We start from the raw sequence: 144,179 nt of genomic DNA on the forward strand, positions 1-144,179 counted from the left end.
ATCGCGAGTTTATCATAAATGAGGTTAACAGGGTTAAAATGAAAGATGCTAATGTCTACCCGTGTAAACGCATGTTTACTAATGTCCGTGTAGTCATGTAGTCAGTAATAAACCTTTACGTGCTCTTGAAGGTAAATGCATGTTTACTGTTCGCGTAAACTATTTGCAAACAATTATAAATAAACTGCATCTTCTTTTTAAATTACTTTGAATTGATAATTTTCATATTTTACATTTTGTATGACTATTCTAAATTATGACATTATAAAAAGATAACTTAATGCTAAGAAAAAAAATCAGAAATCGTTTAAAAATGTTATTTTGCAAGTCTCCGTTTTTGTATGTGATTACATTAATGACAACAGATTTCACTAAGCAGTCCTCAATACTTGAAAAATCAGGCGAGAATATGATATTCTCTTAAAGGTTTCTGTTCGGGCATTATATACACATGTATAATGCTTAATATGCGGTATGGGTTTTGTTCATTTATATACGGTGTCCGGTAGTTGCTAGCTTCTTCGTTTTTTGTCTTTTCTGAAGAGTTGTCTCAATAGTTATCATACCACATATTCCTACTTTTATATAATATACATACATGATTTAGTGTTAGCCCAACAGTTAGTATTTCTGGGGCAAAATGAATAATCATCATTATAAATTAACTGTTTACAAAAAATATGAATTTTTCGAAATAGTAAGGATAATCCACCCACAGAAAAGACTACCTTACTACTGGAATTTGATGTGACTGTCATACAAGTGAGAGGTTTAGCTTGCTATAAAACCAGGTTTATTCCACTATTTTCTACATAAGAAAATGCCTGTACCAAGTCAGGAATATGACATTTGTTATCCATTCGTTTGATGTGTTTGAGCTTTTAATTTTGCCATTTGATTAGGAACTTTCCGTTTTGAATTTTCCTTGGAGTTCAGTATTTTTGTGCTTTTACCTTTTAGCTGTATTTGGCAAAGCCTTCGGAGCTTTTAAGTCTTCGGTGCTCTTCGACTTCGTACTTTGTTTGGCTTCACACACTTTGTTGATTCAAGCTTTACTGATGAGATTTGTGTAGACAAAACGCGCATGTGGCGTACAAAATTTTATCCTGGTATTTATGATTAGTTTATCTATGATATAAACAACTCTGTAAAGACTGAATAATAAATAATTAGTCATTTTCAGTCTTTTGGATAACTTGCAGACTAACCTACTGTGGTTAATGAGATCGGTTTAGTCTCATTTCAGATTATTAGTTAATTTTATTTACCTATACATACTTATATTATACGGAATTGCCTGAAAAACTCATGACAGTACTGAATTGACTTCAAATGAATCGTCTGAACAATAAAAAATTTACCACAGAGGATTATTTCGAAAGTTGACTGAAAGACTTAACATGACCTAATAATTATTGTTTAGACTTTTCAATTGATGCTAAGATCTCAATTGCCGCTGAGGACTGAAATTCATTTACGAATGTGAATTGTAATGCCGGTATATTATATTTAAGAAAATAAGAAAATATTGGTACCTTTTATAGATGCTTAAAACTTATTTTGCAAATTTAAACTTAAATAACTTCCCTTTTATGAAAAACAATACATGAGGTATAAAATGTACTCAAGTGAAATGTCAGTACGTGCATTTCATACAAACGAAGAATTATTGGCACGTTTAATTGTTGACGACAAAAGTTTACGTAACCGTAGACTGATATAGCTCACAATAGTTGTCAAATAATTCATCGTGATGAACAAAAATAACAAAAGTATTTGTTGTATTTGAGAATGTTGACATACGTTTCAGCAACCATAGACTTATAAACCCAATATTTTGTGTAACATAATCCATCCTTAGGTAAAAATATAACTGAATTGTAATGGCGGTACATTATGTTAAATAAAACAAGAAAATATTGGATCACACTAGTAACGGTTTTTATTACTGAAACGGTCATTTTAAACCGAACAACTCTTAATTGTCTGCATATAGCGCAACGAAAAATATCAAGATCTTTTTCAGTTGTTTAGTACATGTTCAGTACACTGGACTGCGCAAGAGATTCATTACCAGTCAGTACATGTTCATTACAGGTTATTAAGAAAAAACGCCTTGCTTATTTTGAAATTTTAACATCCATATTTTATTGTAATCCATGGAAAGTAATGTTACATACTACAATACATACTCTTAATTCGCATATATGTTTGAGATTTCTGATCGAGTTTCAAACACCACATATCTTTTTTTTCAATATAATTCCTGTTTCTTTGTGGGTATTTGTAGTGTAAACAATACCTATGGATTCATGTTTCACCTTGTTTCCTTAATATATATGTAGGACTCGAAACCGCAATGGTACTGCGAACCGCAATGGTCACGCTGAAGTGCGATGGTCACATTGTGATGCTAAATTATTAATAACTACGCTGATGTGCGATGGTGATTACGCTGAAGTGCGATGGTCTGCCTGTGACATTGATTAAAAAAGGAAAAGGTACATGAGCTGCTTAAATAAAATAACATCATTAAGATTTGACCAATGAGGCTATAGGTTGTTAAACAAAAAAAATATGACAATTTTCATTAAATGCATAGCTTCATGCAATATGTTATGAATGCATATTTTATAAAGCAAATTTGGACGGATTAAGTATTTTGATAAACAGTGGATTTCATTGTTCTCAAGGTCTTTCACTGTGTACACTCTTCCTGTAGCATCATCCATCTGAATGTCTATAACTATTCCTCTCCACCAATAAATTTTATCTTGACTTGGTTCCTGTAAATGGTTCCTAGTTAACATAATATTATAATACGGAGAGTTAATCTGTGGACCTATATGTATTAGGAGAATGACACGCTCCATCGTAAGTTTAATTTTTGTTTGTAGAATTCGAAAAAATCCGCTACAGAAGGTTAACTTTTCTATTTTCGCCAATCACTCCCCGTTTCTCGTAGTATTAAAAAGTTTATAAACAACTTATTAACTGAAAAATCCCAAAAAACAACTGCTTCTTACAAAAAAATTAGCTTCTACATCGACATGAAAAGCATTGAAAGTATAGTCATGTAGTCCATTGCACTTCACCGATACCACCATAGCACTTCAGCGATTCCACCATCGCACTTCGGCGTTATCAAAAACACACTTCAGCATCAAGCCATCGTACATCAGCGTGACATCGCGGTTCGGAGTACCATCGCGGTTCCAAGTCCTACATTTAAACTCATAAGTCGAAAATAAACTGACCACACCATGTCTAAAAAAGAAAAAGACCAACAGACCAACAATAGTTCACAAAACACAACATAGAAAACTAAAGACTTATAAGAACGTTTTGATATATTTTTTGATATTTGTATCTTAATCTTGCGTGCGTCAGTATACAAAAATATTAGCCTGGTATCTTTGAAGAGTTTTTTTAACAGGTGTTAACTGTTTGTTCCCACGTTGTGCTGCATGTTACACCACAATCCTACTTTAGGGGGAGGAGTCAACGCTCGGGAACCTCTTATAAATTCCCCTTATATCCGAATGCGCCACGTCACGAGCATGAAATTTGTTGTTTATTGTAAGATTGTTATACAAATTTGTTTTCCGTTTATTGTTTCGACATAGATTAAGATGAATGCAGTTTAAATCAAATGTTCAAATCTCGTAAATCGATTAAAAACAGACAAATCACCAGCCCAGCAGTTATTACTTTTGTGTTGACCTTAAATGTCATAGATGTCTTTATTTTCTGTAAATGTTCTGTTGATAAAAGTTGAACACTATAGTGTTAGGTTGGATGTAGATTGTCCTATCTGTATCTTGCAAAATATTTTCGGAACATTCTGTCTGCAATGCTCTTCAACTTTGTATTTGATTTGACATTCCAAATGTCTTGATTAGAGCTTCACTGGTGAATTTTGTGTAAATGAATCATGTGAATCGCGCGTCTTGCGAACCAACTTATAAGCCTTGTATATTTGAGAGCTCACGTACTCACAAGTAGTGAAATATTTTTCTTCCACTTGTGGGACCCATTTGACATGATTGTAAATTAAAGCGACTTTTGCCTTAAGAAGGTATGTTGTGTATCAACCTTTTGATTATACCTGAAACAAATTACGAAAAGATTCAAAATGTGTAATGCAGTACTTTTGATGCGCGTTCCGTGTTAAAACGACTCGTCAGTGGCTCGTGAATCAAAGTCGTGACGGACATATTAGGCCAATAGAAGCGCTTTATTTGTCAAAAGCTAATGTAATAAAACAAACAAAGAAACAAAGGTTTGCAAGTCCTCATGCAAGGATGACCTGACATCAGTTTGACTTAATTTTTCATAAGATTCTTATTTGATTATACAGGTTCCTGGTGTCAACATTTGTATTTCCCTCCTTACCATTTAACAACAAAAACTAAACGTTTAAGCTATGTCAAATTGACTAAACATTTACTACCAATGTTTTAATGTCATATCATAATTACCAAAACAACACTTCTTATGATGGCAGCATCCATGCACAGTGAGAACTACTTCTGTAGATAAACATTTCCTTTTACACTTCCCATTCAATGCAGAACATTGTGTGCCATGCACTTCTATGGAATAAGTTCAAATGAAATAATTAAATCATTGTTGGTGATCATGTCAAACAAACTTATCGAATATCAGCACTTTGTGTAATAATTGGTTATAATTATAAATTTTCCGTAAAATAAAAAAGGATTAATCACAAAATCTTAAATATGAATGTAACTGTGGTATGTGTGAACAATTTATTAATTTATTAAGCCGATTTTATTCCTTTAAAGGTGGTACGGACTCCATCTTTTTTCCAGTCGAAGGTATCAGGAGGGATTTTGTCAACGATTAATTTTTTAAAGAAGAAATTTAAACAAATCAGTAATTGCTACTTTTTTGCATCAATATGTTATATAACTAAATCACACAACCACAGCGATGTCCTTGTGGTAATAACATCGCATTGACTGAGGGAAGGTTTGGGTTCAGTTATCAATGACAGGTTGGATAGAAATAAGAATAATGCATTTGAGAAAATTGACATGATTGTCTTTGTCTGGTTACTTTGATAGCATCTACCATTCACATGTATTCGTTTTGGTTTTTCATGAAATGTTTTACGTTGATCATTAAGCAGCTGTCAATCAATTGACAAAACTATTTCCGTTGATTTAGTCTCTTCTGCGGCTTCTGATGCCAACATTTACACGATGATTGATTTCGTAAATACCTGTACATTTTTATCAGCATATACGTATGCACAAATTAAAATAAAGGAATTGTTAAATGTAAATATTCAAAGAAAAATTGTACAACCCAAATCCTACATGTATCTCTTTAAAGCATTATCAGGATTCTGTTCCTAGAAAATATGCATATTATTTACTTACCAAAAGCGATAGTAGAACAAAGTAAAAGACACAAATAACTCCTACCTTGTGTTACCATGAGAATAATCAGGAACGTCAACATTTTGCAATTCATGTTTACAGTCAGATATGTACAACGTGAATTCTTTATTTGTTGACAAGATGTACGGTCTTTATATATAACATGTCGTGAAAATGATTGAATTTGTTTTAGTCTGAAAATAAGAAAGGAATAACTAAAAGATTCTTAGGTGCTATATTTTCCCCATCTTTTTACATCAATATTGTTATAAAACCATTATTAATGCTTGCTTTCACATCTACAAAGCATGTTCACCATTAAATACATTAACAACCGGATGCTTGTAGATATAAATAGGAAATAATTTGATTAACAACGTATTACGATTAAATATCACCTTACATAATCCATGTATACACATCAATAGAAAATTTAAAGTACAACAAGTACAAAAGCGTCACTGATGAGTCATTTTTTGACGAAACGCGCTCCTGGCGCACAAAATTTCAATCTTTGTATCTATGATTAGTTTACTTACACCAGAAACGCTAAAAAAAGTCGGTAAGATATGAAGTTGCATAAGAAGTTTGTAAAAATCAAAAGCAAAGGAACCCACACAAAACATTAAAAACAATCAACTGCAATAATTTATTAATTCCATGTGCATAGTAGTATAGGTAATGTTAATTAATGCTATTAAAATACGATTATTAGATAATCTCCGTTAAAGATAAATATCTGAATAATATACGCACTTTATTGGTACTTACATTGGTTTAGTTTTTGATAGATTAAGTTTAAAGAGAGGTAACAGATATCAAACTCATGAATTAAAAATAAACTGACACCACCATGACAAAAAAAAACGAAAAAGACCAAAAGACACACAACAGTATACAAAACACAACATAGAAAACTTTAGACTGAGTTACATAAATCCCACCAAAAACCAGGGGTGATATAAGGTACTTAGATTGGGTAAGCAGATCCTGATACACATGTGGCATCCGTCGTGTTGTGCATGTAAGTACAAACCCGGTGATAATTATATATTGCTTTATATGTACAGTTATCAGTAAACATGATCCTACATCCTGTCAATATTGTTTTCTTATATTCTGGCAACAAGGTCATTAATTTCTCAAAATGTGTATGCCTTCTTTATTTTAAAGCCGTTGAATGTGTACTGATGGATACTTTAATCTGGAATAACATGATATATTTATTAATTGTAAAAAATAAAAGTACAAAAATACCGAACTTCTAGGAATATCAAAACGGAAATTCCTTTAACAATTGGTAAAATCAAAAGCTCGAACACATCAAACGAATGAAAAACAACTGTCATATTTCTGACTTGGTACAGGCATTTTCTTATGTAGGGAATTGTGGATTAAACCTGGTTTTAAAACTAGCTAAACCTCTCATTTGTATTACAGTCGCATAAAATGTGTGAACAAAACAAACAGACATAATAGGTAAAAATGTAAAAATTAGGAGTACAGCAGTCAACATTGTGTTATAATCTCATTCAATATAAAAACAAACCAAATTTGTCAACAAAGAAAAACAAAATGGCATATAGACACCGCACAAACGCAAAATTGAAACACAAGAATTTTAAAAAATGACCACAGCACAACAACACAATGTCGGGTTGTACAAGTTCCGAGCCACACCTTAAGGATATTACCAAAATTGAACAAACAGTAAACGTTAATAATTTAAAAAGACACATAAAAGAGCACTATTACACGTAATTAAGATGATTAACAACGTCAGTACCTAGAATCTATATATCAAGACCATCATGTATCATTTGTGAAGTTGATACTGAATATTTATCAACAACATGAACAAGGTCTTGTTATCTGCCGATGAACTTTTTTAGAAAAAAGACGAGACGTTCTTTGACATAACCCTGGTTCATCAATTTTCTGCTTTATGGCTTTAAACTAGCTTTCAGTAACTGCGAGTACTTTTATATCGGTGCTTTGTGTCTATTGTGTTTATGTTATAATTGAGAATGAAAACGAGGAATGCGTCAAAGAGACAACAACCGGTCCATGGTATGGGTTGATCCTTTTGTTGAAGGCCGTACTTATAACTGCTTTTATCTTTGTCATTTGAACTCTGTTGGATAGTTGTCTCACTTGCAATCATATTATATCTCTTTATTTTAATACAGCCATTGCATCATTATTTGTTAAAGACCGTAACAGAGAAAACGGTACCAATCTTTTCTGCCAAATATCCATTTCGAGAATAAGTAAGATAATAAATTATCAATGAGGCTCCGAAAAAAAAGGTAAAAATCCATAACGTCATTCAGACATTGTTTTTTTGTTTGTTTGTAAAAAAATCAAAATAATATAGTTGGCGACTTAAATTAAAAGTTTTATTATAATTCGCTATTAACATTTCACAACATTAAAATCAGTAAACCTGAGCATCCAGTCGTGCATGCATAGATATGTGTTACCTTAAGCTTACGTCTAGTCGATCGTCTTTGATTGATTGTAAATGCTTAATTCGACAGAGCAAATTAATAGGATTCACCTCCACATATGTGTCTTAATGTGTTACTCAGTTAGAAATCAGAAATGAAAATTTAAAAAAAACAAAGCAATGAAACGCAAACTAACAAATAATATGTGGATGAAAATCAACAGGTAGACCTCCAAACCCTATACAGTGTTATCGGAATAGTTTTAAAAAACAAGCGTACAAATACAATGTCTTTCACTGGATCAATTGTTAGAAACCCATCTGTAACCAATAGCTTACAGCGTCAAACATTTCTATACCATTTTTGTGCACATAACTCGCGTTTAAAAGGAGGAGTAATATTATGTAGATGATTACAAAATTAAAAACTATAATTATAGTCCGTATTCAACAATAAATAATACCGACCGTGCGAGACTCTCATGGGGAGTAAAGGTCGTTACACACCCCCTAGTAGTGACAATATTTTTTAATGTCTTTATTTACGTTTTTTTAATTGTGCTCTTCATTTAAACAATTTAGCCATTAGTTTGTCATTTTGTAATCTTTGAGTTTTTTTCGACATTTCATGTTCCAAAAGTTACTACCTTCTTTTAGCGTTTGTAGTATAAGATATTCAGTGATATAAATTTGCTTTAAATGAGTTTACATTATAAGTTTATTTGAATGATGTAAATATTTCTAGGCAATATCAAGATATATGTACAGGGAAGAACACTATTATAAGTTATATGGTTCGCTACTGACCCCTACGGATCCATAGAGGGTTAGTAAAATCCATAGGGGCCGAGGCTGAAGGCCGAATCTCCTATATATTATATTCACCCTCTATGGTCCGTAGGAGTCAGTAGTGAACCGTATAACAAATGTTTCGCACGCGGGACTTTTTCTGCTGCGTTTTGTAGAAAATAAAACAATTAAACACAACAACATCAATAGATGACGTCACGATTAACAGTAGACGTAACGTCATGAAACCCATATGAAATTTACTTACCCCCTACGTATCCATAGGGGGTCACCACGTGACGGCGTTAAACCAATCACAACGGAATAATTTACCCGCGGTGCGATAAATCTGAATACACCATAGTTCATCTGATATTATATATATACTTTATATAGAACTTTTAGGTTATTTTAATTTTTTAAATGTCAATCGACATTTCGGACAATACGCTGTTTTCCTATTAGAATTATTAAGTAGCAGAATTGATATTTTGAAACATATCTGGTCATTCAAATTTATCTATCAAATTGGCTGCTGGTCCTAAGACTGTAATTGATAGATTGATCAATTTGATTGTATATGACAGCTTATATCTACATTGGAATTTGATAACCAAAGAGGTGTGTCTGTGAAAATGAATACCATTTTATTTGTTGTTTGATAAAATGGTAAACAACATCAATTGTTTACTGTATTAATTAATGTTTTCCGTCAATCTTTTTTTTCTCTTTTTTCGTATTTTATTAAAAGTAATTGATAATTCATTATCGTAACTCACATTTAACGACCGACTGCTCACAACGTCAAAGATATGAAAGAGTTAAACCGCCTTCTACTAAATTAAATGTACATTTTATTTTATTCAAGGTTGTTCTCTTATCTTTTGAAATCAGATTGTTCTCGATTCGATTAAAGAAAGTCAACACCATGGATTTTACAATTAATGGTGTTGTCCATTTTTTACATCAAAACATATCGAATTGATTAATTCATAACCATAATATTCAATAGAGACTGACCAAAACCTCACTCATGAAAGATATCAGGAATATAATTTTGTACGTCAGACTTGCGTTATGTCTTAAGAAAACTCTTAAGTTGAGCTCGATTCAAAACAGATGAAAAGCCACATCAAATACGAAGTTGAAAAGGATTGGAAACTAAATATTCTTTAAAAACAGTTAGCCGCCTTCCATTGACACCAGATACATTCACAACAATGAGAAAAATAAATTTTAATCTGTATCTGTATCTCTTTTTAGGTTAATATATTCATTTTAAATCTCATTTATAAGTGTTCAATAGGTATGCATCAGAAAATAGATTAAGAAAATAGTACTGCGGATTTATTATTATTCGTTGGATACCTAATTTCATGGGTTTCGTGGGTACTGGTGAACAACGAATTTAAATGTTTAACAAATTATGTTCTCTAGGCTTGTATGCAGATAATTATGAGACCATGAAATCAAGTATCCACGAAAATGTAAGTTTTCCTCAAACAACAAATTGGTACTCACAAAAAAATAAATGAATCCACATACATTGCAATCCTCAAAATTCGATTCAGCTGGTTATTCCTTTCGCTTTTGTTCCTTATTAACTGGGATATTGTCATGTTAGAACTAATGAAGGTACCAATGTGACAATCATTTTATACGGTTTTGTTTATTTATAATGACATCTTCTTAAAACGATGAATAAAATGGATCTCAAAAGACATGTTTAACCCCGCCGCATTTTTGCGCCTGTCCCAAGTCATGAGCCTCTGGCCTTTGTTAGTCTTGTATCATTTTTAATTTTAGTTTCCTGTGTATAATTTGGGGTTTAGTATGACGTCCATTATCACTGAACTAGTATACTTATTTGCTTAGGGGCCAGCTGCAGGACGCCTCCGGGTGCGGGAGTTTCTCGCTGCATTGAAGACCTATTGGTGGCCTTCAGCTGTTGTCTGCTCTATGGCCGGGTTGTTGTCTCTTTGACACATTCCCCATTTCCATTCTCAATTTTATCTAATGTATGTACAATACCTTAACAAACAAATCGTTAAGGGTCTGCTTCAATCGAAGTCTATATTCAACATTTCTATATAGATTAGACTGTTGGTTTCCCTGTTTGCATTGTTTATTACTAATCATTTATATCTTGCTGTTCGGTGTGAGACAAGGCTCCGTGTTGAAGACCTATACTTGTTAGCGTTTTATACATTGTGACTTGGATGGAGATTGTCTCATTGGCACTCATACCACATCTTCTTATTTATATTTAGATTAAGTGGAGAATGGCACCGATGTTAGACCTGATAACACTCTCAGAACACTGATATAATCCCCGGTTTTTAAGGGGATAGCTGTTGCTCAGTCTTATTTTTCTATGTTGCGTTTTGTAGTCCGTTTTTCGTTTTTTGCCATGTTATTGTCGGTTTGTTTTCGACTTATGAGTTTGAATATTCCATAGCGTCTAACTTACAAAATTTTCAACCTGGTATAAATGATGAGTTTATTTACGACAGTATGGTCGATGGCACTGCTGGTGAACAAATCCTCCTCGAGGGTATCACCAGCCCAGTAGTCAGCACTTCCGTGTTGACATGAATTTTTATGACTGCGGTCAAAATTATAACTAGAGGCTCTAAAGAGCCTGTGTCGCTCACCTTGGTCTATGTGCATATTAAACAAAGGACACAGATGGAATCATGACAAAATTGTGTTTTGGTGATAGTGATGTGTTTGTAGATCTTACTTTACTGAACATTCTTGCTGCTTACAATTATCTCTATCTATAATGAACTTGGCCCAGTAGTTACAGTGGAAAATATTTTGTAAAAATGTACAAAAATTTACAAAATTTATGAAAATTGTAAAAAATTGACTATAAAGGACAATAACTCCTTAAGGGGTCAACTGACCATTTTGGTCAAGATGACTTATTTGTAGATCTTACTTTGCTGAACATTATTGCTGTTTACAGTTTATCTCTATCTATAATAATATTCAAGATAATAACCAAAAGCTGCAAAATTTCCTTAAAATAACCAATTCAGGGGCAGCAACCCATCAACTTGTTGCCTGATTGGACTGAAAATTTCAGGGCAGATAGATCTTGACCTAATGAACAATTTTATTCTCATCAGATTTGCTCTAAATGCTTTGGTTTCAGAGATATAAGCCAAAAACTGCATTTTACCCTGTGTACCATTTTTTAGCCATGTCGGCCATCTTGGTTCGCGGGCGGAGTCATCAGACACATTTTTTAAACAAAATACCCTAATGATGATTATGGACAAGTTTGGTTAAGTTTGTCTTAGTAGTTTCAGAGGAGAAGATTTTTGTAAAAGATTACAAAAATTTACGAAAAATGGTTAAAAATTGACTATAAAGGGCAATAACTCCTTAAGGGGTCAACTGACCATTTTGATAATGTTGACTTATTTGTAGATCTTACTTTGCTCTACATTATTGCTGGTTACAGTTTATCTCTATCTATAATAATAGTCAAGATAATAACCAAAAAACGGCAAAATTTCCTTAAAATTACTAATTCAGGGGCAGTAACCTAACAACGGGTTATCCGATTCATCTGAAAATTTCAGGGCAGATAGATCTTGACCTAATTAAAAATTTTATCCCCATGCTGTAAATGCTTAGGTTTTAGAGTTATAAGCCAAAATCTACATTTTTACCCTATGTTCTATTTTTAGCCATGATGGCCATCTTGATTGGTTAGCGGGATGGCCGAACACATTTTTTAAACTAGATACCCTAATAATGATTGTGGCCAAGTTTGGTCAAATTTGGCCAAGTAGTTTCAGAGGAGAAGATTTTTGTAAAAGTTTACGGACGACGGACGCAGGACGCAGGACGCCGGACGACGGACGACGGACGCCAAGTGATGAGAAAAGCTCACTTGGCCCTTTGGGCCAGGTGAGCTAAAAATAGTTATTTACAAAACAGAATGTTTTAATATACTAAGAATTTTCTACCGACGGAATAGTCTACCTTAACTGAATTCGGCAAAATCTTTCGGAATATTAAGTCTTCAATGCTCTTCAACTGCGTACTTTATTTGGCTTTTACACTTTCTTTTATTCGAGAGTCACTAATGAGTATCTATGATCTGTTTATTTTAGACGAATGAATTTTAAAAATACTAAATAACAATTTCTGTGGACATTTAGCCTGTGATTGAGTTAAATTAGTTTTTAAAGAAACCTAATGACGCACAATAATTATCATGATCCATGGACCTTTAATATAGATGTATAAACAGTTACATAAACAAAACACGCGCATAATGTACCTAACGAACGAAATTAAACAGGGTTGATGAGATGTCAATCCTCCCCTTTGTCATTCAGTGGATATTGGTCCATACAATTCAGTGTGTCGCCTGTAGCAGTACTAAAAATAACAATGACTAAAGTATGATTCTTTGGGCAGGTCTCTACAGAATAAGTTCTAACAGCACATTTGTTATACCTCCTCTTATTTATGATTCTTAATCGATTCTTTCATTTATATGAAGGATGATGACCAGTTATGTGAAAGTATATACATAGTTTACGGTGATCATCGACAAATAAAAGTACTCACCACAAAAGAAGTTATATTTTGGAAAACTGACTCACAGTTTTCTTTGTTGACAAAGTTGTTTGTTTTTACCCAAACTTTTTACATTTTTACCTATTATAACTGTTTGTTTTGCTCACAAATTGTTGTCAATATAATAGAACTTTCAGCGACTGTCGTACAAGTGAGAGGTTTAGCTAGTTATAACCATGACAATCAGGAGTATGACAGTTGTTTTTCGTTTGTTTGATGTGTTTGAGCTTTTGATTTTGCCATTTGTTAAGGGACTTTCCGTTTTGAACTTTCCTTGGAGTTCGGTATTTTTGTTATTTTACTCTTTTTTTTAGAATTCGAGAAACTGGTTCAATGTTTTTATTCTTTTGATGTAACATTGCTTTATAGTCACGAACTACTTGGAAATAATCAAAGTGTCTTAATAGAAATGTAGCTGCTGTCTACTCGATAAGGCGTGACTTTTATGCTACACGAACTCTCTACTTCGGATAAGTAAACAAATCTATCTCTTAAAGTCATACATCGGGCTAAAATTTAACCGATTTTCAAATAATATTTGAATACTAAAACCAAAAAACAAAATCTAAAGGAATCGTACTGGAATAAAGAGACCCAGAGCATATCCAGGCATCATTTCAGGGTGGTGCTTAACCAAACATGAAATTTTATTACCAACTGGAAACAATCATGAGGTTCGGAAACGTGATAATAACACGACGGTTGCCACATGATGAGAAGGATCTGTTTATTCCTCCTTATTTTTTTCTCTTTTCACCATGTCGTTTTCAGTTCTTCAACGTAGGAGTGTATATTCCCTTTAGTATCTTAAGTCTATTCATTAATAAAAGTTGGCAGGACGTCTTTAAATTATAAACATGTGACTTTTTTGTCACACTTACCGTATATTCAAATGTACACGGATTACTTCAAACCGGATAAGATCTTATCTTTCATATTTAATCATGTCAGTTTCATGACGAATCCGGTCTTTAATTGAAATTTGGCACTAACCACTTTACCATTTAGCTTACGCCGTATTTATATAAAAAAGTAAAATAACAAATATACCGAACTCCAAGAAAAATTCAAATCGGAAAGTCCCTAATCAAATGGCAATATTGAAAGCTCAAACACATCGAACAAATGGAAAACAACTGTCATATTCCTGACTTGGTACAGGTATTTTCTTGTCAATCGTGGTTTTAACCTGGTTTTATAGCTAGCTTAACCTCTCACTTGTATGACGGTCGCAAACAAATCCTTTTTTTAAGCAAGTTTTTTCCTTAAAAGCTCATCTAATTATATTTGACGCCGATCCATATTTTTGTTTAACGTAGTATCTGGTATGCGGATGCCCGGAAAGTACATTTCTACAAGTAAACTCACACATGTGATACAGTAGACAAAAACTAAATTTTAAAACAGATTGAATTCTCGGGGTAATCAGTTTCCTATTTAGCCTATGTACATTGACTAGTTTCACAGTCCAAGGTGCGGAGAAAGTTTTTCCTTACTGTTTAACAACAAATTACGATATGCAGATTGTATTTTATATTCTGTCATTTTTTTGTTTTGTTTGGTACTGAGATTGGAAATATAAAGAAACTCATCAAAAGTTTTAACGTGTCATTTATTTAGTATACAAGCACTAATTTCTTCTAGTTGTTTTGAGGGGTTGGTCTTGTAAAATAACAATTTGTATTACATTTGTCTATTAGTATGAATTTGATAATTTTGGTTCAATGATACTTATGTAAAATATTTTCAATATGTCCTCCACCAGAAGCAGTATATTTAGAACCAAAAATATCAATTGTGGTATAACAAATACAACAAACGAAAATATACATGTATTTAGCATTAAAGAAGGTAAGTCTCAATGCTTTTCCGATCACAATTTTTAGTCATCTGAATAGTCACATCAGAAATTGTACATGACATCGTTGTTTGATGTACCAATGAAATCTTCACCGATGAGTTTTTAGATTATGACTATAGACATCCTGATTTAAAAAAAAAATTGGCATAAGCAGCGTTGACGTGACCAAAAAGAAACTAACCGAAAAAACAACAATATGATACACACTTCGTTAGAATATTTTTAGACGTAGGTTGCGCGACATTATTTTTCTCCAATGCGAGTCTCACCGGTATCTGCCAGATTTTGCTGTCTTTGGAGCTGTCATATCATGGCGGTTATTTCCGTGAAAGTGGAAAAAACGAAAGACATATTGTCAACAATTTTCTCTCGAATTGGAAGCCGTTTTGAGATATATGTAATTCCAAGAAGAAAGTTCGTTTAGTGGCTAATTTGGCCTTGCAAATTTACCGAAATAAAAATATATATGATACCATACTAATCAAAGCAGTTGATATTCAGAAACAAAGTTTTCCAAAAACTTTAATATTAGCAGTATCTTTATGACAATTGATAGTCTTTTTGGCAGCAATATATAAATATGAACAGAATATATACAAAACTTTTTAAAATCGACATTGAAGACCCATTGGTGGCCTTCGGCTGTTGTCTGCTCTATGGTCGGGTTGTTGTCTCTTTGACACATTCCCCATTTCCATTCTCAATTTTATAAAAGTATATATATATATTTAGCATTGCTTAACATTCTTTAAGATGAAATGGTATTTACGTGATCTCAGATTTTTAATGACATGCTATCAATCCGGTACATTATACTTCTTACTTAAACCTGGATACCGATCGATAAACTTCAAAATATGTTTGATAATCCTAGTTTTTACCAGTTAAACTTTCTTTTTAATAGTGTCTTGTTTGACCCGGTATGTGTTAACAGTAAGTTGTTTTCATCCGAGGTTGTCTAACTGCAACGAACGTTTAGGAAAACATATTCTACCACGGATAATTATCAGCGTAAAGGAGAGGCGAAAGATATTAAAAGGGGTATTCAAACTCAAAAGTCGAACACACACTGATAAAGCTTTTGCCAAAAAAAAGATCGAAAGACGTAAACAACAGTATACAAAACACAACAGAGAAAACTGAAATATGAGCAACAGGAGCCGTCAGCATATCCTACTCTACGTGTGGCACCCGTTATGTTGATCATGTAAATACACACTCGGTGATGATTGTAAAAGTAAGCAACATCATACCTACAACTACAAGAAAGTTGACATGAAGAATAACTGTAGACTGCCACACTTGATGGCAATAACATGACTATTTTGTAATGTAAATGTTAAATAAAACTGTTAAGTTATATACAACCTTCCGTGGCATTCAACAAAATCGAAATAGTTCGATAACTCAGAAGGAACAGCCTTTAAAGACCTTAAAATTTTTTGCATGTCGTCAAATTACAAAAATAAAAATAAGATCAATAACATGAGGGTCTGGATGGCGTTTACAAAATTGAGAGTTATGGGTAAAAAGTGTAGAATTAAGGGATAAAGAATAGAAAAAGATACGCCAAAAAAAGTAAAGAGAATCTGTGAGTGTTCAATAATAAGGATTAGAGAATAATTGACAAAGAAGAGAAAAATTACAGAAATGAAGAACAACCCATCCAGACCCTCAAAACATTGATTGCAATGTTAATTTTTAATAAGAACATACTAATTCTTTTAGGTGGGTATGGTTATTCCTAGCCAATGGTTAAGAATAAAAGAATTTAAATAATTATAATCTTCACAAATATTCAACTTGTGTCTAAGATATCATTACCACGGGTTCAAAATCAATAAAAGGATATGTGGTACAATTGACAATTATACAACTATTTACCAAAGATCACAGGATTATATGTAGGAAAGCATAGGTCACTGTACGATTGGCAATTATACAACTAATTATGGAAGAGCACATTATTCGGTAGTAATATGTCACTGTATGAAGTAAGTTTAACTTTGTAAAAAGAACTTTTTATAATGAATAATTCAAAACACTATTGAGAGAGTATAAGCCGTGTTTTGAACAGTTTTTCATCAGGACTCACTGATTGAAAGCATATTAACGTTTAATTAGACTATTTACCGGATTTGTAATAACATAAGCAACTCGACGGGTGCCACATGTGGAGCAGGATCTGCTTACCCTTCCGGAGCACCTGAGATCATCCCAAGTTTTTGGTGGGGTTCGTGTTGCTTAGTCTTTAGTTTTCTATGTTGTGTCATCTGTACTATTATTTGTCTGTTTGTCTTTTTATTTTTGGCCATGACGTTGTCAGTTTGTTTTCGATCTATGAGTTTGACTGTCCCTCTGGTATCTTTCGTCCCTCTTTTACGACATCGAAATTTTAAAGTTCATGCGTTTGAAGCACCTTTTTTGATTCACCTTCATCAGGAACGCTCAATTTATGATGAGAAATAAAAATTAAAAAAATGTATCGCTACTTTAGAATAAAAAGAGACCTACGTTAATTTTGGAAATTGAATCTTTTCAAAATTTGTTAAGACTTGAGCCGTTTGCGAGTTTTAGGTGATGTATATTTCTCATCTCCTTGTATTCATGACCAATTAGAAATAAGGAATAACAGTACTGTATTTGAAGAGTTACCATTGTCAATTGGGGATTTGACAGTCAAAAATACAATTTTACTGGCAACGCGGAGCTTTTGTTTAATGAGATAAATTGATATATCAGACAGTTTTCTACATATCAGATGTTTATGTTGTTTGTATTGAGTAACTACAGATAACGGAAAATATATGTTGTAATGTACAAAAACTTATATAATCATTCTAGAGGTTCAACTAATTGGGTATATAACACTGTTTAAGGAATTATTTGTATAGTTTTACGTACAACTATTATCCCAGCCCATCTATTTATCTAATTGTTTAGTAAATTGTATTATATTATAGAATTACTGATTCTTACTGATACCTGAATACCGATCGATGAACATCAAAATAAGTTTGAAAAAAAACATCACGCAAAACTAAATCATTGTTTTCAGTAGTTAATCGTTCTTTTTAACATTGTCTTTATTGACCCTGTATTGTGTTTAAATGTAAACAGCAAGCTATTTTCATTCGAGGTTGTCTAACTACAACGGAAGTTAAGGGAAACATACTCTAGCACGGACAATTTTCAGGGTAAAAGAGACGCGAAAAAAACCAAAAGTGATATTCAAACTCATAGGTCGAACACAAACTGACAAAGCCATGGCAAAAAAAGAATGATCAAAAGATTAACAATAGTATACAGAACACAACATAGGAAACTGAAATATGAGCAACACGAGCCCCATAAAAACCAGGTAGATCTTAGTTTTTCCGGAAGGGTCAGCATATCCTGCTCCACGTGTGGCACCCGTTGTGTTTATCATGTAAGTACACACTCGGTGATAGGACTAATTCGGTAGGTCACACGGAGGAAGAGGACATGACGGTAAAGGTAAGCAACGTCATACCTGCAAGAGGGTGTGGATGGGGTTAACAGAATAGAGAATAATTGGCAAAAGTTATAAAGAATACAGAAAAATGGACTAGAAAATGAAGAATAGGGAAAAATGAGGTGCTAAAATATAATCAATAGAGAATAATGAGGTGCTAAAATATAAAGAATAGAAAACAATGGGCAACAAATATATAGAATAGAGAAATATGGTCTAAAACCTTAAAGAATACAGAAATGAAGGACCCCCATCAAGACCCTCCTACAATTACAAGAAAGTTGCCTCGAGGAATAAATGTAGACTGTCACAATTGGTGGCAATTTCAGTTATTTGTATAATGTAACAGTGTGATAAAACTGAAACATTATAAACAACCTAACGCGGAGTTCAACAAAATCGAAATAACCAGATAATTCAATATTAAGTACAAATAACAGCCTTTAACATGTTTAAAGACCTTACAAATTTATTGCATGTCGTCAATTTGGAAAACAAATGAGAACAATGACATGAGGGTCTGAATGGGGTTTACAAAAAAGAGAGTTATGGGCAAAAAGTGTAGAATAAAGGGCATAAAAATAAAGAATAGAAAACGATACGCAAAAAAAAAAAAAAATGAGAATCTGTGAGTGCTCTAGTATAAAGAATAGAGAACATTTACGGAAATGAGGAACACCTCTTCCAGACCCTCAAAACATTCATTGCCATGTTGATTCTTAATAAGTACATACTAATTCATTTAGGTGGGTCTGAGTTTTCCTGGCCAATGGTTAAGAATAAAAGAATTTAAATAATTATAGTATTCACAAATATTCAACTTGTGTCTAAGATATCATTTAACACAGGTTTAAAATCAAAACAAGGATAGACGGTACGATTGGCAATAATACAACTATTTATGGAGGAGCACATTACTCGGAAGTAATTGGTCACTGTACGTTGACGTTTGTTTTTGTTGCACTTCAGTGTTTCTGTTGTTCCGTTGTTTTCCTCTTATAGTTGATGTGTTTCCCTCGGTTTTAGTTTGTAACCCGGATTTTTCTCTCAATCGATTTATGACTTTTGAACAGCGGTAAACTACTGTTGCTTTTTTCTATGAAGTAAGTTTAACTTTGTAAAAAAAAAACCCTTTATAATGAATTATTCAAAACACTATTGAGAGAGTATAAACCATGTTTTGAACAGTTTTTCATCAGGATTCACTGAATAAAAGCATATTAACATTTACGACATCGAAATTTTAAAGTTAATGCGTTTGAAGCACTTTTTTTTATTCACTTTCATCAGGAACGCTCATATTATGATGAGAAATAAAAATAAAAAAATGTATAGCTACTTTGAAATAAAAAGAGACCTACGTTAAATTTGGAAATTGAATCTTTTCAAAATTTGTTAAGACCCTAGCCGTTTGCGAGTTTAATGTGATGTATATTTCTCATCTCCTTGTATTCATGACCAATTATAACAAGGGAATAATAGCACTATATTTAAAGAGTTGCCACCGTCAATTGGGGATTAGACAGTCAAAAATGAAATTTCACTGTTTAAGGAATTATTTGTATAGTTTTACGTACAACTATTATTCCAGCCCATCTATGTATATAATTGTTAAGTAAATTGTATTATATTATAGAATAGCTGATTCTTACTGATACTTGAATACCAATCAATGAACATCAAAATAAGTTTGAAAAAAAGTATCACCCTAAAATAAATCATTGTTTTCAGTAGTTAATCATTCTTTTAAACATTGTCTTTATTGACCCTGTATTTTGTTTAAATGTAAACAGCAAGTTATTTTCACCCGAGGTTGTCTAACTACAACGGACGTTAAGGGAAACATATTCTAGCACGGACAATTTTCAGGGTAAAGGAGAGACGAAAAAAAATTAAAAGTGATATTCAAACTTATAAGTCGAACACAAACTGACCAACCCATGGGAAAAAAGAATGGTCAAAAGACAAACAACAGTATACAAAACTCAAAATAGAAAACTGAAATATGAGCAACAGATTTTCCGGAAGGGTCAGCATATCCCGCTCCACGTGTGGCATCCGTTGTGTTGATCATGTAAGTACACACTTGGTGATAGTCTAATTCGGTAGGTCACACAGGGAAAGAGGACATGACGGTAAAGGTAAGCAACATCATACTTGCAAGAGGGTGTGGATGGGGGGTTACAGAATAGAGAATAATGGGCAAAATTTATAAAGAATAAAGAAAAATGGACTAAAAAAATAAAGAATAGGGAAAAATGAGGTGCTAAAATAAAATGAATAGATAATAATGAGGTGCTAAAATATAAAGAATAGAAAACAATGGGCAACAAATATATAGAATAGAGAAAAATGGTCAAAAACATTAAAGAATACAGAAATGAAGGACCCCCATCGAGACCCTCCTACAATTACAAGAAAGTTCCAACAAGGAATAACAGTAGACTGTCACAATTGATGGCAATTTCAATTATTTGTATAATGTAACTGTGTAATAAAACTGTAACCAGTTAATTCAATATTAAGTACAAATAGCAGCATTTAAAGACCTTCAAAATTTATTGCATGTTGTCAAATTGCAGAAATGAAAATAAGATCAATAACATGAGGGTTGTGGGCAAAAAGTGTAAATAAAAATGATAAAGGACATAAACATAAAGAATATAAAAAGATACGCAATAAAAAAGAATACATAATCTGTGAGTACTCAAATATAAAGAAAAGAGCATAATTGACAAAATATATAAAGAATAGAGAAAAATTACAGATATATAGGACACTCCATCCAGACTCTCAAAACATTGATTGCCATGTTAATTTTTAATACGTCTATATCAATTCATTTAGGTGGGTCTGATTTTTCCTGGCCAATGGTTAAGAATAAAAGAATTTAGATAATTATAGTCTTTACAAATATTTAACTTGTGTCTAAGATATCATTAAAACGGGTTCAAAATCAATAAAAGGATATGTGATACAATTGACAATTATACAACTATTTACCGAAGATCACAGGATTGTATGTAGGAAAGCTAAGGTCACTGTATGAAGTAAGTTTAACTTTGTATAAAAAAAATTTTGTTATGAATTATTAAAAACACTATTTAGATAGTATAAGCCGTGTTTTGAACGATTTTTTATCAGGATTCACTGATTGAAAGCATACTCACATTTACGACATTAAAATTTGAAAGTTCATGCGTTTGAAGCTCCTTTTTAGATTTATCTTCAACAGGAACGCTTAAACTATGATGAGAAATATTGATAAAACATGTATCGCTATTTTAGAATAAAAATATACCTACGTTAATTTTGGAAATTGAATCTTTTTCAAAATTTGTTTAGACTCGAGCCGTTTGCGAGTTTCATGTAATGCATATTTCTCATCACCTTGTATTTATGGCCAATTTAAAAAAAAATTAGGAAAAACAGTACTATATTTGATTTCAATTGGGGATTTGATAGTCAAAAATAAAATAGAACCCCGAAATCCACGAAAAATTTGTAGCCAACGAATAATATTGATTCCATAGTAATCTTAATTTAGAATTTTTTATAGATTAGTGTACACTGTTTATGTCTTGTGATTCATTCAAAAGTCCTTTTCAGTGCGTAAAATCAACCAAAGTTTTAGCTATGGTAATGGTAGAAAATGATTCGAATGAAACCATATATGTAAAAGCTACCCGCGGGAATAGGCGTTGCTGCCAACAAGGAAACTGATTGGCAATGTGCAAAAGTTAAAGGCTTTACTGCAATTGCATCTAAAGATGTTCAAGAGATTATACCGGTAGTTGGCAACAAAACATTCTATGTAACAATTAAATCACACAAACCTATTACTTGTGAAGCCCTTCCTATTCGAACATACCGCAATGGCATTGTGGATGAATTGTTGTTTGTTCAAAATGCCCCAAAGTCGAACAAATTGATATATAGAGTCATTATTAAACTAGAGCCTGAAAGAGAAACTGACAATAGTGTAAAAGTAAACAGTTATCACATTGAAAGGGGAAATAAGAATATTCCAGGAGAAATATATTCACAATGTACCAAAAAGAGGAATCTTAAACGACAAAATCAATCTCTGGAAATTGAGTTTGGTATAATGCAAGAAATATGCCGAAAACAAAAGCGAAAGGTTAAAACCAGAGGCCATTATAAAACATGTCATTAGGTGGGAACCTGAACAAATATGTGAAACTGGTCTCTTTTAGTGTTTAGGTCCGAGCGCCACCGATGCGTGTTATGTAGACGAAACGCGCAAATTATAAGTCGAGTATGTTTGATAAGTTTTCCTAAAGAAACATTGATTTTCATTTTCCTTTTTATATAAGGCTTATTCTTCTTTAATTTCTTATTAATAGTCATTTGTAAATCATAATCGCATTTGAAACTATAAATTGAACTCAAAATGAACGAAATATTTGCCACAGAACTTGAAGCAAGTACCGATCAATTGTTGATATATAAATAACACATAGCCGAGAAGGTGATAGAACAGATTGTTACCATGAAAAACATTGTCAACTGAGTTCTTTCGAGGGGTACCAATCTGCTCTATCACCCTCTCAGCTATGTGTTAAATAATTCATTATACTGAATGTTCTCTTATTATTGACTTTTACTACCACATTTTGAATTGAAAGTACTTAACTATGAAGTCAAGTACATAACAACGACACATTTATTAGAAAATCCACAAGTGAAGCAAGATATTTTTTTTTATTTTGACAGTGTATGAAAAAAGTTTTGAGGCCAAAATGTAGAATTTGAGCATTCAATTTGCCTTTAATTCATTGATGTAAATTCAATTCATTGTCCTTTAAATTATCGATTTTTGATTGGTCTCCACAAGAAGGCGACATTGAACAAATTATCTCCGGCTGATCCATGGGATGGAATAAATTATCTCTCTCGTATTAGCCAATCAAAATCTGGCATTTTTACGTGAAGTATAATAAATGCTTAATATTGTATGAAATAGAATAAACGATTTGAAAGTAATTAGTCCATAGAACGTAATGCAAATATCGATCAATTTTTAATGCTAAATATTGTGTGACATATAATAAAATATTTGAAATCATAAGTCCTAGTACTATAAAGTCACCAGATTCTCAAAGTCGTTACATTCTGAAAAGTATCAATGGTCCCAAACTTTCTAAATACTCTATTAATGTTCTTAAATTATTCTGATTTTTCTTACCCTTGTGTCTTAACAATCTGAACACTGTCTGAAATTTTTTTCATCAGCACATTTTTAACAGTTTTAACACTCTATCAATTAAATTCAAAACATTCTAGACAGTCTGAAACTGGCATTATCAAGATGCCCAGTTTCTTGACTGACAAGACTAATATGTACTCATCTATCCCATCAAGCTTAAATTGAAAGAAACATCATATAGAGTAAAGTCTGCCTGGAGCACCTAAGATCACCCCGGATGTTTGGTGTTGCTCAGCCTTAAGTTTTCTATTTTGTGTTTTGTATACTGTTGTTTGTCTTTTTGTTTGTTTTTTTTTGCCATGACGTTGTCAGTTTATTTTAGACTTATGAGTTTGAATGTTCCTTTGGTATCTTTCGCCTCTCTTTGACAGGATAAGCGTTTCCTTATGTAGATCACTATTTCGGTATCAGCCATATGCCACTTCTTATGATTTTGAATGAAACGACAATCCATGACAAACCAAATGACGTACTTGTCATTCTATTTGAAATATAATTGATTTACACTAAGTACTGACATGTATTTGTATGCAAGAAAGATCGTTGATTGTTAATTCAACCATGAGCAGAAGCCATACCACAGAACAACCTATATTAGGCCCAAACAATTCAAACAAAAAAACCAATTGCCTCATGTATGTACATACAATAAACGAAAAACAAATATATAAGCAAGCAACTCATGACAGCCACTGAATTACAGGCTCCTACCTTGTGACTAGCATATATGAAAACATTTATTAACAAAATACCGAACTTAAAGGTAAATTACTAACCGAGTGCTTTAATTTTCCGTGTTGCAACATATGACCTTGGTAACCCAGGCAACGTCTGCATGCATCTATATTCACGTATACATATCGCTTCGATCATCTAGATATCAAACTACTAGTAATCTATATTCTTTTTGCAGCAATACATACATAGTTTACATACAATATTAGGTCAACGTCAGAAAAATATAAACATTTTTTTACGAGTCTGAGATACCAGGGAAGAGCAAGGTTTAACCGAGCCCTTCCCCAGTGTTGTGCCGAATAGAAACAAGATTATATTTTTTCTGACATTGACCTAATATTGTGTTGATACTTCAACTTAAATTCATACTCCGATAGCTATTTGAATTGTAATACAAATTTTAAACTTATATTCATCCCTAAATGAACCTCTGATTGTGGAAAAAGTGATCCATGATGAAATTGATATTGCACAAAATATAGCTTTGTTACCATGTTTAGGAAATAAACACAACTAGTTGCAGTGTAAATACAATACATACAGAGTTTATACAATTCTTCAACAATAACTTCTATGGCAATTTCAAGTACCTTTTGAATTAAATGTATAACAAAACAGTTACATAATTTACCACCTCCAGCGGCTTTCAACAAAATCGAAGTAACCAGATAATCAAGCAATAAGTGCACATCAGTCTTTTTAAAACCATCAAAATTGATCGCATGTCGTCAATTTACCAACAAAAGATCCATTACTTTAATGCTAATTTTAGATATTAAATATTATATTGATTCGTGAAGGTTGGCGATTAAACAAGGTAGGTTTGATAATACCATTACTAAAAGAATTTAAATGATTGGAATCATCACACATGTAAAATTCATGTCTGAGATATTATCAACCACATGTTTAGAATTAAAATAAGGAGATATGCTGTATTTCTGGTTAGACAACTATCCGCCTGATACCAAATTACTGGGTGTAAGCAATTATAGGTAAGTTCGATTTTGTATTTATCCTGAATAATATTTTATGTTGAATTATTCAAAAGATTCAGGTTTTTGTGTTGTGTTTTGTAGACTTCTTTAGACTTTGACAGGTTAAATTGTTTATGAATTAATATTTTTTATCTTTCAACTTTATGATTTTATTTATTACTTTACCACAAATCGGAACTATGGCTTATGTTGGTTTTCCCGTTTGAATAGTTTTACACTAGTAATTTTTGGGGCCCTTTATAGCTTACTGTTCGGTGGGAGCCATAGCTCCGTGTTGAAGACCGTACTTTGACTTATAATGGTTTACTTTCATAAATTTTGACTTGGATGAAGAGTTGTATCATTGGCACTCATACCACATCTTCTTATATCTATATATTATGTGAGTCCAACTAGTCAGGAAAATGTTTTTACATGAAGCTATTTTGTGATTACTAATGAGGATTCAGAAATTTCTCTTTCGTCTAATTTGAAAATGTATAATAACAGTTCAATGATTACACACTTGTTCCGACGTAACATAATTGTCTTTAGTTGCTATCTGCTATAATTATTTCTTTTTTTATTGATAGTGTATAATTTAGACCGTTTGTTTCTTTTTTGAATTGTTCCATATTATGTCATGACGAGGTATTTACGATGCGAACTTTTTTTTATACTTATAGGCCGTAGAGTGACATGCAGGTATTCATAGCTTCCTTTCATCTTTTCTTGTGGTTGTGAATTGGAAGTAAAAACATTGTCTTTATTTACATTACTGCCAAAAAACAAATACTGTAGCATAACTGAGTTGAGTTGAAAACTATATTTTTTGGTCTGCTCATTGTTACCTGCATATAACGAGTTAAAATTTCTTATTAAAAAGAGTCAAGTTAAAATAATATAACAGCATATAAGAAACATTGTTAACTGATGCGAGTAATCCCAGGAACTATAACAAAAACGGCCATACCATTTAAAAATAAGTTAAGGCTGCGTTTATTCTCTTTTTTTTTTAGAATATGGAAGGGACTTTCATGATAATTCATAAATGTTACGATAATTAAATTTCTTGTTAATTAATTTATGAAATAAATATGCTTCGAAATCATTAACTAATATTTTCAGATATATTGCTTATGCTTTGTCATTTATACAAAAGTCATTGTTTCAGTGAGTAGAACTAACCGCCAGATGCAGCAATGGTATTCATTTTAAATGAAACAAAGGAAATTATATATGTAAAGGTTATTGGAAATCAGAAACTGACACTAGGTAAATGTATTGGAATCAAACATGAAGATTGTGATGCAAGGAAATGTGAACCTACCAAAATGGAAACTGAATGGCAATGGGCAAAAGATAACGGCTTTACCAAAATTTTGCCTAAGGAAAAATTAAAACTTAGCCCAGTGGCTGACAAAAAAGCAATTCATGTAACAATAATAACTAAAACACAAACAATTTGCAATGCCTTTCCTATTCGGAAAAAAGAGCAAGTCATTGTGAAGGCTGAAGATGAACTACTGTGTGTTGAAATTGCCAAAAAGAAGAAAAAAGTTTTAGGGAGATACACAATTGAAGTAGGATCAAAGGGGGAAGTTGACAATAGTTTAAAGGCAAAAGAATATCTCCGTTGCAGGGAATTTAAGGAACTTCAAGCGGAAGTAGCAAACAATTTCGAACTGCGGCCAAACTATTGGGACACCAAACGAATGTACCAATTTACTATTGAAACTTGCGACCCTCGAGAACAATATGACCATCGGAAATGTAATGGTTGTAGGAAGAAAATATCCGATAAGGTCAGGCAAGTTACTGAACATAACGAAATAATATCACGCATTGGCATCATTGCCATCAGCAAGCAAAATTCTAAAGACTTTGTCAGATTCTTGATATCTGAATTAGAACAAAATCCAGGTATAAATGTGAGGTATTGCGAAATACATCAAGATAATTATATAAAAAAATCAAAATTGCACGTTTACGAGATTCAACTCAACATTAGAAATTTCGATGTGCAGAAACATCGAAAAATACATTGGCCAATAGAAGTTGCCGAATATTATCCAATAGATTAACGGAAATATTTATAACAGCCTTTCAGTAACTCAATTCTTAGTAATGTTTAAACTTTTAAAAACAAGAAATTTTTGCATTAAATGCTTTGTTCAATAAACTGTTGGTTTTTTTTTTTCGATTATAGGCATACGGTACAAAAGCAAAAGCCAAAAAAAAAGGACGTCAAAGGCTAGTGCGGTTTTTTTTCAGACGTCAATAATATTGGCGGAACATGCCAAACAAAAAATAAAATATCGCGAGAAATAAGTCGAGATCTTTTGTTGACATATTTTCATCAAAATATAGTTTTTATTAATTATCAATTAGTGTTTACCTCTTTTGGTATAGTACAAAACTGTCTTTCGCAATGTCTAATCTTAAGGATGTATTCTTCTGAGGTTTCAGTCTCGTTGAAATCTCGTTCGGGAATTATTACCAAAGCATGTGATACAAGTGGAAACTATCAATGAATATAAAATATATTATAGTCAAACTAAAGTCTGTGAACAAATTGTGTAATTACAATAAGTAGTTTGAGTAATAAAATTTTCAAATTGTATAACCAATCTGGTAAGTGTCATCAGCCAAAATGTTGAGAAAATAGGTGAGGGTACAAAGAAATGATTTTATCAAAGATATGTACATCCCATATCAATTTTTTCTATTCGAAATTCTTAGATATGTATTTTTTCAATCATTTATAACAAAGAAGTTGAAATAATATGCTTTGTGTTCTAAAAAAATGAGAAAAATCCCAAATTAACAAAATTGACAGCATGGTCAATTTGACACACAAAAACAACAACATTTTATAAAACTTTCTTATATTAACACCTACCTATAGATTTTTCAAGTTAAATTTATTCAGATTGGTCCACTTCATCTTTAGTGAAAGTATGAAAAAAAGTTTAATTGGGAAATTGTGTGATTTTTTTCATGATAATAGCCCAAAAATGGGTAAAAATTGATGAAAAATGGGAAAATCATAACAAATGGGTACTTTCAAATGGCTGTAGCAAAAAAGAAGTGCACCGCCATATTATTTTTTCTTCAGTTACTTTCTTACAGTCATATAAACCCAAAAATCAGGTTAAGAAAAAATGTTTATTTCTAGAAATTTTTGGCTACTCAGAGGTGTACATTCTTACGTTTCGACATATGTATGTTAAATTGTTGATACTTCTTCCTAGATGCTACTACTGTTAGTGGCATGTCAGCTTCTTAGAGTACATGCAACTTAGTATTGTTAGATCTGTACATCTTTAAGAAATTCTTTGTATGCATCAGAATTTTTTTTTAAATTTCCCTAGGCAGAGTAGAATGTATACAGCATGTACAGTTTTTGCTGATTTTTTATTGACACTTTTATTATTTAGGCACATTTAACGTTTCACATATTTGACTAAGGTTTGAATTTTCAATAACAAACACGTATTGTGTTATCAAAAGGCTCGAAATATCGTGAGCCTAAATCCATCAATCGGAAACACAACTTCAAAATACTGACGGATTTAATCGAGGATTATGCTAGGCTCCAGGCTTAAAAGGAAGACGTAGATACGTATTATAGATACAATGGATAGCGTTGTTTCTGGAAAAAGAAACTATGAGGGAGGGCGAATGGGTTGTTTTCCATGAATAAACGCTTATCCATTGTGTCTCTAACATAAATTATTGTTCTGATGTCTTTTCAAAATTAGAGCTTTTTCTTAATTAGAAGTATTGTAATAGAGTTTAAATAATCATGTTATCATATTCAACTTAGTAGTTCAAAGTTCACAATTAATCAGTTTGAGAAATACAAATATAACATAACACGTCTGTCTTTGAATTAACGCACGTATGTTCACTACTAAATTACTGTATTTGTATTTGCATTTATTTAGTAAGTTATTTTTGAAAGAAATTATATTCGAACCTCTCATCTGTAGAATATGAAATTAACCTAAGTTTTACGCCGAAAAAGATTTCACTAAATTCCGTTGCTGATATATGAAATAAAATAACCAAATGTATTAAATCTAAATAAAATAGATGACATGACAATCATTTGAAAATACTAAGACATTTGTTCTCTATATAAATCACGTACAGGGTCGTGATCAGAAAGTTCTTTTAGAGGAAAGGAGTGTACTCAAAATTTATATGATCTTTAAAATTTGTAGTTATCAATCATATTTGAGTCAGTTCAAAGAGAATCTAAAACTGTACCATTGAAGCAGTGATACTGTGAATTTATATATTGAAAGTCCTTCTAAAAAATGGTCTCTATATATTTAGTGTCCAGTTAGTACAGCTGCTATTAGATACTACTTTAAAGTTCCGCTATATAGATGATGTTCTCTCACTAAATAATACAAAATTTGGTGACTATGTTGAACGAATCTATTCCATCGAACTAGAGAAAAAGGATACTACAGATACAGTTTAGTCTGCCTCATATCTTGACTTACATCTAGAAATTGACAATGAGGGTCGGTTGAAAACAAAACTTTACGACAAAAGAGATGATTTCAGCTTCCCAATTGTGAACATTCCATTTCTATGTAGCAACATCCCAGCAGCGCCTGCATACGGAGTATATATCTCCCAATTGATACGATATTCCCGGGCTTGTATTTCCTATCATCATTTCCTTGATAGAGGATTGCTGCTCACAAGGAAGTTATTAAATCAAGAGTTCCAAATGGTGAAGTTGAAATCATCCCTTCGTAAATTTTACGGACGCCATCGCGAGTTGGTTGACCGTTATGGAATAACCGTTTCACAGATGATATCAGATATGTTCCTTATGTCGTCACAACAATACCCTTTTCTTTTCACGAATGTGACCTACCCAATTAGACTATTTACCGGATTTGTAATAACATAAGCAACACGACGGGTGCCACATGTGGAGCATGATCTGCTTACCCTTCCGGATCACCTGAGATCACCCCCAGTTTTGGTGGGGTTTGTGTTGCTTAGTCTTTAGTTTTCTATGTTGTGTCATCTGTACTATTATTTGTCTGTTTGTCTTTTTATTTTTGGCCATGGTGTTGTCAGTTTGTTTTCGATCTATGAGTTTGACTGTCCCTCTGGTATCTTTCGTCCTTCTTTTAAAGCAGCTGTCATAAAATCTTCCTAACATATAGTTTAAACTAACCATACACGTGTGCATGCCCTAAATATTAATGAAAGAAAAATGCGTATTATAAAGATATCCATATTAACATACAAAATAAGAAAAACGGAAAAACTAAAGGAAAGCGACAACAAAGAGAAAACTGAGATTTAAAACTCAACCGAAAAATCTCTACTTCTAATTTGACTCTACAACTCATTCATCTAAAGCTCGCGGCTACCAATTTATACTTTACTATTGTCTACTATGTATATATAAAGGTACACGCCCTGTGTGTCCGTTGTACCGATGTGTATCATATGGACATTGATATGTATATAAAATAGACATCTAGATTGCAACCCATTGGTAGCCGAGAGGTTGTGTCAATGTGTTGATGTAAGTCATACATAATACAAGTCAAGAAGGGGTTCGATTCCCGGTGAAGGCATATAAAAATTACAAAAGTTAATGGTAAGTTTTTAAATTAACTCAATTAGTGAGCAGAAATCAGTAAATTAACCAATTAAAACTTAATGAAATTAAGCACACAAAGGAAACATTTGAATATAATTTGTTGAGTCCATTTCAGCGACAGATTTAGGAACCGTTAATTCTAGAAATAAAACACGGTTAAGGATAGCTTGAAGTAACGACAATGGTTTAATCTTTCCGTCTGGGTTAAGGTAGTGAGGTCATTGATTTCAATTTAAAATAAAAATACTGAATGGGTCTATGAATACAATGATATGTCGATCTTTAAAGACCCAAATGTTGCCAAGTACCTGTCCTATCTCCATGACAAATATGCAAAAGACCCAGCAGATAGAGTAGATGAATCCCAAATCAACAACGTGTGTGTGTGTAAATTACATTACATAAATTGCTTGATAAATGAGTTAGGTATTGACAATACATTTGGCACTTAACATATACTGCCACAAAACTTACCGAGGAGGAAATCCTGGATAATGAGAGATCTGTTCTATGTTCCTTTTGAATTTCAACTTAAAATGACGAACTGGATCATCCTTCACTGTATTGGATACCTGAACTGAATTAGTGGCCTTGTAAACAACGTTATATTGCTCGGTCTTCCATGCTCGATGAAAACCTTTTTCTGAATTATTAGCATCAATTTTATCAGCAATCAAAGCCCGGCTTCAAAGTTACTGTGAAACTACCTATTAAAGGTACAACGCTAATCATATGTGGATACTTAAAAAAAGATCTGTTAGAGTAGATGCAATTTAAGTGTCTTTCCTTTCGAATTGTATTAGAACATTTGACTTTTCTACCCTTCACACAAGTATTCCCCATTCCGAACTTAAAGACCAAATTGGTCCCGTTTTCTCCCTTAAAATAAAATATACGTATTTACAAGTATCTTGTCTTAGGGAGGAATAAATAAAGGCAACAGTAGTATACTGCTGTTCAATAGTCATAAATCGAGTTAACTGAAGCAAATCCGTGTCACAAACCAAAACCCAGGAAAACACATTAATTATAAGAGGAAAACAACGGAACAACAGAAACACTGAACTGCTACAAAATCAAACGAATAAATCATTTGTAAAAAATATCACTCTGATTCAAATTAAAAGTTCTCTGAAACTGACATTGTCAAGATGCTCGATTTCTAAATTGACAAGATATTTGTTAAGTTGCTACTCTACATATATCCTCGTTAAAAAAAGAATATATATATCCAAATAGCAATTGGCCATAAAGATCTTCAGCCGTATAAACATCCTCTTTCAAGTCAACTGTAAACGATCGGATATCTGTGAGTTCATTTGAATTGTTCCATCCCCTGCATTTGCAATTTGCAGAAACTCAGTAGGGATAAACCACTGACTCACGTTTTATTTTATAAAGAAAATTATTCCATTATTAATATTAAGTCAATATCTGCAAGGATGGCACTTCGATTCATATTTAGGAAGGGGTGAGCAGCTGAATCATCCTATATCCCACCCTTTGTATATATTTTAAATATAGAAATATAGACCATATCATATATTTCTTAACAAATATAATTCAATTTATTGTCACGGCCTTATCATATAACATGAAGCTCAAAATAGTTAACTATTCCAGCGGATCATCCCTACCACTCATTGAATAGTAAGTATCCTCTTCCGGGAGTACGTATTTATATGAATTGCATCGAAAATATTTGAAATCATATATTTCGAACGACCATTTTAGAATAAGAAGAAGAGAACAGTTGATTCCCATTGGGATGCCGACTGTTTGTTCTAACATGTCATCCAAATATAACAAATATGAATAAGGAAATTTAGAACATACACGAGCGTAACGTAGAAACTGTTAAATGTAAAGTTGACAATTGGAAGGTAGATATCATCACGTTTTTTTTACTTTTTTATAAATTCCGTGAATCAGAACTTTTACTTACGCCAAAATCATTATTTCATGTTCCCTGGGTTGTATGAGATATATGAGTTGTAAGCACTCATCGAATTGTGAGTTATTTAATGACAGATATGTCATCAATACACTTGAAAGTGAAAATAAGGAACACATTTACAATAACCAGTCGGCCAGTAGTGGTGCATAATTAGTACCCTTTGGAGTACCGAAGACGAGGTTTTAATAACTTGTAATATACGCTAATAATAATAATAATGATTTATTGTACAAATGATATATGAAAATAGTTCCTTATACATAATATATACATGATTTTTTTTATTAGTTGTTGGCTTTAAAATAGCTGTCAGTAACTGTGAGTACTCTCAGATCTGAACTTTGTTTCTAAATGTATAAATACCCTGCCGCGTCTAGTCTGTGTTTTTGTTAAATGTTTTTTCTGCATTGTATCGATCTGATGAGTTAAGCCCATTTCAACTTATTTGTATAGTGTTTTTCAGTATGTTGTACTGTTACCCCAATGTCCCAGGCAAGGGGGTGGCACAACAAGTTTAACCCTGCCACATTCTATATGTGCTTTGCCCAAGTCAGGAGCCTATAGATCAGTCGTTGTCGTTGATTCATGTCTTTCATATTTGGTTTTCGTAAATTGTTTTGTTATAAATTAGGCCGTTATTTTTCTCAGTTGAATTGTTTCATATTTTTCACGGGGCCTTTTATGGCCGACTATACGGTATGGGGTTTTCTCAATGTTAAAGGTTTACGGTTGCCTATAATTGCTTACATCCACTTCATTTAAACTGTGGTGAATAGTTGTCTCATTGGCATTCATACTTATATTAATTCTCCTTATTTCTATAGGCATTGCGTAGGCATATTATTTATAATTCTCAGATCAGCTCAATAATAAACTACTAGTAATGCAATAGAAAATTGTCAGTGAAAAGGTAAAAAGTATAACAAAAATACTAATTTCCAAGGCAAATTCAAAAAGGAGAAGTTCATAAAAACTGACTAAATTAAACGTTATAAATCAACGGAACAAGTGAAAAACAACTGCCACATCAATGACTATATATTGGCATTTTCCGAGGGAAATGATGGGTTAAACCTGGTTGTATAGCTAGATAAACCTCCCACTTGTATGACAGTTGTTTATAGTTACGTTATATTGACATAATAGTGTAACCAACCCAAACAAACATAATAGGTTATGGTGACAATAATTGGGATCCAGCAGTCAAAACTGTGTTAACATACATCACGGACATAGAGACTGACGAAAAATTCAAACATAGAAACAAATAAATCTAACAAAGACGGCAACAAAAAAATTGTCGTTGGTTATAACTCATCATAGATGCCAAAACCAAAATTTTGTACGCCAAACGCGCGTTTCGTCTACAAAAGACTCATCAGTGACGTAAATTTAACAATGACGTCATCAACAAAATAAAGTTTGTTGACGTTGATAGAAAATACCGTATATAGTAAATACTTTCTCGATAAAGTATAAATCAAGTAAATAGAAATACAAGGGTAAACATAATCAAAAACACACTGTAGGTTGCAAGTCTGTTAATATAGACAATGCAATTTCCCATAGGAACTCCCTTTGCGGCTAAAACTGTGCCAATTTTACTAGGAAATTATATCCCAGAACGGAAAGTTGATATGCACTACTCTTTTATTCAAAGGTCAAAATATAGGGCTGTGCGGCATATTTTCAACATTTATATGCCCTGAACTTCTAAGAGTTTAAACTTATACTAAAATTCTGTACTACCCCTACCTCCACTTTTGGACTTCCTAAAAATTAAATTTTAGGCGCTTCCAATTTTTTCTATACTGGTAACATTCTCATATGTCTCTATGAGATGAAACACAGAGATCATAACTGGGAACCAGTACGTTAACAAATTAACATATCTATGAATATCATATAACTCCCCAAAAGAGGCGTGGCTTGTGAAACAGCTGTATTTACAAAGTGCAAACTGTTAAAGCCCTTTGTGTCCGAACGCACCTCAGGTCCCTTCTGCACCAGGAATGCCCACATTTCAAAAATAAAAAACCCCCCGATGGCAGGATGCATTAATACCTAGGCACGTCACAAGTTATACGAACAAAAGAAACATAATAGCATGAAAACTAATAACGGGAAAACTAAAGTAAAATAAAAAGATACACAACTTCACCATCAAGAAAATATAGCTCAAGACCAAAATTACAAACACAAGAGATCAATAGCTTTGATTACAGTCAAATATTATATTGATTCATGAAGGTTGACAATTACGAAGGTTGATTCGAGCCAATTATTAATAAGAAAGGAAGTTAAATAATTATAACTGTCATAAATATCTAAGTTCCGTTTACGATATTAACAAGCATATTTAGAATTTAAAAAATAAGAATGTCATTCGAGTTATGACGACTATTCAACTGAGACCAAAAAAGAGGGACGAAAGATATCCGAGGGACAGTTAAACTCATAGATCGAAAACAAACTGACAACACCATGGCCAAAAATAAAAAGACAAACAGACAAATAATAGTACAGATGACACAACATAGAAAACTAAAGACTAAGCAACACAAACCCCACCAAAACTGGGGGTGATATCAGGTGCTCCGGAAGGGTAAGCAGATCCTGCTCCCATGTGGCATCCGTCGTGTTGCTTATGTTATTACAAATCCGGTAAATAGTCTAATTGGGTAGGTCACATTCGTGAAAAGAAAAGGGTATTGTTGTGACGACATAAGGAACATATCTGATATCATCTGTGAAACGGTTATTCCATAACGGTCAACCAACTCGCGATGGCGTCCGTAAAATTTACGAAGGGATGATTTCAACTTCACCATTTGGAACTCTTGGTTTAACAACTTCCTTGTGAGCATCAATTCTCTATCAAGGAAATGATGATAGGAAATACAAGCCCGGGAACATCGTATCAATTGGGAGATATATACTCCGTATGCAGGCGCTACTGGAATGTTGCTACATAGAAATGGAAAGTTCACAATTGGGAAGATGAAATCATCTCTTTTGTCGTAAAGTTTTGTTTTCAACCGACCCTCATTGTCAATTTCTAGATGTAAGTCAAGATATGAGGCAGACTTGACTGTATCTGTAGTATCCTTTATCTCTAGTTCGATGGGATAGATTCGTTCAACATAGTCACCAAATTTTGTATTATTTAGTGAGAGAACATCATCTATATAGCGGAACGTAGAGTTAAAGGATATTGCTAACTTCTTATCTTAATTACTTGGGTGTAGCAACCATATGTCACCGATTGAAGTAAGTTTGATTTTGTATGAATCATTAATAATATTTTATGTTTAATCATTTAAAACATTGCGGTTTATCTACACTATGCAAAATGAGCAATGAATTCAATACAAACAATGTTAATTAGCCGGAATTATTGTTAAAGGTTCACTGTATCACTATTAATATAAAAACGATGATGTTAGTTCCCAACTTATTTATTATCTTCATTCACAGTTAATTTGTTCCATATTTTAATTTTCTCCAACTAAAGAAAAATTGAGTGATATTTTTAACTTTCTGATTGTTTTGTTCTTAAATGTTTGGATTCTTAGTTTTATTTTTTAGCTTTAAATCAATTATCTTGGTTTCAATTCTAAATAGGTTATCCTTTTATATAGTTGCTACCTTTCATCTAAGATACTTATATTAACAAAGGGGTATCGAGGATATAAGTCAGTGTATCTTGGTTTCAATTTTAAATAGGTCATCCTTTTAAATAGTTGCTACATTTCATTTACAGCAACTTTTCTCAAAAAGTGTCAATTGAATTTCTAATAATACTTTTTTTATATTTTCCAGTTTATAATTGGCTTAATCATCTTTTTTTTTTTGGAATTTATTCCATGATGTCGGTCATAGATTTGGAACGTTCCATGACATTCATACGTCATATCATAGGAAACTGTAATGATAGTTTACAAAACCAGACAAATCTATAGGATTAATTCGATATGTGTGATATAATTGAAATGAAGAATTGCGTTCAGATTTTGCCTTATTATGTTGTGGTGTTTCATTTTATCATAATTAAACTAGGCTTTTAGTTTTTTTTTCGTTTGAATTATTTTGCTCTTGTCATTTCGGAGTTTTTTATAGCTTATTATGCGGTATGTGTTTTGCTCGTTGTTGAAAGCCGTACGGTGACCTATAGTTGTTAACTTCTACGTAATCTCTGGTAGAGAGTAGTTGCATTGGCAATCATACCGCATCTTCTTTTTTATATTTCATTTTTTATATACACTCTTAAGTCTCAGATGATATTTAACTTTAGACAGATTTATCAACGAGGTATACCTAACCCAAGGCATTGCACCTTTGGTTTTTTATGAACACTGAAATCTGCAATCAAAATTAAATTAAGGTTTTCATATAAAGTTATATAATTAATACCATTTCTATTATATTTTTCTCCTGTGTAATGAAAGATGTTCATGTTCATACAAGTTCGATTATTCTACTTTATATCGACTTGATTATGTTAAAAACATTTTTGGGGCCCTTTATAGCTTGCTGTCTGGTGTGAGCCAAGGCTCTGTGTTGAAGGCCGTACTTTGACCTATAATGGTTTACTATTTGCAAATTGTGCATTTTCTTATATATGAATAGAATAAATTAAAGACTATTTGTTGAATTCGACATAAAAGTATATTTAAGATGAAATGGTATTTTCGTTCTCTCAGATAATCAATAACATGCTTTCAATCTGTTACATAATACTTCTAACTGAATTTGGACATAAACATATGTTTGCAAAAGAAAAGCTTCACGCTCAAGTAAAGTGTTTTTCCCTAGTTAATCACTATTTTTACCAGTGTCTTAATTGACCCGGAATTGTTAACAGTAATTTATTTCCACCCGATGTTGTTTAACTACAACGAACGTTAATAGACATACTCTTGCACGGAAATTTACACTCGGTGATAGGTCTACATCGGTAGGTCACAATCGATTGTAAAAGTAAGCAACATCAACTACAAGTTGGCATGAAGAATAACTGTAGACGGTCAAACTTGACGGCAATGACATGACTATTGTTAATGTAAATTTTATATAAAACTGTTAAGTTATATAAAACCTTCCGCAGCATTCAACAAAATCGAAATAACTAGATAACTCAGTATTCAGTACAATAATAGCCTTAAAAGAACTTCAAAATTTATTGCATGTCGTTACAATGTATAAAAAATGAAACCAATAACATGAATTCTGAATGGAGTGTATAAAAAGGGGAAAAAAAGAAAGAATGAAAAAATAATAAATAAAGAATAGAAAATAAGTAGGTGCTCAAATATAAAGAATAGAAAATAAAGCACAAAATAAATACAGATAAAGAAAGGCAACAGTAGTATACAGCTGTTCAAAAGTCATAAATCGATAGATGATAATGTACAAAATAAATAAAAATCAGAGAAAAATAATGGAGCATACAGAACCGAATGATCTCCAATCTAGACCCTCATTATATTGATTGCAATAAGTATATACCAATTCATTAATGTGTGTTTGAGTATTCCAGGCCAATGGTTACGAAGAAAAGAACTAAAGTATTTATTGTCTTTAAAAATATTCAACCAGTGTCAAACATCTGTTTAAAATCATAATAAGGATATATGGTATGATTGGTAATGAAAAAACTTTTAACTGGAGACCAAATAGTTTGGATGTATGCAAGCTTTAGGTCACTGTATGTAGTGAGTTGAACTTTGTCTGAATCATTTTTCATTATGAATTATTCAAAACACTATTTAGATAGTATTAGTCGTATTTGGACAATTTTTTTTATTTCGTCTTTCTGATTGAAATCAAACAAACAATTACCACATTGAAACTGTAAACTTTAATGAATCTTTATCGGGAAAGTATGATGATAAATAAAAAAACCAAAATGTCTCGCCCCTGTAGAATAAAATGAGACATACTTTAATTTTAGAACTTTAATCTTTTAAAAATTAAAAAAGGCTTAAGTCGTTTGCAATTTTAATCTGATGTATACTTCTCATTGTATTCATTACCAATTAAAAAATATGAAATAACAGTACTGTATTAAAGATTTGCCATTGTCAGTTAGTCGAGAGGAGCGGAGAAAGTAAAACAGATATTTGCGACCGTCAAATCAAAAATTAAACATTTAAATTCGTGGTTCCATATACCTCCGAAAACTGGTAGCCAACGAATAATAATGAATCTACAGTAATTATAATCCATAAATGTTTACACTTTCATATATTTTGATTATTGACTGTAATTCATTCAAATTTCTTATTTCAGAGTGTAAATAAAGGCAACAATAGTCAATAAAGGCAACAGTAGCAAATACGAGCAAAATTAGTAAATAAAGGCAACAGTAGCAAACACGAGCAAAATTAGTAAATAAAGGCAACAGTAGTAAAATCAATCAAAGTTCTAGCTATGGTATTGGTAGAAAATGATTCAGATGAAACCATATATGTAAAGGTTACCCGAGATAGGGAATTGGCAGTAAAAAAATGGATAGCCATTGAAGTTCACAGGTGTGGCACAGGAATAGGCGTTGCTGCCATCAAGGAAACTGATTGGCAATGTGCAGAAATTGAAGATTTTACTGCAATTGCATCTAAAGATGTACTAGAGATTATACCGGTAGTTGGCAACAAAATATTCTATGTGACAATTAAATCACACAGACCTATTGCTTGTGATGCCCTTCCTATTCGAGCAAACCGCAATGACATTGTGGATGAGTTGTTGTTTGTTCAAAATGAACCAAAAAAGGACAAATTAATATATAGAATCATTATTAACCTTGAATCTGAAAGGGAAACTGACAATAGTGTGAAGGTAAACAATTATCACATTGAGAAGAAAAATAAGTTTCCTCAAGCAGAACTATATCCACAATATTCAAAAAAAGGGAATCTTAAACAACAAAATCAATCTGTGGAAATTGAGTACGGTATAATGCAAAAAATGTACCGAAAACAAAAACGAAGGATCAAAAGAGACCACCATTACCAAACATGTCATTAGGTTAACGTATCGTTGATTTTCTTTTCTATTTTCTATACTGCTATATTTTGATTATGCTTAAAGCTCTTCGTTGGAACTTCGATAGGTCTTGGTATCCCAAAACTTTTCTCCCCTTTTCATATAATTAAATTGGCTCGATTTCTTCTTTATGAGAAATCATTCACGGTATTCAAATCAAATGTTGACTTATGTTTTTTTATTTAAATTAAATTTGAATATAAATTACTTATGTTGTCAACTGTCTTGTTATTTTAAGGCGGGATTTATTATTAACAGATGGGAGGAGGGATCAATCGATTGAAAAAGTGTCATAACTTGTGTCCTTGAAATTTTTTACATTTTTAGATTTATTTTATGGCAAAGGAGAATCAAAGCTTTAACTAAGTATTAGCCTTGCTTAATGAAAGCTGCTGATTTAGTTGTCATTTATTCTACTAGTATATATAAAAATAAGAAGATGTGGTATGATTGCTAATGGAACAACTCTCCACAAGAGATCAAATGACACAGAAATTAACAACTATAGGTTACGTTATGGCCTTCAACAATGAATAAAATCATACCGTTTAGTCAGTTATAAAAGGCCCAGAAATGACATCATTAATGTAAAACAATACAAACGATAAAACTAACGGCCTGATTTGTGTACAAAATAATGAACGAATAACAAATACAATATACGGAAACAAACGACAACCACTGAATTACAGGCTCCCGACTTGGTACAGGTACATACTGAATGTGGCGATGTTAAACTAGTTTGAAAGCGCCCAAACCCTCCCCTAACCTGGAACAGTTGTGTAACAGTACAAGCTAAGAACAAACTATAAAAATCAGTTGCAAAAGGCTGAACTCAACGGATCGATGCAAAGCAGAAATACATCTAAAAAAAAAACAAAGTGGGCGTGGCAGGGTACTTATACATCTCCACAACAAAAATGCTCAGACAGTTACTGATTACAAGTTCAAAGCCAATAACAACTATTAAAAAACTCATGCATCTAAGACTAGAACTTCATTATTGAGATATTTCAGATATCATTCATTTCGAACCTAACTCCTGGACTTTTTTGTGTTTCGTGCTTTTGCTTTCGTTTCGTTCAGTCAAAATTAAACAGAGAGAAATAGAAAACAATCCGTAAAATTACGGATCAGACGACTTTACTGGTTTCTAAAGATTAAAGACTGCAAAAACAAGACATGCAAGAGTTTAGATACCGGCACGTTGTATCGGTCAGCCAATTCGTGATGGTAACCGTAACAATAATGTAGACGGTGTCAATTTCACTCGATCTTCCAAATAACTATGTTTTAGCAGTATTTGTGTTAGGAGTTTCACTTGTTTACAAAGTCGGGATATTGTAAAAGAGAGAAGGAATACACAAAAGAGAAATTCAAGCTCATACGTCAGTAAAAAACTTACAACCTGTTGTCAAAACAAAAGACATAGAAAACTAGATACTTAGCAAAAGAACCATAGTAAAAACAAGGGAAAGATCAGATGGTCCGGAAGGGAAAACAGATCATGTTCCACATGTGGGGCCAGCATTGTTGTCCATGTAAGCACAGACTTGGTAATAAGTCTTAATTCGACAGGATTACAATTTCAACATATCCGTCGTCATCTGTGAAATTGATTTTTCATAACATTCATCAAATTCGTGATGGTATCCGTAAATAAACTCATCATAGATACAAGGATTGAAATTTTGTATTTGCGCCAGACGCGCGTTTCGTCTACAAAAGACTCATCAGTGACGCTCGAATAAAAAAAAGGTTAAAAAGGCCAACATAAAATACGAAAGAGAAGAACATTCAGGAACAAACATCCTATAAGTTTTGCCAAATACAGCTAAGGTTATCTATTCCTGAAGTAGAAAAGCCTCAGTATTTCAAAAAAGTCAAGTTTTGTAAAATATCTTCAAATTCACCACTATAAAACCTTTGTTCGGTAATATCATTTGGTAGCAATTCTCTTTAAAGAAAATCATGACAGGGAATAAAAAGTTTTAATTGTCGTATCAAGTATCTATATGACGCCTTGATATTGCTAAACAGATATAGAAAGTTAAAGTTGAGAAGCTGAAATCATTTCCTCCGGGTGCTCGATTTTCTCGCTGCATTGAAGACCCATTGGTACATGTAGCCCTCGGCTGTTATCTGCTCTTTAGTCGGGTTGTTGTTTCTTTGACATATTCCCCATTTCCATTTTCTTTTTTATTTGTCACGTCAAAAACGTTGACCCTGCCTTAATAACTTTGACCCGGACATATCACCGACGTCATAATGAATGAACCGACGTTGATAAGTTTGGTCCGAACCATCTTCCGGTTTTCTAGTAATACAAAGAAAACACGTGTTCCTATCATGCACTCATTGTACTCATAGCGCTTAGATAATATCAATATCAAACTATTAGTAATCTATAATTATTTGGCAGCAATACATAAATATGAAGCAAACTTATACAAAGGTTTGTTAAAAAAAAACTATTATAAAGACCCTTAAAATAGATCGCATATAGCCAATTTACCAAGAAGAGATTTATAATTTTGATTGCAATGTGAATTTTTTTATTTTTATATATTGATCCATTCAGTTAAACAATTAAACAAGGTAGGTTTGATTGTTCCATGTCAATTTGAAATAAGAAAAGAATTTTAAATATCTGAATCAAAACAATTATTGAATTCGTGTTGAAGATATAATCAAACATGTGTTACAAGTTTTAAACAAGGAGACATGCTATCCACCTGAGACCAAATTGCTAGGTTTTAGCCAAATATTGGTAAGTTTGATTATGTATTAATCATCAATAATATTATATGTTAAATTATTCTAAACATTAAGGTTTTAAGTTGTGTTTTTAGACTGCTGTAAACTTGGACAGGTTGAATATGTTTATGAATTAATATTTTTATCTCAATTTTATAACTTTGTTAAATACTTTAATAAAACTCGGAACTATGAATTTTGTGTGCCTAACTAGTCCAGAAAATGTTTTTGCGTGAAGATGTTTTGTGATTACAAAGGATAATTCATAGATTTTTTTTTCGTCCAATTTGAAAATTTTAAATGACGGTTGAATGATTATGCACAATTTCCCACATAACATGATTGTCTTTCGTTGCTATCTTCGACCATTCTTTCTTTTCTATAGACGGGGTATACTATGGTTCGTTGGTTTTCTCTGTTGAACTGTTTCACATTATGCAATGCCGAAGCACGTACACCTTATGGGTTTTGTTCATTGTTGAAGGCCATAGGGTGACCTGCAGTTGTTCACATCTTCATTTCATCTTTTGTTATAGCTGTCAATTGGAGGTAAACAACATTTTCTTTCTTTTTAAATATCTGCCAACAAACAAATACTGTAGCATAACTGAGTTGAATAAGGACTCATATTTCCTGCTCTTCTCATTTTTACCTGCATATAACGATTTAAACAAGTTTAAATGATATAACAGCATATCAGAAACATAATTTACTGAGAAATCGAAGATACTGTCACAATAACATTCTCTCAGGAACATATATTAATATGAAGACTTCTATTGACAAGTAAATTATACATGTTAAAGATGTTCGCTCCTCTTGTTTTTGATATTTTGTCAGATATTCGAAATCCTCTGGTTTTACCCATGTTTTACCATTAAGAAATTTTGTCCATTAACCCCTACTTTTCTTTTCATAATTTTATTACATATAGTTTTAAAAGCCATATTTGAAAATCTTATAAAATCCTTGTTTTTTTTCAATGTTTTTGAAAGAAAAAAGGTGCCAATGTTAAATGTACAAAAAATCTAGAGAGAATCATTTCCCGCCAAATGTTCAATGGCTTATATCTCGAAAACAAACCCTTCATTTTTTTCTGCTTTTTTTAGTTCCTTCATTTATATACCATCAATTTATAACAGTCTTGTTATTTTGAAACAGAGTAGCGAACATCCTTAATTTGTTGTTGTATTGATTATTTATAGAACAAGTATCTATGGAGTATATATTGAGTGATAGTGCAATACATGAAACTGTTTTGAATTAAACATATTTTTTTTTCTTTATAAAAGATTCTTCCTGGCGTGCACATATATTTTTTTTTATGGCAATGGTGAATATCTTTATATCATGTTTTCTGTACATTGATGTCCAAAAATAGAATTCACTAGGAACAATGTGAAGCTTTGTTGTTGATCTGATATTGTACGACATCTATACGTAGAAAATGCGAAAATCTGTTTGTCTTGATATTTTGGTCTTTTACCCTCTTTTGGACAGTTTACGCTTGATTAAATCCAAATTGGTAACTTCCTCTAACACATTGTGACGGTGTTTTAACCTCAACCGGCACAATGTGACGTCGATGTAACATGTGTTAAGTTGTGCTCCTGTCTCAAAGCAGTGTTGTATGATTTTCAGGACGACAAGTTAGGTTAAACAGAGGTTTATATATTGATGACGGCTTTTATATTATATCTTGAAATTTATTTGAATTCCCTTTTTAATATCAATTGTAAACCCGGCCATACGGTATAAAAATAAGTTAAGGCTTTTATGCTCGGTTATTTTAGAATATGGAACTGGCTTTCATGATAATTCAGAAATTTTACGATGAGTAAATTTCTTGATTACTTAATTTATTAAATAAATATGCTTCAAAATACTTGATTAATATTTTCAGATATATTGCTTGTGCTTTGTCAATTATACAAAAGTCATTATTTCAGTGAGTAAAACTAACCACCAGATGCAGCTATGGTATTCATATTAAATGAATCAAAGGAAATTGTATATGTCAAGGTCATTGGAAATAAAGAACTGACCGTAGATAAACGTATTGGAATCAAACATGAAGATTGTGATGCGAGGAAAGGTGTACTTACCAACGAGGAAACTGAATGGCAATGGCCAAAAGATCATGGCTTTATCAAAATTTTGCCTACGGAAAATTTAAAGCTTAGCCCAGTGGCTGACAAAAAAACAATTCATGTAACAATAATTACTAAAACACAAAGAATTTGCAATGCCTTTCCTATTCGGAAAAAAGAGCAAGTCATTGTGAAGGCTGAAGATGAATTATTGTGTGTTGAAATTGCCAAAAAGAAGGGAAATGTTTTAGGTAGATATAAAATTGGAGTAGAATCTAAGGGGGAAGTTGACAATAGTCTAAGAACCAAGGATTATCTCCTTTGCAGGGAATATAAGGACCTTCAAGCGGAAATAGCAAACAATATCGAACTGCGGCCAACACATTGGGACACCAAACGAATGTATCAATTTACTATTGAAACTTGCAACCATCAAGAACGATTTGACAATAGGATATCTAATGATTGTAGGAAGAAAATATCCGATAAGGTCAGGCCAGTTACTGACAACGGGGAATCTAATGGTTGTAGGAAGAAAATATCCGATAGGGTCAGGCCAGTAACTGGACATAACGAAACAATATCGCGTATTGGCATAATTGCCATCAGCAAGCAAAATTCTAAAGACTTTATGAGATCCCTGATATCTGAATTAGAACAAAATCCAGGTATAAATATGAGATGTTGTGAAATACATCAAGATAATTATATTGAAAAATTCAAATTGCGCGTTTACGAGATTCAACTTAACATTAGAAATTTCGATGTGCAGAAACAACGACAATTACATTGGCCGATAGAGATTGCCGAGTATTATCCATTGGATTAACGGAAATATTTATAAAAGCCTTTCATTAAATCAATTCGTAGTTTAAACTTTTAAAAATAAGAAATTTTTGCATTAAATACTTTTTACAATAAACTTAGTTTTTCTTTCGTTTACAGGCATATGGTACAACAGCAAAAGCCGATTAAGTGCTTTTTTTTACAAACGTGTCAATAATAGCGGGGTAACATGCAAAACGAAAATAAAATCGCGAGAAATAAGTCGAGACTTTTTGTTGACATATATTCTTCAAAAGATATTTTTGATTAGATATCAATTAGTGTTTACCTCTTTTGGTATGACAACACTGTTTTTCGCAATGTCTAATCGTAAAGTCATATGAAACGAGTTTCTTGAAATTTTAATGTTATCGAAATTATTGAAACAATGCATGCATATATACTTAACTTAGTCTTACATGCACTTGTTTTATATCTTTTACACATCTATAACGTATTATCAACAAATAATATTTCATTCAGTGGTTGTTGATCGCAAGGTAATTAACTTTCGAGTGTGTTGCCGAAGTTTACCAGATCGTGACAATGATAAACAATAAAAACAAAGCACGTGGAAAGCGTGAAAAATAAGTGAATTGAAAGAGCCATGATATTTGTTTTTATATTTTTCATGCGTTCCTATTTGTTAATTAAATTATTCCTTGAGAAGTGTTGAATGATTTGTAGTATTAAATTTGTTTTAAAGAATCTATTATTTTTATTTACCTTCAAGAGCACGTGTGTTTATATTCTTTCATCACGGTTTTCCCCTCGCACTTGCGCTGTGCGGTGGCCGAAGATATAACCAGAGGTCCCGTAGTTAAGGTCACTGCATACGGGACAATATTGGCGAATTAGTGTCTGGGAATCAACTCAATATCGGAACATTTATGAAGATTTTGATGATATTAAGGATTTTCTTTGAAGAAAAATGTTCACGTTCACTTCTTTTATAGTAAAACGTAGCCATCAAAGTATATAAAACATGTTCAACTTTTTTTTTTTAATTTTGAAGTTTCATATGACACTAACTTTTGACATATGTATGTTGCATTGTTATTACTTCTACCTAGATGCTTCTACTGTTAGGGATCCATCCTAAGACTACATGCAGCTTAGTATTTTTAGATATGTACTTCTTTAAGAAATTTCTTGTACGCATCAGAACTTTCAACTTCCCTAGGCAAAAATAGAACTTTTATAGTTTGTTTTTTTTTATTTGTGTTGACACCTTTGATTTTTAAGCGCCAAACGTTTCACATATTTGACGAAGGTTTGAATTTTCAATTACAAAATCTTTTGTAGGATCTCAATACTGACGACTTCAAGTCTAAACCTCCTGATTGCACCTGTGCTAAATTTACATTTATATAAAGTCCGGCTCGCCATGTTATTACTGGCGTCCTAGATATAGTGAATAACACTTCTCTGCGAAAAATGTTATCAAAAGGTACAAAATATCGAGAGCCTAAATCCATCGAACTGAAACACAACTTCAAAATACTGATGAATTCAGTCGAGGATTACATGTATGCCATGCAATTGGCTCCACGCGTTAAAAGAAGACGTAGATACGTATTATAGAAACAATGGATAAGCTATTTCATGAATGAACGCTTATCCATTGTGTCTCTAACTTAAACTATTGTTCTGATGTCTTTTCAAAATAAAACCCTTTTTCTTGATAAGAAGGTGTTGTAAGGGAGTCTAAATAATCAAGTAATCATGTTCAACGAAGCACTAATAAAGCAAAGTTCACAATTAATCAGTTACAGAAATACAAATATAACATAACATAAAATAAGAAAGATACACAACTGCGTCACCTAGAATATATAACTCAGGACCATTGTGTAGCATATGTGGTAAGCTCCCATAAGTATCACTACTACAACTATTTAAGTTAACTCAAGACCATTGAGTAGTATATGTGGTAGGCTCCCATCAGTATCACTACTACAACTATTTAAGTTAACTCAAGACCATCGTGTAGTATATGTGGTAAGCTCCCATAAGTATCACTACTACAACTATTTAAGTTAACTCAGGACCATTGTGTAGTATATGTGGTAAGCTCCCAGAAGTATTACTACTACAACTATTTAAGTTAACTCAGGACCATCGTGTAGTATATGTGGTAAGCTCCCATAAGTATTACTACTACAACTATTTAAGTTAACTCAAGACCATTGTGTAGCATATGTGGTAAGCTCCCATAAGTATTACTACTACAACTATTTAAGTTAACTCAAGACCATTGTGTAGTATATGTGGTAAGCTCCCATAAGTATCACTACTACAACTATTTAAGTTAACTCAGGACCATTGTGTAGTATATGTGGTAAGCTCCCATAAGTATCACTACTACAACTATTTAAGTTAACTCAGGACCATCCTGTAGTATATGAGGTAAGCTCCCATAAGTATCACTACTACAACTATTTAAGTTAACTCAGGACCATTGTGTAGTATATGTGGTAAGCTCCCATCAGTATCACTACTACAACTATTTAAGTTATCTCAAGACCATTGTGTAGTATATGTGGTAAGCTCCCTTAAGTATTACTACTACAACTATTTAAGTTAACTCAAGACCATTGTGTAGTATATGTGGTAAGCTCCCATAAGTATCACTACTACAACTATTTAAGTTAACTCAAGACCATTGTGTAGTATATGTGGTAAGCTCCCAGAAGTATTACTACTACAACTATTTAAGTTAACTCAAAACCATCGTGTAGTATATGTGGTAAGCTCCCATAAGTTTCACTACTACAACTTTTTAAATTAACTCAAGACCATTGTGTAGTATATGTTGTAAGCTCCCATAAGTATCACTACTACAACTATTTAAGTTAACTAAGGACCATTGTGTAGTATATGTGGTAAGCTCCCATAAGTATCACTACTACAACTATTTAAGTTAACTCAAGACCATTGTATAGCATATGTGGTAAGCTCCCATAAGTATTACTACTACAACTATTTAAGTTAACTCAAGACCATTGTGTAGTATATGTGGTAAGCTCCCATAAGTATTACTACTACAACTATTTAAGTTAACTCAGGACCATCGTGTAGTATATGTGGTAAGCTCCCATAAGTATCACTACTACAACTATTTAAGTTAACTCAGGACCATTGTGTAGTATATGTGGTAAGCTCCCATAAGTATCACTACTACAACTATTTAAGTTAACTCAGGACCATTGTGTAGCATATGTGGTAAGATCCCATACGTTTTACTACTACAACTATTTAAGTTAACTCAGGACCATCGTGTAGTATATGTCGTACGCTCCCATAAGTATCACTACTACAACTATTTAAGTTAACTCAAGACCATTGTGTAGTTAAGTGTGGTAAGCTCCCATGAGTATCACTTCTACAACTATTTAAGTTAACTCAGGACCATTGTGTAGTATATGTGGTAAGCTCCCTTAAGTATTACTACTACAACTATTTAAGTTAACTCAAGACCATTGTGTAGTATATGTGGTAAGCTCCCATAAGTATCACTACTACAACTATTTAAGTTAACTCAAGACCATTGTGTAGTATATGTGGTAAGCTCCCAGAAGTATTACTACTACAACTATTTAAGTTAACTCAAGACCATCGTGTAGTATATGTGGTAAGCTCCCATAAGTACCACTACTACAACTTTTTAAGTTAACTCAAGACCATTGTGTAGTATATGTTGTAAGCTCCCATAAGTATCACTACTACAACTATTTAAGTTAACTGAGGACCATTGTGTAGTATATGTGGTAAGCTCCCATAAGTATCACTACTACAACTATTTAAGTTAACTCAAGACCATTGTGTAGCATATGTGGTAAGCTCCCATAAGTATTACTACTACAACTATTTAAGTTAACTCAAGACCATTGTGTAGTATATGTGGTAAGCTCCCATAAGTATTACTACTACAACTATTTAAGTTAACTCAGGACCATCGTGTAGTATATGTGGTAAGCTCCCATAAGTATCACTACTACAACTATTTAAGTTAACTCAGGACCATTGTGTAGTATATGTGGTAACCTCCCATAAGTATCACTACTACAACTATTTAAGTTAACTCAGGACCATTGTGTAGCATATGTGGTAAGATCCCATACGTTTTACTACTACAACTATTTAAGTTAACTCAGGACCATCGTGTAGTATATGTCGTAAGCTCCCATAAGTATCACTACTACAACTATTTAAGTTAACTGAAGACCATTGTGTAGTATATGTGGTAAGCTCCCATAAGTATCACTACTACAACTATTTAAGTTAACTCAAGTCCATCTTGTAGTATATATGGTAAGCTCCCATAAGTATCACTACTACAACTATTTAAGTTAATTCAAGACCATTGTGTAGTATATGTGGTAAGCTCCCATGAGTATCACTTCTACAACTATTTAAGTTAACTCAGGACCATTGTGTAGTATATGTGGTAGGCTCCCATCAGTATCACTACTACAACTATTTAAGTTAACTCAAGACCATTGTGTAGTATATGTGGTAAGCTCCCATAAGTATCACTACTACAACTATTTAAGTTAACTCAAGACCATTGTGTAGTATATGTGGTAAGCTCCCATAAGTATCACTACTATAACTATTTAAGTTAACTGAAGACCATTGTGTAGTATATGTGGTAAGCTCCCATAAGTATCACTACTACAACTATTTAAGTTAACTCAGGACCATTGTGTAGTATATGTGGTAAGCCAACATAAGTATCACTACTACAACTATTTTAGAGTTGCCGTGAGGAATATTATGCCATTTTCTATTATCTTTTTAATTTAAATGTTTTCTAAAACATTTACATAATATACTACTTCATGCAGCGTTCCACAAAATTGAAATTACAGGATAATTGATTAAAAAGTACAAATATCTGCCTTTAAAGACCTTAAATGTACAATTTGGAGTTTAGTATGGCGTTCATTATCACTGAACTAGTATATATATTTGTTTAGGGGCCAGCTGAAGGACGCCTCCGGGTGCGGGAATTTCTCGCTGCATTGAAGACCTGTTGGTGGCCTTCTGCTGTTGTCTGTTCTGTGGTCGGTTTGTTGTCTCTTTGACACATTCCCCATTTCCATTCTCAATTTTACTTCAAACTAGATCGCATGTCGTCAAATTACAAAAACAAGAGATCAATAATTCTTATTACAGTCAAGTATCATATTGATTCATGAAGGTTTACAATTACGAAGGTTGATTCGAACCAAAATTAATAAGAAAGAATTTAAATAATTATAACTGTCATAAATATCTGTTCTGTCTATGATATTATTAATCACGTTTAGAATTTAAAAAAGGTGTGTAATTGGAACTACGACGACTATTCAACTGAATTCAAATTACGTGGATGAAAGCGACTATATGTCAACAACGTACGTGGATGTAAGCGACTATATGTCAACATATGAAGTAAGTTTGATTTTGGTACGTAACTTTTAATGTCATGTAATGTTGTCATTTTAATGTTATATTTAACATTGCCATAAAAGCGAGAGGTTTGGCTAGCCACAAAACCAGGTTCAACCCACCATTTTTTTTCTTAAAATGTCCTGTACCAAGTCAGGAAAATGGCCATTGTTATATTATAGTTCGTTTCTGTGTGTGTTACATTTGAATGTTGTGTTTCTGTTGTGTCGTAGTTCTCCTCTTATATTTGATGTGTTTCCCTCAGTTTTAGTTTGTAACCCGGATTTGTTTTTTTCTCAATCGATATATGAATTTCGAACAGCGGTATACTACTGTTGCATTTATTGATCATGAAATTTTATTCTGATTATTAAAGAAATTACGGCTTTTCAACACCAGGCAAACAGAAGCAAGGAATACAAAACAAAAATGTAAATTAGCCGGAATTGTTGTAAAAAGTTCACTTTATCAATATTAATATGAAAACAATGGTGTTAGTTGACAACTTATTATCTAAAATCGAAGTTATTTTGTTCTGTTTTTTAAAGCTTTTGTAATAAAAGAAAAATTGAGCTTGAATGTCCCGTTGGTATATTCCGCCTCTATTTTGACAAGTGAACGCAACGAATGAGCTAATAAGATTCACTTAGTGACGAGTGGCTGATATTATACGACATGTTTACCCAGAAAATCCGATGATCTATCTATTTTGATCTTTTTCTGTTAGCCACTTTTAAGCTTGACGAAAGACGTTTGTTAACTTATTACAAATTTGGACGTTGCTATATGACTTCGCCAAACACATTGTGACGTCCATGAGAAGTTTTGATCTATTCTCAAAACCGTGATAAAAGATTTACTGAGCAAATGAGAAGATTGATATAGGCGGGTGAAGTACGATAAATACTGTGACCTATAGCTGTTAACTTCCATGTCATCTAGTGGAGAGTTGTCTCATTGGCAAATATACCACAACTTCTTATTTAATATTTATACAAATCATATCGTTTGATAATAATATAACGTAGGTAAGACTTTCATCTCGGATTATATTACTTGTGGGAGAAAAGGGGAGGGGTTCTCATGATAATTCAAAGAATTTATGAACTAGTATATCATCTTTTATTAAATGAGAAATATGCTGCACAATCCTTGATATAAACTTTATGATATATTGCTTATGTCTTGTCATTTATACAATAAATTTCAGAGCATAAAACTAACCGACAGTGTCAGCTATGGTATTGGTAGAAAACGATTCAAATGAAACCTTATATGTAAAGGCTACCCGAAATAAGGACTTGACAGTGAAAATATGTATTGGATTTGAAGTGCAAGATCGTCGTGCAGGAAGAGATATAACTAAGGAAACTGAATGGCATTGTGTAGAAAATAATGACTATACTGAAATTGCACCTAAGAGCGTACTACAGTTTAGTCCAGTAGATGACAATAAAACTATCTATGTTACTATAAAAGCTCAAAAACAGATAATTTGTGATAGCCTTCCTCTTCGGAACAAAGGCGATGTCGTTGTAAAAGTTATAGGGGAATTATTGTTTGTTCAGAATCCAAAAAAGAAGAAAAAAATGATATATAGATACAGCATAAAGCCAGAATATAAAAGGGAAGCTGACAGTAATTTGAAGGCAAAAATTGCAGACATTGAGTGGGAATATAAGAAAATACAAGCGGAAAAAGCACAAAATACCGAGAAGAAGACACACAATTGGGAAACCAATCGCATGTACCATTTGACATTTAAAACTTGCAACTTTCAAAAACGATATGATAATAGGGTGTCTAATTGTTGTAGTGGGAAAATATTCGATATGGTAAAACCAGCTACCGAATGTAAAGAGAAAACAACACGCATTGGAATAATTGCCATAAGCGAGAGAAATTCCGAAGATTTTGTCAGATCATTGATAATTGAACTAGAACAAAATCGTGGTATTAATGTTAGATATTTTAAAGTTTATAGAAATGATTATATCATCAAATTCAAGCTCCATGTTTACGAAATTCAACTCGATATTGAAAATTTCGATGTACAGAACCTACGAAAATTATATTGGCCAGAAGAAGTTGCCGAATATTATCAGTTGGATTAAAGAAAATATGCATAATAGTCTATCAATAAATCTACTTTGTATTTATATTTAAAATTAAAAGATCAGGAAATGTGCATTATTCAATAAATGATATGCTTGTTTAAGCCGGCTACATTACGTATGCCTGTCCAAGTCAGAAGCCTGTTAGTCAATGGTTGTCGTTTGTTGCTATATGTCATATATCAGTTTTTGGTCAATTGTTTTTTCTACATTAGCTATAAAGCCAGGTTTGACCCACTATTTCCTTCTGAAAATGCCTGTACCAAGTCAGGAATATATTGCATTAGTTTTTCACTTGTTGTATTGATTGATAACGTTTTGTCAGATTTTATGGATTTCTCTTTGCTGAAATTGCCATGGAATTCGGTATCTTTGTACTACTTTTTTTTCAGACCGTAAATTTTCTGGTTTGAATTGTTTTATATTTATCATTACGGGGCCTTTTGTAGAGGAGAGGCGAAGATACCAAAGGAAAATTCAAACGCAAAAGTAAAAAATAAAATGACAATGTCATGGCTAAAAAAAGAAAAAGACAAAAAGACAAACAGACAAACAACAGTATCCAAAACATAACATAGAAAACTAAAAACAGAGCAACACGAACCCTACCAAAAACTGGGGGTGATCTCAGGTACTCTCGAAGAGTAGGCAGAATCTGCTCCATATGTGGCACCCGTCATGCTGCTCATGTTAGTACAACCCCAATAATAAGTCTGATTTGGTAGGTCAATTTCGGGGAAAATGGGACGGGATTGTAATTACAACAACTGGAACATATCAGCTGTCATCTGTGAAACGGATATTCCATAACAGTCAACCAACTCAAATATCGTCCGTTAAATTTACGAAGTGATGATTTCAACTTTACCACATGGAAATCTTGGTTTTATAGCTTCCTTGTCAGCAGCAACCCTTCATTAAGAAAATCATGATTGGAAATATAAGCCCTGGAATATCGTAACAACTGGGAGAAATATAATCCATATGCAGGCGCTACTGGAATGTTGCTACATAAAAATTGAATGTTCACAATTAGAAGGATGAAATCATTTCTTTTGTTGTAAATTTTTGTTTTCAAACGACCCTAATTGTCAATTTCTAAATGTTAGTCAAGATAAAAGGCAGAATTAACTGTATCTGTTGTATTCTTTATCCCAAGTTCGATGGGATAGATGCGTCAACATATTTAATGAATCATCTATATAGCGGAAAGTAAAGTTTAAATATACTGCTAACTTTTCTTTTTTCCCCAGAGGTTCCTGTATGAAGTCCGCCTAATATGAATAAAGGAACATATCGACAAGAATAAGGTCCAGTTATTTTCCATGGGAATGCCGATTGTTTGTTGAAAAACACGTCCTCTAAACGTAACAAATATGTTGTCAATCAAGAAATCAAGTATCTTGATTATGTCAGTTTCAGAGGTTTGAATCAAAGTGATTTTTTTACAAAATACGATTTATCCCTTCCTCAGACAAGTTACTTGTATCTACGTTGGCCATTCTTTTTTATGACAAAAAGCTGGACCAACTCTTTCAATTAGTCTTTTAGTTTGGAATGGGGAATACTTGTGTAAAGTATAGAAGTGTCAAATGTTTTTATACTATTGCAAGACGAAAGAGTCTTAGCTTGTATGTACTCTAAATGATCTTTGGAATATTTTAGTACCCACATCTGATTCACGCCACCTCTAGAATATGTATTTTTACAATAACTTTGAAGCCCGACTTGGATTGCTGATGTTGATGTACCTTGTTATATGATATGGGTTTTTTTTCTCAATGTTGAAAGTTGTTTGCTGACCTATTTTTGTAATTTCAACCGGATTTTGTGTCTGGTAGAGAGTTGTCTCATCGGAATATCTTCTCATTTTTATATTTCTTCTACTACAGGCATACGGTACAGCAGGAAGGCCCGATATGGTCATGGTTTTATTCGTTTTATTTGACAGATGATTTCTATTGTTCCCTTAATATATTCTTTTTCTTATTTTTATATATAACATTTTTTTTACAATTAAAGGTAACAGTAGTATACCGATATTCAATAGCCATAAATCGATTAAGCAAAAACAAATCTGTGCTACACACTCAAACCGAGGGAAACATATCAACTATTAGAGGAAAACAACGGAACAACAGAAACACTAAACTACAACAAAAGCAAACGCCAACATACATAGAAACGGACTATTTGATAACAACTGCCATGTTCCTGACTTGGTTCAGGACATTTTAAGAAAAATGGTGGGTTGAATCTGGTTTTACCCACTAATATGGCAATGTTAAAACGATCGCTTAAATGACAACACTACGTAATAGGTATACAGTAGAAACAAACACAAGAACACTCAGCACAGAGAAATACATAAATAAATAATATAATAGTACATTACAACATTACAACAAAGACACACTACATTTTATGCATTTGTGTAGTACGTGTCAATGAGAACAACAACTTAACAATTCGGGAAAAATCCGCACAAATTTACAAAACGCTTTTTCAGACGGGTTATGATTTTCATGATTTTCATGATTTGAATTACTGATAAAATAATAAATAAAATTTTAAAAGCAAAGAGACTCTTCGATCAATATATAGTTTACGACAAAAAATTATAAAGTAACGTTCTTGATAAAAGATAAAATAATAAAAATATAGAACTCCAAGGAAAATTCAAAACGGAAAGTCCTTTATTAATTGACAATAGCAAATGCTCAAACACAGCAAACGAACTCCTGAATTGGTACAGGCATTTCATTGTGTAGAAAATGGTGAATTAAACCTGGTTTCATAGCTAGCAAAACCTCTCTTTTGTATGACAATCGCATATAATTCAATTATATTGACATCCATGTGTGAGCAAAACAAACAGACATACCGTAAATTAGGTTATTTTGTATATGGTTTTATTTTGGTTTATTTGTTGCCTCCAATGAAAGTACCAAAATTAAACACACGAAAATAAAGCAAACACTATAAGTTGAGACGCCAAAATCGCGTACCGGTACGACAATATCGTAATGTAAAATTGTTTTGTGTTATTATATCTTCCGTATATGACCTACAATTCTATACATAGCCAAATCTGCAAATCAATAACTTGTATAATTTGACAACAACACTATATAATTTTTACTTAATTGTAAATTTTCTGAAATTCTTAAGAAAACACAACATGCATTTTTATTCACACATGTCATAAATATGCCAGGCTATTGCTGATTAGATGCCGTTATTGGTAATTAGAATATCAAAACTCATTGTAATCCTGTATCTTCAAATAATTAACATGTACTGCCAGAGGCAAAAGGATTAAAATTTAAATCCTTGATCGTCAATAGGTTAACATTTACTGCAATAGAGATATTTTCTTTCAGCTGTGAACCACGATATACGGAATTATTTGCAATTGCATCCGTATCCGATTCCTTCATTAAGTTCACTTTTTCGTGTTTCTAGTTTGAGAAATTAAATGATATTTTGTCAAGAAATGGGTAAATAAAGGCAAATATGAATGAGCTTGCTCACTACTGTTGTTTAAACATTAAACATATCAATTTGACGAAGCACCAAAATTACACTCACCAAAATAAAACACATGCCTTTCGAGAGAAAGCCGCCAAAATATCCCGACACCAAAATTTCCCAATTTACGGTAATAAGTAAAAATGTCAAAAATTTGAGTACAGGCTTGATAAAAGAAGAGAGAGATAAGGTACAAAGGGGCGCATTCAAACATCATAAGTCCAATACTATAGTGTTATTAACTGGCTGATTCTGTATTGGCCCTGTTATAGATTCGAGGTTAGCTGTATTGGACCCGAGACTCGAAGAGTCGAGGACCAATATAGCTGATCGAGAATTTATCCAAGGGCTAGAACAGAAACAACAAGTTCATAACACTTTTATCAAAAGATTTTTATTCTTCGATTAAACTTAGAAACTTACCATGAGGAAAATACAGAAATTCACATCTGAATTTGTCTTTTTGCATTCACGATGGATTTTTTGTCAAGTTTGTCAGATGTAATTTCTCGTCCATGTACTTAATATTATGCTATTACAATTCATTTTATGTAGCAAATATAAAGAAGCTGGGAAGAATAAATCAAACATTTTTAAACTATTCTTACTCTTGAATCGTCTGAGTTCTGATAATTGATCAACGGAAATGAAACATTGATAATTATCAAAAGTCGTACTTGAAAAGGTTGTGAAATATTTCTGTTTCAAGACGTTACGAAACACTGAACATCGTTTAAACTTTTTTTTTATGGTATTAAAAAATATGATACAAATGTATTTTATGCATAACGATACGTCCATAGTTAAGTAAGCTTAAGGGAAACACCACACTAAAATTTACGACAAAAGTAACTATTTTTCGTTCCCTATTGTTAATTTTCCTTTTTTGGATGGTGATGTTCTTTTGGCACCATCTTACGGTGTTTATATTTCACAACTCGTTCGCTATGCCCTTGTCTGTTGTGACGTTTTAGATTTTAATGAACGTAATATATGTATTACTGGTAAATTATTAAGTCAGGGATTTCATTACCACAAATTACTTAAAACTTTTACAAAATTCTTCCATAGATATAAAGATTTGGTTTTAAATTTAATTGTAACTGTAGGAAACTTATTTCAAACGGGATAGCACATCCTCATTTTACGGAGATGTTGCGTACCATGCACGGAAATTCAAAAATGACCTGTTAAACTTATCGATCCTTTAAATAAACTTATTCTAAAAGGTTACCAATTCAACACTGTAGTTAGATCCTTGAGTACTGTTTTTCTTGGTATTGATATTGATCTTGTTATCAGTAAATTAAAAGCAAACTAAATATTATTGTTATACACAATGTACATATGCACTTTCGTGGATCTACAATCTGTCGATACCTGTATCTTGGCATTGCACAAGGTCATGCTTTTCTCTGATTGTTTATGATGTCTTTACACTAAATACATTGGATGTCGGATGTATACTGATTGATAGTTTAGTCTTAGATGCATGATTTTTTTTATATGATGTATTTCTATTTGATTTAAGCCTTTCTCAACTGATTTTTATAGTTCGTTCTTATTTTGTACTGTTACACCACTGTCCCAGGTTAGGAGGGGGGTCCCGCTAACATGTTTAACCCCGCCACATTCTGTATGTATGTGCCTGTCCCAAGTCAGGAGCCTGTAATTCAGTGGTTGTTGTTTGTTGCTGTTCAATGTATTTGTTTTTCATTCATTTTTTTTGTACATTAATTAGGCCGTTAGTTTTCTCGTTTGAATTGTTTTACATTTGTCATTTCTGGGCCTTTTATAGCTGACTTTGCGGTATTGGCTTTGCTCATTATTGAAAGCCGTACGGTGACCTATAGTTGTTAATTTCTGTGTCATTTGGTCTCTTGTGAAGAGTTGTTTCATTGGCAATCATACCACATCTTCTTTTTTATATCAGGCGAAAGAAAATTGAAACCGGAAGTGAATGTCCTATATAAGCCCATGGGCCAATACGGCTTTTTTATATTGGACCGGTGCGAAAGCAATATTAACTCTTGATTTATATCGACAGGGCAACGTCATCAGTATTGCGCAAGATGATTTAATCGTATAAGGGCTGACTTGCTCATATCATTTAATAAAAACAAATATATCATGGCAAAACAAAAAAACGACAAATGGAAAAACAACGATAACAAAACAACACATAGAAAGCATAAGACTAAGCAACACTAACTCTACCCTCATGTATTAACTTAGATGCTACAGATCATTCTAAGCACCTTACGTTTAAAATTAATTTGAAAAGTTTTTGGTGGACCTGACACTGGTTTCTATCTACCTTTGTTGAAATATATACCAAAACATCTGTTCAAAAGGAAGTTTATAATAGAAATATTTGCTGAGTGAGAAAATATGATGACATTTTAGTTTTATTAATTAACAAAAGGGACACAAGTTAAAATTTTTCCCAATTACTAGTAATTTAATTATTTAATGAATGAAAGTGTAAAAAATTTCGAATTGAAATATCCATTTATCATTAGATATTGGAAGACAGTCGGTTAGACATCACAAAAAGATGCAAGAGTTACACCGCTTTGTGCGGAATAACATTTTATTCCTTAATTGAGATTGATATACACAAATGTTTTAGTGATTTGACGAGGTCTAACATTTAAACATCACTCAACTATACGAACTACCGAAGGTGTCATTTTTCCCTATAATGGAAATTTGTGTTGGAATCAAAATATTCAACTGAATTAATATATAAGCGTTTGCATGTTTATTGTTTGTATAATGCCTACTTTAATGTATTTGATATTGGATTGTTAAATGAATAGAAAATGAAATTTTTTGCACATCCAGGAAACAAAAAAATTATTTAAAGTGGTTGAATATAGAGAACAGTTTACATTGATATTGAAAATGTTAAATAAAATTTTACTATAATTATACTGTAACTGTGCCTCTTTTAATATGTGCATACATTAATTATGAATGTTTACTGATCAAATATAAGGAAGAAGAAATAGAATTTCCCCTATGATATTTGAAAACGAAAAGGACTTGATTGCGGAAGGTTGGTGCGCGTCGTGATGGGTTATTTTTTCAAAAAGCCTGACATTCACATTCGGTGTTAGCATTACAAAACAATATGTCGCCCTGTTACGTTATCGTAATGATGAAAGTATGTATATTCGAAAATTATATAAAATTTCATTTAAAAAAATAGCACAAGGATAATGGAAATGGTTCTTTTACCATAAGCCTGACATTCACATTCGATGTTAGCATCACAAAACAATATGTCGCCCTGTTACGTTATCGCAATGATGAAAGTATGTAAATCCGAAAATTAAATAAAATTTTATTTAAAAGAAAAAGCCGATTTGTAATTCCATAGCTTTCTTTCCCAGTGCGCAAATATTTTATGTTAATATAAAACTTAGATTCAAGAGCTTTTACTGTGAAGAAGGAAAACATGGAATGTTTAAATAAAAAATTTGAAGACAAGGAATGTGATAATCTTTTGTGAACCAATGAATTGTTACAATTATAGTTACGCAAATAAAACAAATGAAAATAAAACAAACAAAGAGAAGGAAGAAAGGACACATAATATTTGTTTATAGTTATAATACTTGATCAATGAATGCGTAGTAACTTAACATTATATATATAAAAATAAACTTTTGAAGAGGCTTATCAGTAACTTTATTTTTAGTAACCATGTGACTGGAAATTTCTAATATCACTAAAAATTGTTATTCGGAAAAAACCTTTTTAAAAATGCTAAATAATAGAAACCTTGACCCGCAGATGATTTTAGCTTTACACATAGTAAACAAGTGTGTCATTTATTTGCAGTTGTTTAGAAAACTTATAATCGAATTACTCTTGTGCAAACGCACAGATGTCAACCAAACAATATAATTTCACTTAGGAGTTTTGTATGACAAAAAACAAAAAGCCAACGTGCACTTTTAAAGTTTACAGATCATCAAAACAAATATAGGGTAAATCTATATTTAGAAACAATGTAACTGGAAATTTATTATCTTTTCAAAAAAATGTTTTTTCGTAAAAATACCGTTTTTGCTAAAACCCTAAACGTTACAGACTTGAATTGTAAGTGGATTGAGCTAAAATATTCCGTAAGTATCTATTCTATTTTACTTCTGTATACAAATTCTGAACGCATTAAAGTACTCACCAACAACTCACAACAAACGCAAGTACGGGATTGACCAAATAGTCAAATTTCACATTGTGATTATAAAAAACCTATAGCCACTCTTAGCGACAGCAGAGCGCGAAAAAAAAAAATAGGCTTATATAAATAAATATATCCTTTATTTTAAAATAATGTCGTTTGGTAATACATTTAAAATGTAATTGTTAATTTAAAGCATCTGGCGAATTTTTCTCTGATTATTTTGCTGTTACATATGAGTATTTTAATCAGACATTAAGCTCTGAATATCATATTATTGTTGAAGTATTTTTTGATGCTAATTATAAGTTCTGTGATAGAAAGTTTGACACTGATAAAAACTTGAAATAGAAGTTTGTATTCCTTTTGTTTATCCTGTTTATCTATTCTCAATTTCTGTTATTTTCTCTCGTCTGTATACTTTCGCATACTCTAAAACTGCATCGCGGAGTGAAACAAATTAGAAATCATGTATTTAAGTACATTGTTTGAAATTTCTTTGATGTTATCGTATTGGCTTTAGATGCAATCCTTTGTCATGAAGTTTCAAGTTTTGAAATTTGAATAAATAACATTCTTTGAGACTGAAATCTTATTCAAATCCTTTTTTAAATTTACCAAATATAATTCCTATGAATTCATTAGAATTCGCATGTTTTCTTTTCTTAGATTACATAGAAAATTCACGCAAAATGTAGACAAAAACATTTGACAAAGCATTAACAAATCTTTATTTTATTCACATTCAACCACCGAAACAAAACCCTGACTTTCATAGATTGTTATTTTATCTTATCACATTTACTACATAGTCAAACATGCAAACCAACATCAATACACACAGTACCAAGGGGACACTATATTGAATATAATATAAGCTAGAACAAGAATCATTGTATATGTATTCTTCATCTCAACGTTTGACAATGAGATGGCATCGTATATATTTATCTAGACGAGATTGTTTTAAATATGTTCAACACAAAATCCAAATTTTGAACATCTCTTGGATTTTTTCTATAGATTGGTTACATTTTGTTCAGGGGTATTATTGATCAAGCATAGAAACCAGAATACAAAATCATTCAAGTTAAATTAATGTTTTGCTATATTTTTATCTGTTTTTGCCTTGTATGCATTTTTACCTCCTTTGCATTCTGAATTAACTTCCTAAAACGCAACTGGACGGGATTTCTACAAGGTCATAGGGGGTATTCCTGCAAGCTGTATCCATAAGGTTTATATTCGCAAAAAGGGTGATCAAAATATGTTTCCTTCTTTATTAAAACCGAAGAGTAAAAAGAAAGACAATCCATTTCGTATGATATTCTAATACAACCAGAAACATGCATGTCTATAAATATGCAATAATATTTTTCACTTTTCCATATCGTCTGCATCCAAATGTTTACATGTTTATATTTACATTGTTGAATTATAGTATCATTATTTTGTAATCTTTTATTTTGTATTGATTAAACATGTTAATCTTCTGTAAAATGTCTTTTTATCTAATTTTACCTTCGCCATTTTTTTGTTATGCACATCGGTGTTTCAGAATCAAATACATTTTCTAAAGCATACATCATGCATTGAGATTGGCTAGCGGGGAGGGGGCACTTCCTATATACTAAGTGCAATAGGTAAAATTTTCCAGTTTGACAAATATGTGAAAAGATGGGTAAATATATTACAAAGTCAATCACGTTCCCATTACTTGTTATATGAAAAGCTCTGTATTTCTTTCAGAGCCGAAAGTCTCGCCGCAAATGAACATAAGGAGTCTTAAGAATCTGTTTTGTCACACAGAAAAATTATTGATTACTATAATGCGTTCATAGTTTTTCGAAAAAACTATACCAGAGAGTGTAAACTGTTTTGTTAATTCTAATCGTGATTGGTTCTAACAATGTTGATAGAACAAATCTATTGTTAATAAAACATAAGAAAATAAGATTAAAAACTAGATATTCCAGCAAAATATAATGCTAAGACTAAAACTGCATATTTCATAGATATCAAAATAATTTATCCATTCAATTCTTTTACGACAATGACAAGTTCGTGAAGTACTATTCTATTTCCTCCTTCATATCTCCTGCTTTTAAATGGTATGTGTCATAGAAAAAAAACCAGTCAAACAATTAGGGAAAATTTCAACAAAATTGACAAATGTATAAATGTCTTATAATTTAATATTATACTAATTATTTTAAAAGCAAAGAGCCAATTCGGTCAATATATTGCTTGCTATGAAAAGTTGTAAAAAAACGTGCTTAAAAAAAGAGAGGAAAGATACAAATGGGACATTCAAATTTATTCACTTGAGTAGATAGATATTATTGCAATGGTCTATAAAGCTCTTGTAAATAGTTAATGGCATAGTCAATAGGCTTGGCTTAGTGCCATTGTCTTATCCTCAAAGCGCATTCTGAAAGGAAATATTCAATCAATGGAAATTAAATGAATTAGAAATGTTTAATGGAGCCGTTGACTTTTAAAATCTTTCTTCAGGTGAATTCATAGATCTATAAAAATCATGTCAGATACTGAAACAATAAAGCTTTTCCATCATACATCTGAAGAAGGAGCGAGAGGAATATTTAAAGATGGTCAAATAAATCAATCAATGGGAAGTAAGGGCGATGCACTTTGTGGTGACGGAACGTATCTGACAACGTTAGGACCGGATTACTCAAATGATGACATTGCGGAAAACAACTTCGATGGTACAACACAATATTGGGAGGGCCAGCGAAATATGGGTAAAACTGATATCGCTCTTGAAATGAATATTCCAAAAAGCGAAGTAGCTCAATGCAAGCGTGCAGACGGACGAGATGTTTACAAAGTCGACGGCGATACCACTGTCGACAGAATAGAAAAGATCCACATACGCGATAAGGATGACCCACAAAAGTTTACTACTTTTTCTACTCCGGAAGGTAATGGGTTGCAATGGTTTTTCACAAATAATTGAAATAATATAGTGACGTTGTCAAATTGTATTAATTTTACGTTTTAATATGTTTTATACATGTTATATTCAATATAAAGATAAGGAGATGAGTTGTGATTGCCAATAAGACAACTATCGACCAAAGTTTAAATAAAAATATGAAACATTTCAATTGAGAACACTGACGGACTAATTCATAACAAAAGAATTCACGAAAAACAAATAAGACAGACATGAGCAAACGGCAACCACTGAACTACAGACTCCTGACTTGGGACAGGCACATAAAGAATGTGGCGAGGTTAAACATATTTGTGAGTACCCAGCTCTCCCCCTAACCTGGGAAAGTGGTGTTTCACACAACATAGTTACAAACTATAAAAATAGGTTGAAAAGGGTTCACTCATCCGATCGATACAAAGAAAAACATCAAACAAAGACACAGACAGGACGTGGCAAGGTATATATGCATCAATCGTCCCTAACAACAAAAAAGACATCAAGTACAGATCTGGGAGTACTTGCAGTTACTGGCAGCTAGATCAAAGCCAATGACTACTTATAAAACAAATCATGTTTGTAAATCTTAGATTAAATCTTCTTTCAAATTTCTGTTGTTAAATTCGTATATTTCTGGAAATCTTTCAAGACGTTCACACCTAGTGTCGATTTTTATCTATGTTTTTTAACTTTTTGGTTATTTTTCATATTGTTTTCGCCGTTCGTCTATCTCGACAGCTTAATAAATAAAAATGCAACGTTGGAATTAGATATTTTAACTTATGTTTCAAAGTATCACTTTTGAACCTTTTTGTGGGTAAATAGTGAGAAAGACCACATAGGATAAAGATCATGAGACTGCAACCAAAGTATTCAACAATATACAAGTGTCTAATCAATATGATCTTTAATCTTATTGTATCGTGAAAAGAAAATCAGAACATAAAACATATAGCGTTGCACAAACAGAAACTAAAAATTCAAAAGACACTTAAAAAGTGCTCAACTTGCTGATATGAAATCATTCAGTCAAAATATTCAATATTATAATATTTCATTGTAGATTTTCTTGTGCAGAAAGATTAACAGTACAGCAAGAGATGACTTTCTCAAATACCTAGAACAAAAGAAAAGTGTCATAAAATACAATTGACGAAACCAGGCTTATAATTTAGTACGCCATATGCGCCTTATGTTTACTAAAGATTCATCAGAGGCGCTTGATTCCTACCAGTTTGAAGGCGGCGAAACAATTGGAAATAGAAAAGCATCGACACCAAAAATTCCCAAAACCTAAATGTGTTGTTGGATGTTTTTCATAAGAACGCAAAATACAGATCAATTCAAAACAAGCACTTATGTCTGTCCGATCAATATTGACAAAACATTAAATTTTGGTCCACAAATGAGTTATTAACAATGAAATAGACGAATGAAAATGTTTGTTAAAAATGAGATTTTCAACAACCACAAATAAGAAATCGTTGATTTTCATTTGATAAAGATGAATAACGACTTACCCGTTTACATATTTTATGCGCTCAAAGTTGCCCTTTCGTGTATTGAATATAAATGTATTTCATTTATTGCATGCTATATTAAAATACATAAAAAATAACCATAACTTATAGTTTGGTACGACAGACGAGATTTCGTCAGCTTAAGACTTATTAATAGCGCTCGAATTAAAAGTTTCAAAGCCGAATCCAATATAATTATAAGTTAACAAGCATTAATAACTGCTAATTCCGAACAGTTGTGCCAAATGCGGCTGAGGCAATCTATACCTCGGGGTTTAAAACCTAAACGTTTTGAATATTTCAACAAATTATAAACAGCAAATTTACAGAAAATGAACATACCAATGATATCTTATGTAAGAATAATTGTGGTGACTGCTTGGGAAGTGATACCATTTGGGACGAAACGTCCACCAGCAGTGGCGTCGACCCAGTGGTTGTTAATACTCATCAGAGATGCCAGGCTGCTAATTGGTACTCTAGATGCATAAAACCGAAGATTGAGCGAAACTAATCCTGCGAAAAACAAGACGTGAATTCTGGTGGTTGAGAAGGGTCAGTGTTTCGTGCATCCTTTATTACTAACGTCGTATTACTATTTTTGACTCCGTCATTCAGATGTTTCCTTATATGTAATGGGTCTAAATATATCTCAATTACCCTCCTATATGTTATCAATAAATTATGTAAATTCAACAACGTGAATCTTCACACTTCCCAATTGTGCATAAAACTCTGAAAAATAAATAGCTATCTCTGAAATCCAGCCGCAAAAGCTGGACGTTGTAAGTCAATTGATTTTGAGCAAACATATTGCTCTTGTCTGATCCAACCTAAAAAAACAATCCGCTTGACTCACGAATTGCATAATTATAATATAGCGGCCTTTATAGTGGTTAGAAATTTGAAGAAGTCTACTTTGGAATTACTAATTGGTTGGACGAGTTAGAAAGTCTAGCAGGGCGGTTAAAAGCTACCGTTTCTTTTATGTCAGCCATTATTGACTGATTGTGCTTGACTTAACCACTCTTTGACTTCTTTGAAAATAAAGATAAGCCCTCTGAGCGAGAAAACTAGGACTCCGTTACTGTTCGTTCTTTAGTTCTAGTTGTGGATATCCCCTGACTGGTGACTAGCTGGATAATGCTTAACTTCATTGTCCTTATTTAGCATTATTTCAATATATAGTAATATAGTACCTGTCGAACTGGTTAGGAGTAAACTAAACCCGATACATGAGAAAGGTATGATAACAACCTTTTCTTGTCGAAAAAACCGAACTACTTACCAACAAAAATGCATAATCAAGTAACTTACGCTTAATATCTAAAAATTGAAATAAATCAATCATGCTCCTTTCAATTTTATCAAACTAATTCGTTTGTATTATTAGGTCTTTCCATTTTTCTGTGGAAAGACCTATTGTATTTGTTCTGCTTATCAGGTCTTTCCACTTTTCTGCGGAAACACCTATTGTATATGTTCTGATTAGGTCTTTCCACTTTTCTGTGGAAAGACATATTGTATTTGTTCTGATTATTATTATTATTTTATTTCTTTTTCAGCCAAACCCTTTTCTTGCGGTATAAAGTTGTTTCGCAAGATGTCGCTTAGATATTTTGGATATTATATCGAACAGTTATTGTGCTTTTAAACTCATCTTGTTAAGGCGAACACTTTTTATTGTAATTGTTATCTCCCCAAACACTGTTTTTCTTGTTATTGTATCTCCTCTGTTACCAAAAAAGATAACGACAAAATTCTTTATCATATTTGTTCGTTATATCCTCAGGAAATTTTGGCTGATATGGATCGAAGCGATCCGGTGAAATTTTATAGGAGTTATATCTACCTTCATCAAATAAATGTATCGTTATCTTTTTGTAACTCATAAACCGTAAGCCGTATAAACCTAGAGTCTTTTTATTTGAAGTCCTTGGGTCCTTAACTTAGAAAATGAGGTCAAGGTCAAAGGTCAAGGTCATGTTCTGAATTTTGTCTTTTGCTGATTTTTGCATTTTCTCTGATATTTTTAACTTTATATATTAAAGAACTAGTGCAAAATGTTTGTTATATTGTGATGAAGATATGATACATTTGTTCTGAAACAATCCAATGACATCTTATAGGAATTATTGCTCCTGAAATGTTTTATTTTAAGGTAAATTATTACTTCAAATTGGTACATGAAAAAGCCATAAGCTCTTTTGCAAAAAGTTTGGTGACATAGGACCTTGAAAGTGTTAACCGACAGTGACCTTCAGTGAACCGGAAGTAGTCATTTTTGCACTTATTTCATGGAAAGGTACCTATAAACCATATATTTTTTGTATGGGCATACATTAACCTATCATTTTAGACCGGAAGTCACATTTTATAAACCGGCGGAAGTAGCACATTATCTCCCTTATCACAAGCATAGGTACATACAAACTATATATTTTTGGAATCATTGTGAATAAAGCTATCATTAGAGACCGGAAGTGACATTTTCTTAACCGGAAGTTGGCAATTTTCACCCTTATTTCAGGCAAAAGTATATAGAAACCATACATTTATTGAATTAGTATGAAGGAACCTATGATTGGACACCAATTGAAATTTGAGTTAACCAGAAGTAGCTGTCTCATTGGCACTCATTCCACATCATCTAATATCTATCTTATCAATTATTTAGAAAATTTAGAAAATTGATGTGGAAAGACCTTCAATTGTTCTTTGATCAATTGGTTTTTAATTACTAATTCTTTTTCTTCTTCAGCCAAACCCTTTTCTTGTGGCATAAAGATGTTTCGCAAGATGTCGCTTGGATATTTTGGATATTATATCTAACAATAATTGCGTTTTTAAAACTCGTCCGTTTAAGCTGTAGACTTTTTTATTGTTACGGTAAGAATTATCTCCCCAACACTGGTTTTCCTATGAGTGTAACTCCTCCATAACCTGAAAAGATAACGGCACAATTCTTTTTTATAGTTGTTCGTGACATCCTCAGGAACTTTTGGCAGATTTGGATCGAAGCGATTCGGTGAAACCTTATAGGAGTTATCTACCTTTACCAAGGAAATTTGTGGTTATGATTTTGTAACTCATAAACCGTAAGCCGTATGACCTAGAGTCTTTTTATTTAAGGTCCTAGGCTTCTAAGTTGGAAAATGAGGTCAAGGTCATGTTCTCAATTTTGACTTTTGCTAGTTTTTGCATTTTCTCTGACACTTTTAAAGTTATATATAGAAGAACTGGTGCAAAATGTTTGCTACATAGTGATGAAGATATGATATATATTTGGTCTGAAACAATCCAATGGCATCTCATTGGAGTTATTGCCCCTGAAATAATTAATTTTAAGTAAAATTTATTATTACTTCAGATTGGTACATGATAAAGCCATCAGGTCTTTTGCAAAATGTTGGGTGACATATGACATTGAACCAAAAGTAGTAATTGTTGTACTTATTTCATGGAAAAGTTCCTAGAATCCATATATTTTTTTAAATGGACATACACAAACCTATCACTTTAGACCGGAATTAACATTCCATAACCGGAAATAACAAATTATCTCCCTTTTATAGGCATAATTAGAAAAAATCTATATACATTTTGGAATCAGTATGAATTAAGCTATCATATGAGACCGATAGTGTTATTTTCGAAACCGGAAGTAGCCTTTTTTCCCCATTTGTACAGGCAAAAGTATGTATAAACCATACTTTTTTGGAATCAGTGTAAATACAGCTTTCATATGAGACCGGAAGTGAAATTTTCTTAACTATAAGTTGGCAAATATCTCCCTTATTTCAGGAAAAAGTATATAGAAACCAAATATTTATTGAAATAGTATGAAGAAACCAATGATTGGAAGCCAAAAGTAACTTTGAGTCAACCGAAAGTAGCTTCTTATCAACTATTTAGAAAATTGATGTGAAAAGACCTTCAATTGATCTCTGAACAATTGGTTTTTATTTTTTTTTTTCTTCCGCCAAACCCACTTCTTGCCGTATACAGTTGTTTTGCAAGATGTCGCTTAATTATTTTGGATATTATATTGAACAGTTATCCCCTTCTAAATCTCATCTTGTTAAAAGGAAGACTTTTTTATTGAAAGAGGTATCTCCCCAAACATTCTTTTTCTTGTAAGGGTACCTCCTACGTTACCAAAAAAAAAAAATACGACAAAATTTAATTTACATCTTTTTTTTTTACATATTCAGGGAATTTTGGCTGATTGGATCGAAGTGATCTGATGAAATCTTATAGAAGTTATCTACCTTTACTAAATAATTTTGTCGGTATTTTTTTGTAACTCATAAACCGGAAGCCGTATAAATCTAGATTCTTCTTATTTGAGGTACTTGGGTCCTAAGTTGGAAAATGAGGTCAAGGTCAAAGGTCAAGGTCATATTCTCAATTTTGCCTGTTTTTGCATTTTCTCTGACACTTTAAAACTTATATATAAAAAAACTAGTGCAAAATGTTTGCTTTATTGTTATGAAGATATGATACATTTGGTCTGAAACAATCCAATGACATCTGCCAGGAGTTATTGCACCTGAAATGTTTTATTTTAAGTTAAATTGATTATTACTTCAGATTGGTGCATGCTTAAGCCAACAGGTGTTCTGCAAAATGTTGGGTGTCATACGACCTTGAAAAATGTCAACCGAAAGTGACCTTGAGTGAACAGGAAGTAAACATTTTTGCTCTTATTTCATGGAAAAGAACCTGGGAACCATATTTTTTTTAAACATGCATTCATAAACGTATCATTTGAGACCGAAAGTGAAATTCTATATCCTGAAGTAGCAAATTATCTTCCTGTTACAGGTATAAGTAGAGACAAACCATATATTTTTGGAATCAGTGTGAATAACGCTATCATATGACACCAGAGGTGATATTTTCTAAACTGGAAGTAGCTTCTTATCAATTATTTGGAAAATTGATGTGAAAAGACCTTCAATTGTTCTCTGAACTATTGGTTTTTAATTTCTCTTCGATTTTATTACGGTTTATGAATGCCTAACTTACACCGAACTTCGTGTTGTGTAATCCTGTTTACAATAAGTTTCAGATAATGAACATTGGTTTCACAATAAATTTGTACTCATCTATACACCGGCTTTAATTAACTGTACATAAGAAATGTTTACACGAGTTAACTAGAAGTAATTCAGATGTCCATTACATATGATTGAATTAATCATTTATGTGGTAACGTTTGTAGACGTTATGGAATTATTCTTCTAAAAGAGGGACGAAAGATACCAGAGGGACTTAGAGTACTTTACGAGTTAAAATACCTGTCATGATTACGTAATAAAATAAACCCTGTCTATAGCAACTTAGCCTACGGTGAAAAAGAAGGAATGCAAGTTATTTCAGTAACGTGGTATTACTGCTGTTTGTACTTTTGATGTTTTTTTTTCGGATGGATCTGCACCTAAATATAGACAACAGTAGTTAACCGATATTCTAATCTCATAAATTGATAAAGAAGACAAATCAAGGCAACAAGCAAACTGAAGAAATCGCATACACTCCATAAAGAGCTAAACCGGGTGTGTCGACAGAGTAAACGTCACCTGTTCTGTATGCACCAGTCATATGATTCCTAATTCAGTCGAAATGTGACTTTTGGGAATAGAACACAACCAATATAAATAGAGAAAAGAAAATTAATTTTGTATTTAAAAAAAAAACACATGTCGCTAGTGAGTTAAGTGTAAATTACTTACATCCGCTTCATTTTATCTTTGATGGATAGTAGTCTCATCGGCAATCATACCACATCTCCTTATTCTTATAAGAAACGTATATATTGTATCAATCAACTAATTCGTAATTGAGACTTATCTTTTATCATATTATCATTTCTGTCACATAAACTTATGTTTTTGTTCTTTATAGAGTAGGAATAAAATACATATTCAAAGGCCCATTGCTTTCTATGTTAAAATACCCAAATAGTTTACTTATTGACAAAAGTTACAGCTATGCATAGGAACTATGTACTACTTCCTTGTATTTTCTTTCTAGCCGTGCCCTAATTAGTTTTTCTATACCTAAAAACGTTCTCTGACATAATGACAAATATGACAGCATAAAACGAAAAAAGTACAAAACACGTGTTTTGGGACAAAACCTGACCGTGAATTGAAACCACGAGTCACATAAATCATGCAACATCTATTTTGATAAACAAAATCAATAAACTAGAAATGTACGACAAACATGTATTCACTAAAGTTGTATACCTTAAACAGGAGCATCTCTTATGCATATATAGAAATAAGAAGATCTGGTATGATTGCCAATGAGACAACTCTCCACAAGAGACCAAATGACACAGAAATGAAGAACAACTATAGGTCACCGTAAGGCCTCCAACAATGAGCAAAGCTCATACCGCATAGTCAGCTATAAAAGGCCCCGAAATGAAAAATGTTTAACAATTCAAACGAGAAAACTAACGGCCTAACTAATGTACAAAATAATGAGCTAAAAACACATATTTTACACACCAAAAAACGACAACCACTGAATTACAGGCTCCTGACATGGGACAGGCACATACATAATGTGGCGTTGTTAAACTAGTTTGAACTTAGAATAGTAGTGTAACCGTACAACATAAGAACAAACTATTAAAATCAGTTCAAAAAAGGCTTAACTCATGGATAAAAATAGAAATACATCTAACAAAAACACGGAGTGGACATGGACGGGTGCTTGCATCTAAGACTGATTAATACACATCCAACATCCAATGGATTTAGTGTAAAGACGCCATAAACAGTCAGAGAAAAACATGACCTTGTGCCATGCCAAGATAAAGGTATCGACAGATTGTAGAGCCATGAATGTGCATATGTATGTAAACATAATGTTTAGTTTGATTTTAATTTACTGATAACAAAATCACTATTAACACCAATAGGACAATATTCAAAGATCTAATTACAGGTTTGAATTAGTAACCTTTTAGAATAAGTTTATTTAAAGGAACGATAAGTTTACTCGGATCGTTTCCAAATTTCTGGGCTCGGTAAACAACATCTCCAAGAGTCAAACAAAGAAAAACTAGAATTGTCGACAATGCCTTTCTTCCGTGATGATTTTAGACGTCTTCAATTGTTTGATGTATACTTTATATTAATAAAAGGAAAATTCGGATATAAGTCAGTGTGATAGCAACTTTTCTCTTCTAAAATTTATTATTCGAATTTGGTAGATAACAGTTTTTTCGGTTTTCAAATTTATAAAAGGCTTAAAAATCTTCTATCTTTAGTTTGTTCCTAGACGTAGAACCGAAATTATATTTTCAGTTTCGGGAATTCCGTTGAATTTCATACGCTATCTTAGAGGGGAAAGGGAACTGTAAATGTTATTTGCAAAATATCTTCCCTGTTTTTATGTCAGTTTGGGTTTGCTCATTCTTTAGTTTTTTAATGTTGTGTTTTTGTAGATTGTCAATTGTATTTTCGTCGTTCTTCACATTTTTTGTCATGGCGTTGTCAGTTTGTCTTCTACTAATGAGTTTCAGTGTCCTCTAAGTTTTTTCGGCTTCTATATGGACATTTAAAGTATTAACATTTTCATACAATTACATCTTAATGATTCTTTGTAATACTTAGATAGTCTTGGGTTTTCTGTGTTGTGTTTTGTGTATTGTGTTTTTTTTTCTGTTTTTCTTTTATAGCCATGGTGTTGTCAATTTATGTTCGACTTATGAGTCTGAATGTCCCTTTGGTATCCTTCGCCACTTCTTTAACACAACCCGGAACTATGACTTATATGAGGCAAACTAGTCCGGAAGCATGGTTTGTATGAAGATGTTATTTGACCAATGAGATTTTTTTGCATGTTTATTTGGTCTTTTTTGCTTTAGTATAATTTGGGTAATTTTTTTTTTCGTTTGAATTGTTTCACATTTTGTAATTCCGGGGAATTTATAGCTTATACGTTATGGATTTGGTTCATTGTTGAAGGCTGTTTGGTGACCTGAAGTGGTTTGCATATTCCTTTCATCTAAACAAGTACAATGGTGTATATTCAATACAGTTCAGTGTGAATATAAGAAAATGTAAGCGGAAACCGCACAAAATTCCGAAACGAGGACACACAATTGTAAAACCAATAGCTTGTACCAATTGACATCTAAAATTGCAACTTTCAAAAATGATATGATAATAGGGTGTCTAATGGTTGAAAATCAGGCCAGTTACCGGATGAAAAGAGAAACCAACACGTATTAAAATAATTGCCATTATAAAAAAAAAACAACAAAAACGAAGATTTTGTCAGATCATTGATATATGAATTAGATATTTCAAAGTTGACAGAGATGATTATATCAACGAATTCAGACTCCATGTTTACGAACATCAATATAAGTAATTTCGATGTGCAGAAGCTAAGAAAGAATTTGCTGTATATTATCCATTGGTTTAAAATGAATATTTATAACACAATATCAGTAAATCAAATTAGAATTAAAAGTGCATTTAAGGTGGTATAGGAGTATAAACTAAAAATGATAGAATTTGTTCATACTTTGCCAAAAACGTAGTATATATTGTGATATGTTCAAAAATATAATAACAATGTTTGTAACCGAGCATTTCTCCAAGCTACAGGATGAGACAAAATTAAACATTTTGTATGGGTCATACAGGAAAAAATATCATTATGTGATTAGAATCTAAACTAAACGATAGAATTGTAAAGTAACTTATAAGAAGATAGCTTACAGAAAATGCTTTGAGAATATCAAAGAAAAGATAGGGTCACCGTACGTTTTTTTTCCGGCTAAAATATAAAATAGCAAAAGTTCATGTAGATTCCTTCAGAAAATGCACTATTTCAGAGCTACCTCCCCTTAAAATGCCAATTTAAAAACATTCAAAATCAAGCAAAAAGAATCTACGATTGTAATAGATATTAGTAATCATAAGTTAAAATCTTATAAATTTGTTCTTTTTCATGAATATTCACATTAGTTATCTGCATTCCTCATCATATTTTGCTAATTTGATTAAAAATATGGACCTTAGGTTATTTACAATCCAAGATGGCGAATGAAACCCATACTACCTTAATGCATTAAACAATGAATAAAATTATTGTTTAACCCCGCAATATAGATTTGCCTGTCCAAATTCAAGAACCTTAAATTCAGTGGTTGTCTTTTGTTGCTAAATACTATATTAGTTTTCCGTTTATTGTTTTGTAAACGAATCTGACCATAAATTTTTTCGTTTCAATTGCTTTACACTTGTCATTTCGGGGCCTTTTGTAGCTTTGCTATGCGATATGGGTTTTGCTCATGGCCTTACGATGACCTATAGCTGTAACTTGATATGTCATTTTGTCTCTGGTGGAGAGTTGTCTAATTAGCAATCATACTTTATATTTATTTTCCTTCAGAAATACGGTACAGAAGCAAGGACCGATAAACAAAGTCAGAGTCAGACGTTAGCACAGTTTTTTCGACCGTCACTAAAATCCGCGGCACAAATGCCAAGAGAAATATATATCACTACACATCTGTCAAGATGTGTTTTTGTAGCCATATTTTTTTAAAATCAAAAGAGATCCGAAAAATACAAAAAAAACATAAAATAACAAAAACACCGAACTCCAAGGAAAATTCAAATCGGAAAGTCCCTTAGTAAATGGCAAAATCAAAATCTCAAACACATCATTCGAATGGAAAACAACTGTAATATTCCTGACTTGATACAGGCATTATCTTATCAAAATCAGCCTAGTACTGTTAGATATAACCATATATACGAATTTTTTTTAAAACCATTGTTTCAACTTCCATTGGAAATGATGAAAATATAGCTTTGGCCGATTTGTGTTAGTCCTCTTGATTATGAGGCTCATAACAGTTTTCGTATTTGACTACAGTAACAAAAGAAAGGATATTTGTGATATTTACAAATAAGACAACTAAACAACAATATACGAAAGAACAAAGCTGTGTCACCGTCCGTCTTTCAATTTTTTGCTAAGCCATACCGTAATATTAACTGGTACATACTCAGGTAAGAGGGACGAAAGATAACAAAGGAATATTCAAACTCATATGTCGAAAACAAACTGACAATGTCATGGCAAACAATGGAAACGACGAAAAGACAAACAGTACACAAAAAAAAACAACAAAGAAAACTAAAGACTGAGCGACACGAACCCAACCAAAAACCGCAGATGATCTCAGGTGCTTCGGAAGAGTAAGAATACAACATTTATTGAATGTCGTCAAACTGCAAAAATAAAAATGAGATCAATAACATGAGGGTCTGGATGGGGTTTACAAAATAGAGAGTTAAGAGCAAAAAGTGTAGAATGGGGTAAAAAATAAAGAATAGAAAAAAGATATGAAAAAAAAGAAAAGAGAATCACATGGTGCTCAAATATAAAGAACAGAGAACAATGTACAAAATAAATAAAGAATAGAGAAAAATTACAGAAATGAAGGACACCTATTCCAGACCCTCAAAACATTGATTGCAATGTAAATTTTTAATAAGTACATACTAATTCATGTAGGTGAGTCTGATTTTTCCTGGCCAATGGTTAAGAATAAAAGAATTTAAATAATTAAAAACCAATTGTTCAGAGAACAATTGAAGGTCTTTCCACAAAAAAACATGTATTTTAATATGAAAATAGTAAAATTCGGTTTAAAAATATCATTTCCAGCGTCAAATGATAGCTGATTCCCAAAATATATGGTTTCTTTACAATATTTTTTAAATAAGGGAGATAATTTGTTACTTCCGGTTTGAAAAATGTTACTTCCGGTATAATTCAAACGTTTTATTTACAATTATACCAAAAATATCTGGTTCGACAAATTTTTACATTAATTAAGTACAAAAAAAAGCTACTTCCGGATTACACAAGGTCACTTCCGGTTGGCTTTTCTAAGGTTAAATGGCTTGAAATCTAATGCAAAAAGTCCCATGGATTTATCATGTATACATATGAGGTAAAAGCAAAGGTCAAAATCTAGAACGTCAATTTAACCTATGACCTTGAGCTCAATTTCAAGGTCATCAACCAAGGACCTCAAATCAAATGACCCTAGGTCTTAATTATATTTGGTTCATGAGTTATATCACCATAAATAAAAGAGGGGAGAAAACTCTAATTTGATGTAAGCGTACCCTTTAAACCGATATGTATGTGTTACGACATGTCGCAACTAACAATTAAGTAAAAATATGTTGTCGATATCTATATCGTGTTTGAAAAGAGGTGAAAATAAGCCAAAATCCAAATTTAAAAAGGACCTTGACCTTTGACCTTGACCCTATTTTCTTTTTTTTTTTGGACCAAGGACCTCAAATCAAAAGACCCTAGGTCCCTATCACTTATGGTTTACCAATTACAATTACATTTTACTTATTTTAAATACAGAAGGGGAAATAACTCTCATATGGCTTCGGTCAAAATTATTCTTAAGATCCTGAGGATATAACGAACAAATTGGTTACATAAATTTGTCATAATCTTTTACGGTTGCGAAGGAGATGCGTACACAAGAAAAATAGTCTTTGGGGAGATAACCCTTACAATAAAAAGTGTTCGGTTAAATAGGGTCAGTTTCAAAGTCGCAATAACTGTTTGATATCATATGCAAAAAATCTAAGCGACATCTTGCGAAACAAAAAAGCACCGTCAGAAAAAAAGTGGCGGAAGAAGAAAAAAATAATAATAATCAGAACAAATACAATAGGTCTTTCCACAGAAAAGTGGAAAAACTTATTATAGTCTTCACAAATATTCAACTTGTGTCTAAGATATCATCATACACAGGTTTAAAATCAAAACAAGGATAGGTGGTACAATTGCCAATTATACAGCTATTCACGGAGGATAATTTAACTTAGAAGTAAGAAAACTTAGGTCACTGTATGAAGTAAGTTTAACTTTGTATATATAACTTTTTATAATGAAATATTCAAATAAAATTGAGAATGGAAATGGGGAATATGTCAAAGAGACAACAACCCGACCAAAGAGCAGATAACAGGCCACCAATGTGTCTACAACACAGCGAAAAATTCCCGCACCCGGAGGCGAGCTTCAGCTGGCCTCTAAATTAAAATGTGAAAATGGACGTCATATTGAACTCCAAGACATATAAATAAACTAAAATTAAAAAAACATACAAGACTAACAAAGGCCAGAGGCTCTTGACTTGGGACAGGGGCAAAAATGCCGCGTGGTTAAACATGTTTTGTGAGATCTCACACCTCCCCTATACCTCTAGCCAATAAAGAATAAACAAAATTACACAGCAATACGTACAGTGAAACTCAGTTAAAAGAAATTCGAGTCCGATGTCAAAATAGGTAACAAAAGAAACTTAGCAAAATGCCGATGGTACATAAATAAACAAAGGACTACTGACATGCCAGCTCCAGACCTCAATTAAACTGATTGAAAGATTATGTCTTCAGCATACGAATATCAAGCACAATCCCTCCCCTTAGGGGTTTAGTATCATACCATCATAAAATATACGAGACGATCATAACCCGTATCATGCCAACAACTGGTTTTATAACAAATATGTGTATATTCGATGCGAAGACCCTATGAGTGAATCAATATTAATACCAATATATGCCATCTTTAATGACCTGACAACAGTATCGTAACTATATCAGTAATACGGATATTTCTTTCGTTAAAATGAAATACGTTGTTACATACACTGGCGAATTAAACAAGTTGAGATATATGAACACCATAAGATGGTGAAAAGGGAACGTCACCATCTAAAAATGGATAATCTACAATAGGAAATGAAAAATCATCTCTTTTATCATAAATTTTGGAATTAAGCTTCCCGTTAGAGATATAGATATCAAGATCCAGAAAAAAAGCAGGGTTTATTGTTAGTATTAGCTTAATTTAAAGTAAGTTCAACAGGATAAATCTCTTTAGTATACATACTGAAGTCGTCATTATTGAGAGCCAATATATCATCCAAATATCTAAAAGTGTTATTAAATATTTGTATCAGATGTTGTTTCGATGGATCTTTGTTGGTTTTAGTCATAAATTGTAAACACTATTGAGATAGTATAAGCCGTGTTTTAAATAGTTTTTCATCACGACTCACTGATTGAAAGCATACTAACAATTTCGTTATTAAAATTTATATTTCATACGTTTGAAGCACCTTTCTGGATTGATCTTCATCAGGAACGCTCAAACTTTGATGAGAAATATTAATAAAAAAATGTATCGCTACTTTAGAATAAAAAAAAGACCTACGTTGATATTTGAAATTGAATCTTTTCCAAATTTGTTCAGATTCGAGCCGTTTGCGAGTTTTATGTGATGCATATTTCTCATCTTCTTGTATTCATGACCAATTAAAAACAATTTGGATTAACAGTACTGTAGTTCAAGAGTTGCCACCGTCAATTGGGGATTTGACAGTCACAAATAACATATTTCTGGCGACGAGGAGTCAAAACTGAATATTTCAATTCATGATTCACTCACACCCCCTAAAATCCACGAAAATTTAAAGCCAACGAATACAAATGATTCCATAGTTTTTATAATTTAGAAATTTTACAGTTTAGTGTATACTGCTCATGTATTGTGATTCATTCAAAAGTCCTTATTTCAGAGCGTAAGATCAACAAAATTTCTCGCTATGGTATTGGTAGAAAATGATTCAAATGACACCATATATGTCAAGGCTACCCGTGATAGGGAAATGGCAGTAAATAAATGGATTGCCATTGAAGTTCAAGGGTGTGGCAAGGGAATAGGCGTTGCTGCCATCAAGGAAACTGATTGGCGATGTGCAGAATTTAAAGGATTTACTGCGATTGCATCTAAGGATGTACTAGAGATTATACCGGTAGTAGACAACAAAGCTTTCAATGTAACAATAAAATCACACAGACCTATTACTTGTGATGCCCTTCCTATTCGAGCAAACCGCAATGGCATTGTGGATGAATTGTTGTTTGTTCAAAATGACCCAAAGAAGAACAAATTAATATATGGAGTTATTATTAAACTAGAATCTGAAAGGGAAACTGACAATAGTGTGAAAGTAGACAATTATCACATTGGGAGGACAAATAAGTATCTCCGAGCAGAAATCTACCCACAATATTCAAAAAAAGGATCTTAAACGACAAAATCAATCTATGGAAATTGAGTACGGTATAATGCAAAAAATATACCGAAAACAAAAGCAATGGTTCAAAACAGTCCACCATTACCAAACATGTCATAGGTGGGAATCTGAAAACTAATATGTGAAACTGGTATCTTTTAGCGTTTTAGTCTGAGTGCCACCGATGCGTGTTATGTAGAGGAATGCGAAAATTTTTAAGTCTGGTATCTTTGAAGAGTTATTACTAACGAAATATTAACTTTCTTGTCTCTTTTCATTCTTCTAACTATTTCTTATGTTAAAAGCTCTAAATGTATCGACAATTTTCCTCGAATTTTGTAATGTCTTTGTATCCAAAACAGTTTTTATTTCAAAATGCCTTTTACCTATAATTTATTTGGTTCAATTTCATCTTATGACAAATTATTCTCAGTATTTAAAAAAAATAAGCAACATTTGTGTATTGTTTATATTAATATTAAATGTATGATTAATAGTAATAGTATAAAACAAATTCTTACCACTTCTTATTAATAGTTATCAGGAAATCTTTGCATATAGTAATCGCATTCAAAACTCTAAAAATGACGAATTATTTACTACAAAACGTTAAACAAATATCGATCTTTTAGAAAATGCTACATAGTGTGTGAAATATAAAGATTTGAATGTCATTCGTTCATCTGCAATAAAGTCACAAGATTCTAAAATTGCGTCGTTTTTGCATGAATTTGTATAAATTTTGTCGAAGCAATCTTAAAAGTTTGAATTTTCTCAAAAAAATAGTGACACTCTTGTTATTCAAACTTTCTAAACACTGAGAACAATTAAAGAAATAAGATATGCTCTAGGCAGACTAAATTTAATGAACAATTAGCAAATGTATCACCAAAAAATGTTTTTTTTTAAATGAATATGTAGCAACAAAGTACGTTTTCATATTGAATATATTTTTAGGCAACAGTTTTACTCTAAATCATTACTAACCATTTACCAGTCAAAATTAAAAAAACAAAAATACCGAACTCCAAGAAAAAATTAAAAATGGAAAATTGTTATCAGATGGCAAAATCAAAAGCTCAAAAACATCAAACGATGGAAAACAACTGTCATATTCCTGACTTTGCATAGGGCATTTCATTATGTAGAAAATGGGGGATTAAACCTTGTTTTATAGCTAGCTAAACCTCTCACTTGTATGACAGTCGCATAGAATTCTATAATATTGACAACAAAGTGTTAGCAAAACAAACAGACATTATAGGTAAAAATGTCAAAAATGGGGTACAGCTGTCAACATTGTGTTTTAATTTTAATCACTATAAAAACAAATAGTCAGTATTTTGAGTGTATTTTTCTATTTCAAACAAAATAACCCAGTATTTTTTTTGACTGTTTAATTCGACATATCTTTAATAATAAACACTAGTGCCTTATCAATGGAATATTTATTCCACATTTTATGTAAATCAGTGGTACTTCAGAAAACGCTTAATTTAAAGTTCCATATGGCCCCAAACCATGCATTCCTTTCGAACCTCACTCCTGGATTTTGGTTCGTTTCATGCTTTTGGTTTGTTTCACACTCATTCAAAATGTCACAATTGGGAATAGAAAACAATCGGTAAAATTATAGATCAGACGATTTTGCTGGTATCTAAGACCAAAGACTGCACAACCATGGGTTAAGACACATTGTATCGGTCAACAAATTCCTGATGGTAACCGTGATAATAATGTAGTCCGTGTCAATTTCACTCTTTCTTCCAAAACACAATGTTTGAGCACTATTTGTGTTGGGAGACTCACCTGGTAACAAAGTCTCTATAGTGATAAAGAGAGACGGAAGATATCAAAGAGATATGCAAACTCATAAGTGGACTTCAAACTTACAACGCCTTGGTAAAACAATAGTATACAAAAGACATAGAAAACGGAAGACTTAGCACCAGAACCACACTACAAATCGGAGAGATCTCATATAAGTACAAACTTGGTAATAGGTCTAATAAGGGGATGTAACATTTAAGGAAAACGAGAACGGGAAAACAATTGAAACATTTTCGGCGGCATCTTTGAAATTGATATTTCATACCATTCAACAAACTCGTGATGGCATCCGTATAATGTCTTGAAATTCACCACTAGAACACCTTGGTTCAGTAATTTCATTTGCTTAGCAATTCTCGTTGAAGGAAATCATGACAGGAAATACAACGTTTCAATTATCGTATCAAGTATCTCTATGATGCTTTGATATTTATTAAAAGGCCTAGAAAGTTCACAAATTGGGAAGATGAAATTATCTCTTTTGTCGTAAGTTTTGTTCTCAATCAACTCGCATTGTCAACTTCTAAATATAGATGAAAGTATGAGGCCGAAAAAAACTGTATCTGGTGTATGCTTTATGTCAAGTTAGTTAAAATAGAAGGGGTCTAAATAGTCACCAAACTTGGCATAAGTATGTGAGAGGACATCGTCTTTATAGCGGAACGTGATGTTAAAATATAGTGCTAGCTTCCGTTAATTTCCCCTTAGTATCTCACGATGAAGTCTTCCTAATATGAGTAGAAGAAAAAGTCGGCAAGTATAGGAGCGCAGTTGTTATACATGGGAATGCTAATTGTGTTGAAAAAACCTCCTCCAACCGTAACATTTATATTATAAATCAAGAAATGAAGCACGAGCGTTACGTATTAACTGAGATATCAAAACGTCATACGATGAAGCTAAGGAATGTTACTGCTGGGAAGCGGGAAATTGTCAACTGGAAAGTAGAAATCATTTCGTTTGTCATATAATGAGTTTGGAGACGTCCATACGTGTCAATATAGAGGAACATTCAAGATATGAACCAGAACCTACTTTTTCGGTAATACCTTAATCTCAAGTTTGCATTGATATATGAGAAAAAAGTCAAAGAACAAAAATACCAAACTCCAAGGAAAATTCAAAACGGAAAGTCCCTTATCAAATGGCACAATCAAAAACTCAAACGAATGGAAAAACTGTCATATTCCTGACTTGGTACATATATGGAAAAAGGTGGATTAAACCTGGCTAATGTGAACTTATCGGTCGTCCCGCTGTCTTTATCACTCTGCTCAACTCTTAATAAAATGGCATATCACGGCTTTGTGACGTCAAATACGTTGACCCTGCCTTAATAACTTTGACCCAGACATATCATCGACGTCATAATGAATAAACCGACGTTGATAAGTTTGACCCGAACCATCTTCCGGTTTACTTGAAAAACAAAGAAAACACGTGTTCCTATCATGCACTCATTGTACTTATAGCGCTTGGATAATATCAATATCAAACTATTAGTAATTTATAATTATTTGGCAGCAATACATAAATATGAAGCAAACTTTATACAAAGGTTTGTTAAAAAAAAACTTTTATAAAGACCCTCAAAATAGATCGCTTATTGCCAATTTACAAAGAAGAGATCTATAATACTGATTGCACTGTGAATTTTATAATTGTAATATATCGATTCGTGAAGATTAACAATTAAACAATTAGGATTGATTATACCGTACCAGTTTGAAATAAGAAAAGAATTTTAAATAATAGAATCATAACAATTATTAAATTTGTGTTGAAGATATTATCAAACACATGTTAATAATTTTAAATAAGGAGACATGCTGTCTACCTAAGACTAAATTGCTAGGTTTTAGCAAAATATCGGTAAGTTTGATCATGTATTTACCTTCGATAATATTTAGTGAATTATTCTAAACATTAATGTGTTTAAGTTGTTTTTACTTTTCAATTTTATTATTTTGTTTAATTTTGATAAAATTCGGAACTATGAATTTTGTGAACTAGCCCAGAAGATGTTTTTGCATGAAGATGTTTTGTTATTACAAAGGAGAATACACAATTTTCTCATCCGTCTAGTTTGAAAACGTATAATAACGGTTTAATGATAACGCAAATGTTCACGCGAACCATGATTGTCTTTGGTTGCTTTCTGCAATAGTTCTTTTTTTTTAATAATGTGGTAGAATTTAATTTGTTGGATTTCTCTTTTGAATTGTTTCACATTATGCCTTACCGAGGCACGTACACCTTGTGTGTTTTCTTCATTGTTGAAGGCCACATGGTTGAACACATCTTCATTATGTCTTTATTCATCGTTGTCAATTGGAAATAAACTTACTCCGCACAGTTGAAACCCTTTTCTCATTAACAACGTTGGCTTAACACAAGTTATATATTGATGACGGATTTCATATAATTCTTGCATATATTTGAATACCCTTTTCTGGTCAATTGCAAAGTCGACCATACTGTTTAAAAATCGAGGCTTTTATTCTCGCTTTTGTTTTTAAGAATATGGAATGGATGTCATGATTTTTCAGAAATGTTACAATACGTAAATTTATTGTTTACGTAACTTATGAATTGAATATGCTTCAAAATCCTTAATTATTATTTTCGGATATACTGCTTGTGATTTGTCATTTAAACAAAAGTCATTATTTCAGTGAGTAAAACTGACTGCCAGATGCAAATATGGTATTCATTCTAAATGAATCGAAGGAAATTGTATATGTCAAGGTAATTGGAAATAAGGAACTGACCGTTGGTAAACGTATTGGAATCAAACATGAAGATTGTAGTGCAAAGGAAGGTATACCTACCGAAAACGAAAATGAATGGCAATGGGCAAAAGATAATGGCTTTACCCAAGTTTTGCCTACGGAAAAACTAAAGCTTAGTCCAGTGGCTGACAAAAGAACATATCATGTTACAATGATAACTAAAACACAAACAGTTTGCAATGCCTTTCCTATTCGGGAAAAAGAGCAAGTTATAGTGAAGTCTGAAGATGAACTATTGTGTGTTGAAATTGTAAAAAAGAAAGAAAAAGTTTTAGGGAGATACACAATTGGAGTAGAATCAAAAAGGGAAGTTGATAATAGTTCAAAGGCTAGAGATGATCACCTTTACAGGGAAAGACAAATTCAAGCGGAAAGAGGACACAATACCAAACTGCGGCCAAACTATTGGGACACCAAACGAATGTACCAATTTACTATAGAAACTTGCAAACCTCAAGAACGACATGACAATGGGAAATTACATGGTTGTAGGAAAAAAACATCCGATAAGGTCAGGCCAGTTACTGACAATGGGGAATATAATGGTTGTAGAAAGAAAATATCCTATAGGGTCAGGCCAGTTACTGGACATAACGAAACAATATCACGCATTGGCATAATTGCAATCAGCGAGCAAAATTCTAAAGACTTTATGAGATCCCTGATATCCGAATTAGAGCAAAATCCAGGTATAAATGTGAGGTATTGCGAAATACATCAAGATAATTATATTGAAGAATTCAATTATCATGTTTACGAAATTCAACTCAACATAAGAAATTTCGATGTGCAGAAACAACGAACATTACATTGGCCAATAGAAGTTGCCGAATATTATACAATGGATTAACGAAAATATGTATAACAGCCTTTCAGTTAACAATTTCGAAGTAATGTTTAAACTATTTAAAAACTAAACATGTTTCTATTAAATACTTTGTACAATAAACAAGGTTTTTCTTTCGTTTACATGCATACGACACAAAAGCAAAAGCCAATAAAGTGCGTTTTTAAACGTCAATATTAGCGGGGGAACTTGCCAAAGAAAAAAATAAAATTCGAGAGAAATAAGTTGAGACATTTTGTTGACATATTTACTTCAAACGAGATATTTGATTAATTATCAATAAGTTTTTACCTGTTTGGAATTTAATTCGACTGTCATATAATTAAGTGGGAGGTTAAGCTAGCTAAAAAAAAACAGGTTTAACCCACCATTTACTGCATAAGAAAATACCTGTACCAAGTCAGGAAGATGACACTTGTTAACCATTCGTTTGATGTGTTTGGGGTTTTTGAGTTTGCCATTTGGTTAGATTCATTCCGTTTTGAATTGTCCTCAGAGTTTGGTATTGGCAAATCTGTTTTTTGAAATGTCTAATCTTAATTTTCGACATAACTATGTTTTGTTTCTTCTACCTAGATGCTTATACTGTTATTCATCCTTAGACTATATGCAGCTTAGTATTTTTGAATATGTACTTCTTTAAGAAATTTCTTGTATGTATCAGAAAATATTTTCACCCTCCCTAGGCAAAATAGAACGTTTATAGTTGTTGTTCGGAATTGTGTAGGCACTTTTGTTTTTATACACCAGACGGTTCACATATTTGACAAATGTTTGAATTTTCAATTACAAAATCTATTCTAGGATGTAAATGCTGACGACTACAAGTCAAAACCTCCTGATTGCATCTGTGCTAGATTTACATTGATATAAAGTCCGGATTGCCATGTTAGTACTGGCGACCTTGACATTGTGAATAACACTACTCTGCGAAAGGCCCGAAATATCGTGAGCCTTTATCCATTAATCTGAAACACAACTTCAAAATACTGATGAATTTAATCAAGGATCATGCCAGGCAATTGACAACGCGCATAACAAAGTAGACGTAGATATACGTATTATAAAAACAATGGATAGGTGATTTTTTGAATGAACGTTTATCCATTGTGGCTCTAACTTAAACTATTTTTCTGTTGTTCAAAATTAAAGCATTTACTTAATACAAAGGTGATTTAATAGTCTATATTTCCATGTTCAACGATGCATTAACAAAGTTCACAATTGATCAGTTAAAAACATACAAATATAACATAACATGAAATAAAAAGGTGCACATCTTCATAACCTAGAATATATAATTCAAGACTATACTATAGCATATGTGGTACTCTCACAAAAGTATCAGTTCAACAACTTGTTTAGAGTAGCCGTGAGAAATGTTATGCCTTCATCAATTGTCTTTTGAATTTAAATGTTTTATAGAACATTTACATAATATACTACCTCATAAAGCGTTCAACAAAATCGAAATTACAGGATATTTGAATAAAAAGTACAAATATTTGCATTTAAAGACCTTCAAAATAGATCGCGTGTCGTCAAATTACAAAAACAAGAGATCAATTACTTGGATTACAGACAAGTATAATATGTTTATTTATGAAGGTTTGCAAATACGAAGGTTGATTCGCGCCAATTATTAATAAGAAAAGAATTTAAATAATTATAACTGTCATAAATATCTGTTCTCATATTGTAATGCATGTTTAGAATTAAAAAAAGGAGTGTAATTGAAATTACGACGACCATTCAACTGACATCAAATTACGTGGATATTAGCGACTATATGTCAACGTATGAAGTAAGTTTGATTTTGTAAGTAACTTTTGTTCATAATATTTTATTTTGAATTGTTAGAAAAATTACGGATTTTCAACACCAGGTAAAATTAGCAATGAATGCAATACAAAAATGTAAATTAGCCGGAACTATTGTGAAAAGTTAACTTTATCAATATTAATATAAAACAATGTTGACAAATTACACATGTGTTGTGTCTTGTGTACTATTATTTGTCTGTTTGTCTTTTTCTTTTTAGCAATGGCGTTGTCGGTTTGTTTTCGGTCTATGATTTTGAATATCCTTCTGGTATCTTTCGCCCCTCTTTTACTATGTTGAATCACAGTTAATTTGTTCCGTTTTTTTAAAGTTTTTAAATTAGTTATATGTTTTGTTACTTTCTTATCAATGTTTTATTGTTGTATGTTTGGATTCTTATTTCTATATTTCAGATTTAAATCAATTATATTGGTTTCAATTTCTAAAAAAAATGTATCAATTCAATTTCTAATATTATTTTTCACAAACCTGTGATAATAGACTACAGAGCGCATGAAACGATTGGTATAGGGTGGGCTAAAGTACGATAAATAATACGGTAAGCTGTTAACTTTCATCTCATCTGGTAGAGAGTTATCTCATTGACAATTATATGTCATCTTTTTATTTTCATACACAAATCGTATCATTGGAAACTAATATAACGTAATACTATGTAAGACCTTATCGCCGGTTATGTTGATTGTTAGAGTAAAAGTGAGGGGTTTCACAAGATTATTAAGAAAAAATACGAATACACTATATCACCTTTCACCTTTCAACAAATGAGAAATATGCTGCACAATACTTAATATAAACTTTATGATATATTGTTTATGTCTTGTCACTTATACAATAGATTTCAGAGCATACAACTAGCCGACTGTTTCAGCTATGGTATTGGTAGAAAATGATTCAAATGAAACCTTATATGTAAAGGCTACTCGACATCAGGACTTATCAGTGCAAAAAAGGATTGGGTTTGTAGTGCACGCGTGTGGTGAGGAAAGAATTGAACATGCAAATAAGGAAAGTGAATGGCATTGTTTACAAAATAATGACTATACTCAAATTGCACATAAGAGCGTATTACAGTTTAGCCCAGTAGCTGACAATACAACTATCTATATCACAATAAAAGCTCAACAACAAGTAATTTGTGATAGCCTTCCTCTTCGGAACAAACTAGATGTCGTTGTAAAAATTATAGGTGAATTAGTGTTTGTTCGGAATCCCAAAAGAAAGAAACAAATGATTTATAGATACAACATAAAACCAGGTTGTAAAAGGGAAGCTGACAATGATCTAAAGGCAAAAATTGAAGACATTGAGTGGGAATTTAAGAAAATACAAGCTGACAACGCACACAATATCGAGAAGAAGATCCACAGTTGGGAAACTAATCGCAGGTACCAGTTGACATTTAAAACTTGCAACTTTCAAAACCGATATAATAATAGGGTGTATAATGGTTGTAGGGAGAAAATATTCCATAAGGTTAGGTCAGATACCGAATGTAAAGAGAAAACAACTCGCATTGGAATAATTGCCATAAGCGAGAGAAGTTCAGCAGATTTTGTCAGATCATTGATATTTGAATTAGAACAAAATCGTGATATAAATGTTAGATATTTCAAAATTGACAGAGATGATTATATCAACAGAGTCAAGCTCCATGTTTACGAAATTCTACTCGATATTGAACAGTTCGATGTACAGAACCTACGAAAAGTACATTGGCCAGAAGAGGTTGCCGAATATTATCAGTGGGATTAAAGAAAACATTCATAACAGTAAAATATAAACTTTTTATTCATATTTGAAATTATAGTATGAAGAAATGTGCATTTAATCCATTAGACAATAAATAATATGTTTGTTTTAACCCGCAACATTATATATTTGCCTGTCCAAAGTCAGGAGCCTGAAATTCAATGGGTTTCGTGTGTTGCTATATATCCTATCAATTCTTCTTTAAGTGTTTTGTACATTAGCTTTAAACCTAGGTTCAGGCTACCATTTCCTTCTAAAAATTACGTTACCAAGTCAGGAATATATTGTTTTTCACTGGGTCCGGACATTGATAGCGTTTGATTTTGTCAGAATTTTTTTGGAATTCTCTCTTTTTTAAATTGCCATGGAGTTCGGTAGTATTGTAATACTTTTTTTCCAGACCGTTGGTTTTCTTTTTTGAATTGTTTTACATTTGTCATTTCAGGGCCTTTTGTAGAGGAGAAGCGAAAGATACCAAAGGGACATTCATATTCATAAGTAGAAAATAAACAGACAACGACATGTATTAAAACAGAAAAACGACCAACAGATAAACAGACAAACAACAGTACACAAAACATAAATTAACATAGAAAACTAATGACTTAGCAACAGGAACCCCTAAAAAACAGGGGGTTAACTCAGGTGCTCAGGAAGGGTAAGCAGATCCTGCTCCACATGTGGCACCCGTCGTGTTGCTCCTGTTATTACAAACCCGGTAAATATCCGGTATTTCATATTGGGGAAAACGGGACAGGATTGTAATTACTACAATTGGTACATATCCGCGGACATCTGTAAAACGGACATTCCATAACAGTTAACTAACTCGTGTTGGTGTCTGTGAAATTTACAAAGTGATGATTTCAACTTTACCACTTGGAACTCTCAATGTAATAGCTTCGATGTGAACAGCAACCCTCTATCAATAAAATCGTGATAAGAAATACAAGCCCTGGAATATCATATCAACTAGATAATATATACTCCATATGCAGGCGCTGCTTTACTGTTGCAACATAGAATTTGAAAGTTCACAATTGGGATAAGAAATCATCAATTAGTCTTAACGTTTTGTTTTGATATATGAGTTTGAATGTCCCTCTTGTATCTTTCGCCACTCATTTGTATCCTTTATCTAAAATTTAATGGGATAAGTTCAATAAATTCATCAAATTAATGAATTATTTGGTGAAAGAACATCATCTATTAAGCGTAAATTAAGGTAAAAAGATACTGCTAGATTATTTTCTTTTTTGTTAAAAAAGGTCCTAATATATTCAGACTCGTGTGAATACTCGTACGGTACAGAAGCATGGCCTGGTATGGCCATGGTGAACAGAACAGACCTATCTTTGTTGAAATACATATTAACAGATGTTTATAACGTAATTTCTGTTAGGAAATTTGGTGAGTCAAAACAATGAGATGACATTTTATTTTTATTAAAGCACAAAATTGACACAAAGATTAAATGTTGCCCTGTTAAACTATTTATCACATGAATGAAAGTATAAAACGGTTCGACTTGTAGTATTCATTTATTATTAGATTATTGTAGACAGTCGGTTCCACATCACAAACAGATGAAAGAGTTACACCGCTTTGTGCAGGAGGACATTTCATTCCTAGCTTCAGATTGTTATACACAAATGTTTATAGTGATTATTTTAGAAATAACATTTAAATATCGCTTAACTTATCAAACGATTGAAGTTGTCATTTTAGCTTGACAACAGATGTCTGTACCAAGTCAGGAATGCGATAATCTTTAATTTAATTAACCAATAAATTGTGAGCATGATAGTTACGCCAATAAAACAAATGAAAATGATAACAAACAATAATGAAGAAGACACATAATATATTTTTATAGTTACTTGATCAATTAATGTGTAGTAACTGTACATTAAACATATAATCATTAAGGTTTTTAAGAGGATAACCCTTCACTTTATCTTTAGTAACCATGCAACTGGAAATTGTAATATTGTCAAAACAAAATAAAATGGCAACGGTGTTATATTTGTTTAAAACAATATAATCAGAAAAATAACATATCAAATTATTTATCTTTTTGAATATTAGGTACGCACGATACGGTTAAACAGGAAAAGAGATAATGCAGTTAAAATTGAACACACTAATCTTGTGACCTGAAAAGATAAAAAAAAAAGTAAAAGTAAAGTAAAATTCATATAATGTCATCATGATTATTAGGATGATTTCAAATACTATATCATATTCATGTATGTAGTGTGTGAATTAAGTTTTCAAGGTTAAATTATATTTTTATTGTGAGAACTACTTTTTTATTACTGTGTATATTCATTACTTGATTTAATTTACCGTTACCGGTTTTTTTTTTAACGCAAATTAAAACTCTGCCAACAGAGTCATAAAGAAGAATGTCCGAAAAATGAAGAATGTTCCGTCATCGATGACTTAAAATGTAACATACCACATAAGTCCTGTGAATTCGCTTGGTGGGTCATACATGCATAGTGGGTGATGATTGTTCTGTCAACGCGAGAGGTTATGCTCTTTAAATAGTTAACGCATTATCCTCAGTTAATAGATATAAGATGTGGTATTAGTGCCAATGAGACAACTCTCCATCCAAGTCATAATTTGTAAAAGTAAACCATTATAGGTCAAAGTATAGTCTTCAACACGGAGCCTTGGCTCACACAGTTCAACAAGCCATAAAAGGCCCCCAAAAATTACTTGTGTAAAACCATTCAAACGGGAAAACCAACGGTCTAATCTAAATAAAAAAGCGAGATACAAAAAACATTTGAGAACCATATCAACAATCTACTACCACTGAACATCATGTTCCTGACTTAGGACAGGTACAAACAAAAGCTAATACTAACAATGACCACTGTCCTTTCCTCGATTTTGATATCTATATCATTAACGGGAAGCTTAATACAAACATTTATGATAAAAGAGATGATTTTTCATTTCCTATCGTTAAGTATCCATTTTTAGATGGTGACGTTCCCTTGTCACCATCTTATGGTGTTTATATATCTCAACTTGTACGATTCGCTCGTGTAACAACGTAATAGATTTTAGCGAGAGAAATTTATATATTACTGAAAAATTATTACACCAGGGTTTTCGATATCATAAACTAGTCATCGGTATAAGGACATCATTCGTAAATATAACTCAACATGCAGACATCTTATACGTTCGGGTATTTCACATCCAATCTTTTATGGTAATATTCTTTACAAAGCACAAAAATGTCAGTATTCACCTCAAAAGCTAACAAAACCTTTAAACAGACTTATTAAAAAGGGATATAGTTATGATACTGTTGTCAGGTTATTAAGGATTGCATATTTTGGCTTTAATATTGATTCACTTATAGGGTCTTTGCATCGGAATTATACATATTTATTCTTAAACCAGTTGTTGGCATGACACGGGTTATGTTCTTCTCATATATTTTATGATGGTATAAAACTAAACCCCTAACAGGAGGGATTGTGCCTGATATTCATATGGTGAAGACATAATCTTTCAATCAGTTTAATTGAGGTCTGGAGCTGGCATGTGAGTGACTGCTAGTAGTCTGTTGTTATTTATGTATTATTGTCATTTTGTTTATTTTCTTTTGTTTCCTATTCTGACATCGGACTCGGACTTCTCTTCAACTGAGTTTTACTGTGCGTACTGTTTTACGTTTGTTTTTTCTACATTGGCTAGAGGTATAGGGGGAGGGTTGAGATCTCAAAAAACATGTTTAACCCCGCCGCATTTTTGCGCCTGTCCCAAGTCAGGAGCCTCTGGTCGTTGTTAGTCTTGTATCATTTTTAATTTTAGTTTCTTGTGTATAATTTGGAGTTTAGTATGACGTCCATTATCACTGAACTAGTATACATATTTGTTTAGGGGCCAGCTGAAGGACGCCTCTGGGTGCGGGAGTTTCTCGCTGCATTGAAGACCCATTGGTGGCCTTCGGCTGTTGTCTGCTCTATGGTCGGGTTGTTGTCTCTTTGACACATTCCCAATTTATATTCTCAATTTTATTGAACAAATAAGTTTTGATTTTGCCATTTGATTAGGGACTTTCCGTTTTTAATTATCCTCAGAGTTCAGTATTTTTGTGATCCTACTTTTTGATATATGACACAATATTAATAAAGGTGCCTATAAAACATAGACGTTACAGGTGAGTACAAAATGGTGTAGGAAGAGAGTCAATAAAAACAACTCTGACTTGGGACAAAATGACGTAAAATAAACAACGTGCACAGGTAAATCTTGAGATAATAATTTTGTTGTAAGGAGTATGGAGGTAAACATATCTTAAAAAATTAATAGATTTGTTTATTAGAAGTACCGAAGGAGTTGTAAAATAATTTCGTTTCTAGGAGTACGAGTTTCGAAATGAAAATTTATAGTCATATTAAATACTTATCAAAGGTGGAACATATAAAAAATAGTGAGCTGAGATATAAACAAAAATAAGTAAACAATAAATTATCGAAATGCAATATAAATTGTGTCAACAGATCCAATTAACACGAAATTACGATTTGAGAGTAGTCGCAATTACTGAAAGCTAGTTGTAAGCCAAAATCAATTAACAATCTTAAAAATTATGCATTAGTGATGTATTCAAACAAATCCCAGGGATTAAGTATTTTAACGTCATGAACAGTCAAAGAAGACATGACTTGTGCTATGCCAAAATACAGATATCGACAGGCAGTTAGATCGTTAGGATTTAACCTAATAATGAATACGTCCACTTCTTGTTATTGTTAGATGTATTTCTGTTTGTATCCATTTGATGAGTTAATCCTTTTCAACTGATTTTTATTGTTCGTTCTTGTGTTGCACTGTCCCAGGTTAAGAGGAGGGTTCTTATATTTTCACAAATCGTTTCAAATACAGAGTAGATAGACTATGTTTAGATAGCCTATTGTAGAGAAAAAAAGAGAAATTTACAGATTAGACGTTTTATTCTATTAAACAAGTAATTTTTCGAAGCGAAATGTGGAAATACATTTTACGAACAACAGTCAAAATATGTCCGATCTGCCTATGTTTGGACATAAAAATCCAATTCGATCGTTTTAAGGTCAATATCGTCTACCTCACAAAATCTGTTTAGGCACTATAGTATATTTGGAGAACTCTTGATTATTAAACGAAAGTAAATCATCAAGAAAACGGGAGGTATTGTTGAATGTGTCAACAAAATGTAACAATGACGTTTCTTTCTGAGTTTGGCAATACATAGTGATTCATACAAATTCAGGAATAAATCTGCTATATAAGGGGCGCAATTAGTGCCGATATGAATATCTACTACCTGTCAATATACTTTATCGCTGAAACGTAAATACATGTTGTACAGGAAACATTTAAAGCTTCAATCATAATACACATTTCCTATCAGTGTATCTAGCATACTCTCTTTTTTCGTTTCAGAAAAAGGCTTTGAAATAAATTTGCAATGAAAATTTTCAAACGACTATTTAATTAAATATGAAAACTTTTTCTTGATAACATTGTGTGGAAGTGAAGTGTAGAGAGTAGAATAATCATAAATATCAACAGAATTAAAGGGACTACCAAACGCACTTCTTTCATCTAAAACCTCAAAATATTTTTTTTAAATAAAAAAATAATTAAAACCATTATTTTCATAAAATTCATTACAAAAAGTTAATAATAAGTTCGTTTATAGTAGTCAAAAAGGCAGTTAGAAGCATTGACAGATTAGTAGTAGAACACTTACTAGATACGGGATGAAATGAAATTTAAATGATTGTTTGTGTAAGTAAGGTAACCAGTACATAGTCGGGACTTTCAAAATGTTTTGAAGAGGCTTTGAACTGGTTCAGAGACAGTGGTGTGCTTGTTTACAATTTGACTCTCTTTGGAGCATACGGACCTGAATGTAGAAGAATTGATAATTTCGTTTTGGAGAACATCCATGTTGTACATGTGTCACACCAATACTACATTATTGACTGGTTTTTCTGCAGTACAAACACAAACCGCTTTGTGAGTTCTTGGAGTTTATTTTTTTATTCTGGAAATTAGTATATACGTCTTATTTGATTATGTCACATTCGAAGAAAAGATGACATATTTGAATATATCCGTTATCAACAGAGCACAAATTTTATATACGGTCAACTTATTCGTGTGGAATCGTAAAACGTTTTAATGGATGACTTCAACTACTTGTAATCCTTTGTTCAATAGCGTTTTTGGCAGCATATATACTCTCTCAACGGAAATCATGGCATGATTGGAAATACAAGCAGTAGATATATATTCCAAGTGTGGAAGCTGCTCAAATGAAAAGTTTGCACTTAGATAAAAGATAAAAAGTTCAAATACTGACTAAGAAACGGTTTTTTACATAATACATAAAAAGAATTTTAAAATTCTGGTAAACAAAAACTATTTCAATTTCAAAAAAGATATAAGTGTACTATCTGCGTCAAATGTGCTTAGAATCCAATTAAATGAATTGTATTGATAACCAATAGTTATGTAATTCTTGCCATTTGTCTTTTTTTTATAGTGTCTTATTGGTACATATCTTTTTTTTTTCGAATTGCCTAAATGTTTATAAGTATCATATAACTTGTATATACAGTCATAAATTAAACAATATACATGTCCTTCAATAACAAAAAGGAAACTGCCCAATTGAATGTTGAAAAAGTTAAATTCATTTTCTGTGGATATCTAATAAACTGTTTTGGGGAAAGTGAAACTGCGACTTGACAAAATATTTGGGAGTGTAACTCGCCCGATTTTGTTCAGTTGAAATTTCTCTTTTTCAATTTACACCCTAGAATATGACAGACCTGTCTACCTTTATTAGGTTATTGAAATTGGATTTTGGATTTTTCCAAACGTTGTTATACGAATAATAGGACAGTTAGGGTATATCTCAATGAGACATCAACTCAACAACATCAATATCCGAAAGTCATTTAGAGAGCAACCTTCATTTTCCTACAGCAAAGGTATCTATACAGTATGTCAACCTCCAAATGATTTGAGCTTACAAATATAAATACGTTAAACAGAAACTATCAAAGAAATGTAAAAAAAAAAACCACGACACTCGCCAAATTATTAAAACTCCAAGATATGATTATGAATAACAAGCGAGTACGCGGCGTGAAAAAAGTGTTAGGTATCCCAAGTTTTATCCTTTGTATCAATCAGTGACCTAGTAACATGATAAAATTGCACACTCAAAAGCAACTTCAGAAAAAATAAAATAAACCAAACAATATGATACCATATCAACGAATGCTGTTTTTGGAAAGCAAGTTTTAAATACTTCGACTGCTGACCTGAAATAAAGTCGTCAATAAGGAATCAAATTCAACACATAACATTGCTACTTCAAACTATTCCGAAGTTTTGCTTATAATGATCATAAATAAACTCATCATAGATAACAAGATTGAAATTTGTATTTGCATCAGTGACGCATATTAATGATAAACACTTTGCACTTTTGCCTTTCACCACTAACTCGGACATTTTTTAATGATCTCTCCTCTGTCCCCCTAATAGTATGGATCTTAAATAACAATTATGGAAACCGTTATTCTACTAATCTATCAAATATCGCCTTAAACACGTCACTTTCAAGTTGGCACTATTCAAAACGACATACACCGTGAAAATATCGAAAAGTCCGAAATGTTACAAAACAGTAGCAGTAAACGCAAAATGAAACCAAAACAAGCTAACGAACACGATACATTGAATGGCATGAAAGAAGAAACATTAACTGCAACAGTTACATTTCTCAAATGTCACTATAATCATACTTACGTCCTACTGTTATTAAATAATTTGAACCCGAGTTCCTCACAGATTCTAAGATATATTAACACTTTCAATAATTCTGTATAATTGGACTCATAGTAGTTTATGGCTGACACAATTTGACACAAATATAGGTCATGTGTCCACTATTTCTTTCAAAGAATCTGACAAATCTTACTTATACTTTCTGTCCTGCAATTTATTAAATAAGCTTATGACTTTCTACACACATATTTTCGAAGGTAAATGTCATAACGACAGAAGCAGAGGATTTAAAACAGAAATTTGTACAGAACATTTAACAAACTTTATATTTCCCTATGAACCAGAATCTTGAGTTGAGGGATATATCATACCGGAAAAATCATTTGAAAACTATTGTCGTTCGTTTGCAGTAATTCTGGTTTGATCTACAGACAGATGGACTTTTCAACGTTTAATACTACTACTTTTGATACTGAAAAAAACTATAATAAATTCAAATGTTAATTGTTCGTGGATTGTTTGTGAGGTCATTCGTTTTTCTAATGTAAAGTTTATGTCTAAAATAATGTAGAATGCATGAAGAAGCTTAAAACACACATACAACCCTTCAAATTGGGTCAAAATGCATGCTTTGCTATCTAGGACATGACCTTGACCTTGGTCCCATGTTCCGTTGCAAAATACCTAGGTGTGGGACCTTTTTTGTTAAAAGTTATTTCTTAGTTTGTCTTTTTCAAAAAAATTGTGACTTGGGTTATGCCCCATATGCAAAGGTCAAATCTTCTCAGTCAGAATGTAGCAAAGTTACCTATACATTTTTCACTTTCTAAGACGTTTGTAAGAATGATAATTTTTTACATATTCCATACCAATTTGAAAGTTAATGGTTGTCCTAAATAGAATACTTTAAACACACATAAACCATTATCATAGAGTTAATACTCCTAATTGGCTATCTGGGACATAACGATGACCTTTGACCTTATGATCCTTTTCGAAGTCATTCGTCTCCGATTTCATTCCTCAAAACATTCTGAGTCTAGGACCTTGGTGCAAGAGTTGAATACAGTTTTGTCTGTTCAGTAACGGTAAACGGGGTTACGTTCTTAAGGAAACGTCAAATATCTTAAGTCAATGTAACAAGTTTGCGCCTAAGTGACATTATCATTTAGTCATGAATACATATTTAACTTGCAAATAATATGTACAACGAGTTTAGATTAAGGTTTACACAATCAAGTCATATATATGAGACAGAATATAGCAAACATAATTAACTCATGTGACTAACCGTACAATTATACTTTATTTGGAATCTCTAATTATTTGTATATTTCTATTGACAAGAATTGAGGATGGACATGGGGAATGAGTCAAAAAGACAAAAACCAAAGTGCAGAAAACAGCCGATGGTCACCAATGGTCAACAGAGCGAGAAAATCACGTACCCGGAGACGGTCTTTAGCTGTTCCCTAAACAAAATGTGTACTGGTTCAGTGAAAATGGACGTCTACTAAACTTCAACACACATATATATATAAATGAACTAAAATTAAAAAAACATACATTTTGTGTCTGGTCGAGTGTTGTCTCATTGGCAATCTCACTTGTACCATATCTTTTTTTTTATTTATTTATTCTACTACAGGCGAATGGTACAGATGTAATCTTTAAAACAACAAAAATATCGAACTCCAAGGCATATTCAAAACGGAAAGTCCCTTATCAAATGTCAAAATCAAAACCTCTAACACAACAAATAAACTCGTCATAGATAACAGGACTGAAATTTTGTATTTACTCCAAATGTTTCGCCTTCCAAATTTTATTTGAAATAGCCAAATAAACTACGAAGTTGAAGACCGTAGGACCAAACAATTCTAAAAGTTTTGCCATAAAAAGTAATCCATACCTGAGGTAGAAAAGCCTTAGTATTTTAAAAAGTTCAAAGATTTGTAAACAGTTAATTTATAATTATGATCATATCAATGATAATTCATGTCACCACAGCAGTGCTGACTATTGGGCTGGTGATACCCTTGGGGATCAAAAACTCCACCAGCAGTGACATCGACCTAGTGGATGTAAAAAAACTCATCATAGATACCAGGATTGATATTTTCTATTTGCACCAGAGGCACGTTTCGTCTAAAAAAAAGACTCATTCACTACACTCGAATCAAGAAAGGTTAAAAAGGACAAATAAAGTTACGAAATTGAAGAGCAGAGGACCAAACATTCCCAAAAGTTTTGCCAAATACAGTAAAGGTAACGAATGGAAAACAACTGGCAAATTCCTGACTTGGTACATAGTATAAAGGCAACAGTAGTATACCAGTGTTCAAAAGTCATAAATCGATTGAGAGAAAGAAAACAAATCCGGGTTATAAACTAAAACCGAAGGAAACACATCAACTATAAGAAGAAAACAAAGAAACAACAGGACCACTAAAGTACAACAAACACAAACCCCAACATACATGGAAACGAACTGTTTGATAACAACTGCCATATTCCTGATTTTGTACAGGAAATTTTAAGAAAACCTTGTGGGCTGAACCTTGTTTTATGGCTAGCCAAACCTCCCACTTTAAATGACAACGTTAAAAAAATATCGCTAAAATGGCAACACAACGTGACAGAAATACAGCACAATTACACACAGGAACACTCGTCACAGAGAAACGCATAAATAAATAATATAATAGTCGACACAACATTCAAACCACAGAACAACAACGAGCATCTTCCTTCAACGACAGGCACCACAAACAGTGACACAGTTACTTACGTAACGAAAATGCAATCTCAAACTTTATACAATTATTTTTACAAAACCAGTCAAAACAATTTTCAAGACAATGATGATATTGAAAGGCAATTTTATAATTATTTGGACTTTTAAGACACAACACATTATCAACCGAGACAATAACAGAAACATAAAAAAAAACCACATGAAAGTTGAATGTACAAAATACCGAGACACGTCGTATAGCAATGCAAATGCATACTCGGTGTAACAGTCATATTCGGGAATAGGCCACGTTCGGTACTTAGCAGACAGACGACATAGATGTTAAACCACAATCTAAGACGTGGTAGATAGTTTAGACACAGACATAGCGTATAGATCAACCAATTCGTGATGTGTTCATAAAATGTACGGAGTGTCATGTTGAATCTTTCCTCCTTATAACTCTGTTGGAGCAATTTCGGCGTAAGGACGTACCCTTGTATATTATGTCAGTATAATGGGAACAATGCACGAGCAGTTGAGATAGTAAAACACCATACGACAGAGCAGAGGGTATGTTACTGCTAAGAAATGGGGAATTGATAATTGGGAAGTTGAAATCATCACGTTTGTCATAAATTTTAGTGTGAAGTCGTCTAACTGGAAAAGAGCAAGGTATGAAGCAGTTCTTCTTGTAAAAGTAGTATCCATAATTTAAAGTTCACTGGGATAAATGATTTGTACTGATTGATATATGGGTTATTCAGTGATAAGACATCATCAATATACCTGAAAGTAAAATTAAAGCATTTTGCAAGGTGCTTCTTTTTTTTTTTTTTTGTCTTTCAGAAGGTTTTAAATGAGTTCTGCTTCATACGATTATAAAATCAAGTCGGCCATAAGGTGTGCACAATAAGTACCCATTGGAATATTGACTGTCTGTTGAAATATCAATCCTCCAAACTCAACAAATATGTTGTTCGTTAAAAAGTCCAGCATTTTGATCTTATCATCTTCATCGTATTTATGATAGAATCAGTATGTGGTTCTTCACAAAATAAGAATTATTATAACCCAAAACAAGAAATGTATATCTACGATTCCCATTTCTATAGAAAAAGCTCTGTTTAATGAGATGGTGAAGTCGATCCTTCAATTTAGCATGGGGAATAGTAGTGTAAAGCGTAGAAAAATCAAAGGTCTAAATATTGCTGCAACATTGCAGAGATTGTGATCTAAAATTTAGCATTAGAACTTTGTTTTATTCGTTTTATTTGACAGATGATTTCTACTGTTCCTTTGGTATATTCTGCTTTATATTTTTATATTGTTATAACAAATTCTTTACAAAGACACACTACATGTAATGCATTTGTCATTGAAAACAACAACAAAGCAAAATGACAGTTTGATCAATATACAGTTTACGATGAGAAATCAGAAAGTAACGTTCTTGATAAAAGGCAAAATAACAAACATACCGAGCTCCAAGTAAAATTCAAAACGGAAAGTCCTTTGTCAATTGTCAAATGTCAATGTCAACAGCTCAAACACAACGACCGAAGTGAAATAGCTGTCATAATCCTGAATTAGTACAGGCGTTTCCTCATGTAGAAAATGGCTGACTAAACCTGGTTTTATAGCTAACAAATCCACTCATTAATATGACAGTTGCGTATTATTCAATTATATTCATAACAATAAGTGAGCAAAACAAACAAATGTCAAAAACTGGGATACAGGCTTGATAAATGAGTCCAATACAAACAGACATATCATGGCAAAAATAACAACAGCGAATGGAAAAACAACACATAGAAACCATAAAACTAAGCAATACTTACTCCACCCACAAGTATAAACTGATGGTGCTCCAGATGATTCATCTTACGTTTCAAATGTGTTTTAAAATTTTTTGTTGGACCTAACACTGGATTCTACCTATCTTTGTTGAAATACATTTGAGAAAATCTCTTTAGGACGAAATTTCTGTTAGGCAATTTGGTGAGCCAGAAAATGTGAATTTTGCCCAATTGAGTTAATTACTAAATGAATGAAAGTTTTAAACGTTTCGAATTGTGATATTCATTTATCATTAGATTCGAAACAACATAAAAAATACCAATTTTTCTGAACCAGATGCGCATTTTGACAATCAATGTCTCTTCTGTGATGCTCGAAGTCAAAACATTTGAAAATCCAAAGCTGATTAAAAAGAAAGACAGTCGGTTCGACCTTTCAGTGTTTAAGATTTTACAGGATAATCACAAAATGACGTAAGAGTTACACCGCTTTGTGCGGAATAACATTTTATTCGTAACTTGAGATTGATATACTAGTATATAAATGTATTTAGTGATTTTGAAGATGTCTCACATTTGAAAATCAATAAACTAAACAAACGATCGAAGATGTCATTTTCATCAATAATAGAAATGTGTGTTGGAATCAAACTACCCAACTGAATTAATATATAATATATAGCAAGTGCACTATTTGTATAATATCTACTTTAATATATTTGATATTGGATTGTTAAATAAATTTTTAAAAAATGGAATTTTTTCTTGACGAGGAAACTAGAATTCATTGTTTCACTTTCATTCAAAAGACACAAAATTGTAAAAGATGAAGTCAATGTTAACATTGATATTGAAAATGATCAATAAAATGGTACTATAAATGTACTGTAACAAATATGTGCCTCTAGTAATAACTAAATATGTATATGTATTTCCTTTGATTGTTTACTGATCAAATATAAGGAAGAAGAAATGTTTTAATATTTAAAAATGCAAAGGACTTGATTGTGGAAGGTGGTGATTGTTTATTTTACCTCAAACCTGAAATTTACATTCGATGTAAGCATAACAAGACAATGTGTCGCCCTGTAACGTTATCGCAATGATGAAAATATGTATATTAGAAAATTATAGATAGAGGGTTGCTACTCACAAGGAAGCTATTAAACCAAGAGTTCAAAGTGGTGAAGTTGAAATCATCCCTTCGTAAATTTTACGGACGCCTTCACGAGTTGGTTGACCGTTATGGAATATCCGTTTCTTAGATGATTACGGATATGTTCCAAATTTCGTATTACAATCCCGTCCCCTTTCCCAAAATGTGACCTACTGAATAAGACTTATTACCGGGTTTGTACTATCATGACCAACACGACGGGTGCCACGTTTTTTTGCGGGGTTCTTGTTGCTAAGTCTTTAGTTATCTATTTAGTGTTTGTGTTCTGTGTACTATTGTTTGTCTGTTTGTCTTTTTCTGGAGTTGGCAGCAGCAACCCTCTATCAAGGAAGTCAAGATAGGAAATACAAGCCCTGGAATATCGTATTAAATGGGAGATATATACTCCGTATGCAGGATCTGAAAATATTTTTGATAGTTATATTACTTGATCAGTTCATTTGTAGGAACTTTACATTATGCATAAAAAGATTAAGCCTTTGAGGTGGATTATCAATAAGTTTACATTTAGTACCAATGTAACTGGAAATTTTGTTATATCACTTAAAATTGTTATTCGGAAAATATCGTTTCTAAAAATACTGAACAATCGAGACCATGACCTGCAGATGATTTGAGTCTTACATATACAAAATAATTGCGTCATTTATTTTTTAGTTGTTGAGAGACTTTGAAACAAATTACTCTTCTGCAATCGCACAGGAAGAAAAGTAGAGTACATCAATTTTTAGAAGCCATGTCACTGGAAATTTTCAGAAATTTGTAACTTGATAAATACTGTATTTTTTAAATCCTAATCATTAGGGACTTGAATTGTAAGTGGATTGAGCTAAAACAGTCTGTAAGTATCCCTTTTATCTTACAAACTACTGAAGACTTTAAAGTACTATTCAACAACCGCCCATACGGGATAGCCCAAACAGTCAAATTCGCCTACGGAGATGGACGCTAATTGATGCGATAGAAAAAAAACAATTGGTCACTCTTAGCGGTAGCAGAGCTCGGAAAAATAGTCAATTTATGTAAACATGAATTTTACACATTGTGACATGGATAGAGTGTTTTCTCATTGGCCCTTATGCCACATCTTCTTATTTCTAAATAAATTTTTTTTCCATTATTTTGAAATAATGTGGTTTGGTAATACATTAAAAATATTATTTTTATTCAAAGACATCACAGTAAGTCTTTTTCTCTGATCATTTTGCTGTTATATATGAATATTTTAATTAGACATTAAGCTCTGAATATCACATCATTGCCCTATATTTTGATGTCAATTGTGAGATGCTGGATTAGAAATTATGACTCTGATAAAGACTTAAAATAGGATTTTGTATTTCTATTGTTGCTTTGTTGTCACTTTGGGTGATTTCCTCTTGTCTTAAAACTATTGTATATTCTAAAACTGTATCGCTTAAGTGAAACAAACCAAAAATCATGTATACAAGCACAATATTTGAAATCACTTTGACGTTATTATCAGATCCTTAGTCCTAAAGTATCAAATTTGAATGTTGTATAGTTACAAATCTAAAATACCTGAAGTTTATTCAAAATATTACAGTTGTGATGCCAGATATAATTCTTATCAACCCGCCTTTTTATTCTCTTGTGTGTTTAAGTTCCCTCCAAATGTAGTAAAAAAACATTCAACTAATCAATAACAGATCTTCAATCCATCCCAATCACCAAAAGAAAAGGAAACAAGAAACTCTTGTTGTCATAGACAGGTTGTTTGTGTATGGTCACATTTGTTACATAGCTAAACAAGCAATGCAACAGCAATACATAAGTAAAAACAGTAGCTATGGGACAATATGAATATCAGAAAAAAAGACGATAAAACATGAAATTATCTAGAAAATAAATCACTGCATATGTATTACTCACCTGAACGTTTGACAATTGGATAGCATCGTATACCTTTACGGGATCGTTTTAAATATATTCGGTACAAAAATCCCAATTGGAAAATCGCTTGTAGTCTATATATATATATTTAATCAGAGGGTATTGACATCTACTATTTTTTTGTAAGAAAGCAAGCATATAAAACCAGTATAAAAAATTCATCATAGTAAAGTTAAATGTGTTGTTATGTTTTTTTCATTTTTGCCTTGTATGCATTTTAGAATACTCTGCATTCTATTGCTAGATATAAATCCAGGTTTAATCCACCACTTTCTACATACAGAAATGCCTGTACCAAGTCAGGAATATGACAGTTGTTTTCCATTCGTTTGATGTGTTTGGGCTTTTTATTTTGCCATTTGATAAGGGACTTTCAGTTTTAAATTTTCCTTGGAGTTCGGTATTTTTGTTATTAAACTTTTTATCAACTCTTTTTTTACAGGCGAAGTTTCACTTTAATCAACCATGGCACGTAATAAATCTGAAACAACAGTGTACCATCACACTAGTAAAGCGGGAGCACGTGCAATACTGAAATCAGGTCGCATAAAGCAATCGGATAGCAGGAAGGGCGACGCACTCTTTGGTAAGGGGACATATGTGACAAAAATGGGACCACAAAGATCAAAAGACAAGATTGCAAAGAACAATTACGACGGTGCAACAAACTATTGGGAACATCACAGAGATAAGGGTAAAACTGATGTAGCGCTGGAAATTAAAATGCCGAGAAATAGAATAACTTCTATAAAGGCAACTAGACGGGATATCTACAAGATAAAAGGGGATATTCCTGCCAGCTATATACATAAGATTCACATTCGCAAAAACGGTAATCAAAATATGTTTACTACTTATCTAAATCCGAAGAGTAAAAAGTAGGATAATCCATGTCCTGTGTTCCTCTAAGACAACAGTTAAGCTATTATTTAAAAATTTGGATAGTGTACAACGACATAAACTTGCATGTCTCTAGATATGCGTTTATTTATTTTTTTTTTTCACTTTGCTATGTCGTCTGCATATATGTTTGCATGTGTATGTTTACATTGTTGAACTAGTATCATTACTTTGTAATCTTATATTTTGTATTGATTTTATCAGGTTAATCTTCTGTAAAATGTATTTTTTTAAATTTTTATCTCAATCGAATTATTGCAATACCTTTGTAATTTTTATTGTTATGCACATCGGTTTTTCTGAATCAAATCCATTTTCAAAAATGTTCGTTATGCATTGAGATTGGCTCAGGGGGGAAAAGGGCGGGGGAAGGTGGGGGGGGGGGGGGGCAATTCCTATATACAATGTGGAATAATTAACTTTTTCCAGCTTGAAAATACGTGAAAAGGTGGGGAAAACTATCAGAAATATATGACCATGTCAATAAAGTTCCCATTTTTTTCACAGCCGAAAGTCTCCCCATAAATGAAAATTACATGTCAATATTATGGAATTTGATGCGACTGTAATACAAGTGAGAGGTTTAGTGCTCTAAAACCAGGTTCAGTCCACCATTTTCTACATAAGAAAATGACTGTACCAAGTTAGGAATATGACAGTTGTTGTCCATTCGTTTGATGTGTTTGTGCTTTTGATTCTGCCATTTGATTAGGGACTTTCCGTTTTGAATTTTCCTCGGAGTTCAGTATTTTTGTGATTTCATTTTTTACATAAGGAATCTTAGTCCAAATAATTATGACGTCTTGAAAGGCTATTCTAACTTAAGGCGTCACAGACAAATAATTAAATCGCCTTTCAAGACGTCAAAAAATGTCTAGTTAATCATAGAATTCCTTTGAATGTTTATTCGTTAAATATCAATTCCACTTTCATCGCGGAATGTTGATGGTAATTATGATTCCTTTTACCAAAAAAATGACATTCAAACTCTATATTAAAAAATAATTTGTAATAAACGAAAGTTTGTAATTTTAAAGTAGGGCTCCGTGTAAAAATCATGCAATGAGTGATACATGGGGGTCAACAGATTATCACCAAATTTGGTATGTTATCTTGCCTTCAATCAAGATTGATGAAAAAATATTCATTTTTGTTGCTAGGACACCTTGGTTGCCATGGCAACCAAGTGTCAGATTGTGGGTTCTGGTTTAGACAAATATACACAAATTACAGTATCTTAAACATTCTTTTAGAAACAATACATAAAAAAACAGACAAATTTCAGTGATATATTAATTTATTTTCAGATATAATCTAAACACAATAACAAAAAATAAAGAGATATTTCAATTTTTTTTTCATTGTTACCTCTGTACCAAAAAGGGGTACAACACCATTTTCTTCTTTTTGACCAATTTTGAAGTTAAATTTTTTCACAAAACCCCGTAAGTAACATCATAATATGTATATACAAATTAAAGAATACTTACTGGAGTTAAACCAGAAATAAAAAAAAAATTGTGCAAATTTACAAGATTCAAATAAATGAATGGCTAAAGAAGGGAGGTAATCCATTATTCAGTTTTTCCTTTTTTTGACCAATTTAATGATAAAAATTCTAAAAACTCTTCAAGTAAAACTGTAATACTTTTAAGCAAATTAAAGTTTTTTAATAAAATATCTTTCAAAAAGAAACAAAAAATTATGCAAGTTTACTAAAAATCAGTAAATTCATGAAAAAAAGGGAGGTAATCCACTTTGTTGCTTTTTTCAATTTTGACCAATATCAAGGACTAAAATTCTAACAAAACTCTTCATGTTAAACTATAATACTTTTATGCTTATTAAAGTTTTTTAATTGAAAATCATTCAAAAAGAAACAATAATGTGTGCAAGTTTAAAAAAAATCAGTGAATTCATTAAATAAAAGGGAAGTAATCCATTTTGTTGCTTTTTTCCAATTTTGACCAATATAAAGGACTAAAATTCTAACAAAACTCTCCGTGTAAAACTATAATACTTTTATGCTTATTAAAGAGTTTTAACTGAAAATCATTCAAAAAGAAACAAAAGTTTGTTCAAATTTACAAAAAATAAGTAAATTCATGAAATAAAAGGGAGATAATCCATTTTGTTGCTTTTTCAAATTTTGACCAAAATCAAGGACTAAAATTCTAACAAAACTCTTCATGTACAACTATAATACTTTTATGCTAATTAAAGTTTTAACTAATTCATTCAAAAAGGAATAAAAATTTGTGCAAGTTTACTAAAAATCAGTAAATTCATGGAATAAAAGGGAGTTAATCCACTTTTTTGCTTTTCCAAATCTTGACCAATATCAAGGATTAAAATTGTTCTTGAACTATTTCAGAGAGGAAATAATTTTTATTGAAAGTTTACATGATTCAAAATGATAAATTGACAATGCAAGTAGGTTATCTGTTTCAGTCTGACTTTCTTTTATTTTTCAAATTATTAAAGATAAAATTCTATCAAAATTATACAATTAAAATCATAAAACTTATAAATACATTGAAAATAAATGGATAAAATTGAATTTTGTATTTTTCATATATTTTCACAATTAAAGGAGTACAAAATTAAATTGATCTTACTTAGCCTGCTTATGAAGCAGCAATACAAAATCTACATAATAATGTTATTTAAACTTCATTAATTCAGAAAATAATGTAATAGATAAAAAATGGACAATATATTGTAATTTAAATTTTTATCAGATAGACATTAAGGCTTATAATCAAATGTGATTTAAACAAACTTCTAATGTCTAAAATAAGTTGACTGCAAAAACAAAAAAAAAGCTTTTCATCTATCAATGTTCATTATGACATATCTAGCTTATTTGAACAAATAAACCAGAACTGTAAATTGTGTGAACATCAATATACATAGATAACTAAGAACATAATAGAAAGCATTTTAATTTGTCTACCATTTGTCTCCTCTCAAACATTGAATAAAATAACATGTGACGTAAATCGTTCTTATTCTAAAGCATATTTGATATCAAAGTAAGCAGAATCTCTGAGGAGTTGTATCAACAGGGACCCATGGTATGTGGTACAGCTTCTCAAGAAAAAATGAATACAAATAATATCATTTTAATATGAGGGCACAGTCCTGAAGGCTTTATTTTCCAATTACTTTCTAAGGAAACTGATCTAAGGAACCTTAATAACAAGCTTTAAAGTAAATGCACTATATTTTAACAGTCATTTGTTGGATTTGCAGAGTTAACTGATTCAATTAATTCAGATTGATTTATTGCAACAGCAGCAGCTACCAAGTCATCATCTTCAGGTACTATTTTGTTGTTGTTACTTGCATTAGCTGATACCAATCGAGAGAAGAAAGATGTAATTTGAGTACTATTCAAGCATTCATTTAACTGAAAAACCCGTCTGCCCTCAGTATCCCTCATAGATTTCATTTCTGATGCGACATCATCTGGACTGCATTTGTTTTTACTTTTCTCTCCTTCATTGAATTTCTTAATAAGGAAGTTTTTTATCTTGGTAGGAAATCTATTCACCTTTCTGGCCCTTTTTAATGCCCAACCCATAGGAAGGGTTTCTACAGCTTGTTGATTATCTGTACATTGGCTGGCAACATTTTTCTTCCTTGTAACAATAACATTGTTGCAGAGTTCTGCCCATTGCTTGCGAATGATATCATATACGGATTCTCTTTCTAATTTTAAATCATGTGTACCTAATAGAACATGATTTTCTAGAGTTCTGTAGGAAGCATAATGCTTAATACAACCTGGTTCTGGGCAATCAAAGGAGAGTGTTGTCTGTAAAGCAGATGAACTGACTGGTCTTATTGTTGTGGTCTCAGTACTCATTTCATTTTCTACAGCATTACTTTCGGCTTTTGTTAACTTGATCTTTCCTTTGACCTTTGATGGCAGAACAAAATCTGTTACAAGAGTACATCCAGTTTCATTTTGACAATGGCCTGATAATTTGGTTAACTCACTATAATTCATTGACAACCCATCCCCAATACCATAAGCTTTTCTGAATACAACACCAGATTCTGTGTACTGAACATCGTTGTAATGTGTGACATTTTTTAAATTATGAGTCTTGAGAACATGTTTTGACGTTTCAACAATAACATGGGCCACTTGACATCCAGCTACACCTGTAAGAAAGGGAATTGAACTTAATATTATGTAATAAACAGCTGCGCCATGAGCGCATGCTACGCCCGTCGTCTTGTGTGTGAAGTTTTATGCAATAAGCATAAATAGTTTCTGACATACGGCGTGACATGCGAAAACCCCTCTTTTTTTTTTTACAAAAAACTCAATATCTCTAAAATAAAATTTTGAATCAAAACCAAAAAGTATACAGATCTCTAGATTAATATAACTAAGAAGTGTGTAAAATTTTAAGCAATAATCATAAATCGTTTTTGAGATATGGCGCGACATGTGAAAAACCCCTCCCCTTTTTTTACAAAATACTCAATAACTCAAAAATAAAATTTTGAATCATCACCAAAAAGTATACAGATCTTAAGATTAATATAACTAAGAAGTGTGTAAAGTTTTAAGCAATAATCATAAATTGTTTTTCAGATACGGCGCGACATGTGAAAAAAAAACACACACCTGTTTTAGTTACTAAGTCCCGTAACTCAAAATGTTTTAATCTTATTTTCACCAAAAAGTATACAGATCGTTTGACCATCATAAGAAACAACTATGTTAAGTTTCATGAAATTTGGAGAAGTCATTCTCAAGTTACGGTGCGACATGTTTACGCCGGACAGACAGACGGACGGACAAAAATTGACGGTAGAGCTGGTAAATTAAAAATGTATTCGTGTACACCAATTAATCTTTTGAATAAGTCAACTGTCAATTAAGTGATTGTCTCTTGTGCTGTATTTCATAATTGTTTTTTTTTTTTATAGTTTACTCTGCTATTGAGTCAAGGCTTCACTTTGAAGCTACACTGTGACCTATAATTGCTTAAATTTACTACTTTAAGTCTTCGATAGAAATATGTCTCAATGGTAATCATACCACATCTTCTTATGTTTATAGAATAAATTCACAATGTACCTTTTCCATAATCAATTGCAGTTTTCATGTCATCTGCATTTAAAATGTTATTTCCAGTTGCCACAAAGGATCCCATCTTGGTTCTCATATGAGCAATTTTTGAGTCACAGTAGGACTTTCCAGCCTGAGCCTCTGAATATGAATATTGCTTTATTTGAATACCTGCAAAAAATCACAAAATAAACATGTACAAAGATTTGAGAGAGACTGCTTATAAATATCTTATTAATTCACTTTTATAATAAAGTTCAAATATCACCAAAGCTTATATTTTGAAGTATTTTATTCTTAAATATTTTTTTGTGTCTTTTTTTCTTGTTCAGATAATTTTATGATCTTTTGAATAAGTCTACTGTCAAATGCTTTTTTATATTTAGCACATATGATTGCAGCATATCAAAATATTGTTTTAAATTTGTACTGTGATGTAGTGCAACTTGACCTAATAGCATAACTTTTTTTGTTTTTTTATCATAACAGTTCTTTCTAAGATGCACTGTTTTTTCCATATAGAACTTGTAGGACTAAAATGATAATTGCAATATAAAATAAAATGCTCCGCTGGGCGCAGCTTGATACGACCGCAGAGGTCAAACCCTGAACAGTTGGGGCAAGTATGGACACAACATTCAAGCTTGATACAGCTCTGAATTTGGATTGTGATGAAATATTTGACACAGCATGGGTTTCTGACACATAAATGTGGTCTAAGAACTTGATTTTTTTTAATTTACCTATTATGGTCCAATATACAAAATCAAAATACATGGTTATATTCAGCATATCAAAGAACCCCATATATTCAATTTTTGTTGAAATCAAACAAAGTTTAATTTTGGACCCCAACTTGGACCAACTTGAAAACTGGGCCAATAATCAAAAACCTAAACGCATGTTTAGATTCAGCATATCAAAGAACCCCAAGAATTCAATTTTTGTTAAAATCAAACAAAGTTTAATTTTGGACCCTTCGGACCTTAATGTAGACCAATTTAAAAAAACGGGATCCAAAATTTAAAATCTAAATACATGGTTAGATTTGGCATATCAAAGAACCCCATAAATTCAATTTTTGTTGAAATCAAACAAAGTTTAATTTTGGACCCCAATTTGGACCAACTTGAAAACTAAGCCAAAAATCAAAAATCGAAATACATGTTTAGATTCAGCATATCAAAGAACCCCATATATTCAATTTTTGTTAAAATCAAACAAAGTTTAACTTTGGACCCTTTGGACCTAAATGTAGACCAATTTGAAAACTGGACCCAAAATTAAAAATCTAAATACACGGTTAGATTCAGCATATCAAAGAACCCCATAAATTCAATTTTTGTTGAAATCAAACAAAGTTTAATTTTGGACCCAATTTGGACCAACTTGAAAACTGGACCAAAAATCAAAAATCGAAATACATGTTCAGATTCAGCATATCAAAGAACCCCATATATTCAATTTTTGTTAAAATCAAACAAAGTTTAATTTTGGACCCTTTGGACCTTAATGTAGACCAATTTGAAAACTGGACCCAAAATTAAAAATCTAAATACACGGTTAGATTCGGCATAAACATAATTTAAAAGCAGTGTAAGGGAAGTAACCAAAACGTTGGATTACCTCCCTTACACTGTTTTAAATTATCTTAATTGTTCATTAACCATTTAATTTACTTTATACATAATTTAAAAGCAGTGTAAGGGAGGTAATTCAAATGATGTATTTGATTTATCTCCCTTACACTGCTTTAAATTATGTTTTGTACTAAAGTATTTGTCCATTAACCAGGACAACCTTGTTTTTCCCCCTTTTTTGCCCCTAATTCCTAAACCTTTTGAGCCATAACCCCCCAAAGCAAATCCTAATCACCCCTTTGTGGTATGGAAACTTGTGGTATAATTTCAGAGAGATCCATACACCGTTCCACAGTTATTGTCTGGAAACTAGAAAAGGCTTATTTTTGGCCCCTAATTCCCTAACTGTTGGTACCATAACCCCCAAAATTAATCCCAACCTTCTTTTTGTGGTATTGAACCTTATGGTAAATTTTCAAAGAGATCCATTCACTTAAACTAAAGTTAGAGTGCGAAAACCAATGTGTCTTCGGACGACGACGCCAACGTCATACCAATATACGACCGCAAAAATTTTTTGCGGTCGTATAAAAATAAAAATTCCACTTTACATTCAGTTAAGCTCTGTATTAGTTGGTGGGGAAATATCAAATTATATCTCTTACCTGTTCTATTGCTAATTTGAGGAATAGCAATCCATACACTGGCAGACCTATTTGGAAAATCACCGCGATTTTTGTAAAAACTCCGGTGTTTTTTGGCTAATCTCCGCGAAACGGATAATAATTAGAGGTTCATCGTAAATTTGCTGTATTACAGGATATTTTGCATGTTATCCGGGGATTTTTCGTGTCGGCGGGAATTAGCCGTTTGTCCGATAAAACTGGTGTGTATTGAGTCATTGATAGAACCACTGATGCGTGAGCGACGGTTATTAATAGGTCGTTGTATAATCCGTTATGCGTGAGCGACGGTTATTAATAGATCCTTGTAGTGTGGTACAAATTATGATATATAGATGTTTACAGAATTAAAAACAAAGTAACTATAATCATTTGAGATATAAGGAATTTTCAAAAATATATCATATAATGTTTCTGTAAATTTAGACAGAAACAGATTATATATATCTGGGGATTAGATGGTTACTTTTTTTAATTATATGTCAGAGGCCGCAGATCATTTAATTGCTTCTAGAACCGTTTATTGAAACAAAAATAAAATGAACGGCCAGGGGAAAGTTTTTAGTAACCTTAGTTGGTATCAGGGGTCAACTGGGTTGAGTTCAATATCGTAGCAGCTACGTAGCGGCTATGTAGTTGCTATCAATATCTATGTAGCAGCTAATCTATAGCTACACGTTCAATAGTAAAAATCTACATAGCACTACGTAGCCGCTACGATATTGAACGCAACCCTGGTAATACGTAGAGTCAGACCGTCGTTGCATAATATGTATATGTATTTACACACAATGCAGTGCATTCAAACTCGATTTCGCAAACTCGTGGGTTGTCTTTTTAGACAAAAAAGTTCAATTTAAAAGATATGAAAGTTGCGTACATGTATACAAGGAATTGTATATTTAACGTCAATGCCTGTCCTGTAAACTAATCTATTACACTTTGAAATGTAAATAAGTTCTATTTAAAGGATTGGACGGTTATTTCACATGAATAAAAGTCCTTCTGATCATTTTTGTTTTACAATGATTTTTGAAAGTGCGATCTTAAAACTAAGTTTGTCCGGACTTGCATGGAATATTTGCCACTGGAAGTTAAGCAACCAACAATCAATCATCTTAAAATAAAATAAATATGCCTGAGCGATAATATTCTTAAATTTTTAATGTGAAACACAGTTTCTTCATTTATTAGAAATCACTTTCAGGTCTAATGGTAAAGTGAATATACATTCCGGGATGAGATTAATTTACTATAATTGCTAAAGAAAAAGAAATGACATAACGTTTCTTTTAATTAAAAATTAGACTGCAACAAATGTAGATCGAACATTTTTAATAATGAAATAATGCACGTCAAAAATTTCGCTCACAATAGAGATGTTAATAATAGATTTTATCAATTGTGTCACTGCACGAGATTTTCCAACGGCGGGAAATATCATGTAGCTATAAACACAGGTGATGTTAATGACCGATTGTGGAATGTCAATTTAGGGTTAAATTTGATGTGTAATGATTGACATTATTGTGCGCGTTAGGTTGAGGCTCTAGAAGGTTCATTTCAATTGATAACCAAAATTATAAAATCGAGTTTTTTTTTCAAATCAACGTTTAAGTGTAAAATTTTGTGGGAGGGAAACTTTATTTTGTTTGTTTTAGGGGCACAGGGAGTTACCATGAAAATCTATAGGAACATTGAATAAAACAATTTCGAAGGTCACAACTTGTAAACTAATGAAAACAATGATAAACACTGCTGACAAGCGTAAACAGTTGTACATTACTTAGAAAATGGAGAGAGTGAAAAAAAAGGACGTTGATGATGGTTACTGTTCATGTTAATTTTGAAAGATCGTGGTAACTGATTTCTGGGATGGTGGTACTTGCCAAAGGTTGTATAAAAGGACAAACTAAGTACAATTTTAGCCGTGATATATGGGGCCCCCTCACGCTTGAATTAATTTACTTTACGTATTTCGTCCTTTATTATGACCTACAGTTGACCAAAGTTGAGTACTACGTATCGGTCAGGGGCGGCTCCAGACACTGTGAAAAAAGGAAGGGTGTGCTAGCCAGGGTTTCTCAGAAAAAAGGGGGTGCTAGTACAGTTGGCCTAATGTATTTGAAGGCCAGGATTGGAAGATTATCAGACATTCTGTGGCTCAATTTTAATTTTATTTTCTAAATGTGAAGTGCTACCTAAGCCGTGGCCTGGACAACCATACCCAATTTTTTAAAAGGGTGTTCCAAAGGCATATTAAAATACTTCCAGCATTATACAGGTCCTGAGGTACAATTTCTTGGGGAGGAGATTTCAATTGCTGTTATGTGGGTTAATTTTTTGTTACTAGGAATTTTCGTTTTTTTTTTCATCAGATTTGCCCCAATTGTCTATTCTGTTAAGGTTTCACAAAAGTCAAAATATATAACACTTCATAAGCATCTGAACTTTGCCTGTATTTTTCAACCTATAACGAATAAAGTCCTAAACTATATGAAAATATCTTCATTTAAACGTACTTAAACATATGCACACCGTGTAAATTGTAAATAAAATTGAAATTGTTATGTTGTGGCCAACCGGTTCTTGGTGGTGAACACCAAATTTTCCAAAAAAAATCTGGAGGCCTATTCTGATCATATTTTGATCCCCAATTTGATGAGAGAAAAAAATATTGTGGTCTGGCAGTTGACAAAAAAAAACGGAATTCCAGAATTCCCCATACCGTTTATTTCGAGAAAAAAATGTTTGGTGCATGGCAGTGGGGAATAACGTTGTGTTCCGAATTATTTCCGACTCAGAACAAACCCCTAACCCTTTGAATTTAAATGTTGCTCCTATATACCTTACTATCGTGAATTTTCAATGTTTCATGCATATTTCAGGTCAGATCCCAGGGCATACTATGTGTTCAAAATTATAAAAACGTAGAAAATTCATGATTCATGTACGTGTAATATGTCTCAAGAAAATGGATTGAAGGCATAGTAATTATCAAATTAATTATTTGTACAAAAAAACACATAGGCAATGAAAACCGTGTGTGCGCCAAGAAAGGTCAATACGTATGACTCAACTCGGAGGCTGATTTAGGGGCAGGCTGTCCAGATCCCTCCTTATGGAACTACATATGGTTAATTTTGACTTTTATTTACTTGTTTCACATACCCGAATAATTCAGTCGTTATATTCCGCTGATCTACGATTATTTCATTAACAAGTATATAGAAGAGATCGATTACGGAGAGAGACTGAATTTTTCGGGGTTAGTTCCACTCCGACCTTTTTTCAGTTTATACAATAAAGCAAGTCTATTTAATCCATTTCTCCGCTGTTTTCGTTATATATAGCACTTTCGTCATACTAAGGTTAGATTTCAAAGAGTGGATCATTAATATGAACATGTCGGGGTCTTTTAGAGCTGACAATGCGGTATGGGCTTTGCTCATTGTTGAAGGCCGTACGGCGACCTATAGTTGTTAATTTCTGTGTAATTTTTGGTCTCTTGTGGAGAGTTGTCTCATTGCCAATCATACCACATCTTTTTTTTTATATAATAACAATATCATAATTACAAATACTAATTCTCCTTACGTCATCCGAGAATACACGTGTCTTTTCTTTAGGCTAAAGCGCGAGTAGATGGTCAGATATATATATGGAATTTTAAAAGGACCTTGACTGGCTACACAGCCCTAGCACGATCTGATCGATGGTCAGAAAGATGACCGGACAAGTTCTAAGTGCACACAAATGGTCACATGTCATGAATATCCATGAACGTACAACGAACTAAATTTTATATATACGAATCCTTGCTGTACCACAGGTGTCCTTGTGTAATGAAATTTTAGGGTATTGGTGCATAGTCAAGTGATTAGATAAACTTGGAAAATCAATGAGAGAGAATGAATGACCATTTTAAGTTAATCCAGGGACTTTCTATTGATTGTTGTTTGCTTTACGCTGCATTAGCACAAAAATGCTATATCGCGGCGAGAGCTTATATTTTTACAATTTAAGGTATATTTTTAAAATCAGACAAAAAGGTCCTTCAATAAACTAAAATTCTAGACTAAAGGGACTTTCTATACTAACGGGATAAGATAAGATAAAACTTTTTTTTATTAAATAATGAAAGCTTTTTCAGATAAAGGGAGTGTCGGACATAGTTTTAACTCTAAATGAAACTGTTCTTTAATTCATAAATAATAAAACATAAAATTAAAGGCATTTTAGACCCTTCCTACAAACGGAAAAGATGAGCATGAAAAATAAGTGAAAGGGGGGTGGGCATAAGTGACTGGTTACGAATTAATTTCAATAGTAGTTCACCGTGCAAGAAGTTTTAAAGTACTAATGGAATAGTGTGACAGAAGCGGATTTAGAGGGGGCCAGGTACCCCTTTTCTTGAAAAAAAATTTGGTTGATTATACATGTATTGGGAATCACTGAAGCATGACTGAAGCGACCCCCTCTTAGGCAGTCAGTGCATATGAAAATTTCTGGATCCGCCACTGGTGTGCTAGCTTATAAATGATATATTGTTTACTTCCTTTTTTTTTTTAATCCTTACTCCGTCTTTGTGAAATAATCGAGACTTCATCAGGTATACACGCGGAGAAATAAAATATTGAAGTGATTTGAGTACCGATATATGAAATGTCTCCTTGGTAGCTGGTATCCCTTGTGAGATTAATTAATTGAACTCATGTGTGCCGGAATAGGTAATTAATATATTTTATTTTTTATTATTTGTCAACTTATGGTACGGTAATAACTTTTATTTTTTTATTTTCCTTTTGTTTCAATTTTAATTTGCCCTTCGTTCTGTGAACAAAATAACACGGCTACACATTTTAAGACAAAACACACTTACAGTTCGACTAACACTTTGACTTATTGTACTCACTTAGTATCAGATAAACGAGATGCATGCTCCTTAAAATCATTTCAGATATTCTATGGAAGTTTTAATTCACCAGTAAATCAGAAATGTCCATCTTAAACATTTTTTTTTTCATTGGATGTTATATCATTTTAAATATCTAACAGGCACATAAAAAATTCTAGTTTTTTTGCGATGTCCAATATTACGTGCGATGATGCGTAGCTGCATGGAAGTTACTACATGAATTACATCATTTTGATTATCTTTGAAATCACTCACACGTGGCGGTGTACACATTACACTCAATATACGACTTAAAATACCTGGGGCAATACTTCCGTTTATTGTCCCTTTACTAGCCAGTGTACCTGTGTAAGGTTATAGATGTAATTTTACATCTATGGTAAGATGTATCTCTGACTCCAAAACAGTCGAGTGCGAAACCCGGATTTTGACAAAGAATGTTGGAGGACGAAAAGACAACATTCGAAATGAGATTTATGTATAAAGTTTATATTATGCATATATACCATTGAAGCAGCCTCTGATAAACTGTCATCTAAGACGGTATAAATTAAAATTCTGTTGACATGGCACGAAGAGGAGTTGAGAAATATGCGACACATTTTATTTAATGTCCTCACAAAGGTAGTTTATTTTACATGTTCTCGGACATTAAATATATTTCTTGTGTGACAGTTTGCTGACTGTTAACACCATGTTCAATTTATCTTAATTGACAAACATTTTGATAAGGTTCCATCATTCGAAAATAAGTTATTAAAATCTCAGGAGGTTCAAAACTACTAAATTTTATCACACAGAATGCAACAAATAAAGGTTACAGAAATGGGCTCTACCACTTCACACTTTGGCAATTGAAAAATAAAATCTAATCAGTCAAATTCTCAGTATCACAACTTCATTTAACTGCAGTAGATATTGTCTTTCAAGATAACTGAATAAAATAAATATTCTTTAAAACAAGAGTGTAGGGAGTCTATTTCCTACCGACTCGCATGAACAATTTTCATTTTTTTTATATACTGCCTGAATGACATGACTCGAGAAATATTTGTCACTGGACATCAATTTAAAAATTAAAAAGAAAACAAAGAACTCGAAATTAAGGATCTGTATGACACCGTACGGCCCTTCTCAGACAGTGAGCAAAACTCATACCATATAGAATTTATAAAATGCCCCGACATGACATAATTTGGAAAAATTAAAAAGACAACACCTTTAAAAATTACAAGCTCCTGACTTGCCAGGACAGTCATAGAATGAGGAGGGTTTAAACCTATTTGAGATAGCTCAACCCTCATGCGGTCACCAATCCTGGAATGTAAGACTGAGAAAATCCATATCCTTTGCTTTATAGGATAGGACTGGGCCTCCCCCAACCTGGACAGTGAGGTAATAACATGCACAAATTGTGAAAATTAAAGTTAAAATCAATAAGAATCATTGGATCTAGTGTAACGCAGTTATAAACAGTCAGAGAAACATCATGAACTTGTGTGATACCAAAATATACGTACATAAAATCGAGAGAAAAAAAGGCACGACCATAACTATGCATTAAAGCAATCTATGTATGTAGCAGGGAATTTATGTTTTTTTTTTGTTCACATCTCATCCTTTTTTTTTCATTCATTTCCAATGTTTGTTGACTTGATATATAGCCTGGTTAAGGATGTACTTATGTGATGTTTATGAATTTGTGTATAGCTTGTTATGTTTCTTTACAAAAGCTTCTCCGACTTATAGTATCTATCTATCTATACTACTTAAACGAGAAGACCTCATTTTGTTAGTCGCTTCTCTTCCTTCCACAATAAATTAATCATCATGACTCTGTGTTCTATAGGTTCCATGCATAGTTGCATTTGTCATCTATTCTTATGATTCTACTGTTTGGGTTATTTTAGGAGAAATCAATTTAGCAGTGATCGCCGTGTAGAAGAAACTTTGAATTGATAGTTTATATCAAATATACTTTATTGATAATAAATGTATGTTCATAGTATACAGAAACGCCAAAATAATGGTATTTAACAGAAAACAAAAAATATAACGCACTTTGGAGAAAAGGGAGAGGGCTTGAAAAAAATTGTCCTGTCTCCAGGAGTCCCTATGAATTTTGATACCTTTTCTGAAATTATCCAGATTTATAAAAAGAGATGGACCATTTTGTACATATACCAAGGGGAAACTTCGTGCAAAGCATTATTATTTATAGTTTAATTGAATTTAGTAGAAAAAGAAAATTTGGTGAAAATAAAACCAAGATTTTTTTAGAAAATCCAGATTTTAAGACCGAGATTTTTATACGATTCCAATTTTTTTTTTTTTTGGGGGGGGGGGGGGGGGGGGGATCGTATAATGGTATGATGTGGTTGTTGTCGTCTACGTCGTCCGAAGACGCATTTGTAGTTTCTGGACTATAACTTGTGTGTAAGTGTATGGATCTCTCTGACATTGTACCACAAAGTTCATATCACAAAAGGAAGGCTGGGATTGAGTTTGGGGGTAATTGTCCCATTCATGAAGGAATTCGGGGCCATAAAAGGGCCAAAAAACATTTTTTTAGTTATTCTAGTGTTTCAGACAACAACTTGTGATTAAGTCACTGTATGGATCTTTCTGAAATTGTACTACAAGTTTCCATACTACAAAGGAAAACTGGGATCAAGTGTTGAGGTTATTGCACCAAAGGGCGGGGTGGGGGGGGGGGGGGGTGGCCGGGTTGTGAGTTCAAAAAGTTTGCAGGTTTCCAATTTTTTTAAAGGGGTTTAATTTTTTTTTCAAAATTTTTCAAATTTTAAAATATTTCAAAAGTTTCAAGAACAAATCTTTAATTGCACAGTATTGCCCAATAGATTTGAAAGACCTTTACACATGTTTTGTGTCAGAAACCTATATTATGTCAAAAATTTGATCACAATCCAAATTCAGACAGTAATAAGCTTGAATATTGTGTCAAAATTTGCCCTAACTGTTCTTGGTTCAACTTCTGCGGTTATATCAGGCTGCGCTCAGCGCCGAAGCATTTTATTTTTGTTATAATATTTTAAACATATATAACTCAATTAAAAAAATCATTGCTAGCACTGAATGCAATAATCCTTCATCAATAAAGCATCGAATCGCCAAATATGACAGTACAAGGGAAAAGCTGTGGATTTTCTAAAAAAAAAAAAAATCCATATGTTTAGCATTTAATCAACACAAGGGTACATAATCCTTAAAAGCCTTTGAGAACGTAACTTTATAGCAAGGAACTATAATGTATGCAGATTTTCTTTGAACACATACGAAGGTCTTGAATATTGGGGGGGGGGGGGGGGGGGGGGGGGGGGGGGGGAGGTCTTTCAAACCTAAATGTCTTTTAATTTGTTAGTCATCTGTTTTTCTCTATTCTTCATATTTTTTTCTCATTATTCTATATTCTTTATTTTCTTGGCGTCTATGTTTCTTTACTTTTCTGGTCCTATGTTGTGCACTTTTTGTCCATTTGTGTTCTCTATTCTTCTATAAATCCTATCCAGACCCTCACAAACATACATAATCAATAAGTTCCGCTCCTATTACCTAACCCCACTTGACATGGATATAGATAATTGTCATCCATGGGGTTTTCTCATCCGTTTTGAATATAACATTGCTATTAAAACGGGTACGTTATAAAAAAAGAAGACGTGGTATGATTGCCAATAAGACAACTCTCCACAAGAGAAATTACACAGAAATTAACAACTATAGGTCACTGTACGGCCTTCAACAATGAGCACAGCCAATATTGTATAGCCAACTTTAAAGGGACAATATACTAGGAGTCCATTACATCAGATATAACATATAGAGATGTATAAATACGCAGTCACGTATATGTCCGATGCTAAATTGTTGACTTTGTTGGAAGGCAAAATGATTAGCCCTATACTGACTGGAACTAGAATATATATAACTGAAACTAGATGAAAATCAAGGAATCTACACATGCTGTAATAGCAAATCTGAACGGAACCAAAACGCATGTTTGTAAAAAAATAAATAATATACAACTTCCATTTCAGCAACTGTTATATTAGTAATTATTAATGATGTAGTTCGTGAATAAATTGTCCTACACAGTGGAACAAATGGACAGTCTAAGTACGTTAATGTCTGGATTAATATTTCTGCAAAGACGTTGTCATTTTATTGTTTCCATTAACCGACTTAAATAAAAATCAAATTATAACTTTGTAATGATTATAAATGTTTACCTTTTGAAATAAATTTTGTTTTATTGAATATATTTACGGGAAAAAAAGAACTCAAATGTTTTATTTCCATGTATTTTATGACATATTAAAAAACATCTTTGTGTAAAAGAAAAATCGAATCACATCAAATTTTGATCGGCCGTAAAATAAACTTCACATCACTTTATTTATATCACAAATCAATTTACAAAAACTTCTCAACGATGGCATAATAGAAAGCACGAGTGATCTATCTGGCGGACCAACTTGTGGCTAATGATTGACAGGTATGATTAGATCTTGAGGCTCCTATGGGGAACGTGGTGTCGAAAGGAAAATAGAAGATTATTCAATTATAATTTTTAGGACTCGTACGAAATGTGATCTGATATGGAAAATTTTGAGTTCTTTTAATAGCACAAAGAAACAAGACGTTAGAAGGGTAACAATTGTGTAACTATAAACCAATGACTCGTATGTACTTTACGGGAAAGATTTTATCAAAAGTTTGTTGAAAACTTTCAATTTCAAACCTTCTTGGTTGAAATGAATATGTTCGATTTATATGCAAATAGGTCTTTATTATATAATATATTTAAATTATCTTCATTAATTACAACACAATATATAACATGTATCTATGATATCCTCCATAACGACTAAATATATGTACAGGTAAAATTAAATTCTGATCAATCGGGTACAGATTGATTTACGACCTTCCACTGGTATTGCACAAACAATATCACAGCAGGTGTTAAATACACTAGGACAAGTGTCAGATCAGTTTGACATCCTGCTCGATTACGGTATCTTCCGGAGACTCTATTAGTTCAAGGACTGATTTTTTTTTCTAAACATGACAATTGTGAAGAATTTTTTAAAGTGAGAACAAAGTTTCTGACCCAAACTATCGATTCACATTATGATTCTATCATGAATAGTAGATTAGTTTACGTTTTTTAACGTAAATACGATTTCCATTCATATATTAAAAAAAATGTAGTTGTCTATAGCAAAGATAACACGTGTACTCATCTTGTTCATTGGTAACATTAAAATAGATTTTTCTTTAATGAACAATGACAACATTTGATATTTAAATCGTAAGTAACTTTATAATCAAAAACACCGTTTTATCTCGACCGAAAAGGGAAATAAGATAGTTTTTTTTAATCTGACTGTAAACATTGTATATATCACAACGATCTATTAATAACCGTCGCTCACGCATAACGGATTCTATAATCATCTATGTACAACGATCTATTAATAACCGTCGCTCACGCATCACTGGTTCTATCACTGACTCAATACACACCCGTTTTATCGGATAAACGGCTTATTCCCGATGACACGGAAAATCTCCGGATAACATGCGTAATATTCTGTAATACAGCAAATTTACGATGAACCTCTAATTATTATCCGTTTCGCGGAGATTAGCCAAAAATCGCGGGCATTTTCCAAATAGGTCTACCAGTGATAAATGTCCGCAATGGTAGCAGCCTGCATTATCAGAGCGAAGAAACATATCTGTCACCTGAGGTAGTTGGATTTTAACTGTTTGCAGCACGTGTTCCAACAGTGATGCCACTGCAAACCAATCTTGTTTAACATTCTCAAGAACATGAGTAAATGTCCTATGCTGAAATAAATTATTGTAATAATGTATTTATCTGATATCATTCTTACTATCCAAAACTTGTTTGTCCTTAAAATACTGTAAAAAATGAGTTCTTGTATTGTCCATTGTCTTTGAACACTTCATTGAAGACCTTAATTAATTGTTACATTTTATTAGTATCCAATATTTGTTAACATACAATTACAGTGTTTGCCATCTTAAAATCAAGTTTTACATCGGCCTTTTATAAGTTTGTGAGTGAATTGGTCCAGTTTATACAACAATAAATTCCTTTAAAAAGGCGTTTAATCCTACAGTATTTTCTTTTAAAGAATATACTGTATTGTCCAAATTTACACTTCTGTTGAAATCATTAGTCATACTAAAAAGATATGTGTATCATATCGATTTCAGAATATAGTACAGTGAATCAGACAAATGCTTTTTATTGCTTTAAAGATAAATAGTAATGAGGTTTTATTATCATAAAATTAGTTACCCCAATTTCACCACTTTCATCTCTATAAATGCAGACACTGACATGCCAATGTTTTCCCCTTTGGCCAAACCAATCTGTTTGTTTCTCTCTGTATCTCATTGGTAGAAATTTCATGGCCCAGTCCATCACTAAAACTCCTTCAAATCGCTTTAAATTATCCAGCTTTTGAATTCTAAAAAGATCTTGATTAACATTTCTAGCAATATGAGCTTTCTAGTCATTGATTTTCTGTAATGCATCCTGGAAGTTTTTGGTGGTATCCTCTTTGAAGTCATGATCTCCCATCTTACCAATACCTTTGAACACATCATGCTCTATGCCATGTAACATTTCACACCTATCACACACTAATGTATGAATGTGCTCACAGGGACTTTGAAAATGACAGTTTTCAGGGTCACTCAAAAGCCATTGAAGACAATGGTCAGCACACAGGCAGTCTTTTTCCAGATGAAGTTTATAATCGGTTTTGAAATAAAGTTTTGCTGATGTGATATTTTTTGTATCTGTTCATGTTCTTCAGTTGATAGAATGGATCTTTCATAAATCTGTTTTGTAATTTCTTTTAGTGATTCAAAACCTTCAATTCCCTCAGCTGCAATATTGTCTAAACCGTGTAAATTGGTGCATTTAGTAGCAGCACAAGTATTTAGAATTTTAAATAAAGTTTATTTAGAAAGTGGTTCAAAATTTGATTCTGTGCAGTATGAAAAGTACAGGTCTATAATTTTGGAGTGATTTGTTGTTCTGATTACATCTGGTATAGTAATATTTTCCCCTGAATCCAATTTCAAATCTCTTGTACCATAGGATACTAGCTGCATAAATGAAGTGTCAAAAAAAAAACTTATGGCATGTTCCAGCTTGCTATCATCCATTCTTTGACGTGGTACTTTTATTTTATTTTTGACTTGTAGACCCAAATTTGTAGAGGTATTGAAATGAAGTCGTGTCTGGTCTATACGATACATTGTTATACCTGGTATTGCTATTTGAAGTTCTGCTTTGGTTAGTCTATTTGTGATAACAGATAGAATTTGCATTTTTAAGGAATTGTCCACTGTTTCCATGTAGAGTTTTGATAGATCTTCTATCATATCACTGTCTGTTGGTAAAGATTTGTCTCTGTTTTTAGTTAAAACTTCATCTTTAAGTAAGTGTCCTTGTTTTGGAGCCATAAAATCCAACAATGAATCAATAGATTCATGTGCTTTCCGCTTGTAATACCTGATTGTTGAATCTTTTACATCTTTAACATCGTTTTGAAGTGTAGAAGGTAAGGGGCTCACATTGATTGATTCCATTACCACATTAACTTTCTCCAGTGCAAGTTCACTACAATCACTCCAATTAGAAGTCTGGGAGTTTGTGGTCTGGGAGTTCTTTTGTGAATTCTGAAATAATATGTATAAACATAAATAGACAATAAAACAAGAAGCTCCTAGAAAATATGAAGAAAAAAAACAAATAGTTATCTTGGTGTAGTCAGGGGCTTACAGAATTTAGGAAGATAACAAACATATTTCTTTTAAAGGTACAAAATACTTGTGTTACTGTCTTAGCAAACATAAATGAATAATTTACCTCGGTCCTCCCTTTTACAGAAAATGTCAGTTACTAAAACAATGCATTGGAACAAAATATTCTGCTTATTTTTCAAATTAAAAATGTAATAATAAATTACACAAATTATTGAAATTATCATGGATATCTATTAAGATTTATTCATTCATATTTCTGTGTGTAATTATATAACTATTAATTACCCCCGGGGTAAACAAGAATGGGGTGTTATTTACATCCTGGTAGTCAACCAATCAGATTGCAGGATACATAAATTTTAATATACCTTAGGGTTTCTATGTAAACTTTGACTTCGCTTAGGCCCATTTTGAATTCCCATTAGTCTATTTGCCAATTACCAAATTTGACTTCGTTCTTTAAAATTTCCACTTTAAGGGAAGTAATTCAATCCAAAATTAGATCATGTGACACCAGACATGATGCCTGATTTACTGAACAAACCCTTATAAAAACGGCATCTTGTAATGTGATATCTATTTATATGTTACACAAAACACATTTACAGATAAAATGTCGCTATTATTTCAACCATGTACACCAAAAATGAAGTTTTGAAACCGTACAGGTTGAGTGAAAATGATTTTTACATATGGTTAGTTAACGTTGGAAATCGCAGAGTGTGACCGGGGCTAGAGTTGCTCCCCTTTGTATGAAGTGTAAAATTTTAAGTCAAATTTGGGTATTCCATGCTAATTGGCAAGTGGGCTATTGACACCAAAATTAAAACTCTTATTCCAAAACCTTCATAACTGCATATCTGGGTATGCTCGGATTAAAATTAAGTACTGCTTTTTAGAATAAATGATCAAAGAAAATTGGAAAAAAATTATCAATCTGTCCTTATTGGACTGCTAACAAGACTAAAACTATGGCAAGCCATTTTACTATTTATTCTAACTAAGATATCTAATTAACTTTAAAAGATATTTCATCTAGTTTATAAGATATCTTATGGAGTATATAACATATCTTATAGAGTATATAACATATCTTATAGAGTACATAACATATCTTATAGAGTACTAGTATATAACATATCTTATAGAGTACTAGTATATAACATATCTTATAGAGTACTAGTATATAACATATCTTATAGAGTACTAGTATATAACATATCTTATAGAGTATATAACATATCTGATATAGTTTATAAGATATCTTATATAGTTTATTAGATGTTTTATATAATTTATAAGATATCTCATATATTTTTCTTTATAAGATATCATTAATTGACAAGCTTTCTTATACATTGTCTTGAATCATTAACTTACAGTAAAACTATCATAATCTTCAGTGTTGCTTGGTAGTACTTCATTTAAAATCTTTATATTTATTCAATCTAAAAATTGTAAACATATGATGTAACATATAAGTTTCTTTTCCGAGTTTTCAACTGAACCATTTTATTCTATATATAGTTTTTTTATATACATAAATATAATAAAAGTAATTTGTTGTTTCTGTATATATGTATTGTACAAATTTGATGAGTTTATCCATTTTCAATTATATTTTTAGAGTTTCTTTTTATATTCTATTGTTCTACCACTGTCTCGGGTTAGGGTGAAGGTAGACACTGGCTAAAACATTAAAACAGGTTGCATTTTGGTCTCTGGTGGAGATTTGTATCATTGACAGTCATCTGATAAGTTAAGCCTTTTTCAACTGATTTTTATAGTTCGTTCTTATGTTGTACTGTTACACCACTGTCCCAGGTTAGGGGGAGGGTTGGGATCCAGCTAACATGTTTAACCCCACACATTATGTATGTATGTGCCTGTCCCAAGTCAGGAGCCTGTAATTCAGTGGTTGTCGTTTGTTGCTGTGTTACATATTTGTTTTTCGTTCATTTATTTATACATTAATTAGGCTGTTAGTTTTCTCCTTTGAATTATTTTACATTTGTCCTTTTGGGGCCTTTCGTAGCTATGCGGTATGGGCTTTGCTCATTGTTGAAGGCCTTACGATGACCTACAGTTGTTAATTTCTGTGTCATTTGGTCTCTTGTGAAGAGTTGTCTGATTGGCAATTACACCACATCTTCCCTTTTTGTCGAGCCTTCGACTTTAGTCGAAAAAGCGAGACATAGCGATCCTACATTCCGTCGGCGTCGTCATCGTCGGCGGCGTCCACAAATATTCACTCTGTGGTTAAAGTTTTTGAAATTTTAATAACTTTCTTAAACTATCCTGGATTTCTACCAAACTTGGACAGAAGCTTGTTTATGATCATAAGATAATATCCAGAAGTAAATTTTGTAAAAATAAAATTCCATTTATTCCATATTTTACTTATAAATGGACTTAGTTTTTCTGCCGGGAAATATTACATTCACTCTGTGGTTAAAGTTTTTAAAATTTTAATAACTTTCTTAAACTAACCTGGGTTTCTACCAAACTTGGACAGAAGCTTGTTTATGATCATAAGAGTATCCAGAAGTAAATTTTGTAAAAAAAATAATCCATTTTTTCCTTATTTTACTTTTAAATGGACTTAGATTTTCTGCCAGGAAACAACACATTCACTCTGTGGTTAAAGTTTTTAAAATTTTAATAACTTTCTTATACTATTTTGGATTTGTACCAAACTTGGACAGAAGCTTGTTTATGATCAAAAGCTAGTATCTAGAAGGAAATTTTATAAAAAAATAAATCCATTTTTTCCGTATTTTACTTTTAAATGGACTTAGATTTTCTGCCAGGAAACAACACATTCACTCTGTGGTTAAAGTTTTTAAAATTTTAATAACTTTCTTATACTATTTTGGATTTGTACCAAACTTGGACAGAAACTTGTTTATGATCAAATGCTAGTATCTAGAAGGAAATTTTGTTTTCTTCCAGTTAACATTACATTCAGTCTGCGGTTAAAGTTTTTAAACATTTATTAGATTCATAACTATCCTGGATTTTTACCAAACTTGGACAGAAGCTTCTTACAATCAAAAGATAGTATCAAGAGGAATATTTTTATTGATTAACTTCCTCATTTTTGTTGAGCCTGCGATTAACAGAAAAAGTAGGCGAGACACTGGGTTCCGTGGAACCCTTACGCTTTTTTTTTATATTATTCATCCTTCAATGTAAACTAATGAAATTAAAATCTAATTGATGTGGGATTGTGGAAGGGCACTTTTTTTTTGTTTAAATTTGTTTAAAAACATCCCTCTAAAAATGTTAGTCTATGTAATTTTTTATTAGTAAAATACCTGTTTTGGACGTAATCTATATTTGTTATGGTCTGCAATCTCACATATGTCATCTTGATCAGTTTCAATCTAAGGAAAAAAACATTTAAAAAAAAAACATTGATTACTTTCCATATAAAATAAACAGAGAATGTCTCCATACGCCAAAAATATCTGCATGCATATATATAATGTTATAAAGGGGCATAAATCTAGAACTGTTATGGTGACACAACCAAATTCAATTTAATCTGTGTTTTGTGGTAACAAGAGTGCACACGCTGAAATGTCTCGCCTTCTTTACTAACCATTGATTTTATGTTGATAGTCCTAAATATAAAGCTTTACTACAAGTAACACATATATATATGATAAACTTAACATGATCAAAGAAAATGAGGTCAAGGTCAGATAAACCAAACGAGAAATACCTGTACACCTTACAATCATTCAATAAACCAAACATAGTTGACCTATTGCTTATAGTTCCTAAGAAACAGTCTTAACCAAAAAAACTTAACATTGACCAATGAACCATGAAAATGAGGTCAAGGTCAGATGAACCTTGCCAGACAGATATGTACACCTTACAATCAATTTATGCATTAAATATAGTTGACCTATTGCTTATGGTATCTAAGAAACAAACTTAACCATGAAAACTTAACATTGACCAATGAACCATGAAAATGAGGTCAAGGTCAGATGATACTTGCCAGACAGACATATACACCTTACAATCCTTCCATACAACAAATATAGTTGATCTATTGCTTATAGTTGAAGAAAAACAGACCAAAACACAATAAAATGCTCCGCAGGGCGCAGCTTGATACGACCGCAGAGGTCGAACCCTGAACAGTTGGGGCAAGTATAGACACGACATTCAAGCTTGATACAGCTCTGAATTTGGATAGTGATTAAATATTTGACACAGCATAGGTTTCTGACACAGAATGAATGTGGTCTAAGAACTTTAAAATTTAAAATTGGACATTCACCTATTATGGTCCAATATCCAAAATCTAAATACATGGTTAGATTCAGCAGATCAAAGAACCCCAAGAATTCAATTTTTGATGAAATCAAACAAAGTTTAATTTTGGACCCTTTTGACCTCAATGTGGACAAAATTGATAACGGGGCCCAAAAATCTAAATACATGGTTAGATTCAGCATATCAAAGAACCCCAATAATTCAATTTTTGTTGAAATCAAACAAAGTTTAATTTTGGACCCCGATTTGGACCAACTTGAAAACTGGGCCCATAATCAAAAATATAAAAACATGTTTAGATTCAGCATATCAAAGAACACTAAAAATTCAATTTTTGTTAAAATCAAACTAAGTTTAATTTTGGACCCTTTGGACCTTAATGTAGACCAATTTGAAAACGGAACCAAAAATTAAGAATCTAAATACACCGTTAGATTTGGCATATCAAAGAACCCCAATAATTCAATTTTTGATGAAATCAAACAAAGTTAAATTTTGGACCCTTTGGACCTCAATGTGGACCAATTTAAAAACGGGGCCCAAAATCCAAAAACTTAATACACGGTTATATTCAGCATATTAAAGAACCCCAAGAATTCAAGAATAAAACCCCATTGAAATTGATCAAGAAATAAACAATTTATAAGAAGTATCTTCTTTTGCACAATACTGTGCAATTGAATATTTCTTGCTATTGCGCAATACTGAACAATTGACAATTTCTTGCTATTGCGCAATATTGTGCTATTGGATATTTCTTGCTATTGCGCAATACTGTGCAATTGAAGATTTCTTGCTATTGCGCAATACTGTGCAATTGAAGATTTCTTGCTATTGTGCAATACTGTGCAATTGAAAATTTCTTGCTATTGCACAATACTTATTATATAAAAATTTACACATCCTGTTTGGTGTGTATCTCCTACCATATCATTATTATTTGCTTTTAAATATAAATCAGAAATAACCAACTTAAAATGGAAAATTTCAAAAGAAAAAAAAAAGGAAAAAAAAAAAAAAAAGAAAAAAAAAATCCCCCCCCCCAATTTTTTGAACCCCCTTATGATTCATCACCCCCAAACTCAATCCCAGCCTTCCCTTTGTGGTATGGTACCTTGCAGTACAATTTCAGAGAGATCCATACACTTGAACACAAGTTATTGTCTTGAAACTAGAAAAATGCTTATTTTTGGCCCCTTTTTGGCCCCCAATTCCTAAACGTTTCAGGCAATTACCCCCGAACTCAATTCCAGCTTTCCCTTTGTGATATGGAACCTTGTAGTACAATTTCAGAAATATCCAAACACTTACACACAAGTTATTGTCATGAAACTAGAAAAATGCTTGTTTTTTGCCCCTTTTTTGGCCCCTAATTCCTAAAATTTTGAGGCAATTACCCCCAAAATCAATTACACCCTTCCTTTTGTGATATGGAACCTTGTGGTACAATGTCAGAGAGATCCATACACTAACACACAAGTTATTGTCTGAAAGTTACAAAAATGCTTATTTTTGGCCCCTTTTTGGCCCCCATTTCCTTAACTGTTGGTACCATAACCCCCAAAATCAATCCCAACCTTCCTTTCGTGGTATTGAACCTTATGGTAAAATTTCATGAAGATCCATTCACTTAAACTAAAGTAAGAGTGCGAAAACCAATGTGTCTTCGGACGACGCCGACGACGCCAACGTCATACCAATATACGACCAAAAAATTTTTAATTTTTGCGGTCGTATAAAAACTTAACACTGATAAATGAATCGTGAAAATGAGGTCAAGGTCAAATAAAACCTACGAGACTGACATGTACATCATAAAATATTTCCATACACCAAATATAGTTGACCTATTGCATATAGTATTAGAAAAAAAGACCAAAACTCAAAAACTTAACTTTGACCACTGAACCATGAAAATGAGGTCAAGGTCACATGACACCTACCAGTTGGACATGTACACCATACAATCATTCCATATACCAAATATAGTAGACCTACTGCTTATAGTATCTGATATATGGACTTGACCATGAAAACTTAACCTTGTTCACCGATCCATGAAATGAGGTCGAGGTCAAATGAAAATTGTCTGACGGGCATGAGGACCTTGCAAGGTACGCACGCACATACTAAATATAGTTATCCTATTACTCATAATAAGAAAGAAATTAACATTACAAAAAAAGTTGACTTTTTTTTCAAGTAGTCACTGAACCATGAAAATGAGGTCAAGGACAATGGACATATGACAGACGAAAACTTAGTAACATAAGGCATCTATATACAAAGTATGAAGCATCCAGGTCTTCTAGCTTCTAAAATATAAAGCTTTTAAGAAGTTAGCTAACGCCGCCGCCGCCGGATCACTATCCCTATGTCGAGCTTTCTGCGACAAAAGTCGCAGGCTCGACAATAAGCATTGTGTTTAAGTTTCATAACATTTAGTTGAAATCAATACAAATGGACATGGGTCAAATTTAATGTTCCCTTCGGTTAGCAGAGGGGGCATAAAAATCTAAAAATGAAATATAACGCAAAATATTTCAGATTACAGTTTTAAAATGTATTTTCTAATCATTGTTAAGATGGTAAGCACATCTAGTTATTGTCAGGTTGTCTCCTTGACACATTCCCCATTTCCATTCTCAAATTCTCAATTTTATTGATTGGCCTTGTAAACAGCTGACAGGAAAAATAACAATGAATGATTCAACCAAAGCTTTAGTATTTTTTAATTTATAACGTTGTTACTGTTTTTACCTTATCATGTGTCATAACAGGCTTTGTGGTATTTCTTTTATCCTGGCTCTTTTCTTCAGTGGTATCTTTATTTGACTGCCAAAAAAATAGATAAAAATAAAGTGGTCATACTATATGCCAGCACATTTTATGTTAGCTTCTGGATAATTGATCCTATGTAATTGTTATAGCTCCTGCAAATAATTTTTCATGTGTCTGTTATAGCTCCTGCAAATAATGTTTCATGTGTCTATTCGCAGGCAATGAAGATAACGTCATAGTTCATGTATATATATGTATCTTAATATAAAAGCTTCTTACAAAATAAGGAGTAATAGATGATTTTATTATCAATGTTAAATTAAAACACAGTATTCAGTATAAACTTAAGCTTGAGATTTTTCATAAAAAAAAATGATATTTGTATATTTTTACATGTGTTTCTTAGGAACTGAATTTATCTTTTTATAATTATCACTTTGTTAGGGTTCTACCTCTCTACTATATACCTTGACATGAATAACCTGAAAATATTTGATAATCATTCAATTGCATTAATATAAATAATACATCAGATGACAATCAAGGGTATATATCTAATTGTTTATTTTTGGATTTGTCTATTTTGTTTATTTATGAATGTTTATACTGCTCTATTCAGGGTACCATGATTGGATTAATAAAAAAATGTCTAATAGAATATATATCTAATTAAAAAAAACAGTGATAAGCAATTTAACTATAAATGAAAGGAAATCTTATGACACAAAAACTTGCATGTACCTCTGTCTTAACACTGCAAGCATTTAGTAGTTCTGATATCTCACTGATGCACTGACGACAAATTCCTACAAATCAAAAAATATTTATTAACTTTTTGTTAATATTACATGCAAGCTTAGAAGTATATAATGTAAAGTATATAATGTAATTTACTTCAACAATATACACCTTTCCTACATTTGTACACTCATCATGTGTATACCCTACTTAAGCAAACAATGTATTCCTATCGAAGGTCGTTGGTTTTCTCCGGGCACTCCGGCTTCCTCCACCAATAAAAACTGGCCGCCACGAAATAGCCCAAAAGCGGTGCTTAAAAGTGGCGTTAAAACACAAAAAATCAAATCAAACAATGTAAATCAATAATTAACAATGTACAGTTTATTTGAGTATTAAAGTTTATCTGATAATTACTAATCAAAATAATTTTTATAGAATAAAAAATGGAAAAAGTGAATGTGTCAAAGAGACATCAACCCAACCAAAATGTAAAAAACAATTCAAGGCCGCCAATGGGTCTTCAACATAGAGAGAAATATTTATACTGCAGTCGTTCTATTTGAGCAGTCAAAATGCGTTGACTGTATATTTTTATGTCATATACAGTCTCTGACCGTATATCACCTTGTCTGTGATGTTGACAATGTGTTGCCGTAGATTTTTGTCTCGCCTTGACGGAGTCAAAAAGCGAGACATAGGTATGCTCTTTCCGGCATCAACAATGTATTAGTTTGTGATTAGGTCTAGTTTATGGTGAACCACAAGTGGTAGGTTAATGATATTTGGTATGCAGTTGTATTAGCATTGGCACATCTCATTTCCATGGAGATTATTTGGCCCTGCCCCCTCAGTCATGGTCTATTGACTTTGAAACTTTTGCTTAGTTTACATGTATTAGTTTGTGATTAGGTCAGTTTATGGGGAACCACTAGTGGTAGGTCAATGACATTTGGTATGCAGTTGTATAAGCATTGGCATATCTCATTTCCATTGAGATTATTTGGCTCTGCCCCCTTAGTCATGGTCTATTGACTTTGAAAATTTTGCTTAGTTTACATGTATTAGTTTGTGATTAGGTCAGTTCAAGGGGAACCATTATTGGTAGGCCAATGTTAATTGGTATTCAGTTGTATAAGCATTGGCACATCTCATTTCCATGGAGAATATTTGGCCCCACCCCCTCAGTCATGGTCTATTGACTTTGAAACTTTTGCTTAGTTTACATGTATTAGTTTGTGATTAGATCAGTTTAAGATGAACTGCTAATGTTAAGTCAATGATATTTGGTATGCAAATTTATTGGCATTTCAAGTATCATTTCCATGGAGATTTTATAGCCCCACCCCCTCATCATGGTTCATTGACTTTGAAACTTTTACATAGTTTACAAATTAATGTTTGGGTTTGGGTTTGGTCAAAGGGAACAACTTATAATAAGTCAATGGTATTTGGTATGCAGTTGTATTAGCATTGGCACATCTCATTTCCATAGAAATTGTTTAGCCATGTACATGTACCTTCAGTCATGGTTCATCGACTTTGAATATTTGCATAACTTACATGTTAAAGTATTGCTATTTTAATTTCAACATTTGCATTATCAAAATTACAAAAAGGCGAGACATATCTCTGTGATAACAGTTTATTATTTATGACGTCAATAAAGAATACAGGTTCGCGGAATTTTTATGTCGTCCGCTTAAAATTCAAAATGTTGGTTTTTACCCTTAATTTATCATTTGTAAGAAATTTCATTGTTGCAGTATTCTTCCTGTTTCTAAGCCTTGTACAAATAAATTTTATATTTTGAGACAATGTTAGGTTATTCTCTATATATACATACATTAAAAATAAGAAGAAAACCCACATGCTATAAAATATATCATGTTTCTTATTAGTTTCTACTATACAATATAAAGGGTAAGTCTTTAAATAAATTAGGTACAAGATCTTATAATAGTTTTGCATCTTAGTGTTATTCATATCCAAAAAAAGTGACAAGATGGGTTTTTTTTTTATTTCTCAAGTATGGAGTTATTTCCTGACATAGGCTGAGTTATTTATTTTCAGCTTTTTGCCAGGAGTCCAGGACAAGTTAAACTACAAACCTGTGCCAACTCTACATAAAGTTCCCCAGCTTAATTGAACAGCTTCACACATCAGTGCAGACATTCCACGTTGTGCTTTACTGTTGGAGGTTGTCGGGTGTCTAACAAAGCCACACCTTACTTTTGGCCTCCATCCAATTCCATACTGATATCTGTGAGCAGGGCATACTGAAATCCCGTGGTCAGTTTCAGGTCTCCATTTCCATATCCCAGCACGTAAACAAAGCAACTCCCCCTCTGATTTCACCGACTTTTCACCCATGTTACACGCTCTCAAATGTCCAACAATGCTCTTATTACAATTCTTTATAAGTTTTATACAAATTTCATTTGAAAATTTGCTGGAAAGGCCACAGTCCCCCTCAAAATATTTGTGGAGGGAACACTTCCCCAACTCATCCATGGGGGCAGCCATCTTGTTACTATAAAAATAACAACAGTAGATCGCCCCCTATGACAAAGGGAGATAATTTTGATAGTTTTGGAGGCAAAATTTGAAAATTTTTTTAATGAATTTTTCAGAAATAAAGGATTTGCACAAAATTTTGACGCATCTTATAAATATAGTTTACCATTATAATTTTTATAAAATCAAAATATTTTATGTAATAAAAGGGGTTTGATGTTTATTGGGTGATGAATTATGGCACATTTCTAAAGGATATCACTATGATTATACATAAAATACAAAGCCCAATATTTTTTCAAATACATTATTATAGAAGAAAAAAACCTGGGTATAAGTTACTAGCAATCCATATTTCATTTTAAGCATGCAACCACATACATTTGTTCTGACCCATGTATCACCATTTCATTGATGGCTGCATGATTTTTACAAGGAGCCCTACGCCCTACTTAAGTCTTTCCACTTTTCCGTGAGAAGACCTACTGATTATGTTCTGATTATTTTGTTTTCTTCCGTCACTTTTATATCTTGCGAGAAGATTTTGTTACACAAGCTGCCGCTTTATTATTTGGTATATGATATCGAACAGGTAATACGCTTTGAATCTGACACCGTTAGAGTTTATCTCCCCATACACCGTTTGTCTTGTGTTTACTGTCCTTCGCAGCCATAAAAGATTTCGAAAACATTTTTTTCCAAAATTGCTCGTTATATCCTCAGGAAGTCGAGAATAATTTTGACCGAAGTTGTCTGTATATGAGAGTTATTCCCCCTTATGTATATGATATAAGTGATATGTATTTTTAACTGGTGAACCATAACTGATAGAGACCAGGGTCTTTTGATTTGGGGTTCTTGGTTTACCAAAAGAAAATGAGGTCAAGGTCAAAGGTCAAGGTCAAAGGTCAAGGTCATGTTCTAAATTTTGATTTTGGCCTATTGTCACTTCTTTTTAAAAACCGTAAAACATATCGAAATTTTTTTTTTTACTAAATTGTTAGTTGCGACATGTTGTAGCACATTCATTTTGGATGAAAGGGTACGTTGACATTAAATGGGAGTTTTCTCCCCTTTTATATTAAGAATAATGTATATGTTTATAAAACTAATTAACCATGCATTATTAAGACCTAGGGTCTTTTAATTTGAAGTCCTTTCTTTATGACCTTGAAATTGAAACAAGGTCAAAATTTAATTTGACATCCTAAATTTTGACCTTGACTGTAACTTATTATAAGTACATGATAAAGTCATAAGGTCTTTTATATTGGGTTGCATACCTTTGATTCTGATGGTCAACTAGAATTGACTTTTTGTGAATAGACAGTAGCCATTTTGGCATTATTTTCATCAGTGTGATAATCAAATGAAACCGAAAGTAAAATTTTGTAAACAGGAAGTGCCTACCTATCGACTTATTTTCAACAAAAAAATATAGAAATCTTATATTTTTAGAATCAGCATTAATTACGCCGTTATCTGACACAATGAATGACATTTCAAACCGAAAGTGAATATTTTCCTATCGAAATACGTGCATTTTTGGTGTAAAGACCTTCAATTGTTTTGTGAACAATTGGTTTTTAATTTAGATACATTTCTTTTCCAAAGAAGAATTTATTAATGTTAAGATTTATTTACTATGCAAGATACGATTCTAATTTATGTAAATGGGATAAAACAATGAACTTCTATAGAATAAAATCCCTTGTGATTCAAAAAATTGTAGCCGCACCAGTAAACAAATAAAAACAAAACAAACAAAAAACAAAACGAAACGAAAAAAGACACATCCGCATAATATTCGTTATATTATCATGATTATTTGATCAATTTATTTAAGTAAAATTGGATTGTTGATCTAAAAATCAAGCTTTTAAGGTACCTGAGGTGTCTAAATGTTCGACGATAGATTTTTTGTAATCTTCTGTAAAAGACTCCTGGGTTAATGCACTATTAAATTTCAATATAAAAACTGGGGGTCACGTTCATTTTTTTCTTTAAAAAACATTGAAATTAACGAAATTTGGGTTATTTTGTATTGTTCATTCCTTTTCGAGGAAATATTAAACCATAGAATTGGCTAAAATTTGATGAGAGAACTGCTTTTTATAAATACTTCTGAAATATCAGATAAAAATAGGGGTCACGAGCCTTATTTTCTTGAAAAATAAAAAAAAACAAAAAAAACACACATTGTCCTATCAAATTCAGTATAATTATCTGCCCTAAAATTTAAAAGGATTTTTTCTGAAAATTTTAAACGTTCTTTACGACACTCAACTTTTTGATAGTTTAATCTTTCGATTTCAAGTTTTGAGTATTTTGTTGTATATTGAATGTTACTTGGTAAAACAATTTTGAAACTAAAAAGTATTTTTGCAACATGCTCTAAAGGGATGCTCATAAAAAGAAACCCGATCTACCTTAAAAAGATAATCGATAGATTTATTTTTAGTACCCAAACATGTGAACGGAAATTTCTAATATTACTAAAAATTGTTATTCGGAAAATACCGCTTTCAAAAATACTTTAATTAGAGCTCACACTGTCCATAAGTTAAATCACAAAAATACTGAACTCCGAGGAAAATTCAAAACGGAAAGTCCCTAAGTACGTCTTTTATTTCACAGTTGCATAGAAAGCTTATGAAAAAATTTGTCTTCTGCAAACGGAAATATTGGTTCAACCAAACATTCGAATATCACTAAGTAGTTTGTTGTGATAAAATATTAGAATATTAACGATCACTTTAAATGTTAATAGAGGGTCAAACAGACAAATAGGGTAAATCTATTTTTAGTACCAATGAAATTGGAAATCTTTAATATTTTCAAAAAATTGTTATTCGGAAAATACTGATTTTGTGAAAGTAGTTTGAGCTAACACAGACCGGAAATACGTCTTTTGATTTACATCTGTGTACACAACTAATGAGCAAATTAAAGTACCCTTCAAGAAATGCATATACAGGATTGATCGACCAAACAGTCAAATTTCAATAAGGAGATTGACGTGATAAAAAGCAAATGAACAGAGCGCAAGAAACAATAAGCTATTTACGTAAACATAAATCAATTTATCGATTATTTTAAAATAATGTGTTCTGTCTGCTAAGTACCGAACGTGACCTATTCCCAAATATGATGTGTCTCGGTATTTTGTACATCCAACATTTATGTATTTATTTTTGATGTTTTTGTTATGGTTTCTGTTGAATAATGTGTTATGTCGTATCGTTTGTTGTCCAAATAATTATAAAATTGCCTTTCCATACCATCATTGGCATATTCTCGAATATGACTGTTATACTGAATGTGAATTTGCATTGCTGTGCGGCGTGTCTCGGTGTTTTTGTACATCCAACATTAATGGATTTATTTTGATGTTTCTGTTATGGTTTTGGTTGGATAATCTGTTATGTCTTATCGTTTGTAGTCCAAATAATTATAAAATTGCCTTTCCATACCATCATTGGCATGTAAATTATTTGGACAAACATTGTGAAAATAATTGTATAATGTTCGAGATTACATGTTAGTTACGTAAGCGCGTCACTGTTTTTGAAATCCTATGGTGTTTTTCTTTGATGGAATATGTTCGTTGTTATTCTATGGTTTGCATGTTGTGTCGACTATAATATTATTTGTGTGTGCGTTTCTCTGTTATGAATGTTCTTGCGTGTTTTCGTGCTGTATTTCTGTCACGTAGTGTTAAGGGATATTTTTTAACATTGTCATAAAGCGGGAGGTTTATCATGCCATGAAACCAGGTTCAATCCACCATTTTTTCTTAAATGTCCTGTACCAGGTCAGGAATATGGCAGTTATTATCAAATAGTTCGTTTCTATGTGTGTTGGCGTTTGTTTTTGTTGCACTTCGGTGTTCCTGTTGTTCATTTGTTTTCCTCTTATAGTTGATGTGTTTCCCTCGGTTTTGGTTTGTAACCCGGATTTGTCTTCTCTCAATCGATTTATGACTTTTGAACACCGGTATACTACTGTTGCCTTTATTTAGTAATGCATTTAAAATGTAGTTGGTTACCTCAATAGTTTGCTCCGTGGCGTAATTTTTTTTCAATCATTTTGCTGCATATATGAACCAGACATTTTATATCTGAATGTCATAGTATTGTTCTATATTTAAATGTCAACTGTGAGTTCCTGGGATAGAAATTCTGACTCTGATAAAAACTTAAAATAGGATTTTGTATTTCTCCTGATTATTAAACTCAGTTTCGGTTATTTATCATTATCTGTAAACGATAAAAACATAAAAATTACCTAGAACACGAATCACAGTAGATTTAATCTTCACCTAAACGCTTGACAACCGGATAGCATCGTATATCTTTACCTAGACGAGATTGTTTCAAATATGTTCGACACAAAATCCACATTGTGAAAATCTATTGCATTTTTCATATTCATTAACTACGTTTTGATCAGAGGGTATTATTGATCTTATATTTTTTTGTAAGTATATAAAACCAGAATATAAAATCATTCACGCAAGGTTTAATGTTTTGATAAACCTTTATCATGTTTATCTTGTATACATTTTAAACTCCTCTGCACTCTGAACTACTAATAATTTTTTTTACAGGTAAAGTGGAACTTTTTCAAAACTATGTTGCGTAACAAACCAGAATAAACTATGTACCATCATACAAGTAAAGTGGGAGCACGTGCAATATTGAAATCTTATCACATTAAGCAATCGGATAGCAGAAAGGGCGACGCACACTTTGGTAATGAAACATATGTGACAAGAATGGGGCCAACAAGATCCAAAGATAAGACCGCAAAGAACAATTACATCGGTGCAATAAACTATTGGGAACATCACAGAGACCTAAGTCATGATAGCACTCTCTCTTTATTATAATGATCATAATAGGAAAACACTTTACTCTTTATTAACAGTAAACAGTAATAAATACATCCAAAATTAACAGAGCCATTATTATCAATATAGTATTAAGAAATGATTTTAATGAATATCAGAGACACAACCTCGTGAACTGAAATAAGTCTATTCCATTGTCGAATATATTAGCTGTAGTTCAAAATGAATTTCTTTTTAAGTGCATAAAAGAGGCGAAAGATACGAAAAGGATATTCATACTCATAAATCTAAAACAATCTGACAATGAGCGAAACGAAAAAACGACGAAAAGACAAACTATAGTACATAAAACACAACATAGAAAACAAAAGAATGAGCAACACGAACTCACCGAAAACCGGGGGTAATCTCAGGTGCTCCGGAAAGGTATGCAAATCATGCTTTACATGTTGCACTGTTCGTGTTGCTGATGTAAGTACAAGCAGGGTGATAAGTTTAATTCGGTAGGTTTCAAACAAAGAAAAGAGGTTACGACAATTGGAACATTTCAGACGTCATTTGTGATACAGATATTCTATAACGGTCAAGCTAGTAATGTCGTCCGTAATCATTTTTAAAAATATTCTTTAGTTGAATTTGAATGTCACTTGAATAAAATTGAGAATAGAAATGGGGAATGTGTCAAAGATCAACTACCCGACCAAAGAGCAGAAAACAGCCCAAGGCCACCAATGGGTCTTCAGCTGGCCCCTAAACAAAAATGTGTACTAGTTCAATGAAAATGGACATCACACTAAACTCCGAAACATATAAATAAACTAAAAGCATTGCAAGACGTTCTGTCGATGTATATTCATTTATGCATCAAATTACTATTAGTATTTTTGTTCTTCTTTTTTGTACATCGAGACAGTTTGCTTATGCTTTGGAGAAACCTTTGATATTTGATATTCATTCTGTGATTAAATGTTTTAGTATCATGGTTATGGGTTTTGTAGTCAGAGGAAAAAGTTAAGAGAAGAACCACGAGAGAGCATGACATAACACAAATAACATAAACATACCATAGGCTGCCAATACAGTATGACGTTATTATTCGTCATAAGTCGAAAAGTAAAATACTTTTAAAAAATCTGTTTGGAAAAAGCTTTTACTCTTAATCAAGGGAATAAAAGACAACATATGCAAAGAAAAAAAACCATTGTCGGTAATTTATAATCAAGGAATGTTTAGCAACTGTAATACTGGAAAAATTATGAGAACAGAATAGAATTGAGAATGGAAACGTGGAATGTGTCTAAAAACAACAACCCGAATTGTCCGCCACACTAAACTCCGAAACATAAACATGAGCCAACATTTAAAAAACACACAAGACTAGCAAAGATTAGATGTTCCTGACTTGGGAAAGGCGCAAACAATGAGGCGGGGTTAAACGTGTTTTGTTAGATCTCAACTCTCCCCCTACACCTGTAGCAAATGAGGAATAAACAAACAAATTCAATACGCACAGTAAAACTCAGTTTAAAAGAAGTCCAAGTCCGATGTTAGAATAGGTATCAGAAGAATCTAAGAAAAATGAAAATGATCGACATAAAATATTAAAGGACTACTGGCAGTTACTGACATGTCAGCTCCAGACCTCTTAAACTGATCGTCGTGCAATTATAAAGTATACGAGAAGAACATAGCCGGTATCATGCCAGCAACTGGTTTTGGAATAAATTTGTTTTATTTCCGCTGCAAAACCTTATGAGTGAATCAATATTGATTATTAAAAATGCAATTTCTTTAAAAACTTCAAAACAGTATCGTAACTATATCCCTTGTGAATATGTCTGTTTAAAGATTTGGTTAGCTTTTGATGTGAATGGCGACATTTTTGTGCTTTGTATAGAATATTACCATAAAATATTGGATGTGAAATATCTGAACGTGAAAGATGTGTGCATGCTGATTTATATTTCTACGAACAATGTCCTTGTACCGACGATAAAATTTAGCGAACCCTTGTGTAATAATTTTTCAGCAATACAGATATTTCTTTCTTTAAAGTCAAATACATTGTTACATACATGAGCGAATCGAACAAGTTAGCTTTATTTTGAATACTATAGGATTGTGCAAAGGGAACACCACCATCTAAACACGGATAATTTACAATAGAAATGAAATACAATCTCTTTAATCGTAAAATTTAGTATTAAGCTTCCTGTTAAAAATATAGATATCAAGATCCTGGAAATATTAACAGAATATCAAAAAAGTGTAATAAATCTTTGTATCATATGTTGTCAATGATGATTTTAGACATACATTGGTATTCGTAACAATACAGAAAAACGTCCGCAATGAGAGGCACAGTTATTCCTCATTTGAATTCTGATAACTTGGCGATCTCCATAGAGAACAAAACTGTTATCTAGTAAAAATTAAAGTGCTGTAGTCACATCAAATCAGGTTCAATTGACATAGTTCTTTTGTTTGTGATTATAAATAAAATGACCTCAAAAGTCTGAACATATATATCAACATTCTGACGTTTTAAATGCCCATTTAATTGGGTATGTGAATGTTTGCTTAAGGAGATTATGAGGCAAAGTGGTATATAGAGTTGAAAAATCAAAATTAGAAAAACTATTTTTGTACACTTTATTTGAAAAATGTATTACCTATTTTTGTATTTCTACCAAGTGTACTAGTAAGTAGAATAGATAGTTTTGTAGTAGAACAAAGGCTTGATGACAAAATAATTTTATATTTTAAGGTGTTCCGTGCAGCTGCGGAAGCCAGTACATAGTTGGAACTCTCAAGTTATTCGTTCTGCTGGTCAAGAGGTAGATAAAAGTTAATGTTTGTTAATGATGTCATTTTCGAAAATTTAGTCCAAAGTTTACAGATGTTCAAATCTCAAACGTTGTTTTATTATGTTAGTCGTTGAAGAAAAATGACGTCGTTGTGCCGATAGGAGATCACCCCAAACATTCCACGTATGTGCAGACAAGTAATGATAAATCTCATTCGTTAATAAATGGGGAAACAATTCATGAAGTGAGTACAAAATGAATAAAAGATTTGATAATAAACGAAGTAGATATTTTCATACAAATGAAAAATCGAGATACACTTACGGACAGACATAACTGAAGATTGTGGAAAACTTTTAATTTTGCCTTGTCGTTAGTCCCCGAGGGTATCACATTTCATTGATAAGTACTGGATCTGGGATGCAAATATGGATATTTTTCATCAAAATGCAATTTTTCGAGAGCGTTTGAAATTAAGAAATTTACTCTCTCGTGCATAGCTGTTAAGATCAACATTATGTGCAGGTAGACCTTGCTTTGGCTATTTTTAGTATTATTGTCACTTCAAAGCTTGTTGTATGTACTAGGTCAATGTCACTTTCCGAAAACAGTTTTTATTTAGAATAACTATTTTTAGCGAATGTTCAAATATCCAGTTATTAAAAATAAGTTTACCAGTAAAATCCGTTTCAAGGTTACAAGAGCGAAATTTTATGTTTACATTATACCGGCAACTTTTTTATCCTAAAAATGATTCTCATTATAAAACATGATGAGGCTCCTGATTAGTTAATACAGGGTTGAAATCAATTTTTATCGAAAGCTTAATATTAGGTTTTAAAATCTTAATAAATAACTTTCAACAAAATACAA

At 32.3% G+C, this 144,179-nt stretch overlaps 3 protein-coding genes and 3 long non-coding RNA genes across 12 annotated transcripts; 2 read left to right on the top strand and 4 right to left on the bottom strand.

The window, feature by feature from the left end:
* Nucleotides 1-16,911: 16,911 nt before the first annotated feature.
* Nucleotides 16,912-85,384, top strand: LOC127718437 (uncharacterized). Of its 7 annotated transcripts, none has more exons than XM_052224458.1 (4): nt 16,912-17,103; nt 26,725-26,797; nt 44,978-45,296; nt 84,693-85,384. In XM_052224458.1, the coding sequence occupies exons 2-4, from the start codon at nt 26,753-26,755 to the stop codon at nt 85,265-85,267; spliced, it is 939 nt and encodes a 312-aa protein (XP_052080418.1). In that variant the 5' UTR covers nt 16,912-17,103; nt 26,725-26,752; the 3' UTR covers nt 85,268-85,384. The 7 variants fall into 7 exon arrangements, with proteins under 7 accessions (XP_052080418.1, XP_052080416.1, XP_052080414.1 ...); XM_052224456.1 differs by lacking the exon at nt 16,912-17,103 and adding an exon at nt 21,224-21,655; XM_052224454.1 differs by lacking the exon at nt 16,912-17,103 and adding an exon at nt 22,557-25,568.
* Nucleotides 85,385-86,569: 1,185 nt separating this feature from the next.
* On the top strand, nt 86,570-88,970 carry LOC127718438 (uncharacterized). Its single transcript, XR_007989831.1, has 2 exons — nt 86,570-87,082; nt 87,945-88,970. It is a non-coding gene; the product is annotated as an uncharacterized LOC127718438 (long non-coding RNA).
* A 14,219-nt stretch (nt 88,971-103,189) lies between these two features.
* On the bottom strand, nt 103,190-104,888 carry LOC127718441 (uncharacterized). The gene is made up of 2 exons (XR_007989834.1): nt 104,750-104,888; nt 103,190-103,234 (listed from the first exon to the last, which is right to left on the bottom strand). It is a non-coding gene; the product is annotated as an uncharacterized LOC127718441 (long non-coding RNA).
* Nucleotides 104,889-106,848: 1,960 nt separating this feature from the next.
* Nucleotides 106,849-112,576, bottom strand: LOC127718439 (uncharacterized). The gene is made up of 3 exons (XM_052224460.1): nt 112,547-112,576; nt 110,311-110,472; nt 106,849-109,382 (listed from the first exon to the last, which is right to left on the bottom strand). Exons 2-3 carry the CDS (start codon nt 110,396-110,398, stop codon nt 108,439-108,441), a joined length of 1,032 nt encoding a protein of 343 aa, XP_052080420.1. The 5' UTR covers nt 110,399-110,472; nt 112,547-112,576; the 3' UTR covers nt 106,849-108,438.
* A 10,632-nt stretch (nt 112,577-123,208) lies between these two features.
* LOC127718440 (uncharacterized) lies at nt 123,209-126,759 on the bottom strand. Its single transcript, XR_007989833.1, has 3 exons — nt 126,699-126,759; nt 123,838-125,231; nt 123,209-123,359 (listed from the first exon to the last, which is right to left on the bottom strand). It is a non-coding gene; the product is annotated as an uncharacterized LOC127718440 (long non-coding RNA).
* A 1,864-nt stretch (nt 126,760-128,623) lies between these two features.
* LOC127719156 (uncharacterized) lies at nt 128,624-135,656 on the bottom strand. The gene is made up of 4 exons (XM_052225179.1): nt 135,242-135,656; nt 133,134-133,198; nt 132,372-132,446; nt 128,624-128,704 (listed from the first exon to the last, which is right to left on the bottom strand). Exons 1-4 carry the CDS (start codon nt 135,654-135,656, stop codon nt 128,624-128,626), a joined length of 636 nt encoding a protein of 211 aa, XP_052081139.1.
* Nucleotides 135,657-144,179: the final 8,523 nt, after the last annotated feature.

Source organism: Mytilus californianus, unplaced genomic scaffold (genome assembly GCF_021869535.1).
Source record: "Mytilus californianus isolate M0D057914Y unplaced genomic scaffold, xbMytCali1.0.p SCAF_10, whole genome shotgun sequence".
NCBI classification, from domain to species: Eukaryota; Metazoa; Mollusca; class Bivalvia; order Mytilida; family Mytilidae; genus Mytilus; species Mytilus californianus.

What these genes read in the sequence shown, in the direction of transcription:
- LOC127718437 (XM_052224458.1), top strand. Translation starts at nt 26,753, where the DNA reads ATGGTATTCATTTTAAATGAAACAAAGGAAATTATATATGTAAAG. An exon ending in AGGAAATTATATATGTAAAG is followed by an intron (nt 26,798 to 44,977) that starts GTTATTGGAAAT and finishes GTATATGTCAAG; the next exon opens with GTCATTGGAAATAAAGAACT. An exon ending in AAAGAAGGGAAATGTTTTAG is followed by an intron (nt 45,297 to 84,692) that starts GTAGATATAAAA and finishes AAAAAGTTTTAG; the next exon opens with GGAGATACACAATTGGAGTA.
- LOC127718439 (XM_052224460.1), bottom strand. Translation starts at nt 110,398, where the DNA reads ATGAGAACCAAGATGGGATCCTTTGTGGCAACTGGAAATAACATTTTA. An exon ending in TGCAATTGATTATGGAAAAG is followed by an intron (nt 109,383 to 110,310) that starts GTACATTGTGAA and finishes CCTTTCTTACAG; the next exon opens with GTGTAGCTGGATGTCAAGTG.
- LOC127719156 (XM_052225179.1), bottom strand. Translation starts at nt 135,656, where the DNA reads ATGGCTGCCCCCATGGATGAGTTGGGGAAGTGTTCCCTCCACAAATAT. An exon ending in CTTGCAGTGTTAAGACAGAG is followed by an intron (nt 132,447 to 133,133) that starts GTACATGCAAGT and finishes TTTTTTTGGCAG; the next exon opens with TCAAATAAAGATACCACTGA. An exon ending in CTGTTATGACACATGATAAG is followed by an intron (nt 128,705 to 132,371) that starts GTAAAAACAGTA and finishes TTTTTTCCTTAG; the next exon opens with ATTGAAACTGATCAAGATGA.